Below are 144,179 nucleotides of genomic sequence, written 5' to 3'. Positions count from 1 at the left end.
ATTGGTGTAAGTCAAAGGGTATCCAGTATCTGTTTGCCTGGGATAACATGGTTGACAGACCATGATGCTTTGCCAGACAGGGCCTGCACCTGTCACCCCTTGAATCTGGATACTGCCTAGGGCTCATGCTTCCCCTATAGTGCCTTCATTATGCACAGTTCAAGTGAAGGTCCACTGCTGTTACAGGGACAGCCAAGCAATAAACTGCGGGTCTCGCTACACAATGATACATGTCAGAAACACTATACGGACACACATATGTCAATCCCTAACATGGAGAACATATCTGTGCAGTGGCTGATACATGTTTCAATGCTCCGGAGAGCACACCTGCATGACCATGTTATAACACATACCTCACCTCTTGCCCATTATCCTTTATTGGAACACATGGGCTGCAGGTGTGTCCATATTCCTGAAGGATATGTACACCTCCCACTCTAGTTGCACTTGCATAACTTCAGGTGCATTATGCTGAGCAACTACCTTTGTGCCAAAGTGGAATTCAAATTGCACCTTGAGACAGATCACCCACCAGGCCGAGGATTTCCCAACTGTTATAATGTGCTGTAATGGGGAAGATTAGATCTGAGACAGAACCATAATAATGGCTACTCTTAACTATTCCATTATGAACTGGGAAGACTCCTTATGTACCAACACCTGTGCTCAGTGCATGTTGGATTCCATCGACCCCACTGACCTGGATGACAGCAGTCACACAAGCAGGGCCAACAGTATGCTGCACATAGTTAGTCTCCAATGCCAATGTTATGTTTCCTAAGAGCCGAGTGGCGACTATGATGGCACCCATGCAGATGGACAATGCATGTGCAAATGCTGAATCCTACACAAATGAACCTTAAGCAGTCACATATGTGCAGTGATTGTGCCATTGAAACAGAACCAGGATTCAACCCAACACAAACAAGAAGGCAAACTGGTGGTACCATGCTTTAAACTGTACCACAGAAGGTAGTAACTGTTGCAAGAGTGAACACACGAGTGTAGGTGATCCCTGGTCAGCCTCAGTAAGATGCAGATACACCATATAAAACCACACAAAGCTACTGTGAAACTAATCAGACACATATTATGAGGCCAAGCATAGAGCATTCTATAGCTGTGTCATTAATTGTAATGGCAACGACAAGACCTCGTGCTGCACAGCACTATGGCATGGGAAGTACTGCACCTACAGAAATAGCACCCGTTCATCCAGATAGGGTCTTGGAGAATCTAAACCCTCTCCCACCTCCCCCCCAACAGGTACACTTAGTAATATATCCATGTACACTACAAGGCCCCTGTTATAACGACTATGCAGGTATAAGCTGCACTCTCTAAAGCCATACATACAGCTTTCATGGGACCTGTCAACATCCCAGGGTGTATCCTACACAAATGTAAGAACATTCAGCTATCCACATACACATCATGTTCAGTCATAGCTCCATGTCAGGCTGTGTACACACCGAATGGTGCACAGCAACAGTTATCACACCCCACAAAGGGGGAGACACCATTGATAATGGGAAATAGTGCACAACTACCCTGCTGAGTCTGGTCTGTAAGGCCATGAACTGTGATCAACATATTTGATGTACTCGGTACAGATGTAGATGATAGTAGGGTTGATTCACACTACATATCATGACCTTGCCAAGTCGTAGGACACTATCACCCATACTGTGTACCAGCTACACTCAGTAAACTAGGTGTATATTCCTATGTCACAGGAGTGGTTGGCAACTGGACTGCTGGCAGAACCAACACTACAGAAGGTGTCTGACTAATACACACACATCAAACCAGTGCCAGCTACAGTGATACAGGGTTAATTCCTGGTACTCCCCCTCTGTTATCTATACCACACAGACTAACACAGAAGGCATCAGCCTATTGATGTTTGCAAATGAGTATGAACTAGGAGCAATAGTTGACTCAATATGTGCTGCGTTCAACATACAGAAGGTTCTTAGTGTGTCAGATGTGTGGTGTGTGACGTATGGCCACAATCTGACAGCTAAGTATTGCATTGTCATCCCCTATGTTACAAACCTTGTACCCATAAACTACCACCTAGGCAGTGGTCAACATAATGGCAACTGTGTGTATGGGATGCAGCTGGACAGTACTCTTTCCTTCGATAGTTACTTCACCACACCAGACAGGTAGTCGTATGTGGCACCCCTAATCATGACAGGGTTCCATCCAGGAATATAGAGATAATTGCTCAGCCATACTCAACACCCATGTGACCCATAATAGATCACATATTTCCTTTAAGGGTTATTGCCCATGTGTAGATGGCCTACACTGCCCTTCCCAATCCCTAGCTGCACTATGTAGCATGCAGCCTACCCTGAATAAAGCCATGTCCAACCCAGAAGGTGTTGGACATGCTACACTTAACACATCCTGATCCCAAATAAACGCATACATCATGGACATCCACCTTTCTAGTACAAGGATCACAACATGCCTGACAGTTCTCTGTCCCATACTTAACATACTCTTGCCATAATATGCATCCCTGTCCAGTGAAGCTGCACATCACCCCTGAATGTGACATGGTGTGATGACCGCATGCCAAGTATATCAGTAACCCTGTGGATCAGTTCTGTGGCACTGCTTGAACTGGCCACTGAAACTTACCTGTCTGTTGCCTACAGCTAGGTAACCTGTCTGCCTAGGCTCATAAATGACCTAGGGCATATAGCCTACTAGATCACTATGACCATACATGCTATAGTTGATATCCAACCCTGCAAATCAGGCTAGCTGTTGTCCCATGTGTTACACATGTGCAACACAGGCAATACATGGCATGATGCTACACAGCTGTACAGTGCCATGTAGATGTATATGGCAAAACACATACATGCTTGCAAGTCTGCAGGGTCACAGGTCATGTCCCTAATGGCTATGTATGACTATATATGTGACATATACACAGCATTAATGTTGATTGCATTAATGTGAACACATCCAGGCATGTGCTGATAGGTAAAGACACCAGTACAGGCAAACAAACATGCCCACGTCAAGACAACATCCACGTGGTGTTTGAGCAATGTCATCACATGACATACACATATATGGCAATAACATCAAATCACCAGTAAGTGTCAAATGTGTGTGACTTAAACATGTCAGTGGTGTTAGTGTCATGTAGATTTGCAAAGACATATTTGTAATCTTAATAAATGTGATACACATGTATGTTCAGCTGTACTGCTGTACTTCTCTGTCAGTTACTGTGACCTGTCTCCATCATTATGTCTTCCAGGTATGCCACGTAGCAGACTGCCGGCATACAGCCGCTTGGAGGATGAGGTCCTCGTCCCATACCTCTTCGACAACCACACAACACTCTTCAGCCATGTGCCACAGGATGCACAGCAGCAGGATGCCTTGTAGGAGGAACTCTTCAGGAGGGTAAATGATGTTGATAGTCACAATCGCACCTATCAGCAGGTGTGCCGACACTGTACTGACCTCATAAGATGGGCAAAACAGTGTGCTAATGCAATCGCCAGGGAACAAGGTGCAACAGGTGGGGGGGCCACTCACCCAGCCCCCACTCACACATACCGAGGAGCTACTGGCCAACCTGTGGACACCTGCAGACCTCCATCCACAAGCTTTATCTAGTATTGTGGAGGTGGGTGTCTCCCAACCACCGAGCCTGGAGTTGCCTGATAAGTCACTACTGCACATATAACACAACTATATTTCACATTGTTACATGTGTTACTATACAATATGTAATGTAACATCATATGCAAGGCATGCATGCACACATGTCACATACTATAGTCTGCTACAGTATGTATGCACAGATGTGCATACTCCATAGTATAGTGTATTGTACTGGCTTATGTGCTAACATGGACATTGCACCCTGTAGCTATCACACAGGTGTGGATAATGACTTACTGCTGTGATACTCCTGTTTAGGTACCTCTTGCGTTTTGCAGCGACAGCAGCCTGTGTCAGGTGAGATTATTATTTACCAGGCTTGATAATGCACTGTACATATTAATTGCATGCTATGTGCCATAACACACGTACACATAATGTATGGTGGTCCTGTTAATGGACACTGGTCAGACCTGCAATGCATCACAGTGTTTACCCATGTGAAACAATTGAAGACTATATGAAACACCTACACTAAATCTTCCAAACTGTCATTGCCAGATGTGTGGACAACAGTGAATACAATGGTGGAGGTGTGTTTCACTCTAGGGACAGGTACTACATATCAGCATTACACATGTTGGGATTGAGAACAGTACTGTACAGAGAACATGTGTGTGCATACACTCTAAATGTGTTGGAGCTAGAGTATGACTGGCCCACAGGATGCACCCTTGTGGATTATACCCTTGCTATGAATGTCACACAATGTCATGTGCTATCTGACATGTCTCTGACATGTAGTAGGCTGACTGCAACACTGCTCAACTATCCTGCAAAACATGTCTCACATCCCATACATATCACCCATTGTCTGCATAACCCTGTCCTCAGTGGAGCATATAACATCTATGGGTGTATGTCATATGGGATAACACTGACATGTGAAATAAGATGGCCATCACAACCACTGGACAGAACATGTGTACACATGGCCGTAGAGGATGGCCAGAGACATGAAGCAACACACACAGTAGAAGTGATGTACATGTGTGTACACCCTGTTGTACACTGGCTTGACACAGTACAACTATGGCCTTTGTGTAATGGTGATATTGCAGATGTGAAACACTAAACATCATACAGGCCTGTGCACAGCTTGCGTAGGCATAACGTGAAACCACCACATAACATGTCTTGAACATCTTGACTGTGTCACGACATGAAAGCATTCACCTATACAGCATCCAAATACATACATGTGTTGCACAATATACACATACAACCACATCAGGCCACAGATACAGTACATTCACTTGCTGGTGTCAGATATCACTGTCATGCCTGCTCCTCGTGTGTGAGGTACACAGATGGCATGTGGGACATAGAGTACTACTAAGTTAACCATGTGTGGGCATAGTTGCCAGGCATCAGTAATATGGTTGCAGATATGCAGGGGTGTCATCTGTATACCCTTCTGTGACCTGTGTCACACATTCCACATTAGGGATTAGTGTGTTTACACCTCAGTGATGTGGGTCACAATCCACATTAGATATGTTTTGTATGTGAACATAGTCATGGCTATGAACTGTGTCAGTAGCCCACAATGTATAACAAATGTGAAGCCACATGATGCCCGACAATGGCTATGCACATCAGCTCAATGTGCAGTATGTCCCTGCATATTTGCAGGGTGGACAGACAACATTGCATCAGCTGAAGGCCCATGTTAGTATAACACGTCCCTGCATTGGGACACCATTACCATACTGTTGATTGGAAAGGACACCATTGTGTTACACATGTATGCATGTCATTCAACATCAGCAGAAGACATGTCATACTACATGTGACTGGCAAGGTCATATGCCACACAGCAGGCTGGTGTACTGTAAACATGTGCTGGTCTGTGGCACCACTGCAAAGTAAGGACAGCCATGTCAAATGTGTTTACAGCCACATGCACAATGTCTAGACTCAGCTCAGGGGTAGGCAGAATAATGTTGAACAGACATGCACTACTTTGGGGGAGATATGCAAGCTAGGGTTCAGGCAAACATAGTATGCAGTCGACATACCCTACTGCTCATGTCCTGACACATAGGGGCGGTGGCCAATACAAAGCATCAGTGGCAGATGTACAAAGGTCAGCGATGGTCTGTTAACATGTGGTGTATGTTGTACACACCATGACAGTGTGGTGCAATGGTGCAAAGTGCATGCATTGTGTTGCAGGTATGGGGCATAGGCTACTAATACAAATGGTGCAGTACAGGTATGTTTTCTAACCACCACTATAATTGTGTAAGGTGTATGCATTCTGCTATAACACATGCATGCTGTTGTGTACAACTCAGGGATGTATGATAACTACCACTATAATTGTCTAAGCTGAAATTATAATTGTCTAAGCTGAATGCCATCTGCCATATCACCTGCATGTAGTGTGTGTGCCTGTGTGTGTGTGTGTGTGTGTGTGTGTGTGTGTGTGTGTGTGTGTGTGTGTGTGTGTGTGTGTGTGTGTGTGCGTGTGTGTGTCTGTGTGTCTGTGTGTGTGTGTGTCTGTGTCTGTGTCTGTGTGTGTGTGTGTGTGTGTGTGTGTGTGTGTGTGTGTGTGTGTGTGTGTGTGTGTGTGTGTGTGTGTGTGTCTGGTATAACTTGTGTCTGATATAACTTGTAATGTACAGTTCTTGTCTTACCCTCACAGGTGTTGCTGTAGGTGCATTCCCCTCCTGCAGTCCACCTGATGTTAGTGTTCCCACAGACTCTAGCAGTGATGATGATAGTATGATTGAGGCACAAGCAGGGTTGTCAGGGGCTGAATCTGAGCCATTGGTTGCCATTCCACCTGTCTCCCCCTCTTCCTCTCACACAGGTCCCCTGCCTACACTTACCCCATCACCACTGGCCATAGAGGAAGGGCTGTTGGCAGGTGGTAGCATGGAACAGGAAAGTGTGGAGACCATGGAAAGTGTGCCTGCACACCATGATCCTAGTCAACTGACTGATGATGTCCCACACAGGCATGTGCCCAGCGCTGCTCATAGGAAAACCACTGGCCAACATGTCCCTGCAAGACAAAGCATATCAGCTGGAGTCACCAGATGCATGTTTTGGGCTGTAATGGAGGCACAGGCACGTGCTGAATGGCACAACAGAAATGATCTGAGGCTTCAGAGGGCTGCTGTCTGTTCATTAACTGGCAACATCCAGGCACTTGCAAATGCTCTCCATCATCTTGCAGATGTTTGGATAGATGATTGGGTGACATGGTGGGAGTCCTTGACTGTGGCATGTCAATCCTTGAGCGTGGAATGTCTGTGCTGGACCATCTGGTAGGAGTGAGGAGTCAGGCACATGGACGTAGGTTAGCTACATCACTTATTGAAGGTCTATGTGAACATGCTACTGCACATGCCCACTCCCATAGTGGCGGTAGCAGCAGCAGTGCAGCTGGTGCTGTGCAGTCCACACCAGAACACAGCAGGCCACATGCACGTGGTCCTGGATGGTCCCAACAGGGACATGATTCCAGTGGACATGTGTCATCAGACAGTACCCAATCTGAACCTCTGCCTGGTAGTGCCCATGCAACCCCTGGCAGGTGCAGGTCACGTGGCCGTGGCCAGAAACTGTGAACTGTGAAACCTGCCTTGTACAGTCTGCAGATGTCAATAATACCCCTGTGTAGGCCAGCCACATGCCAGACCTGTGTGCATGCATAAACACACACCGGAAACAAATGTAGGGCACTTCAACACACACACGCATAACATCCACACACACCCAATGATATCACAGGCCCTAACACACACACATGATGTCATCCAATGGCACAGCCTAGGCCTCTGGCAAACATTATCACCCTGTGCATATGATGATGCCTGTGCCGCATCCCTGAAATCCACACCATCGGTGCAGGGACATGCTCATATGGTCTGATGCACAGGGTGAACATACTAGGTAGACAATTGTAGATTAATATTGTTGAGTAGTGTTGACAGGCAGCAGACATTCCATGTATTACAGTTTTAGAATGCATTTTGTACATTTGAAAGTATGTATCATGTGTAACAACATTAACAGCATGTTGATCTTGACATTCTGCCTTCCTCTTTCAGGTGTAGTTACATGTGCCGGGGGATGTCAGTGTTTGCGGTTAGTGTCCCATATGTACATGTTGACTACCCACAGGTCAGTATGACAATACCTGCATGCACTTTGTAGCTTCCACATCACAGTTATATTCTCCCATGTTTCAATTATGTTTACTGTTCTAATGATCCAAGAGCATGATAGCTGTGTAGTAAGCTACTGTGTTCAGAGCCGTCACATCCATAGTGGGTGACATCACAGGTATAGTTACCTGGAGCGGGGACAAGGTAAAAGAGTGGTATGCTGGATGACAAGGGTAAAAGCCAGTGGAAATAGTGGCTTCTCATTGGGAAGCAGTAATACCCACGGCCATGACAGCATGCAAACACAGACACACCCATGCACTCAGGGATTCACAGACACAGTAACACACTCTGACACACGCACACAGTTGCCAGTGTTCGGATGAGAACCCTTGCCTATGTGCATATCATCATTATAGTACAATGTAATTACAAGATGCGCCACAGAGATTACACATATACAGGTAGTTGGAATGGCCTAAGATTGAGGACAATGACAGGGATACTACAGTGCAGTGAGTGTATGTGGGGAGGGGGGTCCATCAGTAGGCTTTGTAACAACAGGTCACACCCCAGGGTGTACATGTTAACAGGTGGTTAGAATGCCCGTCTACAATTGATGATATCAACAGGGATGCTAGATTTCATTGAGTGGATGGGGGGAGGGGCATTAACATTTCACTATGGTAAAATACAGCCTCACTCCAGTGATTGGACAGCCATACACATGGACAGCCATACACACACACACACACACACACACACACACACACACACACACACACACACACACACACACACACACACACACACACTGTGGCATTCACAAAGTTATACACCTATGTCACACACATACAGACACTTTATATGTGTGAAGTTCAACCACCTGCCTATTCCTTTCTTTCTACACTTCACTCTGTACTGGTGTCAACAACAGTGTTCAGGAGAGTGATAACATGTGGGGTGTATTCCCAACCATACGTGACATATATGGGCACACACACACCCATACGTGCCAGTAGTGTGAATCAAACACCTGCCTATCTCATGATAGGTATTACAGCAGTACAGCACTATCGTATCCGGTGCAAAGCTTACTGACTCTCTCCTTTGCCAACTGTGCTGATATATGCACAATATATGCACATGGGAGGTATTACTGTTACAGATGTCATGAGGTTTGCCTTCAGTGTCACCCTTACAGCATTCTACATTGTCTGTCATCCACTTCAATTAACAAAACCTGACCATAGCAGTTACACAGGTTATTGTAGGACTGGTTGTAACACACCAGTGAGCTGTCCTCAGTAATCATTCATCTGCAAAGAAGCCCCATCACTTAGTAGTCATGTCCAAACATGTACGGCTTACTGTACTTAGAGCATATCACCATATACAGTTGGCAATGTTGAGGCTGTATTGCAACAGCATGATGTACTAAGACAACAGTCACCTTCAGACATCAGACACTGCACACACATGGAATCTACACAAACATCAATACATGTACACATATGCGGTCTACATCAGTAAGTGCACTAGTAGGTCAAGAGAATACATTCCACACCTTCCCCATGCCATGTGTGAAACATAGCTGAGAATTACACCATAATGGAAGTTCTATTCATGTACTGGTAGGACACCACTACCTTCACCGAGTAGCCAAGTGTACATATATGACAACAGCAGATATCAGCGAGACACACACAGCATTATTCCATGTCATGCTCCTACAAACTGTTACGTGACAGTGCCGTGGTGAAACCAGGGCACTATAATGGTCAACAGTGAGCACATCATATTTGCTACACACACCTCATGTTTACTGAAAGAGTGTCAGCAATGTGCTCTGTTAGAGTTAGGCAGTACACTCATTCAAGCATGTGCGAGGTGGCTTGTAAACATCTCACCCCAGCATGTACTGGCTATTGTGGTACTAAGGCTAATGTCCAGACAGCACACAGCATGCATGGCTTGCAGTTGTTGACACGGGGTATATATAGGAGCTGTGGCCACACATGGCTGTACATGTCATGAACATATCACCTGTGACTACTCAGGAACATACAGAGCAGAGCTGGATTTCCCTGAGTCTCTCAATACAGGCCTTGTGTAGGTCCTATGATCCTGTTATTTGGGTATGTTTGTAGGCATTGCATTAGGTGGACATGTCTAAAGACATACAATGCCGCATGGAGTGTTGTATGATATGATAGGTGTCATGGGTGACCAGTAGAGAGGGAATATTACCTCTGTTAACATAGATATCAAACCTTATGTACTGTTAGCATGCTCTCTGCCATGTGCATGTGTGTAATGACTGTAGCCACCTGTATGTAGAAAGGATAATGAAAGCTATGGTAATGTCATTTATGTTGTATGAGTGTGGGATGTACATATCCAAGGCAGGTACAGTTAGGTCATATCCAACCATGAGGGTGTTGTTTACTGGTGTACAGCAACAGTCGACCATGTTAATGCTGACAACATCTGAGGGACCCTGGTATGTGTACATCTGAGCTGGTTACAAACAGTGGTATTATTGCATTGCATAACACATTATGCAGCTGTATCTGTACATGGGTACTTTGCACAGCTGATGTAGGTCTAGGTACAGTCCACCAATCGAGGGTTATCTGGTGGTCTACCATACTATGTCATACCACATATGGATGTGTGTTGGTAGTCTGGGGACAAGGTGGTGGATGTATATGAGGATACAACCTAGAATGCAGCATTTGCCACTGTCACCTGTACCTGACTCATCTGTGATGCGTTATGTCAGAGTAGTGGTCTTTACATGTGAGTAGCCTTTATGAATATGTGTACACCACCACCTGGAATGGTCCATGCCACTGTTATGGCCCACATGTTTGGATCTGAGTTATATGGTGGTAGTGCAATTGTGCACTACAAAGCCTTCAGCCAGGTGTTCCTCACTGCACAGATGTCAGTATTCCCTATTGTAGGTTCTGCATTGAGCAAATGGATTACTAAAGCCACACATCTAGCACTGGTTAGCATAAGCATCCAATGCAATTGTCTTGTAGGTGTCAGGGTGTTACTTCTGGGTGTAGGACATTTGCCTTGGAATGCGGCTATATGGGTAAATGCGACCTAGGTATTATCCACACACACGTGAAACATGGATGCATGTGCTCTGTGTTGAAGGCTTGTCATTCGGTCATGACAGCCCAGAATGACAAACACGGACAACCTCATAATAACAGCAGGACATTGGCTCATTGTTTTGGTCTAGCAGTTGCCACTTGTACCATGACATTACTGCAAGTGGCAGTAATGTGCTTGGTAGCAAATGCCTTATGTAAGGTGACGGACAGCAGCAGGATTTGTGTATATGACCAATGTGAGATATACTTAGGGTAGCAGTCCTGCTAGTAATGACAACTACTAACACAGCCGGGAGAGGTCATCTTGACACCTGCACCTCAGTACCATTACACAATGTGGCTCACACATTATCCTTGCACATGCCACTGTTCCACGTATAATGCCACTGTCCATAACCTGCTATCAATGTATGCCTTTAATACAGCAAGGTGTGTTACACATGCTGTAGGTAGCATCTGCCTGTGTGACCCAGGTAATCTATTGTCTGTCACGTTCACACATGCATGAATGTGTATACTTAACATATATATGTCAGTACTTCATGTACATGTATGCATGTGTATCACACAGCACAGACACAGATATATTATTTACGGGCCACATACAGGTATCACGTAGTAAACCAGTATGATGTGCATATATACTGACAGGTAAGATGTACATAGCTGTAAATCTGTGTGTTTACAATAGGAGTCCATTACAATGTGTTCTTTACATGTAAGTGTATGATCATGCACACTGTGTCCTTCTGTGGTTAGAATCGGAGTGCATCCCAAACAGCCCTGTGCTACTAAGTGTATGAGTGTACCCACTGCCACCTTGTGTAATTTGAGTCAGTGCATCCAACAAGCCCTTTGTTACTAAGTGTATGAGCATGCCCAGTATAACCTTGTGTAGTTGTTGTCAAAGTGCATCCCAAATGGCCCTGTGCTACTAAGTGTATGAGCATGCCCACTGTAACCCTGTATAGTGATAGTAGTTGTCCATTTCACAGATGGCCATACTCCAGTTCAGGTCCCTGTTGTACTACACCTATACCTCTCAGGCCTACCTGCAGATGATGTGTCTTGTTTGTGCATGCAGGTTGTAATGGACACCTACTTTAAACACACAGGTTTACAGCTATGTACTTCATGACTGTCAGTCTCCCTGTTGTTGTTCTCAATCTTAGAAGGGCAGTCTGACTGCCTTGGAATGTGTAATCTCTGTGGCTCGTCTCGTAACTGGTAGTACTGTAATAGTGATCTGTAGATAGGCAGGAGTTATGATCCTACCACTGGCAACTGTATATGTGTGTTTGTGTGTGTGTGTCAGCAAATGGCTGAGTGTGTTTGTGTGTGTGTGTGTCAAAGCAAATGCCTGAGTGTGTGTGTCAGCAAATGGCTGAGTGTTGTTGTGCGTGTGTATTTGTGTCTGCATCCTGTCATGACAGTGGGTTTTGCTGCATTCCAAAGAAATACCTCCTTTTGCACTGGCCTTTATCCTTGTCAACTGCTAAACCTCTCTTCCCCCCTCCCCACTGCAAGTAATCGGTCCTGTGATGCCACCCAGCTCAGAAGTGGAATCAAAGTAAGTGTAATTGTATGTGTTCTGTGGCACATACCCCAACTGCATACCACTGTACTAGTTACCTTTACACAGGCAAGACGTGTATGCACAATACTGGCAAGTGTGTGGGTGTTTGTGTGTGTGACTACCCTGTAGCCAGGCATACACATGTTTAATGTCTTTTAGCACACCATGGTAGCCATCTGTGGTGACCGGTGTCTCCAAAGTATTACATAGTTAGGAATGGTAAAGAATACACAGTCAAGCACGACTACAGTTGGGTATGTTATTTTCCTGTGTCACTGTCGAGCAGTGACACAGAAGTGGTCACTGGGGTGTAAGTCCATACCCATCATTCCCCCACCCTAACTCCACAATCCCCAGGGTAGATTACATTAGCCATTATTCCCCACCGCAAACCCCACATACACAACAACAATCCCTTCTCTGGTGAACTGCTTAAGATTTAAATGTTATAACACAAGAGATGCCTCTGTTTTGTGCACACGTAAGTTCCTTTGGAACCCTTCTGTGTCACAAAGGGTGTTCAGATGTGTATATATATATATATATATATATATATATATATATATATATATATATGTGTGTGTGTGTGTGTGTGTGTGTGTATACACATCCCATAGGTGTGTCTATATATATATATATATATATATATATATATATATATATATATATATATATATAGACTTGTCTTTGTTATTTCACAATATATATAAAGACTTGTCTTTGTTGTTTCACAGAGTACAGTACATTCAAGGGTACTGTACATATGTACACAAAGTCACTGTCCCATTTGTTTTCAGTACTGTGGAATACCTGTAGTAAGATGTGCATTATAGACTCCATGCGACATGTATACAACCCAGATGGCTTAATGGTACATCCAGTGACCTCAGTGTGCATGGTCCAGGGTTCAAGACCTGCAAGTCTTGTTGATATTGTCAATTAGGACTGCATAAGACACTTTTAAGCAGGTGTAAATGTGTTTTCGTGACAGTAAGCAGCGGTTACACACAGGTAACAGACATGTACAACTCTCAGTACACTTGAAATGCCCTTCTTTGGCAATCCTGCTGATGTCACCCACCTACGAATACACCTCTGGGACTGCTGTAACCCAGTAATCTCCATGGTGCACACTGTAACTGCGTAATGCTGTATTGTGTTAAACTAGTTTGGTAGGTGTTCTAATCCCAGACAGGTCGTGAGTGTGTGTGTGTGTGTGTGTGTGTGTGTGTGTGTGTGTTTGTGTGTGTGCCTGCAAAAGAAATGATGCTTTTAGAGTATGCACACTCTTTACAATTCACATACCCACCTTTGGCAATCCTGCTGATGTCACCCACCTAGAAATACACCTCTGGGATTGCTATAACCCAGTATTCTCCGTAGCGTGTGCTGTAATTGCGTATTGCTGTAGTGTGATAAACTAGTTAGGTAGGGGTTCTATTCCAAGAGAGACTAACTGTGTGTGTCTGCCTAAAAAAAGTAACAATGCCTTTTAGAGTATGCACACTCTTTACAATTCACATAACCAGCTTTGGCAATTCTGCTGATGTCACCCACCTAGAAATACACCTCTGGGACTGCTGTAACCCAGTATTCTCCGTAGCTCATGCTGTAACTATGTATTGCCATCGTGTGATAAACTAGTTAGGTAGGGATTCTATTCCATGACAGGCCAACTGTGTGTGTCTGTCTGTCTGAGAAAGGAACAATGTTTTTTAGAGTATGCACACTCTTTGCAATTCACATAACCACATTTGGCAATCCTGCTGATGTCACCAACCTAGAATTACACCTCTGGGACTGTTGTAACTCAGTTGTCTCTGCAGCACATGCTGTAGCTGCGTAATGCTGTAGTGTGATACATTAGTTAGTTAGAGGTTCTATACCAAGACATGGCAGGTGTGTGTGTTTGACAGTCAGACCCTGTGTGGAGGTGGCTGTGGGTGTCCAACCACTGGACATGTTGGGGAGTGGATTTTGAAGTTTTCCTATATGGTGTCCATATTATATGTCACAATGTCCACCTCACGAGGAGTACAGATGTTAGTCAGCCAAGGGACTGTGTTGGCAAGCCATACCCCTACATCTGGCAAAAGGCCTGGGGAACAAAGTATGCAACCCTACTAGTACCCGGAATATGTTCTGAACCCATTTGTCATACGCAAACACACTTGCCTAGAATATCCCGCTATGTTGCTAGTACCCTGCACATTGATGACTGATAGTAGGCATGGTGTGATTGCAGTGGGCTGCAGAAGGCATGGCACCCTGTACAGCAGTACAATAGGCACATAATTGCAGACAATGTGCCTTCACTATGTTCCCCACTGGATGCCTGCAACATATGTGGTGCCATCAAATGTGATCCACAGAAGCCATACAATGCCTTACACATGTGTCCTGTATGGACCAATGCCACTGACACCAGGGAATACCTGTATCATGCTATCAATGCAGGTGCAGGGTCAACCTGCTATCTATAAGCAAGTCCTGCCATACCAGGCCAGTATTGGCATACCTGAGAATAACAGTCTGTGTACACAACATGTGCCAGCCAAACCAGGTACACTTGTACATGTCACTGTACATTATTGTTTGACGTGCACATCCCAGGCAATATCCATATCAAGGACTATCAAACACAGACATGGCATGCATTGCAAAGCTATGGCCATACACTATGGTAACCAGGATGTCAGGACAGTTCATACAATACCCATCTGTGTGGGACACTGCAGACACTATACCCCTGTACCACACTGCACACCATTGTCAGGTGGCTTGATGCCAAGAATTACCCCTCACCCAGCCTTGTACAGCCATCTTGCACAGCCAACCACTACACACCCATGAAGCAATGCACACATGCATGTCAGTACTGGCACCTTGTGTCTGTGTGTGGGGTATGATGCTCCCAACCACAGTCACACCCAGTATAACTCCCATTGGCATACCGACTGATGTCAGATACGTTCACATGCCCTAGCCCATAGAACCTCCAGATATCCCCTGTGATGCATGTACTACCTATGCATTACTGCAGTGTGGCAAACTAAGTAGTTAGGAAGTGTATTTGTGGGCCTGGCAAAGTGTGTCAGTGTGAGTTCATTAGAGAGTGTGGTTGTGTTGACAATGACATCTGTTCATGTGGACAGCCATGTGTGCTACACCTAATGTATGTCTATTATATCTCTGTTGCAGATGTCACTCACCAGCACACATATATGTTCTTACAGCACACCAACATGTCAGCTTTGTGGCACATGGAGTAACTGCATGCACTTGTAATAGTAATGACTAGTCAGTCGGGGTTTGAACCCCTGTACTGGTACGTGTGTGACAGACGATGCTTAGGTTTTAGTCTCCAAGCCCTTCTCTGATGTACTTTGCCTCTGTCTGTCCCTCCCACACACTCTCTGGTGGATGTGGAGTTGTACACCTGCTCAGCAGCAGCTTGTGTTTTGTAAGTGATGGTCATGATCTGGTGATGGCTTCTGCACCTATTGCAGTCCTCCTCTAGCTGATTGCATGTGTAACAGCTGTGATGATGTTCCCATAGCCAATCGCATGGAAACACAGTACAGTATCTAGGAACATCATAGATTCATAGGTTCATAGGTAGGTACTAGGCTATTAGCCCTAGGTCCTATATAAGCCTAGCCAAACATGTACCCTGGCTTTCGCCACCCAAGAAAATTATTTTCCTGTGCCCCTGTCGAGCAGAGCCAGAGAAGTGATACCTGGGGTGAATTTCCTATTTCCCATCCAATCATCAAGACTTTTCCTGAAGAGAGCTAATGAGGAGCTCTGTTTGACATATATAGGTAGTCTCTTCCAGAGTATGGGAAGTGTCTGGGACAGGAATCTATCCCTCCAGCATGTTCTGTTTATTGTGGTGACAAGGTGTAGGTTCCTAGAGCGTGTAGCTCGGAGGGATTGGGATTTCGTTAAGTGGAGCATGTCCAACAGCTCTGGGTTTGACATAGCTTTGTATGTTAGGCAGAGATCACCTCTGAGTAGGCAATATGTGACGGAGTAAAGCTAGAGTTTTTTGAGACGGTCTGCATAGGGCATCTGTTTGAGGCCAGTAATCTTCTTTGTGAAGTATTTCTGTGGCCTTTCCAGTTGTTGTAGATGTCTTGTGAGGTACATACCAAAAGGGGCATTGTATTCTATAATGGGTCTAATGAGTGATGAGTAGAGGGGAAAAATGACCTCTTTTTTTCTGGATGAGAAACCTTTTGTGATGAGGTGAGCCACATAGAAGGATTTCCTGACCACTGTGGCGATGTGATTATCAAAGGAGAGATTACTGTCACCTGTGTCCCAAGGTCTCTTATCACACTTTTGGCGTTAAGTAGACTACCACTTATGTGGTAGTTCATGGGTACAGAGTTTTTACCAAAGGGGATGTATTGGTGTTTACCCATGACAGTCGCTGTGAGTGGTACCTGGATCTGGTGTTTGGTAAACAGCATCACAGATGATATCTGGATGTTCCTCAAACAACATATACAGTGGGAAATAGCCTAAAGACAGGAGGGTGATGTGCCAGACATGACTACAGCATGTAAGTGTAGCTATGCTTCATTGAGACTACTGCCAGTTTAACAAGTTGTGTGTGGTAATGGCTAATCTGCATGTTTTAAAACTGACAAGACAGTGCTCTGTTTGTGAGGGACCCCCATCTGTAGGGCCATCTGTGGACTGGTCAGTATGTGGGACCATTTTCATGTGTTACTCACTGAACACACATCTGTGAACTGCAGGAGCATAGTGTGAGGATTGCAGTCAGTACATGTTGATAATGATGAGTTACTGCCATTGCATCCCTGATTGGACCTATGTTACATGAAACAGTGGTATGACAGACACTGTCTGGGGTTGTCAGTGACATGCCAATAATGGGTCACTGTTCAAGTCTTCTACACTTTGTACAGATGTCATGCTGTATATATGCATGTGTTCTGCTCCCTCTGCAAATGTATACCATCTGTTGTGTTCGGTTGATGGTAACATCTATGCATGCTGTTATAAGTAATCCTGAATGCTGTTTACTATTACTAAGCTATATCTGTGTTTAAACTGCAAGACCATAGGCTGTATGGGTTTGGAAGTCCCGGCAGAACCTCCTGTCCCACTTCAGCTGGCCATGGTACTGGGCACCAGCACATCTGAGGCCCAGCCTTGGTCCTCCTCCTCTGTTGGCTCTGCACCACCTTCTGGTGGAACCGCCACTGAGGGTGGGGCTTGTTCCCCCCTGGGAGCAGGTCCAGACAGGAACATGCCCGCTGTCATATAGTCCCAGACGTGGTGCGTAGGGGGCTCAATATGGGGTTTTGAGGCCAGATACGCCAGCTCGAGGACAGAGTGTCACATTTACAGGGTGAACCTGCCCCTCCTAGACAGCCCCCAGCACTGCCACCTTTGCGGCTGTTTTGGTGCAGTGGTGGCTGCCCATGGCTGGGGACCTCCGTCCCACTGTTTCCATCTGGGAGCTCATGGGCTTGTGACTGCTGAACACCCCTCCACATCCAAGGTGTATCCTCCCACATGTGTCATATACTGACCCTGTATGCTGTCTTGTCTGTCATCCTACCCAACCTATCCTCCACGAGCATATCTACTCTCCTTCCCCCACATCCCACTCTCACCCTACGGAAACAAAAGGCCAATCGGTTCCTAGAACAACATTTGCCCCATACATAGCTGTCCATTTCACACACGTGTCCACTGGACACATGTAACCCTTTTAATATGCATCACAACATACTCCAGTTGTCCTCACCCTGTCTCTCAGGCACATGATCCTGGTATGCACATGACTCCTAAAGGTTCCAGGTACATGTGCTGCAGACGACTACATTGTACACACAACACTACCGGTCCCTCTATGGTTACCCCATTTACCTTTTTCATGATGATGATGTCGCACACAGCACCTTGCAAGAGTACTATTCTCACATAATGATTGGACAGGAACTGTTGTGTTAATGTAAATAACATGCACAGAGTGATGTATTTGGCCAATGTACAAATGTTTGCGTGTATTAATGACACATGTCTATCTGAGGAAGTCTTAATATTACATAGGACAACACCACTACATAATACAGGAGTTGCTGGTGCTTCCCTTTTCATTCCTTTGTAATGCTTTGTTGTCACATGGGATGTTCTTGATATATCTATATATATGTATGTATCTATATCTGGACATAAACACACACACATACATCTACATGATGGAATACATTTCCTATACTGTTGAATGACTGCGCTGGATGATATGTTTGGGATAAGATCCGATGTCTGTATATCTGCCATGGCTTAGCTGTGTCTGCAGGGTCCTGGTTTGAACCTTGCAGAGGCCATTTATTTTGTTGCTGGGCAGAACAAGGCTGATGGATACGGAGTGATTAAGGCACATTAAAGCAGTTGTGAGCGGGTGTGCGTGGGATTGCGCCGAGCTAAGCAATGCTAACCTCCAGTTACAGTTTCTTACACTTAGTTAGCCTCTACATTGCTTCACCAGTGTAATACTCGCATACTGGCAGCCAAACAGGCTTACACCCACTTGCTCCCGCACTTGCAAATGCACTGCATTTGGTGTTTGCATCTGACACTCACACCCCTGGATGGGAGTGAGGACTGTGATATTACCTTGTGATGCCCATTACATCAGATTACATGCCTACAGTATTGGGAATGGCTGCCCATTAGGCGAAAGCATGCCATTCGACTGTACGGAATCCGCGGCCTGCCCAGAGTTTGATTCGTGTTATTGGTGTGTTCCTCTTACAATCTGCACCTGTCTGGCTAATGCATGGGAACTGACACTCTTCAATACAAACAAGTAATTGGGTTTTGGAACCCACATCCTTCAGCCGAGTCATGCTACTGCATGCCTAATATTCTATTATCTTTCTAAGGTTGTCATTGGAATATGTGCTTTCTGTCCATATCAGACCTCTCATACGATTGGGGAAAAATACCAACTGAATCAGGGACATGTCATAACAACATCAGGGACACATTTAAATTATTAGTGCTATTAACCTGACACATTGACAGACTTAGAGCATATGAATTCATACACATTTTCTGAGGTAAATGATGTTTATAACTCTTAATTGTTGTCATTATTCATTATGTGTAATTCACCACCTTTCCTCCAAAAGTCACTAGTTTTAGGAGGGATTAAGTGGAACAGAGTTAGAAATTGAGTCAAAATCAGGGACGTCCCTGGAAATCAGGGACAGTTCAGAGGAATGGTCCCTATTTATTCCCCCAGTGGTTTATGTCCTGTCCAGTGGATTTGCTCTTAGGGGTTGAGTGGTATGGGCATCAGCTATGCCCATTTCGGAATATTACTTACATCCCCGGGGCAGTCCTAATACAACTGCACCAGCCAACACCTGCACGCCTAGGCCCATAATTGCATACCCATAGTTACCCCACCTGCCCCTCCTCTACACACTCATCCTTACTGTGGGTGCAGATGGGGTATTAAAACACCACTACACACTGCCCACTCTCCACGTGTCGGGACACATGTCGTACGTTGTGTAGACCAATGGGTTATCAGGCTTGCACAACCTACTGGTCCGTGTACATCTACAGCCTGGTTTGATGAATCATTACTGGGACTGACTCCGATGATCATTAATTTTTGGGTGTCCCACAAGGGACATCGATGTCTGTTTCAAGATTAGACCTGACAGGTCTCTCCCACTGGTAGTATCCTGCCGGTGGTCTGGGAAGCAGTGGTGTGTTTACTTTTATTGTGTGTCTGTATGTCTCACCGGCCTAGCTGTGGGGGTGGGGGTTGATGCTACGTGTTACACGTTTGTTTATTGGACACCTCACCCCCATATGCACGGCCTGTGAACATATGTAACTCATAACTGCTGTATCATATCCTAGCTATATACATGTGTATATTTACAGTCGCATATATATATATATATATATATATATATATATACATTACTATATACAGATATATCTGTATATGTATGCATATATGTATGCATTTATATATTGCTGTCTATATAAATATATATATATATATATATATATATATATATATATATATATATATATATATATATCTAACAACATATGGGTCTATGGGTGTCTGCATATGTATATATCTATATGTGGGTATGTATATGTATTCTGTCTCTGTATGTATACATTTGTACTACGGAGAGCGAGAGGCTTATCGATATGTCGCTGTGGGTAGATATACACACACATACCTCTACATCTGGTTATTCTGTTCCTTGCCATATAGATTACACTTTGTTGCAGTGGGACTTGTAGTGGGTATGGCTGCTCGGTGGGAGATGCCTCTGCCCACTGAACACATTTGCTTACATCCCTGGGGCTGTCCATATAGGCTCACATCAGCCAACACCTGCACACCTAGACCCATAAGTAGCTACCCATAGTTCCCCCCACCCGCACCTCCTCTACAGCACCCATCCTTACTCTGGGTCCTGGTTGGTTCTGGACATACCACTACACACTGCCCACTCTCCACTTCATGGGACCCATTTCATACAATTGTCTCGACCCATGGGTCATCAGGCTTTCCCACCCTTGTATTCCGGGTATGTATACACCCCAGCCAGAATGTTCTGTTTATCACCTTCTTTTGGTCTTGCCAATTTTTGGGGTGTCCTGCAAGGGACGCTCCTGTCTGTGTTCCAAGATTAGAATTCATAGGTGCACTGTGTCCCCTCCCCGGTTGTATCCTGCCTGTGGTCTGGGGAGCAGTGGACTCTTTACATTGTTTGTGTGTATGTTTCCCGTGCCCGGCTGGGGGGGTGGAAGGTCATGCTACATGTTTCATGTTTCTTGCTTGGGCCCCTCACTTCCATTGGCATAGCCTGTGAACATATGTCATTCCTGTGTGCTGTTTCCTATCATAGTTGTATATCTGTGTATATCTACGCACACACACACACACACACACACACACACACACACACACACACACACACACACACACACACACACACACACACACACACACACACACACACACATATATATATATGTCTGCAACCATATATATAATATATATATATGTGTGTATGTATGTGTGTATATATATATATATATATATATATATATATATATATATATATATATATATATATATCTATCTATGTGTGTGTGTCTGTAAAACAATGCAAACCCCGCGCAAACGCACTTACACATGATTACTGGTGTTTATATATGCTTAAACCTGCATACTAATGCCTTATTCATTATGACACTTCGCTCCAGTTAACTTTTAATTGTTATTTTGCAGGTTATACAGTGGACAGATGTCACAATATGTTCATGTACAGATTACCAATGGTAAATGATATTTGATGCAGTGGGATTCGGAACGGGAATGTCTGTTCATTAGGTGGTTGCTCTAACCAATACACTATTGCTGTGCTGCTTCATTTGCATATATATCCATATACTCATGGTTCCTGGTTCCCCAAACACCCACCCCAACATCTCCCTAACACTGCAGTCATTCATTCTCCAGCTGGATTTGTGGTGTATGCACACCACTACGCATTGGCCACTCCCTACTCCTGTAGACCCATCCCTTCTGTTGACTCACTCCATGTATCCTAAGAACTCCCAAACTTTTAGTCCACAAACATTGGTGACATGAGCGACCAAAAGGACATTATTCGCAATTTTTGGGTTGACCCACATGGGACACGCATGTGTTTATGTCAAGATTAGACTCTATGCTTCATTACATCCTTACTCCCATTAACATGGCACTAAATAAATTAATAAGTATGACTATGTGGTAACGCACACGTTACACATGAGACCCTAATTATGTATGTGTTCGGTGTATTTCTTTTACAAATAGACCGGTTTAGTAATTGGCGTTGCCGTAGCAGGCAGATCACAGGAATGATTCCATGTGTGGGAAAGTCCTCACATTTGATTTTTTTCAGCACAGCACTGACCTCGGACATTGTACACACTTTTGCATTTTAGCAGTTTCGTCCCTTCCCTCTTATGCACAACCGATTATTCTATCTACTGTTGAGGTTTGTATGGGCACATTCATGTTATTTATGTCTGCAAATAGAATGACTGTGTTACAGAGAATGTACTTCTATATATTGATGTCTGCATGTGTGTATGCATATAAACTTATAACGAACTCGCTGACCTCCATGGGGCGGTCCAATTAGAACCAGTCCATCCAACCCTGGCTCTATAATTTCATACCCATAGTTCCTCCACCCCCACTCAAGTTCAACATACATGCATACCATCCATTGTCCAGTTGTTATCGCAGCCATGACACACCTCCACACATTGCCCTCTTCCAAGCGTTAGGGGCCCTACACGTATGTTGTCCCAACCTATGTATTCTCAGGCTCTCCCACCATTTAGTCCTTGAACATACCTGCCCTTGCTTGTGTAATGGTCGGATGGCCAAATAGCCTATCAGTTTTTGGGTAGTCCCACCAAGGACTACCCTCTGTGTGTAAAGTAGACTTAGCAGATCAACAATGTTACTCCCACTGGTAATATCCTGCCTGTGGTGTGAGTAGCAGTGCTTTGCTCACTCCTGCCCAGCTTGATATGACATACGCTGACAGTGCTATATAATACTGAGGTTGCTGTTGATTCCCTTCTCATTCCTTTTGTATGCTTTATTGCTACGTCATTCTTTCTTCATAGATAGATATATATAATATGTATATATGTATATGTATATGTGTGTATATATATATATATATATATATATATATATATATATATATATATATATATTTATATATACATATATATGTATATATATTATATATCTGTACATACTTATATACATTTTTTAAGCCGGGCACTGCTTAGACCCACGCAAGTGCGCTCAGACTTACTTACTGGTACCTATATGTGTTTACTGCTGCTTATTTGTGCTTACACCTGCTTACTACTGCCTTATTCATTATGACAGTGCCACTTTGCTTGAATGATATTTAAGTTAAATATCTCATGAGATACTCTTATGTCGGTTTTACAGCAAAACGACATTCATTCCACATGGAAAATGATATGTGCTATTGTTGGGCTCGATCCGTGAATGCCTGTTCATTAGGCAGATGGTCTAAACACTACACTATTGACATTTACGTTGATTCCGCATGCTTTTCTCTATTTGAATGAATTTGATGTGTAAGCTATGCTCGGCGGAAGGCAGCGACGTGCAAACACACTGCGCTTTGCTTACACCTTCGATATTGCAGCAATTCAAATGTATAACAGGGACACAGGGAATCTAATTGTGGAAGTTCTAGGGACAGGGCTCAACATTCCACTACGTGCTTGTGTGTTTACTACTTCGATTTTATTTTACTGTTCGCGGACACTCTTGTATGCTTAGCATACATTTTGGTATCCACAGACACTGAATTACTGACTTACTATTAGAGGTGGGCTCTACTAGTAGGCATAGTAGGTTTTGCAACTGTCGGGGCATGTTTACGCCTTTGTAGAGCACTTGTACACACCCCCTGCACTCGCACATGTTTCCTGTGCACGTCGAGGGTGTGGCGGCACGCCTTCATACATATTCATATGGCGTTGCTGCACCATCTATAGTGAGGATGCTTGGCACAAGGCTAAAACCGTCCTTGCGCTGAGCTTCTTGAATCCCGGGGATTAACTTAGCACCAAACTATATGACACAGTGTTTAAGGTGTATTTTGATGTATTTTATTATAGGTATTACAGTATTTTAGTGATTTCCAAACAACCTGAGAAAAGGATTAAACTTTGCCCTGGAATGCATTGAAAGACAGCAACAACAGCAAAAAATGAATTAACAAAATTTATTGTATTGAATAAAAGCTGTTATGGCATGAACCTGATACCCAGGTATTGAAACAAATTGCAACTAGCATTGTGCATGCTTTGTAAGTAATGCAGTTATACCAAAGTGCTTGACCATTTGTAATCTGTACGTGCGTTTGTGTGTGTGTGTGTGTGTGTGTGTGTGTGTGTGTGTGTGTGTGTGTGTGATGAAATTCCTTTTAAAATTGTGTTAATAAACTCAATGGAACATGTTCTAAATAAAATGACTTTTACAAAAAGGTCTGTGTATCCACTTAATTTTCTGTTGAATAGAGCTTAATAAAGAATTGAAGTGTGATACCATTTTCTGTAGAGTTTGATCAGTTAAGTGCATGAAGCTATTAAATGTGAACAGTATATTCTGATTGATTCATTTAAGTGTTTTTTTGCAGTTTCATTTAATGCACATTTATACTAAGGATGGGATACATAAAGTGAGGAATTTTACTTGGCGAAGGCCTGCAGATTCATAGTTTATTTACCAATTCATAAACCTCTGCTGTGCTGAAATGCAGTTCAGTGTAGCCCCCCACTGCTGACTGAAATATTAATCTGATAGCTGGGCTGTGCTCTTCAGAGGTGGGTATGCAATTAGGTAATGTTGAATTTAAGTTAGAAAAAAACTACAGACCAAAGTTTGACATTTAGCTGTAGGTTCATAAGGCAGACAAGTAAGAGCACTGTATGCTCAGGCATTTTTTGCATGTAACACACACATACACAGTACATACTACATATTGATATACAAATGTAGCTTAGCTTTGCAAAATACTTATTTTGTAAATTGCTCATTTGTGGGCAACTGGATGACTAACTGCAAGCAGCTTGTACTTGTGCATTTTATGCTGAGTGATTGTTTTGTTCTGAGTCATTGATGGTCATTTTTTACCTAGATGAGTCGGTGCAGACAGTTTGCACTGAGCAACAAGATGTTTATGCTGAATAGCTACTTTGTCATGAGTCATTTTGTTAGTTACTTCTACCTTACCCTTAGGGGCAACAACACCTTGTAGCTATGTGCTAAGGTATTCCAAATCCCACCATTTTTATTTTGCTAAACGGAAAGTGGTTTAGAAAGGTGTGTCACCAAAATTATTGTATCTGAATATATCTACAATGGATCTAGGATCAAATATCCAAATATACTGTTACTTCAGTGAATGCCATCATATTAATAATTTCTGCCACTGCCATTTTTACCCATCCCACAATTTGAACTGTTTTAATAGTTGACCTTCAATCAACCTAGACAAACTGTAGGAATCCCAGATGCCCAAAAGTGTATAATGAAAGAACACTGTATTTTTCATGACCTATGTTAAAGCCTGTTCAGGAGATGTGGGGTGTAGAAGTTAGTGCAAGAATGGTGAATTCCCCTCTTGTGGACCCATGGGAAAAATAGAGTCCTAGTTTCTTGCAGTTCGGAATTGTCAAGTTTGGTTCAATTACTTGCTATTCAATGATATAATAATTCCCATTTACTGCATATATCCATATGTATGTATATGTGGGAAGCAACACTTTGATCAAATGTTTGGAATTTTTAATATTTATTTACCTGCACACGGTAATGAAGAATCATATGATCACAGATAGCTGACAATTTGTTAGGTGGATGTCACAGTGCAGTGTGGATTGAAAATTTGCCCTTTCCTCGCTGTTGTGCAGTCTTGGAGTTAGTATATATAAATAACATGGGGTGTGGGGGTTGATGGAAATGATTATTAGGAATTGGGAAGGAAAGATGGGGAGGGGTAGTCTGTGGGGTCACACAAATATAAAACAGTAAAAATAAATGGGTGTTGTACACACACACACGTTAAAAGGGGAGATGCACTGAAAAGAGACAAACAGAAGGTGGACACTTGGTGATGGGGAGGAGTGGGCAATGCACAAGGGTTAGTGGAATGATAAGATGGGCATATGCCTGGCTTGAGAATCCAACTGGGTATGAGCAATTTAATGAATGCCAGCCAGCCCAAAGTGATGTCCAGTTTAATCCAGAAAGATAATTTGTATGGAGTATGATAGACTGTGACAGAGACTGCTTCCTGCTCAGGTGACCTGATGACAGGGGCTTGCTAGTCAAGTGCATGCGGAAATTCGTGGTGGCTAGCCAGTGGGCCATTGCACTGCTAACTGTCTCATGCTCCACCTTATACACCTCCTCCTGTCATCCCCCTGATGGCTGGGTCACAGCAATTGATCAATCTAGAATACTTACCTTGACGAGGTCTAAACCCCTCAGCATGGGGCAGCTACAGCTGATGCAACTAGGCACCATTATCATGAACTGCAGAAGAGAGAGATGCCACAAGAAAGATAACATTAGTGAAACTGTCCACCAGATGGTGAAATTAATGTAGTACAAGTTAGTAGGTAATTTGTAAACCAAGCACATTATGCTGCAAGTCTCATTTGCTGTCTATCTTTCTTTGCCATTGGTGAATGACAGAAGGGTCAAAACAACCTTCACATACAGATGTGGGTGAGCTACAGACATCAGTATTAAACTGCAATATACATATATGTGCACAATAGCAGAAGCCATGAAATGTTTCAACAGTTGCACAACTAAGCTACAACCGTAGATGTATATGCAAGATCACAGAAACATGGAATTGTGCCTAATGCTTCACATTTAACCTACAATCTTGTGTTTCTGCAAGATAGCAGGAGCCATATGTGGGCCCCACAGTCTCACAACTGGATGGCTATACAGTACCCCATAATATACAGCAGTGCCATGAGAGACAGCCAAAAAGCCAGTCCTCCACAGTAGCCCACGTGGTATGTCTTGATCCAATGGTTGTCTTTCCCATTCGTTCCTCAATGTATGGGTCTTTGGTTCTGAGTTGGATCTGACTTCAGCCACTTTCAAGCTTTAGATCAAGTGTTCAGGCTTCTCCCCTTATCCAGCTACCTCAGATCTCATTTCCTGCTGTAAATGTAGGACAGATCTTTCAGTATTCAGTAGTGGATAAGTAAATTTAGATCAATAATTTTTTTTTTTAGTATTAAATTTATCCTTTATCTTTTTCTTTGCCTCCTCCCCTAAGCCCTTCTCTTGTTCTTTGCCTTAGGCATTGGGCCTTTCCAGTTTCCTTAATATAAAGATAACATTTTTTTCATTGTTATTATAGTTTTTATAGTTATTACATTTCTTGTAGTTTACAGCTGCTTTTACTATAGCCAAAAATTGTTTCTATATGTTTTTGATACCTTGTTTCCGTTTTTTCCTATCAGAATATCATACAAGCTGTCAGGGTTAAGAACTATGTGGCCTGTGCCCACAAATTACCAAATTTTGATGCACACAATAAATGTGTGTATTGTGTAGACCCCTCACATTTGGACACCTCTTACATAATTTGTGGAGCCTTTGGCCAATGGGCCACTGTGAAGCAAAGAAATACATTAATTTTGAAAGGGCTTCAACCAGCCCCTGCAGGAAACCGTGTCCTTTCCATTTCTGCAAAATATTCCTCTTCTTTAAAGAAACCATCTGAAAAGCCTAAAGAGAAATCCAAAGACAAGAGAAAAGAGAGATCTAAAACCTCAAGGAAGTGGTCTATGGACCATATATCCTCTTCAGGTCTGGTTTCTAAAATCACAAAACCTTTGGAGCCAATGCTTCTCTCGGATCCAATACTTATCAGATCCAACACAATTCCAAGGTTCTCACTGGAACCAGTTTCTTCTATGTTCCATTCACTGATATCCAGGGCATTGGAATTTATGAATCCCAAGAACCGTTGGGCAAAGGTATTTGTACACGAGTAGTTTTCCAAGTTAATGGCAGGGTAATTGAAATCACCCAGTATTAGGGTGTTTGGTTGTATCTTAATATTTTCCAGTATGTTTAGAAAGGTGTAGTGAGAATCTTGGGGCATGGTGGGGGATCTGTAGCAAGCTACAATTTAGATTGCAGTCTTACCTAGTGTTTGTTGCACTTGGAGAATTTCAGATGCATTGTGTTGGGCAACTAGCCTGGTGGTGTGAATATCCTTAGTGAATAAGGACACTCCTCCACCTTTAGTGTTTTGGTCCTGGTTTGGTGGCCGAAAAGTGTGGTAAGAGTTGTAGCCTGGTATTGCAGGTGTGCTCTCTGGATCCTTGAACCAGGTCTCAGTTACTGCACAGATATCGATGTTCTCCATTTTTAGGAGTGCCTCAAGAGAGAGTGCATTTTGTGGTTTAGACTTCTTGCATTGAGTAGCATTACCTTCAGATTTTGCATGCTTGTACCCTTTTACGGTGGTGGTTTTGTCCTTTGAACTTTGCCTAAAAAAGGCACTATAGGGGTGGCAAGAGAATTAGCCAGTAACCTGAATCCTAGGGGTGACAGGTGCAGACCATCTCTGGCAAAGCATCGTGGTCTGTCAATCATGTCGTCCCAGGCAGACAGATACTGGATCCCCTTTGAATGACACCAGAAGCTTAGCCAATTGTTGAAGTCAATCATTTTGTCCTTGTACTGCAGTATCATTCTGGGCGAAGGCAGGATGCTACTCAGGGCTAGGGTCATACCTGCCTGGGCCACATGATCCAAGTGCTCTTTCATGTCTCTTTTCATGTAGTCCAGGGAGGTACATCTCAAGTCATTCACTCCAACATGGACAATGACTTAGTCATGCTTGTACTTGTGGAGTGACTTGAGTTCATGCATTATGTGGCGGATCCTGGCACCCGACAGCAGCTGACTGTAATTTTCTCCTTGTTCAGCCTGGTGAGTGGGACATCAGTCTGCCTGACTATAGAATCACCTATGACTAAAGTGTTGGGTACGTTGTCTTGCCTCAGGGGCTGTTGTTAGGTGGCACACTGGTGTTGTGAGCTATGTGACACTTTGGTTGTGACTGGTGTTTGTTTGCGTTTCAGCTTCGGAGGTCCTTGTTGCTTGGGCAGGTTACTGTTAAGGGCCTCCGCATATGAGGGTTTAGTGTTGCTATGTGAGGGTGTTGGTGGTGTGGGTTTAGAAGGGCTATGTGTTGCTTGAGGTGTAGTGTGGGTGTTAACCTTCTCTTCTTGACTGTCTAGCACAATCTTGGGTGGAGAGAGCTTTGCTTCCAGTTTGGCTATGTAAGTGCATCCCTCGCAAGTTGTAGTGTTGTGTGGTAGGAGGAGCGGGTTGTCTGTGTACATGAGGAAATTGCTGCATTGCCCCAGTATTCCCAGATTCACCAGGTGGACAGGAGAAATCACCGGAAGCTGACCCTTGGACATGCCTGGTTTTGTGCTTTGTTTTTTTTTTGTAAAGTACAAGAGTTGTTTTCCCTTACCTTAGCAAGGTACTTTGCAATTATAGGCTGTTTAGTGCCTACAATTAATTTCTCCTTATTAACAAGGAGAGTTGAGTGCTTGTATCAGTTTAAGGCTTTCTAGTGCTTTCAAGCAGGTTTTAGAGCAAGTGCTAGTCACAGGGATGCTTAAAGGTAAGAGGAAAAAATGGTTTATCCTAAAAACTGCAGTGTGCACTAGAAGAGTTTGATGTGAAAGTAGGTAACTTAAGTTTTACCTGTCTAAAAAGTTAAGTTTTAGTGGAGAGTCACTCTTTTTAAAACAGCAAGATAGACTGAAAGGGAGTGGTCACTTTTATATTCTGGTACTATGGAATACAGTAGGATGGCCAATACATTTAAATAGTTGAAGGGGAATGATTTCACAAAATGATAATTTTGCTCATACTCACACAAGCCAGTAAAAGCAGAGAGGAAATGAGATATATTGTCAAATTAACATAAGGGGCAGGCAACTAGAAAGACAGTGCAGTAACCAGGTGGGAGGGTGGGGAAAAAGATTTCTGCCTGACTCACAAGAGACAGAGCTGTGGTCGCTTTTCAAGTTTTAATATGCAGTTAAAAGCAGAATACAAGTAAAACACAAGGTAAAGAAAACAAATCACAGTATTCAAAATAGAAAAAGGCAATAAAGCAATACAAAATACAAAAAATAAAAAGCAAACTAACCTTTCCTTCACAGCAAAGTGTAGCAGAGACTGGGTGAGCCTTTCTATTAAAGCTCTGAAATGTTTTATTTTACCCCTTAAATAGAAGGTTTAGTTCCTAACTCCAACCCCTCAGTTCACAGATGATTAACCTTAACTGACCTGTTCTATCTTATGTGTGAGTCCCTAATTGATCTTTTGTGATTTCTGCCTGACTCACAAGAGGCAGAGCTGTGGTCGCTTTTCAAGTTTTAATATGCAGTTAAAAGCAGAATACAAGTAAAACACAAGGTAAAGAAAACAAATCACAGTATTCAAAATAGAAAAAGGCAATAAAGCAATACAAAATACAACAAATAAAAAGCAAACTAACCTTTCCCTCACAGCAAAGTGTAGCAGAGTCTGGGTGAGCCTTTCTAGTAAAATAACATACAGGATTGAGGGGTCGGTGCTGAAACTCTTATCAACTTCAAAGAAAATGGAGTTGTGAGTCAGATGCTTCAGCATTAGCACCAAGCTGCAAGTGCCAACAAAGAAAGCTCTGCAAAGGACTACTTCATAAAGTAATGAAAAGATTGATCATTGATCTGTTCCAGAAAAAAAAAGGAAGTCTTACCTCAAGATCATTATGAGATCATGAAGGTAAGGTCCTGCATTTTAAACCTGGTAGCATTATTTGAACAAGTAACTGCTACCATTAATGAAGAATTGAGATACTGTGTGGCATGGTCACATCTAACAAAAGCATCAGACTTTTCCACAGGAGTTTAGTACAGCTCATGCTAGAAAGGCCCTTATTCCACAAAGTGTCCATATGAGATTCAGAAAATTTAGCTCCAAATGAAGTAAGACCTAATTATCAGGTAATTTTGTTTCTTGAATTGCAGTTACTACCATGACAGGTAGATCATTGCTGATCTACACACAGTTATAGTGACCTGCTGTTCATGTAGGCAGTGGTATTTCCTCCAGTCTCTCTCTCTCTCTCTCTCTTGCACACACAAGTACACACACACACACACACACACACACACACACACACACACATGTGCGCACACTCACACACACACACACACACACACACACACACACACACACACACACACACACACACACACACACACACACACACACACACACACACACACACACACCACAGTCCTTGTGCCTGTCTTTAACCTAACTGCCCTCCCCACCCCCATAATAGTTTGAGTGCTATTATGGCACATGTCTAAGAGAACCCAGTGGTCTACTATATCCCTCACCCTCTGATCCCAGTGGAAACGTTGGTGCTGATACAGCACTTTAAAGATTAATCCCTAGTGTCCAGTGGTTCCATTGTAATGTTGGTGCTGGTATGGCAGTTTAAAGATTAATCCCTAGTGTCCAGTGGTTTCCCCCACCCCAAGCCCCATAAAATCATTGGTGCCATAATGGCACTTAGTGTAAGTCCTGGTGTTTAGTGCACCCCCATCCCCACATTGCTGTTGGTGCAGTTATGACACTTTAAACACAATCCCTGGTATGTTGTCCCCCCACCACATTCATGTTCAGTGGCTGAGAACAGTCTTTTGGCCATGTTCAACACTATGACTTAATGGGGATGGTTGTGCTGATCTGCACTTCCAAGTTATTTCTTGAATTATTCTGCTGAATTGTTTGGCCATGAGGATGCCTTCTTGGAGGCAGTTCTGGGTAGACAGTACTTGGTTAATTAGCACAGACCTCACCCCCAAGAATGCCTTAATAGCAATCAGTTCAGACACAGGGCCAACCCTTTGCAGTGCTACATGTCTTCATTTTAGAGGACCATGCAGAACAGTAAAAGGACTATCGCTGAGCCAAGGAAAGGTACCGTGACATGTACACCTCTGTGTACACATCACTGCCCTGTAATTAATTCAGTCCCCCATGAATGGCTAATATACTAGATAAGCGTAGACAGTTACAATTAACTGCTATATAAATAAAAGTGTCAAAAAGGGGTGACAAACATAGCGTGTGAGAAATAAGAGAAATAGGCTGCCTGTTACAACTACAAGACCAAATGTATAAAAAATAAATTATTTCACAAAACAACAGTTAATTATAAAACTCACTGTTACACCTCTAAAGAATATTTTCTAGCACATCATCCCTGTTACTTATAGTTAATAACTCTGAGATGATGGTGCTTTGGAGTAGGACAAATTCTGTGAGGTACTACATCCTCAGATTTGGTGTGTATTTCCCTTTGTTTGTGGTTCTCAGAATACCAACAGGTGCTCTGGAAAATACTCTTTGATGCAGACAGTATGATCAGTGAAGCACCATAGGGTTTATTTTTTTGCTTTTTACTGTTTGGCATCATCTTTTCTTAGGTAAACATGGATGATTGACTGTTAGTACCAAAACATGTAGATGGCTGTATTACTGTTAAGTGCAATTGTAGTCAGTACTGCACACTCTCTAGTACTCTAAGGAAAGTCTCATTTTCAACAAGAACAAATGCATCCTACATGACAAAAAGTCTCATATTCAACACAAACAGACTGAATGTGTCCACTTTGAATAATTGCATCTCATTTAATTAACACTCAATTATTTAAATTCAAAACATCTAAAACACTAGAGGATTTCTAGTCAAAATAAAGACACTGCCAAGGTTGCAAAACACAAAACCTTTTTTTTCAGGGATCAAGCCTCCTCTACACTATATATATTTCCTCCAAGCTGGGAATGATATCCTGAGATAGCACAAACTCAGAGAAGAGGGAGAAAGTCTGGAAAATCCAACACTAACCTTGCTCTTCACTATAAGAGGATGCAGGTGATCTTTCCCATTTGAAGTTTTGAATTTGAATGACAAGTAAATATCTGTTGATAAATAGTATGGCTCCCAACCGAACTTTAACTATAAAACTGATGAATCTTATAGTAGCTTGTCTGTCTACTTTGAATAATAAGATATTTGTCAGCAGGTCAATCTGATTGCACCACTGATCTAATCTCCATGCATTCATGCTCCATCTCTGTTTTTTTTAATGCACCTGTCACCTCTGCTTCCTCAGATTTCATTTTTTTTGCTTCAGCAATCTGGATCATCGCAATTAGTGCTCTAATAACTAAAATGTTAAATCCTAACTTCTTCTTCAAAATTCCACCAGACCAACACTTCAGCAGCAGTCTTGACTCAAACTACTTCAGTATCTGCTCTGTATCAAGTGCCTGATCCCTATCTCACACAAGCAATTATCATTCATGATTGCTTCCCAAGAAGAACTGACAGCAGCTGTTCCTGTGAGAAGATCTCTAGGTTCCTTCCCTCCCATTCTCCCTCTTCATCATCATTGAGGTTTGCTAGGTCGGTCCATAGCCCAACTGATTTTGACTGGGAAATGAGAGCCTTTGTAAAGGTGGCATCCCATTTCCCTTTGTATCTAGGTTGAATAGATCTGGCCTTACAGATCTCCTTAGAGAAGCTCCTTCCCCAGCATGAGTTTCAGCCTCAGTACAACAGGTTTCAGAGCTGTAGTCCCTTGTGGAGCTTTCTTTGTTGGCACTGGCAGCTTGGTGCTAACGCTGAAGCATCTGACTCACAACTCCATTTTCTTTGAAGTTGATAAGAGTTTCAGCACCGACCCCTCAATCCTGTATGTTTGGCATCATGTTTGGTGATGACTCATTTGGTACCATTTTAGTGACAGGGTCATCAGTGTTTGACTTGTCATTTCCGATCTTAATGTCAGAGCCATCTGGTCTGTCAGCAATGGTGCCTCCATCTTCAGTACTGTTAACGTCCACCTCTGTGAGAACTGACAGTGCCAACTTCACTGGTATTGAATTCATTAAGAAGATTATAGCCCACCCATCTATGCTGGTGGGGGATACTCCAGGGACTTGGGTCTCACCTTTGGGTATCCTTCAATCTGCAACTTTTTCTTTTCACCATCCCTCTCATGGACAAGACATATCTGGTGGCTTTTAATGAGCTCTCTACAAGTGTCATCTTAAGTTTTCAGGTTCTTTGGAAGAGTGCCTTCCAGAATCATTGTGAAAACATATGCACAAGAGGAGACATATTTAGTCTCTCACAGAGCCCTTCACCCCAGGCACCAACCTTGATGAAGGGGGAATGGTCCTCATGACCTCCTCCAGAAGACAACAAATTTGGCAAAATATTGGAATTAATGCAGCTGGGGCAGGTTCTTGGCTCACTGACACCTCCTTCTCTAGATGAAAAGTTTCTTTTTGAGGCCTTCAGGTCTGTCACCATTACCTCCTGGGTGATCTTCCCCTCTGACTATATGATGAATCTGGTGGTAGAGAGGGCATCACAGAAGCCTGCCATGGCAGAGAGCAGATCATGCAAACAAGACAAATCCTATGCCCACCTAAGGACAGGCAGCACTGGAGTAAAGCCTCCCCCCCCCCAGTAGACTCCATTATTGTGGCATCAGCCACAAAGAAAAAACTACCTGATAACAGTCCAGTGATCCATTTTCCAATAAGTAGTCTTTGAAAAGGACCACTTTTGGTATGTTTGCCCTTAGACCTTTTAATTACTTAACTCATATGACATGTTTCCAAAGAGATACTGAAGAATATCCATTAGGCTGTTTGAGGAAGCCTGCCAGATCCGAGACTCAGAAGTAACTTAAGTCTCAGTTGGTAATTATGACATTTCCAGCCTCTGCATGAGACTACTACACAATGCTGTCAATGGAGTGGTTAGTGCAGCAGGTACTGGCATTACCACAAGGCACCACACCTGGCTTCTCTTTTGTGACTTTGCAAACTATTTCAAGAGTTCCATTGTTAATGCCACTTTCAAATGGTCCTCATTGTTTTTTCCTAAGGTCAAAGAAAAACGTCTTTAGAATGAGCAAGAAGGTAATATGGTGTCTGTCTTCGGAGTCAACTTTGAGCCTATCAAAGATCATTCTCCAAAATCAGAAATCTACCTTCTTTTGTTATATTTTTCCTTCTAGGTCCCCCTGATGCATTCTCACTATTGTAAATTGGGTTCCATTCCCCAACCATAAGTAATATTCCCTGCTGGAGGCTAATTTTGTCTTCAAAAATTCTCTTAAGTTCTGTAATGGTAATTTTAGGTAGAATATATGTAAATGCTAGTGTAATCTTTCTTCCCTACAAATAATCCCTTCCCACCACAAATCTACCATTATTGTCTGTTTTCTGTTCTATCACTATTGGAACTCCTCTTCAATCAGTATTATTATCCCCTTTTCCTTTGTCCCTGATACTCTGCTGAGAATCTATTTTGAAATCCTTATTTGTCAAATTCACATTCTCATTTCTATGCAGATGTATTTTCTGTAGCATTTCTATTTGAACCCTATACTTCTTAATATAATGCGGTACTTTTTGTTGTTGTCTATCCATGCAATGCCATTTACGTTCCATGGTGGAGCTCATTTCCTATGAACTGCTGCACACTAAGCTGCAAAGCTACTGACTGTCACTGTTTTCTACTGAATTTGACTAAAAACAGCCCCAAAAGGACCTGGAATAAGTACTTTTGTACTCTGACTGAGTTTTGCTGTAATAGTTGTGTACTCTTTTGGTCATTTTCTAATAGTCTAGCTAAGCATTGTTTGGTTTAACTGTATCAAGGGTGGAGAAATAACCTAGCCAGCTCTAGGCAGGCCTCTGATTTTTGCAGAACCCTGAAGAGTTTCATTTTGATATTAACCAGTGTGCTTGTTTCAATAATTTCAGCTTTTCTGTGTTGTTATAATTTACCCATGTTTCCATGGCCTAGAGCTCATTTCCTGCGAGCTGTTGCACACTAAGCTGCAAATTTACTGATTGTGACAATTTTCCACCAGATTTAATTGAAAAAACAGCCCTTTAAGACATGGAATAAATATTTCAGTGTTCTTCCCAAGGTTTACTGCAAACCAAGACCTCTGAATAGCCAAGTTTGTGAATGGTTCTTCAGTTCTTCCTTCCTCCAGGCAAAAAAAAAAAAAAGAAAATTTCCAAACTGAGAGCCCTTTATCAGGTCTACCTGACACCAAAGCCCTGCTATAAGAACTTACTCTTGTAAACATCTGGTATGCTAACAATGGATTTAACATTTCGGATGTTTTTGTAACTTAATTTGAGTCTAGCAAGAGTGAAGAAAGAACCTAGCTAGTCCTAGACCTCTGATTGCTGTAGAACCTGTAATGGCATTGTATTGTTATTGGCCAGTCTGATCAGAATTTTAACAAACCCTCTAAAGGGCATACTCATCTTGACCAGGTCCTTATAAATACAACTTCTTTGTGTACTATTTCCCTGTTCTCTACATCCCTGGTTAAGTCAAATTATGAACTAGTAGCCTTCATTAGAACCTCCAAATCTGAAGAACCAATATATCTGATGTCAAGGATTTCAAACATACAAATCTCATCAAATTCTATGATGAAGTTTCAAGATTCACTTATTCCAGCATAACTCCAGAAATTGCCTCAATAGGGAGATACACTAAAAGAGTTGTATTCCCACTTAGATAAATGACAGTATGAACAGATTCAAATATAATGGGAAGTTTAAAGGCAAACCACATTGGTAATCCACCAACATAAATTAATTCTACAATAAAAGAAAAAACTCCTTAATATATACATACAGCAGATCTAAAGATCCTCAAATCAAAGATAACATTAAAATATTGATTAAAAACTGATATATATATATATATATATATATATATATATATATATATATATATATATATATATATTAGGATTAATGAGGCAGCCCATGAACTTAGGTTAGCATCTAAAGCTAAGTATAACTACAAATCCTTCTTTAGTTACATTGGGAAACTAAGAAATAACTTGTTAAGGATGGCACCCACCACCTACTCTGATCTGGTAGATATTGGCAACACAGTAGCTAACAAAATCACTGCCAACATCACCCCAGAAATAACTGTTATTCACTTATCTCTGAAGGTCTCAGACTCCCCACAATCATCAAAGAGCATATACTAAAGGAGGTATCAAAGACTAAAAATACTTTCTCCACTGGACCCGATAATGTACCTGACTGTTTAATGACAGTACCAAACAATCCCCGATGGAGCCATTCCTTAAACTATTTAACTTTAGCTTCTGAAGATTGTGCACAGCAGTTGTGATGCCATTCCACAAGGATGGTTCCACCACTGACTTCAGGAATTATAGGCCATTCAGCCTGTTGAGTTTCATATGCATAGCCATGGGGCATAAAATAACTGACCTGATGAAATACGAAATTAAAATTCTCATCAGGCTAGACCCACAGCAGGTTTGCTTTGTCAAGGTTAGATCTTACCTAATGAATCTGGTTAACATCTTTTAAAGAGTAAGATCAGTTGCTGACAGTCACCACTGTGTGCACGGGTCTATATCATGTGGTTGAAAGCTAATAGCGAACAACCACAACTTTGAATACACAGGAACTCAAAGTTATTATTGTGGGGTCGCACTACAGTGTAGATAGGGGTATTTGCCCTTTCCTCACTGCAGTGCGATCTCGGAGTTGGTATATAGTTAGAAAATCCATCTATTTAGGGTAACTGATTACCAGGGGATATCTTCCAGACCCAAACAGTCATTGTTTCATTATATTCAGCAATCACTGAGTACAATACTCCCTTTGGGATGTACCTCACTCAGTGGCAGCAGGTGCCTTCAAAGCAAGGGTGGCATCTGGAAGCAACTGAATGGATAGAGCCAAATTCAGTTAGGAGGGGCTATATTACAGCAAATCAATAACCGTTACCTGTTATCAAACAGATGTGGTCATTCAATTTAATCAGTAGACTGCTTCAGTGTAAATCCACTCATTATAGCCACTCTACTGACTCAAGTTGTAATCAGCTCTCCAGGGGTCCCTCTGTTCCCCACTAATCTCCCCTGCACTCCCTTTTTCCCTCTCATCCTGGTCCAACACCACCCAGACAAATTACTTCTTTCTTGCTTTTAAATACTTTGTCTTAATTTTTTACCACCCCTTCCCCCACAGTTTTAACATTCTATCACTGGCCAAGACTCTACTGTAATTTAAGTCTGGAGGAAGTAAATTAATTAAGACAGGGATCTGCTTGGACCCCAGAAGTCAAAGAGTTGTAGATGCTCTGGGGGTGCATCTTAGATCTTTTTTTTTTTAATAACTTTTGACTTGATGAAGACCTGAACAAAAATCATGAGTAAGGAAATATATTCAATCTTTCTGGGAGTAGTGCTTGCCTTTCTACTCCTCCAAAAAGACATAGTTTTCCTCTGTCTACCACTCTGGTGTTAGATTTGGAGGAACACATCAAAGTATGAATCAAAAAGTCAGAGACATTCTGTAAAGATATGGAAAGTTTGAACATCTTCCCCACCACACACACACACACACACACACACACACACACACACACACACACACACACACACACACACACACACGTATACATAGGGCAGTATTGATAAGTTATTGTGTAAATTTGGTAGGAGTATCCCTGATGTTTGTGAGTGAGCATAACTTAGGCACTATTCATAGTGGCCATTTGCTGTAATGTGCAATACCTGTAAGTATAATGTGATGTGAATGAGAAATTGTGTTCTTGTGATTCATATTCCAGTACCGGCATCATAAGCAGATCCACCATTAAAAGCATTGATGCGCCACTGACATCTACTTTGTAATCGAGAAACTTGCTTCCAGAGATCTCTTCAGTAGTTTAACCATGTATGTACAAGCACTTAAAGGACAACAATTGGATTCTGTTATTAAATGCTCAACTTCTCTGTCCTTTTTCTCCCTATTTACTGTCCCTGCTATGAATAAACAACAGTACAGCATGTAAAATATTTTAAATTGACTGTTTTTCTCCACTAGAACAGTACCTTACTGTACTGTGATGGTTTCACTTTCAAAAAACTTTTGTCCCGCCCTGGTAAAGCTTGCTGCAGTCTCCATTTCAATGATGTCATCAACACCTATGAATACAGGTAGTTTTCTGGCCAATTCCTTCCCCAAACTGACATTTCCACGACCTTCCTAAAAACCCACCCATGCTGTGATGTCACAGCTGCCTGGTCCTTTCCTTACCCATACAGAAAGTAAAGGCTAGAACAAGGAAACAGTACATGAGTCAAGTCTCCTGTTGTGGGCTGTCAATCACAGGTGGTAACAGCTCAAATTACCCTTAGAACTTTGACAGCTAGGGAAGTTAGGTGTGAAGGGGTTGGGAGATGAGACAAAGTAGTACAATTCAGGCTTCACAACACACTGCAGTTTAGCCATTCCAAAAAGAAGCAGCAGTAAAAAGCACTTTGAAAGTCTGTTCTGTGGCATTTGCACTGTTTGTGTTTTAACTAGTCACCGAATGGCATGAAATGTTACTTAAAACTGAGTGAAAGACAGCAGTGTATGCATGTAAAATCAATGCAGTGACAGGAGCTTCAGGAAGAAATAGGCATACATGACATAATTTTTTTACAGACAAGCACTGCATGATGGGACAGACTTAACAATCAGAATTATTTCAAGATGCCAGACCCCATGTGGTCAGACTCAGAAATTGCATATAAAACTATTTAAAAACCTGTAAAGAGTCCCAGAGTGGTGTTAAAATGTAGGAAACACCAAACCATGATGAAATAAAGATGTTTTTTGAGTATGAGGGTGTGGTTGTCCTTTAAATGACACAATTTCTCCATTGATCCCTTACGTGGTTTAACCATGTATGCACAAGCAGTAATTGACACCATTTCCCATTTATCCCTTCAGTAATTTAACCATGTATGCACAAGCAGCAAATGAAACCATTTCCACAGCAATTCCTTTAGTAATTTAACCACGTATGCACAAGTGGTAAATGACGCCATTTCCCCAATGATCCTTTCTGTAGTTTAGCCATGTGTGCACAAGCAGTAAATGGCACCATTTTTCATAGCAATCACTTCAGTAATTTGACCACATATGCATAAGCACATCAGTGACACAAAAATGAATTATTACCTCAACAAACCCTTCAGTAGCTTGGCCATGTATGCACAAGCACTCAAATGACACCAAAATGAATCATTTTCCCGAACAATCCCTTCAGTATTTAATCCATGTATGCACAAGCATTCAAATGACGCCAAAATAAATTATTTCCCTGAATGATCATTTCAATAGTCTGTCCATGTATGCACAAGCACTTCAATTACACCAAAATGGATTATTGTCCCCAGCGATCCCTTCAGTAGCTTTTTTCATGTACGAACAAGCACTCACATATGCATCTCTCTTTCTGTCTCTCACACACACACAAAGTACTTATTATTTCTTGCTGACAGTAGCAAACATACTGCTTGTAAAAATACTTAAAAAAGTAAATAAATAAAAATAAAAAAATGTATTCTCATGATCGTTCCTATGCACTTCCATAGCCATGGCTAAGTGAAGTGATGTCATTTTATTTCACTATCTCAATCACATGAGACGGTCTGAACAAATAAGCAAACCTCTTTGCTGCTTCATGCAGCAACCTGGTGAGACCCGTTTTAAGGACATTCCAGCATCCAACACCAACAATATGAAAGAGCTCCCTGGATTGGTGGGATAATTTTGTAGCTGGGTTGTTTTCAAAACAGCCCTGTGAATGGACTAAGCTGTCAGTCTCCGGTTTTCTCAGAACTAAGGACATGCACAGAATTCCAAGAATGAACCAGGAAGTAAAACTGAAAGTCAAGTCAACTTTCAAATTTTTATAGCAGTTTAATTTTTTCCCCTTTTTTCTTTTTAGTAGGGGGTGCTACAGCCAACCAGCCAGTACCACAATCCACCCCAACCTCACTAAACATAACAAACAACTAAAGGTTCTTTACTGTGAAGATCACTGGCTTAAAAACCCTAACATACCTGAAAAGACTGTAAGCACTACCCCTTTATTCAGTATCTTACAGACTCCTGAGGGGAACTCAATGTCATGCCTTCTGAGCCTTTAGGGCCCAGTGGTCCAGTATCTTTTTTAACCTCCACATATGAGAAGAAGGGCTGTAAATATTCACCAACAGATAAATACAACTAGGTGGAAAGAGGTTCATTACACAGTGGCTTCCCCACCTCTGGAGTAGACTCCTACTACAAATGAAGCACTGTGTTACATTATCTTCCTTCACATAGGAATTGTATAATTGGATAGGTATTCACAAATTCACCTCTGGCTTGACTGGCCTGACTGTCATCGACAGAGAAGATTCATTCTGAAGACAGGTACTGGCAAGGTGTGGTAGCTGCAAGACAGTTTCCTTGTATTTCCCATGATTCTATTATAAAACTGATAGGGCAGTCACTCTGACAATATATCTACTTTCTGGCTTGCAACCCACCTGTATACACTAGAGTTTGACAAGCTGATCTTGTATGCAGTCGATACTGCTCATCTGTGCTTAAACCCATGTCACATTTTCCCAGACTTTTTTGTTTCAATAAAAATATTTGAGGAACAACAGACTAAATACATTGTCAAATTCTAACTCCCTTTAACTCACAACAAATGCACAAAACTATATACACTTTCCAAAAAGAGAAGGAATCCCTCCAAATAGGAGCTGTTTACTAAAATATACAGCTACACCCACAGGTTTTACCTGTTTTAAAGTTAGGTTTGATCATGCTGCTACCACACACTAGCGCCTGTGTTCCCTCTTGCACAATATCAGAAGTCCTTATTGTATCTGTGTTTCTCTCACAGGTGTGAAAACAACATGCATGCTCTCAGTTAACTGATAAGTGCACTGATTACCCTTAAATGGATAAACTAAATTGTGCACTGTTAATTTTAATACTGAAGTACTAAGGCTGCTGGGATGCAACTACATTCTAATGTATTCAATGTCCTCAGTGTCAAACCTCGTGTATTTTCATTGAACTGCTTGCCAATTCCTCTTTAAATACTATTTAGGATGTTTCTTGTATGCATGCCTCAGAGCACATTGTTTAGTCATTTCCTAACTAACTGCCTGCACCTGTACACTGACCACCTCTGACTGTTGGTATTTCATGATGAAAAACAGCCAATTGCTTTACAAATGTAAGAAACATCCCTTTACAAATGTTAGAAAACTATTTATGTGATATTGTCAACTTTCATTTCATCCTCACTTATGGGTTTGGATCCAATCTGTTGGATCTGACTCGTCCATTACAATAGCTTGTGGTGATTAAAAAGCTCTTGGACACTGGCCCTTTTGAATAATGTATCCCTCCCTGTTAACTCAGATCTTGTTTGCCGCTTCGCAAAGACTTGGTCATTCCTGTAGCTCTGGGGAAATAAGTGATATTTTTCACTCTTATTATATCCTTTCTGTCCTATTATACTACTTTCTTAGTCTAACTTTCACCACTTCCTCCCTGTCTTATTAAAACTTTCTTCCTCTCCAGTAACCATTTTTAATTAGGCTACTTTTCCTTATGCCTCCCATATACCCTTTGTGGTAGCTCTGTTACTATCATTAGTAGCTTTTCCCTTCCTTTTTTCTCTTCCCGTTTCAAAAAAAATCTCATATATATATATATATATATATATATTCTTAGCTTCTTGCTTTCTTTCATAGTTCGATCTCCATTTGTTTGTGTGAGCACGTGTCTGTGTGTGTGTATTCTCTGCCATTCTTTTTCTATGGCTGACAAGTCTGAAAGTAGGCTGGCTTCAAGAAATGTTCAAAGTGTGGTCACAAGATCCCCTTTAGTGACTCACACAATTTGTGTGTTTACTGCTTAGGCCCCCTCCACTTACAGGAGGATCATTCAATTTGCCATTCTTTCAACCACATGGCCCTGGTTTAAAGGAAAAACAAACTGATTTTGAGGGGCATGTTGCCGTCATCCTTTGGAGAGGCCATTCTGGCAGTGACTCCATGTCTTCTGCAAAATCTAGGTCAGTTCAGTCTGGTGCATTGGATTATGGGTCCTTCTGAGCAGTCAATGCACCTTGGGGCTTCTTCCTCTGAGTTCTGACAGAGGGAAGAAGAAACCTTCCTCAGCTCATAAAGACTCCTTGGTGCTGATGACTAAAAATCACTAAGACTTTTGAACAAGCAACTCAGTCGGATCCATCTGCCCCGAGCATAACTATCTTGGATCCAACCTCTTTGGCTGCGAGTCGATCTGACAAAGATAGTTTGGAGCTGTTGGTCTCAGATCAGACCACCGGCCCTTTCAAGACCACTGTATCTTTGCCAAGGATGCGGTACTCTCCCTCTGTTGACCCAGTTCCATTGAGAGTACCATCTCCTTTTTTGAGTACACCCAAATCTCCATCTGCTTCCTCCTCCCACTCTACCAAAAGTCTTACTGAAGTAGACATGGAATGGATGGTCCAGAAGATGTTGTGGGCATAAGGCATTACTAAGTTCCCCCTCAGCTCCTACCCATAAGGTCCAGGATTCATCTAAGCCATCCTCTCCCCCTTTGCTTCCTCCTCTGACTTAAGCACAAGTTTCTGAAACATCAGATCCAACATGCCCGGTGTTTTCTAACTTGGATCTGAAAATCCCTTTTTCTTTAGATCGGACCTTTTCTTGGACTCCTTGGTGTTTTCAGAGCCAGGGAGCTCTCAGAGTCATGGCGAGCCTTACGGGCCACTGGTGCATTTCACTATCGGTCCTTCTGAGCAGTCAATGCACCTCAAGGCTTCTGTGCAGGTGAGCTCAGCTCCAGCTTTGACCCTAGGCAAACTGTCTTCAGAGCAGGAGAAGTCTTCAATCCATAGGTGTGGCCTGTCGGATCTGGGGTTCTTCTCAACTCAGGATTAGTCAGCCTTTGGGGCTCTGGAGAGGGTCATAGCTGCCTCTGCAGCCAAGAAGACAGCTTCCTCATCAGATCCGCAGGCTTCCCATCTGCAACCCTTGTGCACCCTTTCTGACCATGACATTCCACACTGACAGGGGGTCCATAGGCCCCAGGATACCTGTAAAGGTACCCCTGCCTCCTCTAATACCTCCCCAGAATATCCCACTGAGGAGGTCCCTCAGAAGAGGACATGTAAGATGAAACATTTGGACTCCACTCAGGAGTCAACCACAGAAGACACTTACTTTGATGAGGGGGAAGGATCTCCATGATCACCTCCAGAGGATATTTCCTTCATGGACGTCCTGCAGATTTTGAAACAGAGAGGTGGCTGGCAGACCTGTAATTCTTCATCTGAGGAGTCAGTGTACCTGGTGGCCTTTGGATCCCGACCGTCTACCTCCTAGGTGACTCCACCCATTGAGGAGCTCATAGACTTGATCTCTCAGCTGGCGTGGGAGATCCAGACTCAATTGAACCAACTTTCAGCAGACCTAACAAAATAATTACAGTGCCAGCAGACAACATGTTTTGTACTCATGTGGTTGCAGTAGATGTCATGGTTGTCACAGCATCTACCAAGAAGGAACTCTCAGAGGAAAGTTCCACTATCCATCCCCTTAATGGATAGATGTGGGAAGTGAGTTTTCTCTTCAGCAACCTTTCCCTTATGGTCGATGAATTACCTTTCCCATTTTACAAGACTTCAGAGGGATCTGATCAAGGAACTAACAAATACCCTTGAGGGAACCATAGGTGAATGGATCCAAGAAAGGGTTACTTCCCATCTGGCAACCCTACATTCTATAGATAACTTTTCCATGAGACTCACATGCAGCTGAGGGAATGAGCAGAGCAGCGGGTTCAGGCATATCTGTGAAGAGGCATGCCTGGATGCGACTTTGCAGAGCCTTTAAGTCTTCATTTGTCAATGCTCCATTTGACAGCACATTCCATTTTGGTCCCAAGATCAAAGATAAGCTATCCAGGTGTTAAAAGGAGGATAAGACCCTTTCTGCCATGAGCATACATTTTCCACCCCTCAGAGACCATATCCAAATAGTCAGAGAGGTGGTGGCAAAATGTGGCTGAAAAAATCACAAGGGTCTTATCCTGACACATATGAAGAGAGTTCCCTCAGAGGGAGAGGGGGGAAAATTCTGGAAGATGCTGTTCTCGCAGCAGAGGAGGCCTGCAGAACCAAGGGTCCAGAGAACCTTTCTTTATGAAATCCTTTCAGTATTTCTGAAAGAAAGCCTGATTGTCTGCCTCTGGAGGCAATTGGGGGTCAACTATCCCTACACTGGAGAGCCTGGCTAAACATAACTACCAATGTATGGGTGCAGAGGATAATATCCAGAGGTTACTTAATACCCTTTCTCCACGTGCCTCCCCCAAACAAGAAAATCTTGGACATTCCATTCAGTCAAAGGGATCATGCCGTTGTTCAGATACAGAAACTGCTGGACAAATGAGTCATCCAAGAGGTCCCCCCAGATCAGAGAGTATTCGGAATGTACTCATGGTTATTTTTAGTTCCAAAGAAAACAGGGGACTGGAGACCAATACTGGATCTCAGCAGACTAAACAAGTCAGTTTGATACCAAAAGTTCAGAATGGTCATGGTACAGATGATAGTTCCTTTTTTGGAACAGGGCGATTGGATGTGCTCCATAGACCTTCATGATATGTACTACCATATAAAGATGGACAGGCATTCCAAAAGGCATTTAGGCTTCCAGTTGGGAGCCAGTCATTACCAGTTCAGAGCACTGTCCTTTGGTCTCACTACTGGCCCCAGAGTGTTTACCAAATGCATGGCAGTGGTAGCAGCTCACCTGAGATGACAAGGATTCTGCATATTTCCCTATTTAGACAACTGACTAATTTCTGCCCCAATCAGGCATATACTTATCTAAACAAGGGACTCTGTTATCCACACCTGTACAGAGTTAGGCATAACCATAAATTATGAAAAATCTCAGTTGTAACCTTCCCAAATATTGGAATTTACAGGAGCAGTCCTAGATACACATCAGATGATCACACAACTTTTATAATCCAGGGTAGAGATGATCAGAAGCCAAACTCACAAGCTGTTTCAAAACAGGATGATAGCTGCTGTTACATCCTACAGGCTCTGAGACCAATGGCGGCGGCTATCACCCTGGGCCTGCTAGTGAGATTTCACATGCAAATACTGCAATGGTTACTAGCGGTGCATTGGTCAATTCTCCACCACCCTATGTCCTACCAGATTCTCATTATGGATACTTACTAAAGAGATCACTCTTGGTGGATTGATCACATTCAACTAACACAAGGCTGGCCCTTTGTTCCCCCACAGCCGCAGGCTATGGTAATAATGGACACTTCCCAGATAGGGTGGGTGGGGGGCATTATCTAAGTAAGACACTTCATGGCACATGGTCTGCCAATGAGACCAAGTTGCACATAAATGACCTGGAGATGACAGCAGAGCTTCTAGCATCACAGTCCTTTCAAAATGCTCTCCCTCGTGAAATGGTGGCAATTCATCAGACAACATGTCAGTGGTCTGGTACATAAACAAACAGGGAGGAACTACCCCCTGTGTGGTAGTGTGCGATCTCTTCCAACAATTTTCTTGTAGGAATGCACATTCCAGGAAAGTCCAGTGTGATAGAAGACAGGCTGAGCAGATCCATTCCCATGCCTTACAAATGGTCCCTCAACCAGAAAGTGGTGGAAGAAATTTTCCGCAGATGGAGCCAGACTTGCTGTGACATCTTTGCATCCCCCCTGAATAACAAATGCAATAGCTACTTTGCCCTAATTACCCAAACTGGGGAGTCACAGAGGGATGCTCTGATAGACGATTGGCCTCCTGATCTACTGTATACCTTTCCCCCCAATCCGTCAATTCCCAAATTTCTCCAGAAGGCAAACAGGTTGAAGAGAACAGTAATCCTCATTGCCCCATTTTGGCCTTGATGAATTTGTTTTCCCTTTCCCTTCCTTTGGCCTCATTTACAGAGAAATTCTTGGACTCTAGATCCCACTCCAGACCTATTGTCACATCCAACAGGAATGATTCATCCCAGTCTGTCCAGCCTCAAGCTGAGGACTTGATTTATCCAAATCCATTAATAGCCAGACATCCTATGCTCCCCTCCCCAGTTTGTCATATTTTACTATCCTTCCATAAGCCTTCCACTCAAAAACTTCATAGGAGTAAGTGGAAAAGATTTGTATCCTGGGCTCAACAGCATGATGTAGATTCCTTTACTGCACCAATCCACTCTGTCCTTGAATTCTTGGCTCACGTTTTTGATGATGGAGCAGCTGCCTCTACAATTAAAGTGCAATTAGCAGCAATCTCTGATTTTCACATCGGGAAATATAACTCATCAATGATCTCCCACAAACTCTGCAAAGCCTTTTTGAAGGGAACCCTTTTGCTAAGACCACTTCATAAGGACCTCTCCCCTCCATGGAACTTAAACTTAGTAATGAGCTTTATCGTCCAGCCCCCTTTTGAACCCACAGAGACATGTGATTTAAAATTTTTGTCTTGGAAGACCATCTGCCTAGTGCCAATTACATCTCCTAGAAGAATATCAGAGATTCAGGCATTATCTTCCCAACCTCCTTACCTGATTTTCCATAAAGACAGAGTTTCCTTGCATACCAACCCCTCCTTTTTACCTAATGTTGTTTCAGACTCTAATATCAATCGAACCATTAATTTGCCCATTTTCTTTCCTAACTTCAATAACAAAGGTGAATGCATACTGCATTTGATGGATGTCCATAGGCAATTACATTTTTATCTACACAGGATGAAAGACTTTAGGAAGACAAATCAATTATTTATCTCCTTTGCAGGCCCTAGGTATGGCCTTCCAGCAAAATGGCTCTCTGATTGGATTTCCTATGTCTACTCTAAACAAGGTATACATTTTCCCAAACCTGTTTGAGCTTACTCAACCAGGGCCATGGCCACTTTGCCAGTTTTTCAGGCTAATGTATCCATGGATGAAATTTGTGCAGTGGCCACATGGGTTAATCATCATACCTTTATCACGCATTCCAAATTTGATTTGGTCTCCAGAGGAGGGGCCTGTTTTGGTTCAATGGTTCAGAGGAACATCCTTCCATGAGTCCACCCAAGATAAAGGTAGCAAGGGCCTCTGTCCAATACGTGAGGGCAAAATAAAAATTGACAATATCAGATAAAGAAGTTATGTACTTACTATAATATTCCATCTGTATTGTTGATTTTCATTTCTTCTGACATCCCCTCCCTTCAAGCCCCCCATCCTTTGATCCTGGTAGAGCGGGAAGTTCCATATTGGTAGATTGGCTATATTTCTCCATACTCCAGAAATGGTCATTTCTGGTATGACTATGGTCATTTTTATGTAAAATTCTCTTTATACTCTACTTTGTACTTGTACATAAAATAGCTTTAGCAAACAAGATCTGAGGTAACAGGGAGGGATGCATTATGGATAAGCTGAGGTGCCCAAGAGCTGTTCTTTGCCATTAGCTATTGTAATGGCTGAGTCAGATCCAATGGAACAGATCCAAACCCATATGAAGAAAAATGAAAATCGACGATACAGATGGAACATTATGGTAAGTACATAACTTTGTGTATTGCCTAATGAACAGGATTCGAAATAATTCACTACACACTATAGAAATTATCTATTAACAATCTTTATTTCTACTTTTAAACAGAAAGCCTACTTTAATAGCATATTTGGCTAACAAAACTAATGGCATAAACAGTAACTAAATAGAGTTAATAGTTCAAAATAGCATTTTAGCCATGCAGTTCAAAAATTCTTTAAAGCAATGCAATAAGGGAAAAAGGTTAATAAATCACCAGTTGGCACCTCATCACAGCCACCTCATCGACTGGGGAGTCCAAAGCAGTCTGGCTGGAGATTCCAGCAGGGAACAGGCCCAAGCAATGCATCCATTCCACAGACAACTCCAAACCAGACCCCCATGAGCCCATCTTATATAGCATGCTTGTTTACCCAAAAATCAGACATATCCTGTAACTAGAATGTTCTTTGGCTAGAGTATTCTATTATCAAAATGTTCTCTTCTTACAGGAAAAGTACAGACTATGTGACAGCAAACAGCGGTGTTGGCCAGTCACCCACAGATGCTTCATTAAGCCTGCCAAGTTCCCATGATCATACTCTCTAAAATATGTAAACAACAGAATATTCTACCAAACTATTAATTGTATTGCCAAGCTTATTCTGACCTCCTCCCCTAAACACATAGAAGAGAATAGAAAAGTAGAATGTTAAGCTGAACATTAACTCATTAATAGCTGAGTGTCAGTGATCAGGTTTACACATAGTCAATCCAAGTAATAAAAACGAACCAAGTCCACTAAAGAAATGGATCCAACGAACCACTGAAGATAAAACCACAAAGTATTTATTAAGTGAAAGATATAAAGCGCTTTTCGTCGCTCAATATTTGAGCAACTTCCTCAGACATAATTAACTTTTTCTAATTAGATATTTATACTAACATCACTTACACAAATTAATTACAAGTCAATTAAAATTGAACTGTAACTCTAAGCTTATAGTATATGTAGCTTTATGTACATCATGCCCAGCTTTCTACATAGGAAAGACTGAAAGGCACTTTAAAGAACGAGTTTACGAACACACATATGCTATACTGAACAACAAGGTAGACAATGCTTTATCTAAACACATTTCAGCCAACCCGGGCCACAATTTCAAATTTATGGCCTTAGACCAGATTCAAACTAACATTGGGGGGGTCCTTACAACCTGTTATTAGAAGATCGAGAATTATCATGGCAATGGCGTACCAATGCATTTGTAAAACCAGGTCTTAATGACCATTGTAACATTAGTTGTTTATTGAAACTAAGGAGCCTAGATAGGAAATAAAATAAAATAAAATAAAATAATACATAAGAAAAGGACTCATAAAACATTTTTATATTGTGTAGGTTTATACTTAATTTAATAGACCCAATAATCATAAATTTATAACCACACAATTATAAATTAATAATATACTTAGAAAATAAATATTGAATATTATACAATAGAGGTTCTTGCTTGTTATACTATAGGGTTTTTATCAGTTTAACTAGATACAGTATCATTTTTGTTTAGCTGGTATTTATATGTCTTTTTTGAAAGGTTGTTCTGTTTAGTAAATATGAATGTATTATTAGTACTTATAGTATACTAATAGAACATATTGCTATTAGTTTAGTGTGTATGTGTATTACTTAAATACCTAACAGTGTTAACTTGTTATATTTGCAAACTTTTAGTGTATTGTGTATTTATTTTACTTTATTTTATTTTATTATACTGGTTTTGTACTACTAAGTTGTCTATATACATTTTTAGGGCTGTATTTACTGTGAGTTGGTGTTTACTTATTATTTATTATTCATCTGTTAGTACTGTGTAGTATACCACATCACTTTAAATTTTAATTGACTTGTAATTAATTTGTGTAAGTGATGTTAGTATAAATATCTAATTAGAAAAAGCTAATTATGTCTGAGGAAGTTGCTCAAATATTGAGCGACGAAAAGCGCTTTACATCTATCACTTAATAAATACTTTGTGGTTTTATCTTCAGTGGTTCGTTGGATCCATTTCTTTAGTTTACTTACACATAGTCAATCGTCAATTAGCCATATTTGTATTACAATCTGCCCTTTGACTATTGATTCTGTGTGTAAGATAAATATCTCACTTTAGCAGCTGTTTTGTACATACAATAAGTCAAATATCAATTTCAAAACACAATTACCATCACAATTAGTACAGGGTGAATAAGCCAGTTTAGCAACCTAGCTCCTGATAATGACCCTCCAGTAAAAATATCCCACCAATTATGTTCATAGGTTCATAGGTGATATATCTGATTCTGTTTTCTTAGCCAAACTAACCATCTTTTTCCCTACAATGATACTTTTCATTTCATGATGCAAAATACTATGGTTTACCATTTGCAAATGTTCTTTAAGATGTTGCATATTGTTTAATACTTGATATAAAGAGTTCAGGTTAATTGTCAAGTTATGATATTCCAGCTTCTCTGGTAACCAGGTATGAAATACATTAATATGAGTCTCAGGAGATAAGATGTAGGTTCCGTTATGCCAGTTTAAATGAGTTACATTACTTAGCCTACAAAAGGACTTTTAAAGACACATGACAATGTTTGATTTGTCACTAAACATATGAATTGTGGTGCTATTTCCACAAATAACTCAAAAGTAGAAGGTAATACAGTCATTTACAGATGTTGATGGAATGCTCATATATAGGGGAATGCTGTCTGCAAATACGTCCATCCATTGTTTCAGTACAATGTTCCAATCTGTGTGTTCTGTTTGAGAATTCAATGTATTTTCCTTCTAAATGGGGTAACCAATATTGAGATGGATACGAAGGAGGTCCAAATACCAGCGGCAAGGTTACATACGAAGGAGGTCCAAATACCAGCGGCAAGGTTACAAACTGACATTATTTTTGCATTTGTGACATTATAGTGGATGATATAACCTGTACAAAAACTATTGGTACATTATGTTTTTTCAGAAAACAGCCTTATCCAATTAGTACTGGGTATCCATTGATTAAACAACTGTTTCCATACATGCTCATTTCTGAGCATTAACTTGGTTTGCACAAGATTTTTCTGCACTGAAACATAAAAAGACTGTAAGGTACATGTTGTCCAATTTACAAACTTAGTGAGATTTACATCAAATCTTAAATTAGAAACCACAGAAGCATTGAATTGATCTAAAAATTCTTTCTCATAGCTGACAAGCTGTTTTTGCGTGTGCCAGACTGTGGGATTCCACTGGGCTTGTAAACATATAATTTGTGAAATATCCTGACCTACAGCTTTAATTTTATTAGCTAAAACCTACATCAATTGTATTCAAGGTTCCTAACTCGGTTCCAATACCTTCCATTAAGGTTTATTATACCATGCTCGTTTCTGCCTCCACTTACTTAATTTTGGGAAAGTAATATTAAAATGTAACACAGTCTTTTGATATTCCTGTCCTACATATCCACACATAGAAGGTACTTTAATTATTTGGTCAAAATGAGCCTTGGGATTATTATTTACTACAGTTATTTGTGAGGCCCATGGCTTTCTATTTATGATTTGAGTTGCATTCATACAAAATAATGCAGTAATGTTCCGTATGTCAATTGATTCATTATAAATAGTTCCATTTTGGCAAAAATAATAATTTTCTCGATATGTCTGTTTATACTTACAATTACAGCATTTTATGTCTGTGTAATTTTGAATTATCACTGCGGCCTGTGCGTTGTCCAGTAATTGAACATAAGAATGACCTCTTCTCACCCCCCCCAAACAGTCACGTTTCTTCAACAGTCAAATTAACAGTAGGACATACTTGTCCTGTATTGCAGGTAAAGGTGTTTTATGTTCTATTCTGTGTACTAGGAGCCCATCCCCACTGGATCACCGTTGAATTAATTTTGGTTGCCCTTACTCCCGGTGTTACGCACTGTATCAAAAGGACTCCATATGACACAATGAAAACACCAACAATCAGCATTGCATAGGTTGGAACTGGAATCTAAAATAGGGAAAAAAAAGATAGCATGATTATTCTCGTAAATAACATCTATTTGCAGGCACATATTCCATTTTTTCTGCCCTTTTTTCATTATTAGGATGGTATTATCATTCCCCACCGCAATGACTTGTGCAGGTTCTGGTTGTTTGGAGACTGGACCCAAATCTTAGCTCCACTGTTTAAAGTAGATGACCCGAATTCCTTGCCTCCCCTTACGGTCACTACAGTTGGTGTTTTTCCCTTCTGTACCGTACCTCGGTACATGGGCACAATAATCAATTGGGCTATTCTATCTCCTTTCTGAATCAACAAATCTGATGTTCCACTGTTAATCAAAATGACTATAATCTCCCCTTGGTAATCGGCATCTATTCAACCTCCCATTACTTGTATCCCCTTCAAGGCCAAACTTGACCAGGGAGCAATCAGTCCAAAATGCTTGGGAGGTATTTGAATACCTATCCCAGTTTCGATTAATTGTATGTCTCTCGGCTGTAGCCTATGCATACATAAAACATGTAAATCCAGGCCTGCAGCTTCTGGAGTCACCCAGAATGGTGCTAATGCACCTGGTTGAATCTCCCAATATGTGATAGTATTTGTTGTTACATAAGGTTTTTATTTGTAATGAAGGTGTTAACATTCTCATCAAATCACTCTCATCAATTGGTCTGTTATTCAAAATCTGCATAGCATCATTTACATGATCTCTCCACCCATGAAGGGAGCCATTCCCTTGTTTTTGTAATTGTTCCTTTAATAAATCATTCATTCTCTCTCAATCAGACCAACTCCCCGAGGGTAGTAAGGTATATGGAATATCCACTTAATGTTGTTTTGCCTACAATATTCATGCACTAGTTTCTCTTTGAAATTAGAACCATTGTCACTCTGAATCTGTATTGGAATGCCATAATATAAAATAATCAAATCAAGTGTCTTCATAGTATTTGCCTGTGTTGCATTTTTTCATGGATAAGCCACTAAATATCCTGAGTATGTATCCAAAGCCGTGCATACATATTGACATTCCTTACTCATCAGTAAAGGTCCTATGTAATCAATTTGCCAGATCTGTCCTGCCAACTTTCCTCGTCCTAAATGCTCCTGTACTACATGTGGAACTGGTCTATTTTGTGAATGATGACAAACCGGACACTGCAAAATTACAGTCTTAATTACATCTAGAGGAGCAATAATTCCTCTTGAATGTGCCCACCTGTATGTTGCCTTTTCTCCTAAATGTCCAAATTTTTGATGTGCCCATTTTGCTATCCCAGCTTGTTCTGCAACACTCATGTCAACTTCTGCTTCCGCAATTTTGGTTTGCTCATCTGTAACAAAATTAAACCAACATTCTAGAGCAGGGGTGTCCAACCTTTTCAGTTGCAAGGGCCGCATTGAGTTAACAAAAATGGTCTGGGGGCAAACGGCAGGTGAGGACCAAAAAAAAAAAAAAAAGGTCTCACATTAACTGAAGAGCAAAAAAAAAAAACTGGTTTATGCGGACTAATGTGGCTGTATTGTAGGTTAATTTGAACAATAAATAAATTAATAAATATAAATAAATTAATAAATGCATAATATTTGCCCTAAAATTCAATATCTCTTTCTAATTATTTAAAAAACAGTTAAATCTAACATCTTAGTAAAGTTTATTTGTAAAAAAAATTAACAGGTACAAACCTTTCAATTTGTATGAGATCATACCTGTGATTTTCCTGGTTTCCATGTCTTCCATCATGTCCTTAATGGCCATATGTTGTCCAAAGCGCTCATGTATTCTTCTGTTTCTAGCTTTGCAATCTGTCCCTGAAATATGGCACTGGCAATATCAGGAATGATGACATTTTTACTTCTTAAAAAATGAACAATTTTTATTTTTACATTTGTTTCACTGTCACTAACAGATGGTACAACACATTTAACTTTGGTTCACCCACTTACTGTGGAGACACAAAGAACATGGTAGTATGCCAAAACACACTCCAGTTTCACAAGGTAAACTCACACATGCTGTTTTGCAGTTGCCTCTCCAATCTGCATTTCTCACATTTAAACAAATAAGTGACTTTATAATAAAATAGTAGTGGCAATGTTTATTCGTGAAACCAGTTCACAAGGGTGCAGCCAGGCACAGACCTTTGCAGACTTCAGACTTATTGGTCCTAGTTCTTGTTATACTTAAGTGTCCATATCAGGAGGTTCAGGCTGTCAAGTCAGGATTGTTCTTTTGTGTAGTAGAGTAGACAAACATTATGAGCATAACCTTTTTAATGTGAAGACTGAGCTTGTCTTTTTGATACCAGTGCGTCTATATCAGGTTTGATAGATGTAGTGGCGATGCGAAGAGTATTTTCAAGATGCTCATCTGAAATTTTTGTTCTGATTTTTATTTTTTGTATGCTTCATACGAGAAAAAAACTGCTCGCAAATGTATGTACTCCCCATAAGAGATATGAACAGGGCATGTTCGTGAAGTGATGGATATTTTTCTTTGGGTAGGTATAACTTATAAAAGTCAAATAAAGATGCTTGCAGAAATTTTTCTTTAAGTTGCATATTTGACTGCAATTCTATGCATTCCAGTTGCAGGTTTGCAGGCAACATGTCGATGTCAACTGAGACTGGAGTAGCAAATATACTGAACTGTTGTTGGTGTTTTCTAAAATCTTGAAATCTGCTCTCAAACTCCTGTGCTAAACTATTAAGTAATGCCACATATTTTTCAGTATTTGCATGGCTTTGCTCAAACAGTGTTGCAAAGTGAATGAAGCTATTGTTCTTAATCTGACTGTGCCACAATTTCAGTTTCATTTCAAATGCCGTCACTGTTTGAAACATGTCATTTATTAATAGATTTTCCCCTTGGAGCGCAAGTTCAGGTCGTTTAAATGAGCAGTGATGTCTACTAAGAAGGCTAAATCAGCCATCCAGCTTGCACTTTCAAATTCAGGTACAGGCTTTCCTTTTAACTCCATAAAGGACTTTATTTCATCTCGTAAGTCATAGAAGCGTTTCAGCATTTTTCCACGACTTAACCACCTCACTGCAGTAAAGTACAAGATGTCTCCATAGGTAGATTCCAAAGTAGTTAGAAACTCCTGAAACTGGCGGTGATTTAATCCTCTGGATCTTATGAAATTTATTGTTTTAACAACAACATTCATAACATTTTCCATTTTTAAAGTCTGTGCAGACAAATTTTCTTGATGTATGATGCAGTGGTACTTCATGAAACGCACATTACTGATCTGTTTTGCATCTTCTTCCATCAGTGTTGTTAGTCCTTCCCTCTTTCCAACCATAGCTGGAGCACCATCAGTTACTATGCCAGACAGGTTTGTGATGGTCAAGGAAAATCTTGCCAGTGTTTCTTTTACTGCCTTGTACAGATCAGCAGACTTCGTTGTGTCTTTCAGTGGAACCATACAGGCCAGTTCTTCAGTAATATTGAAATCGTTGTCAACACCACGAATAAATATGGCAAGTTGTGCCGTATCTGTAATATCAGTGCTGTCATCCAAAGCTATGGAGTAATACTTGAAAGTTGCACACCGAGATTCCAACGTATTTTCAATAGATTTGGCTATATCTTCCACATGCCTTGCGATTGTCTGGTGTGATAAACTGATTTTAGAAAATTCTGATTTTTTTTCAGGGCAAATTATGTCTGCTACACTTTCAAGGCATTCTTTAACAAATTCACCATCGGCAAATGGCTTGGATTTTTTTGCAATTAAATTTGCTACAACATAACTTGCCTTCAGTAAAGAATCCGGTTGAGTAGCTGATTTTCGAAACAGCTGTTGTTGAAATGTAAGACTTTTTTTTAATTCTGATATTTTCTGTTGACGGGACACTCCTTGCAATTCACTTAATTTGGGGTGCGTTTGAATATAATGCCTTTTTAAATTGTAGTCCTTGAAAACGGATACCACTTCTCTGCACACGAGACAGAGCGCTTTGTTATGCGATTCAACAAAGAAGTACTCATCAGTCCATTTTTCCTGAAAGACTCTTCTTTCGTCCGCTATCTTGCGTTTCACGGTTTTGGTTTGACCAGATGTAGAAGCCATCTGAAAAGTAAAAGAGGAGTAACTTAACTACTTTATTCCTAGTTATATAATTTTTAAAACAATGGCTAACAATTTACATTAGAAAATAAGGAAATAAAAATTAAAACTATCCATACTTGTAGTAGTATATGTTAATGGTGTTCAAGGGATCATTTCACATCTGCAAAATAACACAAAAATATCCCTGGGGTGAATTTACAGTTACCCATCCTGTTGGGCAGATTACATATGAGGGCCAGTGAGGCACTTTGTTTCATTTGTAGTACTAATTCCATTAGTCTTCAAAGCACCCATTACGCATAAAGCACATCACATTTACTGTGACTGTTGGTCTGTACTCTGTGCCAGTAATACTGGGCATTTTGAAAGGTTCTTCATAATTCATGAAATTCAGATGGACTGCGATAGAGCTATGAACATGTATGGTTAGCTGCATGTAATCAACAGTTTCTTACTGCTACAAGAATGGCAGCTTTCAATGACATAATCAGAGCTGTACCATCAAGTTTCAAGTTAAATACTGTGTACTTTGCATGCTACCCAAGAAAAGTCATTCACTTGCAATGAAAAAACTGGCACACACTGACACTGTCATTAATTCACTACTACTGTACTACCAATTCACACTGCGAAAACCACTCCAGCCGTCCAAAGTAGGTAAAATGTCAACATTAGCAGCCCTACAGTATTACAATCCACAAAATTAAGCCAACAAATTTGCAATAAAGTAAAGAATTCACATCACTGACTTAATAAAACAATTCTGAATAAGAGGGTCTCACCCAAACAAATGACTGGTGCCATATACATGACCGCAAGCCGAATGCCAACAAATGCATCATCATCCCTTTTGGGCCAAAGTTTTGGGTAAAGCGGTTGTGAGGCTGCCAGCCCAGCTAGATGTTATTTTGTACAATGTACATAATTCTGTGTATCATTTTTGAATATTAATATGCTTCCTATGCTTGTCTTACAAATGTAAAAAAAACTATACATATGTGTATATTAAACTATTGGTGCAGAAGTGTGTGTTGAACTGCATGTTCTGTACTGAGCTTCAAGAATGTAACCAGTGTACCCTGCTGGGAAAGAACAGAAATGTGTGTATTGTAACTATACCTATGCAGATGTGTGCTGTAAGGTAGAAGTTGGAACATAAAGAGTTAAATTTGACAACAGTAAGAACAGAAGTGAATTGTTTTATAACTGTCTGTATTGATAGAGAAGGAGTTTTGCCAAATGCTAGGTAACAAATGAAGTGAATTGTTTTACGACTGTGTTATCTCATCAACAAGACAGGATGTCTACACTGCAGCCAGAAGTTTTTTTTGTGTGGAAACAGACAAAATGACAGGTTTCAAATGTAAAACTGTTTACTACTGTTTTATGACTTCCAGTTCCAGGGCTTAGGCCAGGGGCCTTAGGCACATTTCTGAGAGATAAGTAACCTCTCTTAGGGACAGATTGCAATATAGCAAGATTAGTAGATGTTTTCTGTATTTTGAGACTGTCTTGCAATGTTTTTTTAACATATTTCCTGCAATTCTGAACTGTGTCACTTTATTCATTGAGTTATTGAATATTGTCTTATTCTTTTTATTGTTTATTATTAAATATATTTAAAAACCTTTTAATTGTGGCTGGTTTGTTTATTTATTTTAAGACAAAAAGTATTTTTTGTCATAATGCCTTGTTTTGTATGTAATTTGCACTCGTGATGCTTACTTCAGTAATTGCAACAGGCAATTGTGAAATTCAGGAATGCTTCAAACACTTCAAGCACGAATGCATTGAGATGTTCACAGACTAGCTTACATAGTCAGTTAACAGACAGACATGCAGACAGATAACTACTGGAAAAGGCCACAATCAATATATATTATATATACATATTGACCTCCATTTCATATTAGTTTGATGGACGTTCACTAGACTACAGATTTTAACACCCCTTTCTTTTGAGTCATTTTGCCTAGTATAGACAGCACTGAGGAATAACCAATGGAACAGTATAACAAACTGAAATATTGTAATGAATTATTCAGACTGTATAATTACCAAGTAATTTTACAAATGAGTCTGCATAGTTCAATTAGGGTTACCACCTGTCCCATTTTTCGAGGGACAGTCCCTCTTTGGGCAGTTGTGTCCTGACAAAAAATTAAAAAAATGGCAAATGTCCTGAGATTTTATCTGCCTAAGCAGCAGACACCTCCAAAGCAGACACCCAAGCAACCGCTACCCCAAAACAAAACACGTGCAACACATAGCTCACAAAGCCAGTGTACCGAGCAGTCACAGCCCTTAAGACTAAACAACACACCTGATACACTTGTAATAGGCGACTATCGTCAGGCACACTGACGTCCCGCTCACCAGGCTGAACAAGGAGAGGGTCACAGTGAGCAGCCTGTTGGGCGCTAGGATCCGCCACATAACACAAGCACTCAGGTCACTGCAAGGCAAGTACAAATATGACTCAGTCATTGTCCATGCTGGTGTGAATGACCTGAGACATACCTCCCTGGACTACATGAAAAGAGACATAAAGGAGCTCTCTGAGCATGTAGACCAGGCCGGTATGACCCTGCCCTTGAGTAGCATCTTACCCTCACCAGGCCCATAATTGAGTACAATGCCCCTTTTGGGATGGACCTTACCAGACACCTGCAGCAATTGGAAAGACCCCACAAGTACCTCACCAAGAGGATCAAAGGGCTCAAACAGATGCCATATGCTGCCCGGTTAAAGAAACTCCAGCTCTACTCAGTGGCATACCACCTGTTCAGAGGCAATCTGTGCCTGACGTATAAAGCCATGTCCAACCCGGAATTAATGGACATGCTGCACCTCAGAAAATCCAAATCCCATCGAGCTACGCACTCGAGAGACTTGAACCTCAGCACTGAAATAAATAGGACATGCTGGAGGGACAAATTCATAACCCAGAGGCTCTATTCACTCTGGAATAAAATCCCAGTCCAGGTTAGGCAGAGTCCCTCATTGACTCTCTTCAAGAGGAATCTTGATGAGTGGATGGGCGATCGTAGGTTTACCCCGGGTATCATTTCTGTGTCACTGTTAGACAGAGGCACAGTATACTAACCTCAAAAAAGGGCATAGCAAAATAAATTTAAAATGGGTGGTGAAAGCCAAACACATTCTGGCTAGGCTTATAAATGCCCTAGGGCAGATAGCCTAGTTTTGAACCTATGAACCCACCTCAGTTAGGGCAGAATGGGAGGAGGGGTAGTAATATGCTGGAGGGGGTCACTTTGGCAGAGACTGTTTCACTTGTGTAATATGCTTATATTTATTAATGACTAATATTCACACCTCCTAATTAGACCGTGGTGGTGGTGCTGCGGTTGTGTGTTGCTGTCTGGCTCAATTCTCAGCTATAGCATCTTCAGTGTGGAGACATGCGTGAATGGGCGTACCTTCGTTGAAGGTTGTGCGTCAGGGCTGGTAACTCGGCACGTAAAAATCAACTACCAATCTTTAGCAGACTGGAGTTCCGCTGTGGCGACCCCTAACCAGGAAAAGCCGAAAGACACAAACAAATATATACGGATTCCATGGCTGCATCAACTCACAGAAGGGAGAAATCTCCCCAAGCAAGAGAATCATTGCTGGCGCACACTTAGAAACCACGCCAGAAATTATTTCCTATGGAAAACAACATTTGGCATTAAGCTATTCATTTTTTTTCTGTGTGCTACCGATGCTTGAGCAATTTCACCACAAACACATATACAAAAGCCATTGTCCATTATAAGACTTAGTATTTGATTCAAGATTGCTATAAATCTGACTTTTGCACAAGAATTTCTTACAAAAAGTTTACAAAAAGGCTTCATAAACAGAATTAACTTATAAATTAGGGAAACATAAGAAGACAACAATGTGTATTACCTGAAATCAAAAATCTGTGCCTACAAATCACCCCATAACACAGGTTAGGGGGAGGACTAAAGAAACAAAAACAAATATATATGACTTGGAGAGCCAATGGTCTTGGAGGGAGAAACAGAAGAGTTTTATTGTCTATGCTACTACAGATGTCAAATGAGGTATTTTGTACAACATATAATAATACCTACTTAACATAGCTATACTACACACATATGGTACCCTATAACCATAATCACCTAATCAATGCACACACTGATTTACCTTTAGTGATTTATAAAATGTATAACAACATTATGCATCATGCATGTGCAACTATTCTATCTATAATGCAGTTAGCGCAGTGCAAGCTTTCTTTAAATATTAAAAATAATTAGCAATAGGAACTAGCTGGCTTTCAACATCAAGACAGTAAGTGATATCATATTAGCCTGAGGGTACACCTGAATGTGCTTAATCACAAGGTGATAGGAACACTTGCTCTTGACTTAACACTTCCTCTTCTTAAATAACATAGCATAATATGCACAATTGTTAGCACCTTTTTAGTATGAAAAAATGCATGAAGTATGTACAAACTTTTAAAAATCTAATGAACAACAGGAAGTGTATTTCAGATGCCTATTAATGACTTTTTGCATCAAAGCTATATAAAGGTAAATGCAAACTGAGGAAGACATTTCTAAGTTCCTTATTAACATTATACTATGAATGATAGACCTTTTATCTGCAATCACACTTTGTTACAGCAAATAAAATAATTTACTGAACAGTGAATTCCATGACAATTTCAGGAAGCCTGTAGTTGAAGGGTAAATATAGTTGTTCAATTTCTGATATATTACTTATTTACGGCTGTGATTGGTTTGGGTTCTTTCGCAAACAGTTTGCTGAGAGTTCAGAACTGTGTACGTCACAAGATGCTGACAAAATGCTAGAATCTTAATGAAGAAGATGTAAATTTAAAATATGAAGAATGTCAATCAGTGAATATGCATTTCCTGAAATAAGCTAGCAAAGAAATAAAGGGGAAGGACAAAAGCTTTTTCCTGTACTCAGTTGCTCTGTAGAACAACTCACCACATCCTTTGATACATACCATTTTTTTCTGAAATTGTACAAATAGTTAGGGACAAAGGGGAGCACCTGCAGAGGAAAAAAATTATGTATTTTTTGTTTTCTGTTTTATCTGGCTATCAGTGGCTTAGGGACAATTACTACACTCTCAGAGCCATCAATTTTCTCAGATTGCACAAAGTAACTGAGAAAAGTGCGTACATAACGTGCAATATTCAAATGAAAGAGCGTTTGTTTCTGATATATTTGACAATATTACTGGAAAACAGTGACAGTGATATTCAGTTGACTGGGTGTACAGAGATTCATACAAAGTACAGCAGTGCATATACATGCATACTTCTGTATGTACATAATTCATTCACAATATCTATTTTGTGCATCACAGAACATTCAGCAGATGAATTACTACTGCCAGTCAGTTGTTCTTCAACTTTAAATTTTTACCTTGTTGATTGTTCTGCAAAAGGAGGTGAGCACTTTCTTAAAAGCATTGATTTTCTGCCTGCTTCAAGCATTCAAACTGTCATATAGGGAGCACTGATTGTGGCAAGTAAGGGCAGTTGCTATGAAAGACTCATCAGAAAACATTAAATTAATAGATAATGCTTACACAGCACTGCAGGGTCACTTCAGCTGCCCTTGCTACTGTTAAAACACCAAGACTAGTACACAAAACTCTATTCTGAGTAGCAGTACCAAGCACTCCTGTCTAATCCCACCCTAGCTTCAGAAATGCAGCTGGAACACATTTTCTCATTTTATATTATAAAATGGCAGACTTGTTACAATTTCAGCAGTTACAAATGTCTCATGAGGAGTGTATTATTCTTATTGCTGTCATAACACAGGGAAGTTAATTCAGACCCACACTGCTTTATTAAATGGAATAATGCATATAATATATTGTCTAGTGCTCTAGTCTAAATCATCATAAAAATTAGAAGATTAAATCATTTTTACAATATTTGCAAACATTTCTGTCACTTATACTTGCTTGAAACAGAATATAAATAGAGACAGCGGTGAGAGATAAAAAGGAGGAATTCCCAAACTAGAACAGAGCAACAATGCAACGTGCACATTCCTACAGTAAAGAAGCAGGTGAACTCAAGCGATTATGTAATTCAGAGACAGGAGAAAACACCCTCAAGGGAAAGGAGAGACAGAGGAAAAAAAAAGAACAGAAGTGACTTCAGCTACTACGACAGCCATGTGCAAATTAAGGGAAACACTAAGAGACAGTATCCTTTTTTGTGGTCTTACATCTGAAACAAAATGTTCTCATTTTTGTGCCTGTACTTTAATAAGTATGGCCCCTTGCAACTAGAATTGGAGAGAAATAAATAAATAACTCCTAATTCCATGACAATTTCTTTTAATCTTTAAACTAGGAAGGGTATTCACAAGAAACAGTAATGAACTCCTTTATTCTACTATTATGTCAGGTCAGATAAACTGACCGAGTACTATGTATAGCAAATTTAAACTGATTTATTTCATCACTGACACATATGTGGTATGTTATATTCAAAAGCTGACATATTTAGTTATTAAAAAATCATACCATGGCACCAGCTTTTGGTGAAAAGGAAATATATTTGTCCACTCCTTAATATAACAATTCTAAACACTAACTTCAAAACAAAACACTTTGGATTATAAAACTTACCTTTATTGTAGTGTAGTCAGTGTGTACACAACGAAATAAACTAAATAAATCCTCTCTCTATGGCTACGCTACGATCGTGCTCCTTCCTGCAGCTTTTCTTTATAAAAATCGCCCGAACGGTGTTTTCGCGCATGCGCATACCAGCGGAAAGACGCTGGTATGGAAAAAACGTAAAAAAAAGAAAGTTGACGCATGCGCAGAAGAGCAAAACTACGCGGACGTGTAAACACACAGAAAAAAAGTGAAATTAAATTTAAATTTGAATTTAAGGGTCGCGGGCCGCATGGAAGAGCTCTGAGGGCCGCAAGCGGCCCGCGAGCCGTGGGTTGGACACTCCTGTTCTAGAGAGTCAGTTGCACAATGTGTATCTACATGATAAACTGTAACTGTACTCTGAAAGAGCATTCCCCAGATGTGTTGCCATAACTCTTTTCCCCAAACTTCTTTTGAATGGACCCTCCAATTATTTTTCTGCCATGTCAGTAACCAGGTAGCTAACCCATTTGCTACAGACCATGAGTCTGTATTTGTGACATCTTCCCGGTAACTCCTGCTTTAATGCCTGAAAAACTGCATATAATTCAGCATACTGACTGCTTTTACCATCTCCCATTGTAGTAAGGACCTTTTTAGTGACAGGGTTATAGGAAACAGCTTTCCAGCACCTTTTGTTCCCTTTATATTTTGCTGACCCATCAGTAAACCAAACATGTTTTCTCTGATCTAAAAGCAGTTGCACAAAAGGCTGTTCCCACTTTACTGGAGATTCTTCCTGAGGGGAAATATTCTGTACCAAAGGCAATTCATCAGCCACTGGTACCTGGGCTACCTTCTCATAGAGTATTGCTACTCCCCCAACTCCAACTTTTGCCATGTCCTGAATATACCATTTCCATTTAATTGCACTCGCTTCCTGCAAATGTCCTATTTTATGCATTTTTGGGGAACTCATTACCCATTGCATAATAGCAATCTCATGTCTGAAAGCAACAGGCTGACCTATAGTCATTTGTTCTGTATCGGTTAATACCCAGTAACAGGCTAACAGTTGTTTTTCAAAAGGACTATACATGTTTCCTGCCTCAGGTAATTTCTTAGTCCAAAATCCTAATGGTACTCATTTTGAATTTTGTTTCTACCACAAGCTCCAGTTTGCATACTGGCCACTGACTGGCACATGTAATTCTACCTCACCCTCCTGTATTGGCCATAAATCAAGTGCTTGTTGGATAGCTTGTTTGGCACATTCAAAGGCCTGCTGCTGTTCATCCCCCCAATCAAATTCATATTTTTTCCTTGTTACCTTGTACAGGGGGGAAAGTATTTGGCTCAAATGTGGAATATGCTGCCACCAGAATCCAAATAATCCAATAAATTGTTGCGCTTCTCGTTTGTTCTGAGGAGTTGGAAACTCTAAAATCTTTTGTTTTGCCTTAGGCAATACTTCCCTATGTCCCCGATGCCACTGAATTCCTAGAAATTCCTCTGTCTGCAATGGCCCTTGAATCTTAACAGGATTAATTTCCCAACCTTTTTGTTTCATATGTTCTATCACAATATCTAATTGCTTCTGAACACTTTCTTGTGATGTTCCCTGAATCAATATATCATCAATGTAGTGAGATATTTGTATTTCTGATGGTAATTTTATCTCATCAAGATGCTCAGCTACTACCCGATGACAGATAGTAGGGCTATGCAAATAGCCCCGTGGCAGCCTGGTAAAGGTATACTGCCTGCCCTGCCAAAAGGCAAATTGTTCCTGATTTTTCTCAGTGATCAGAACAGTAAAGAATGCGTTTGCTAAATCAGCAACAGCATACCAGGTTCCCTTATGCTTCTACACATTTTCAATCAAGGTTATTGTGTCTAGTACAGCTGCAGTCAAAGGAGGTGTATATTTGTTCAGCTCCCTATAATCAACTGTCATTCTCCAGGAACCATCAGACTTCTTGACTGGCCATACTGGATTATTCCATGCAGTGGTTATGGGTCGCAAAACACCTACTTCTATTAAATCTTGAATTGTTTCCCCAATCTCTTTATGTCCCACAGGTATATGATATTGCTTCATACTAATAGTTTTGGTAGCCGGAGGAAGTTCTACAAGCGGCATTTTGACCTTACTCGCAATCACTGGCCTGGCCGAAATATAAGGCTTTGAGCCAAAATTATACTGTCCGTCAGGTAAGTTTAAGGTCAGTCCTTTTAGAATATCTATTCCAATTATATACTCTGAGATTGGCACAATCACCGCAGAGTATTGTCTCTTGGGTAGCTGCCTTATTTTTATTTCCAGCATTATCTGTATGGCCTCAGTTTGATGTTCTTCATGTTTCACTGTTGCAGTCATTACATTTGCGCAATCTGCTGGCAGGTTGCCCTTAGTCAGCCTGATTAACAAAGTCTTGGGTCCTGTGTCGGTTGCTGTCTCCTCTTCCATGATGTCAGGTCGCCAGGGGTATAAAACATGCAGCCGACGCCATTTTAATCAGTCTTTCTTGACACACGGTGCCTGAAGCAGAAGCAGTTTGCAAGTGCTGGTCGGCTGACTCCTGAAATTTTCGTATTCGAGTTTCAGAACAGAAGTCTTGAAACTAAAGCTAAGTACCCCGTTGGGGAAACTTTTTCTTGCTCCTTACCGATGTCAGTAAAAGTTAATAATTGCATTACTTGTGGGAAGCAAATACCTCATAAGGATTTTCATTTGTACTGTATTCCTTGCCTATGCCCTGATCACAATGTGCCTTGCTGTCGGTTTTGTGCTAAATTTAACCAACACACTATTAAGCGTCGGTATATTTTTGCTTCTAAATATTTTGGGTCAAGATTTAACTACCCTGAAATGTCGTCGGTTAGGAATCCGACTACCGGAGTTCACAAAAAATGCAAGGAGAAAAACAGAGACAGACCATCGAGGTCCACAACCGACGACAAAGCTTCTCCTAAGCCAGCCACTGGGTCGCCGGTACTCAGTAAGGCGCTTTTGCAGCCCCTGATACCTGCTACTTTTGAGTCGCAGGCCTCTGCCAAGACCCATTCAGAGTCCAGTATGCCACGAGATTCTCAGAGTATTGAACCCGCAGATATCTCTCCCTTGGATGGGTCCAGACTCACTGAGCAGGCACCGGCTTCTGAGGGTGTTTTCAGGCCTCAACAATTTTATATTAAACCGATGCCAGCAACAAAAAAAAGGTCAAAAACAACTTCTATGTCTAAAAAACCAATGCATGAGCCATGTGCTCAGGTCCCTATGCCTAAAAAACAGATGATCAAAATGGCTGAGGATTTAATTACTTTGATCAGGGGTTCCCAATCCCCCCCTGCTAAGAGGCCTAGGCAAGGCACTGATTATGAATCTTCAGATCAGGTTTCCATTTCTTCTGATCAGAAATTTTCTATTCCACCCTATGAGGATTCTGATGCAGCGGAATCCATCCCATCTGCATCTCCTCCTGAGGATTACTCTTTTGGAGAGACTTTGCATACTTTAAGTGAACATTTTCACTGGGAGAGTCAGGACTTCTCTGAATCAAAAAAGAGGCTTAGGGATTTCCTTCTTCTTCCTCAGCATAGGCCTTTGGCAATACCTCCTGTATTAGACATTGCTGATGATGTGTTCTCAGAATCAAACATGGCTCCTGATTCCCTGCCTCTGGCTCCTAGTAAGCCAGACAGATATTACAGGGTTCCTGTCTCCCAAAAATTTATTTTCAAAAATCCTGCTGCTGATCCTGAGACTATTTCTCAGGGTCCCAAGGGAGTTAAGGCTTCTACAGCCAAAAATCCTACCCCTTCTGATAGAGATTCCAGGGCACTGGATAGATGGGGTAAGAAGGTTTATATGTCTGCAACCTTGGCAATCAGGGCTTTAAACTGCCAGTTTCATATGCTTAAATATCAACAGCATGTTTTGGGCTTACTTAAACAGAAAATGATGTTGATTTCTGATTGTGTGGAAAATAGAGTTACAGGATTCATTGCATTCAGCAGAACAGGTTGAAAAGCATACTTTGCAATGTGGTTTTGATTCCTTGGAGGCCTCTTGTAGGGCCGCCGTTATTGGATCTGTGATTAGAAGGCATGCCTGGCTCAAGGAGTAAAATCTGCCTGATCATGTTAAAGCTAAATTGTTGGATGCCCCTTTGCAGCATGATACTCTGTTTGGTAATAAGGCAGAAGAGGTTTTAAAGAAAATGGAAGACAAAGCTAAATCTATGAAAACTGTAAGATTTCTTGCAAGTGCAGCCACCCAGGTTCAGTAGGCACTGGCCTACTAAAAACTGGTCCTTTCCTGTGTCCAACAGAGCCACTCAGGGCAAACCCAGGTGCTCAAAAGACTCCAAATATCAATCACAGGGTTCTTACAGGTCAAAGCAATGGGGTGCCTCCACCTCCAAATCTGGAGGAAACAAAGGACAACCCTACAATAAGCAGTCTCAATGACTTTCCTCTACCATCTCCAAGCACTTATCTTTTGGCAGCCCCCTTGGGGGGAAAACTAGCACATCATGCTCAAAATTAGCAATTAATTACCCAGGACAAGTGGGTATTAAACATAGTATCCCAGGGGTACAGATTTAATTTCCATACTTTGCCAATTCCAAACGGATGGCCAGATCTGCCACAAAACCAGTGGGCAGAGGCCCAGAAACAAGTCATGTCCCTCATGGATATGGGGGCTATTCAATCAGTACCAGAAAAGGAAAAAGGACAAGGATTTTATTCAAGACTTTTCCTGGTACCCAGAAAAGGCAATTCATGGCATCCAATACTGGACTTATCGATTCTGAACACGTACCTGGACATTCCAAAATTCAAAATGCTGACTTTACAACAGCTACTGCCTATGCTAGGCAAGAATGCTTGGTTAGTAACTCTAGACTTAAAAGAGGCATACCTGCATATCTCAATAAGAGAATCATGCAGAAGATACCTCTGCTTCAAAGCAGGTTTTTTGCATTACCAATTTTCTGCACTGCCCTTTGGCTTATCTACTGTGCCCAGGGTCTTTACAAAGTGCCTGGCACCAGTAATTGCATTCTGCAGACAAAGAAACATCCAAATTTATCCTTATCTGGACGATTGTCTCATTCAAGTACAAGGCAAGGGCACTCTTCTTCAACATCTGGCGTTTGTAAAAAGGCTTCTAACATGCCTAGGGTACACCATAAATGAAAAGAAATCACAACTGGTACCCTCTCAAATACATTCCTGGGTGCAAGCTTGAATAGAACTGCCCAGATGGCTTACCTCACGCCAGACAAACAAAGGCAACTGACAACATACTTCAAACAAATGGCAACAAAAACCCAGTTATCTGCAAGACAAATTCTGCAGGCTTTGGGATTCATGGCATCCTACATTCTACTAATTCCATATGCAAGACTGCATATGAGGAAATTTCAATGGTACCTAAAAAGTTTATGGAGTCAACATTGTCACAGCCTGGAAACAATGATTCCTCTCATTCCCTGCCTGCAACAGGAGTTTCTTTGTTGGGCAGAGACATGTCACCAAAACAAGGGACTGTCATTCACTCTACCCCTTGCCACCCAAACCCTAACTACAGACGCATCAGACTATGCTTGGGGGGCTCACCTGGCAGGGAGATGCATTCAGGGCAAATGCAGCCCAAACCAAATGCATCTGCATATCAACCAGAAAGAAATGCTAGCTGTTCAGAATGCTCTGACAGCCTTCAAGGACTTACTTCACCCAGGACAACTACTGATAAAGACGGACAGCACCACAATTATGTGGTACATAAACAAGCAGGGGGGTACACATTCCTACCCCTTTGCAAACTAGCCATGGCCTTATGGAACACAGCCTTGACTTACCAAATACATCTTCAAACACAATTCCTGCCAGGAAAGCAAAATACTCTGGCAGACGAACTAAGCAAAAATCTTATGAACCTACACGAATGGAAACTGGATCCACAAATCTTCAACATGTGAACAAAGAAATGGGGGAGCCCAGACATAGATCTATTTGCCTCTCCCCAAAACTATCAGTTGGACAAATTCTGCATAAGAACTCATCACAAAAAAGCATGGAAAGTGGATGCTCTATCCTTCAGCTGGAAAAACCTATCAGTCTATGCCTTTTCCCCTCTGCCTCTACTCTCCAAGGTCTTACTAAAAGTCAGACAGGAAAAAACAAAAATGATCCTAATTGCTCCAGACTGGCCTTGTCAGCACTGGTACCTGCTTCTAAGGAATATGTCACTCCTTCCTTTGTGGTACTTGCCTCAAACACCTCATCTACTGTTTCAGCAGAACGTTCAAATTCTACATACTCATCTCCAAACTCTGAATCTTGCAGCATGGCTGATCAACTAATTATTCAAACCACATCTCTCAGTAAACCTGTGATGGATACTTAACTGAGATGCTTGACAAGGGCCTATCTTTTTCTTCAATAAAAATCCATGCCTCTGCCATCTCGGCTTATTACAACACAGAGCCTCCCCTCTTTTCTCATCCACTGCTTAAACAGTATCTCAGAGGGGCCAAAAATTTAAGGCCTCCCAGGAGAACACCAACACCTGCATGGGACCTCAATTTTGTGCTGGAAAAACTCACCCTGCCTCCTTTTGAACCAGCAGCTACTGCAGATATAAAATTTCTATCTTGGAAGACAGCTTTTCTATTGGTAGTCACTTCAGCAAGAAGGGTTTCAGAACTACAGGCTCTCATGGCAGTGGAGCCTTTCATTATATTTTACCCGGGCAGGGTGGCCCTCAGGACCAATCCTTCTTTTATGCCTAAGGTGGTATCCAGCATGGCTCTTAACCAGACCATTCACCTGCCAACATTTTTCCCAAATCTGCAGAACAAGGGGGAGCAGATTCTGCATTCATTGGATGTACACAGACAACTAAGATTCTACTTAAACAGGACGGAATCTCTAAGAAAGTCTGAGTAACTACTGGTAGCATTTGCTGCAGGATCAGAGGGGAAGGCTATATCAAAGCAGACTATTTCTAAATGGATAAGCCACTGCATTCATTTCTGCTTCTTGCACCATGGTAAACCTGTGCCCAAGGGGATCAGATCCCATTCCACCAGGGCTGCCTCTACTTCAGCAGCTTTTCTCAGAGGGGTTGCAACCAAAGACATCCTAGAAGCTGCTACTTGGAGCACTGTTCATACTTTCACCAAGCATTATCATTTACCTCTCTTCTCTAAATCCAGGGCAGGCTTTGCCACTGCATTCCTGCAGGGCCTTATAGCTGCTCCTAATGCTGTTTAGTTCCATCCTCCCATTCATAGCTTTGGGATTCTACCCAAATGTAATGACTGCAACAGTGAAACACGAAGAACATAGTACAGTTGTGTACACTTACCATAAATGTAGATGTTCGAGTGTATTCACTGTTGCAGTCCAGGTTACCCACCCACCATCCCCCATTCCATACCTTTTCCTTCCTTCACTATACTCAAAAGCCTTTGTGGTGTATTTGCTTTTAGTTGAAGGTAAATGTTATGTTTCTAAAAGTGCATTTATATAGTTACAGTGTATTTATATATGTTTTTTCTCCCCATTTGAGGGGAACCTGACATCTGGGGCAAGAAAAACTGATTAAAATGGCGACGGCTGCATGTTTTATACCACTGATGACCTGACATCATGGAAGAGGAGACAGCAACCGATGCAGGACCCAAGACTTTGTTATTCAGGCTGACTGAGGGCAACCTGCCAGCAGATTACCCAAATGTAATGACTGCAACAGTGAATACACTCGAACATCTACATTTATGGTAATTGTACACAACTGTCCTTTTTCCTCCTAATCCAGTAATAGTAACACAGTGTCCTTTAAAGCACTTTATATTTCCGTAAATCAAGTAGGCCTCCGCTCCGGTGTCAACCAGGGGGTGGACTCTCTGCTGATTTTTTTTTTTTCAAAATATTTCGACATCAATGTAAGGTCTCATACCCTTGCGAGCCCATCCACTCACCAGAGCTTGGCCAATTTCCTAATCATCCTTTTTGACATCTGAACTCCACACCAAGTCCGAATACAAATCGTTCGGATCTGGATAAAGAAAAGGGACTTGTGTCAGATTCTCAGTACTAGATTTCTGTGTCGGACCCTCAGTACTAGATTTTCCCTCCTTACTATCTTGCTCATCCTGCACTTCCTGTTTTCCTACATTCTTGTTTTTCTTACTTAAGCCTCACTTCTTATACATTTCCCACATAGTTTTTGTATCAATTCCATCTATCTGATCTTTGTTAATACTATCTTTTAGCAAGGCAATGAACATATCCTTTCATGATACACGGCCTTCTGTTGCACCGTTTTTACTACCTCGGCCTTCTCCCATTCCTGGTTTTGGAATCGGACCCCACTCACCCAATTCTCCTAATTGTTGTATGACTTCTACTATCTCAGATAATTGGTTACCTGTTTGGTTAATTAGTAGGATCATAATTACATGTTTGTAAGCTGGCGGTGCAAATTTAATAATCTTATTCCTCATGGATGGCGGCATTGCACATGCCATCAAATTATCAGCTTGTCCTATAAAGAGTGCAGTTTTCATAGCTTCTTCCTTAAGACGTATCATTGCTTCCCTCAACGTATACCAGGGCTTATCATTACTCGGCCAATCGGCCTCTGTCGGATATTTCTGATTACACCCATCCATGGCTACTTGTAACAAATTAGTATCTACCTGTTGATTAAAGGTCTTGAAATATTCTTGGACTGTCAGGTCTGTGCTAAGCAAATAAAACTTTTTGCAATCTATGTTATCTACCATTACTCCTGCAGCCCCTGTCTCAGACATCCTTACCATCCAGGTGACCAGAGCCTCCCCTGACCTTTGTCTAAAACGATCACGTAAGTCTGAAATTTCTTGTTGACTATAATCTTCTTACACATCTGCCCGTATAGCCGGCTGCTGCGGCTGTCCATCTGCTGCAGGCGGCGGCAATTGGACTTTCCTCCTAAGTGCCAGCCTCAAGGCATATTTGTCCAACAAATCCTTTTCATCTGGTAAAAGCTCCTGATCACCCTCTGATTCTGAGGATGGATCAGAAGAACACCAGATATCTCCGTCCCACTGATCAGGGTCCCAATGGACACCTGCCTTTGCTATCGACATATGCACTTTCTTTTTATTTATCTTCCTTCTCCTCTTCCGATACTTATACTGTGCCACCCTAACAGCAGCTTTTTCAACCACTTGCTGATAGGTATCTGCTTTGTCCAGCAACAGTTTATTTTGACGCTGTAACATAATGATTTGTCTCTGTAAATCACACACCTGCTTTTCCAATCCTATATTTACATCTGTTTGCTCTACATTTTGCTGATGTTGCTTACGATAGGCAGATAATAAAATCCAGCCTCGGCATCCCAATGCTGCACTAACATCCTTCCCTTTTTCCACTGACACTTTCTTCAAACACGCTAACACATGCTGTGGATCTGCAGTGTTCAAATAAGCATCCCAGTTCTCACTCAAATCTGCACTTAATGACCACTCAGTGGCCAAAGCCTCATAAAGAGGACTATCCCAGCCCAGATTTCCATTGTTTTGACTTCTTTTGTCTTTTTCTTAAACATTTCAAATCCTGCCAACTACACCAATAAAATGTATTGCCTAATGAACAGGATTCGAAATAATTCACTACACACTGCAGAAATTATCTATTAACAAACTTTATTTCTACTATTAATCAGAATGCCTACTTTAATAGCCTATTTGGCTAACAAAACTAATGGCATAAAACAGTAACTAAATAGAGTTAATAGTTCAAAACAGCACTTTAGCCATGCAGTTCAACAATTCTTTAAAGGAATGCAATAAGATAAAAAAGGTTAATACCTCACCGGTTGGCACCTCATCGACTGGGGAGCCCAAAGCAGTCTGCTGGAGATTCCAACAGAGAACAGGCCCAGGCAATGCGTCCATTCCATGGAGAACTGCAAACCAGACCCCTGTGAGACCCCATCTTATATAGGCTGCTTGTTTACCCATAAATCAGACATATCCTATAACTAGAATGTTCTTTGACTAGAGTATTCTCTTATCAAAATGTTCCCTTCTCACAGGAAAAGTACAGACTATGTGACAGCAAACAGCGGTGTTGGCCAGTCACCCACAGATGCTTCAGTAAGCCTGCCAAGTTCCTGTGATCATACTCTCTAAAATATGTAAACAACAGAATATTCTACCAAACTATTAAGCTGACTCATCATAAGGACTTGTATTGCCAAGCTTATTCTGACCTCCTCCCCTAAACACATAGAAGAGAGTAGAAAAGTAGAATGTTAAGCTGAACATTAACTCATTAATAGCTGAGTGTCAGTGATCAGGCTTACACATACTCACACATAGTCAGTCATCAATTAGCCATATTTGTATTACACTTCTTTTTCATGTTTTCTATTTTATAGCCTGTTTGCTTATAAAAAAGCCTTATCTGCAGCCCAAACTAAGAACATTAAGCTATATCCTGTTTTAATATACATATGATATAATCAGTACACTTTTGTTTTCTCCCCAGTATCACATCATATTGTTTATATCCAGCGTGTATCTTGCTGCAGTATAAAACTCAGATACATTACGATCAAGATACAGTCCTTTCTTATTTTAATATCACTGACATCAACAGCGGCCATTGATATGACTCCCCCACACCTCACATTTAAAATATGCTCGCATACTATACAGAACTACTTTGCAATATAACGTGCCATTTACTTCAACAAATTTGTTACACGCATATTACTAAGAACAAAAACTTTTTTTTAACTTCAGTTTCATCTTCAGATGTCCACCATTTGACCACTGATGCAGTAACCTTTAACTATATTGCTTATATCTGCATAGAATATAACAGCCAGCAAGCTACCAAAAGTTTAAGTATACAGTCTATGCACCCAAACCATTACCAGCTCAAGCTGAGCTGAGGAAAAATAATGGTTTTGGCTTCAAGCTCTTAACAGCTTTCCTGCTGCCGAAGAACACTCTTCTTTCAAGCTTTTGAGGATCAACAATCAGCTAACACTTTTCCATTGTAAAAAATATAGAGTGCCACTGGTATCAGACAAACCAAAAAAAGTATATGCTGCAGCAAAAAAGTTGTCAGTTGCTGAGAGTAGGGTAAAACACTTTAAATTCATTAATAGTCCATCTGCGAAAGTGCTTACCTATACTGTTTGTTTGTGGACTATTAAAGAATTTAAAGTGTTTTACCCTACTCTCACCAACTGACAACTTTTTTGCTGCAGCAAACACTTTTCCATTGCTGGGCAGATAAATCACATTCAAGAGAAAAAAATGTCCACATTTATTTTCTTACAGAAACTTAACTTTTTATGTGTAGTACTATATTTGAAGCTAAGAAAAATTTTTTTATGGACTGTCATAGTTCAGTTTCCGAACTAAAACCCATGTTAAATTACTTTTAGGGGCCAAAGTAGGTGTTTAAACTGCTTTTCACTCTGTTTTTTTTTATGGAAAAAATCTACTTTTTAATACTTACCTTTTCCACTGACCTCTACTGTTCTTCCCAGTTTGCTATCAGGCATTATTTTCAACTTCACCATGGAAACAAAATACTGGTTTCTTAGTTCTTCCTTCCTCCAGCTACAAAAAAGAAAATAAACTTTCCAAACAGCCTTTGCCCTTCAGCAGTTTACAAATTTGCCTCAGCCACAGATCGGTGACTCTGCTGTGGGCATTTCTGCTTCCACAGACCATTCATCTTTTTTCTTGACTCCCTCTAGTGTAGTTTCTTCAGCCACCATGGACTGCAAGTTAAACATGTCCTCTTGCAACTGTTTGAGTGCCCTTGGTAGGCAAGGAAGAGCCACTCTTGTCAGTCTCAGAGGAAGGAGCAGGGACTACCTCTCTACTTAGCCAGCCTGGTTTGCCTGTCCCCAGGGATATTTTGCCTGTCTGGAGTCAATCTGCTTCTGCGGAAATTCTTGTCAAAAAGAAGCACAAAGTTAAGCATTTATCTTCCCCTGTCTCTATTACATTGAACAGGAGTGATTTATTAGGTTTAGCTCAGAGTTTAGTTCACAGTCTTGACCCTTCTAGTTATGAAGTTTCTGGTAAGAGAAAAATACATTCTTCCCTTTCTGACGATTTTCAGGATATTGAACAGGAACATGTTTGTGAGAGGATCACTCTTATTTTCCCTTCTCAGGTAACTGACTCTAACTTTGAGGAAAGTATTTCTTCCAGTAGCCCTTAGAATGATTTTTTCCCTGAAACCATATCTAGAACGATAGTTATTTCAGCAGGAACAGAATGATATTTCTCTATCTTTAAAAAAATATATAATTTATTACAACTGGAATTTCCTGAACTGATTTCACTTCTGCCTGTTCTTCCAGCATTGGAAGATGTTTTTATTCCAGCCAGTAACTTGTTAGCCACCCATTTCCCCTTAAAAAGAAGATATATTGTATAAAGTTCATCAATCTTATAAAGTTTTTTTTTAAACCCCCCAGATATCACCAAGCAGTGATTTCCTTGGAAAATTCTGTTGCTGCTAAACATCTGGTCACTGCTAATCCCTTTCCCTCTGGTAAGGATGGGAAAGCTTTTGAAAGAGTGGGGTAAAGTGTATTTTTCTGCCACACTTATTTTTGGAATTCTTAATTGTTAAGCTCACATGTAATAGTTTGTGCTTGCTTCCTTTGAGAATATGAGGAACACTGTAGCTTTGTTTCCCTTGTCTAAGATAAAAGCTTTTTGTTGTGTAATCTTATTGCTTATGTGTCTTTATTGAATAAACATTGTTTGAAGTGTTATTATGATTCATCTGATGCATCTTCTAGAGTTGCTGTTACTGAAACTGTTATGAGAAGTTATTTTATTTTGGTTGCATACATAAAATCTACCCGGGGGTATTAAAGCTGAAATTTTTAATTTTCCTTTAGATAGAGAGGTTGTATTAGACCACCTGCAGCTGAGGTCCTGAAAAAGTGTAATGAGAAAGGGAAGCTGATTCTGGGAGTTTCTCAGATTTTTCATCCTTCATTTTCTGAGTATGTTGCTACCTCTACACCATTTTATAAAAAAATAAAATAATCAGATACAGCTAACTGCTGGCAAGCAGACTTAAACAAATGTGGCAAGGGGCACTGAAAACAAAGGAAGAACCCACCTCCATAAAGGGCAGTCCAACAAGTCTGAATTATTATTTAGAGAATGCCCTGCTTTCCTACTTTTTAATGGCTCCAAGTCTTTTGGATTTCTAATACCATGATGGGAATGGACCCCATTCCAAATCCAAAGTGCAATTAAGGTTCATGAAATTAGTATTGTTTCACTCTTTGATGTCAGCCAAAAGTACTCTTCGCAGCACCCGCAATGTGTCCAGTAATGACTCCTTCTGCAGTTCAAACAGAGTTACATGTATTGGTAGCATAGCTAAGTAAGATTTCAGCCTCTTTTTTGTAAGACCCATTGCTCCTACTACTATTGGAACTATTTGGGTATCTTTCTTCCACATTGGTCTCATTTCTGCTTGCAGAACCTAATATTTTATAACTTTGTGTCTCTCTGTGCACAGGACACTGTAGTCACTGGATGTGGTGATTTCAATGATCAGTGCTACTTTTGTCTTCTTTTCCTGAACCACTATATCCACTTTTCTAGCATCTATCTTTTGAATTGTTGGTAATGGATGATCCCATGTGATGTATACTTCATCATTTTCTGTGACGCTTTGTGGCTCATGTTTCCAGTTCTTTTCAGCCACTTCAAAAGCAGAATGTTTGCACAATCCCCAGTGCAAATGTCTAGCCACGTTATTGTGCTTTTCAGTATACAGTCCTTCTCCCATTAGTATGTCACAACCAGCAATAAGGTGTACGGCTGTTTCCAGCTTAGTTTTACAAAACCTACATTTGTCTGTTTCTCCCACATGTTCAACGGACTTTGTAAACTAGCATGTACTTAGCCCACTATCTTAAGCTGCCAATATTAACCTTTCATCTCTTTGTTTGAATAAACCTCTCCTTAACCATTCCCGTGTTCGTTCCTGATCAACATGAGGTTCTTCCAGAAGTTTTCTATACTTGCAACTATATTTATGCATTTTCCACATTTCTTGCTTTTTCATCTGATCCTTCACTTTATATTCTTTCTTTTGTTTTTTTTTTGGCACACTCAGCTGCTGCCTGATTTTTATCTACTTCTGGTTTGATTTCCATTCCTGCTTGACGGTGATATGCTTCTGCTAGGTTAAGCAGAGAAGTCATCTTAGAATTATTCTCCTCATGTTTCAAAATTTTCACTACGTTTGGCTTTTGTGAGGACAGCATATATGTGTGAAGTCCCAAAACTGCAGATCTGTACATGTAGTCAATTTCAAGGAGGCCCATCCCTCCTTCAAACGGGGAATATATAATCTTGGTATGCACTGAGTTTTATAGATCATTTGGTGAGCATGAAACATCCTTCTTGTTTTAATATCTAATTTATCAAACACGTTTTGGGGCCAATAAATCACTCCAAAACTGTAAGTCAGGACAGGAAGAGCAAATTGGTTTATAGCTTGGATTTTCTTCCTAGACATCAATGCTGTTTTCAGGATTAATTTAAGTCTTCTGAAATATTCCTTACTAAATTTTACTTGCATTTGTTCATGTTTTATTGCTGATCCTTTATCAGTTCCCAAGTATTTATGCAGTCCCTCTTGCTCAAGTTCTTTTATATCACATTCTTGTCCCAAACTGATGTTTCCCTGGGGCTGCAGTTTTCCTGCTTTAAAGGTTGCTTTTGCACATTTATCAAGACCAAATGACATTCTAATATGTGAAAAAGTTTTAACAACCTGCAGCTGTCCTTTCAGTTCCTCATCTGATGAGCTATACAGTTTTAAATCATCAACAAATAGAAGATGTAAAGTCTTTAGACTTTGTTGTTTTCTAGGATCCAAATTGTAGCCATAGCCTAAACTATTAAGTAGACAGCTTAATGGGTTAAAGGCAAGGCAAAATAGCAATGGTGACAGAGAGTCACCCTGAAATATCCCCCTCTGAATTTTTATCCCTGGGATAGTAATTTGTCCTTTATCATAGTTTAATTGCAAAGTGGTCTGCCATTGTTTCCTGGTCACTGTGACGTAGTCAATCAGTATAGTGTGTATATTATACATTTTTAAGCACTCTTTTATCCATGAATTTGGGATACTATCAATGTTTTTTTGTAGTCAGTCCATGCCATACTTAGATTCTTCCCCTTTTTCCAGTTCTCCACTATGACTTCATTCAACAACAAATAATCTTTTTTTCCATATGACTTTCTTTTATTGCCCTCTTGTTCTACTGCCATAATTTAGTTTCTTCTAAATGACTATAAATTCTGTCGGCCTCAGTTTCCATGTATAGTTTATATGCCGTCAGAAGGCAAGTTATTGGTCTATAATTTTTCGGGTAGCTTGCAGGTTCACTCTTAAGTAGGAGCATTGTTTTACCTGTTGTTAGCCAGATTGATGTCTGTTCGGGGTGCGCATATAAATAGTTCTTACTCATGGCTAGGTCTTCATGCAAAGATGTTAATACTTTTTACCAAAAGTTAGGCACTGCATCTAGGCCTGTGGTTTTCCAATTAGAGATTTTTCTTAGCTTTGTTTCAATCTCTCTGGCTGTTACTTCATCCTACTTCATATCCTGTACCTTTAAACTTCTTATTCTTTCTTTTGCTTCTTTTATCTATTTAGCATCTTTGTTGTGTTCCACAGGATCTTCATAGATACTTCTCCAAAATGCAGCGATTTCTTCTTTTTTTTGGTGGTCTTTCCATTCCTTTTACCTTATTTCCCAATTCTCTATAAAATTATTTTGGGTCATCACTGAATTTCCTATTTTGTACTTTTCCTTTATATTTATCTGTGTATCTCCTAAGCTTTTCTGCCTGTGCTGAAAATTTTAATTTATTTTTTGCGATAGTGCATGATAGATCCTGGTCTATTTTAATACTGCTCATGACTTTTATCACATCTATCTTTCTTAGTATTTTTGTTGATCTATTCCCTCTTTTGCAGTCTTCTAACAGTGACACTTCTCATCTTAATTGCTTTATATTTTTCTCTATTCGATACTTCCATGATGGTATTTGATTTCTCCCCTTCCTTTGCCTCACTACCCTGTGTTCGTGTGATAGAACTTTATCAAATATTAATTTAGCTGCACAATAACATATCCTGTTTACTTCTGTCATATCACATGGATCTTTAAGGACAGTCCTAATTACTGTGTTCATTTGTTTTATCAGGATTCTGACCTTTGGGGTTTTATTGACCGTCTGCAGTCTATTTCTTTCATTGATTTTAATATATCTATGTCCATTAAATCAAGCAACTCTTCCCTTAGTTTATTTTCTTCCAGACTGAGGCCACATCCTTTGTTTTCCACTTCCTACGGGCATGCTATAGAAAGTTCTATAGCATCTTCCTGTGGCACCTTCTCTTCAATTTCTTCCTGTGCCATCCATTGCTCTGTCATGTGGGAACTCACTGGCCTATCACTCCTCAACACTGACTGCATCAGAGTTTCCCCAGCCTCCTGTTCCTTCCCTTGCTGTCTAGCTTTAAGGGAATGTTTATACTGGTTTCCTGTGGAAGTCTCCAAAATATCTTAATATGGCATCTGACCATTTGCTTCCTGTTCCACTGGTTTCCCTTTAATTTGGATATCCGTTGCTCTATCCTGTTGTGGTGCTTTCTGCATTAGATTTTCTACACTGAATCATTCACTTTGCAGGCACTCCATAACCTTAATTTCTGTTTCTTGAACTTTTCCATTACTGATCTCCTTTTCTACTTTTCCTATTTGTCTTCTTATTTTTTGTATTGTAAAGTTTTCCATATCCGGATTCCTTTGCCTGTATTTCTCTTCAAATATCTTTGGTGCTGCTTACTTTCTCCTTTGCATAAATATTACACCATATTAAATCTCTTTTTCTTTCCCATGTCCATATTTCTTCTTCAGATGTCTCCTGATCTTCCTGCTTCTCCTTATTTTAGGGACTTACTCCATCATGCTGTGATGTAGTTTGTGTTAGACTTTCTACATTAAATCCTTTACTCCTCAGACACTCCATAACTTTAACTTCTATTTCTTTAACTTCTACTTTACTAATCTTCTTTTCCACATTCCATCTTTGTGATATAAATGTTTTTGTTGTGAAATTTTCCATATCTGAATGCCTTTGTCTGTATTTCTCTTTGAATATCTTTGTGACTGCTTTCTCTATATTAATTAACTTGGCTTTCTCCTTTGTATAACTATTGCACCATATCAAATCTGTCTTTCTTTGCTATGTCCATATTTCCTTTTTATACTTTTCAAAAATGTCTAGGTTTTGTTGTTTACATCTTCACACTTCCTCTGATGCTTCTTTTTCCAAACAGATCAAAGTTACTGTTTTTCAAAAATATGTTGTATTAATGAATGCAAATTTTTATTTGAAGCTTCTGACAGTGTTTCCTGTGAAAGTATTTTTCTTTCCTCTAATTTATCTCTTAATCTCTTTGTATGTCCTCTGTCTGGTAAGTCTGGGCTTTTTGCATAATAGTAACACTACATAATTTCTTTCTTATCCTCAATAGTCCACTCCATCGTCTTTATGGCTCTTCTTTGGCCTACCAGTTTTTGTGGACTGCTAGTTCTTTCTACAACATGGGGGCCATCCTCCCCTTATACCTAGCCTGGCCTCATTGTAGGAATGTTTCTGGATTTTGAGGATTCTACGCTGTCATTTTTTCCAGTCCTGGCACCAGTGTGCCTACCAGGATTGGGCATTTTTTGTCCTGGGACTTGTGCACTCAGGTATCTTTTTCGTTTTAGACTTACTTCTGTCCATGATATACTTACTTCGAGATATGTACCTGAACACTGGCGTACAGCAACAGTGGTCCCACTCCACAAGGGGGGTGCCTCTACAGACCCTGGAAACTACCGCCCCATAGCTTAACCAGCCTGGTCTGCAAAGCTGTGGAAAGAATCATCATGGAACTCATAAAAAGAGACATAGGGGACCTAAAGACACTTGACCCCACCCAGTCCGGCTTTGTAAAGGGCAGATACTGCCTTTTAAACCTGGTTGACTTTTTCAAAACAGTCACTAGAGCCATTGACGAGGGCAAAGCACTCCATACAGCATACCTAGACTTGGCCAAGGCCTTCGACACAATACCCCACTCAGGCATCATAGATAAGCTCAACAGCTTAAATATAAACCCTTATGTCACTAGATGGGCTGCAAACTGGCTAAAGGACAGAACCCATAAAGTTAAAATCGCTAGAGCAATGTCAGACACAAAGCCAGTCACAAGTGGTGTCCCACAGGGATCTGTCCTGGGACCCCTCTTGTTCGGCATTTATTTCTCAGATGTTAAAGCAAACACGGGAGGGCTGTGGCTGACAAAGTTCGCAGATGACTGCAAACTAGGCACCATAGTAGATACATCAGCAGACACACACATCCTACAAAAAGGCCTCACAGAAACGGACAACTGGTGCCGGAGTCACGGCCTTAAACTAAATGCCAAAAAATGTATAGTCATCCCCTTTGGGAAAAACAAAGTACCCACAAATTATCACATAGACAACAACCCACTGAGTACTGAAAAAGTAATCAGAGACCTAGGGATCCAAGTCAACAGCGACCTCTCATTTGATACCCACGTTGCCAAAGTGGTTAAAAACATTCTACCTTGCACACCTCATCATGAAGGATTCACATCCAGATCCAAGGATGTCATTGTACCCCTATATTTCTCCCTCATCAGACCCATGATTGAGTACAATGCCCCATTTGGTATGTACCTCACCCAGCATTTGCAACAGCTGGAGAGACCACAAAAGTACCTCACCAAGAGGATCAAGGGTCTCCAACATATGTCTTATTCTGCCAGACTAAAGAAACTTCAGCTCTATTCAGTATCATACCGCCTGCTCAGTGGTGATCTCTGCCTGACGTACAAGTACATGTCCAATCAGGATCTGATGGACATGCTCCACCTCAAAAAATCCAAGTCCATCATGGCCATGAGAGCTAAAGACTTAAACCTCGGCACAAGTATGAATCGGACATGCTGGAGGGATAGATTCATAACCCAGAGGCTTCCCATGCTTTGGAACAAGATCCCAGTTCATATTAGGCAGAGCCCCTCACTGACTCTCTTCAAGAGAAATATTGATGAGTGGATGGGAGATCATAAGTTTACCCCAGGGGTCACATCTGTGTCACTGCTAGACAGGGGCACAGTAAACTAATTCTATTATATACGGGGACCTTCATTGTGTCACTACCAGACACAGTATTCTTAATTTATTCTGTAAATTTTTGTACCATTTCATGGGGTGGCAAATGCCACATCACTTTGGCTAGGCTTACAAATGCCCCAGGGCAGATAGCCTAGTACTATACTATGAAACTATGAAACTATATAAATACAGTCTATATATCAATGTTGTCAGTACATACAGATCTGATTAAAATAAACAAAACACTGATGCAGTATATCAACTCAAAAAATGAAAGGCTGGAAAAAATGGAAGAAGCTTTAAACAGATATTCAGATGACGTGATAAAACTGCAAAAATCAGAGGTTGAAATGAAGAAAAGGCTGTCTGAATATGAGGCTAATCAAGAAGAGATGTTTCAAAAAATAATAGAATTAGAGGATACAGCACATAGGGGAAACCTGAGATTTTCTGCTGTACCAGAGAAGCTGGAAGGAACAGACTGTATTAATTTTATGAAAGCACAAATAAGCAACTGGACTGGAGTTGTTAATTCAAAGGGTACATCATGTGTGTATGCTCCAAACCTGGCTATTGGAAAGCAACCTAGACCTTTAATAGTAAAGATGCAACCCTGCCAGCAGAAGGTGTTGATTCTGACAAAACTGTGGCAGAAGGATAAAGTGCTAAAAGTGGGAGACAGCAAAGTGTGTGTGGTGAATGATTACTTACTGTACACCAGGCAGAAGAGGAGTACATTTATTCCATTATTCAGGGAATGTGAAGCAGGCATGAGATTCAATCTGCTGTACCCAGATATCTCCAAAATATTCTTCCCTGGAGGGACAAAATAATTTTTTGATATAGTACATGCTAAGAAGGAAATACAAAAGTTTGTTAAACAAAAAGTGAGCTGTGAAACAGATGGAGAGTCTGCTTCTTTTTCTTCTGGTAATAAAGAATACAGAGAGGCTGTGCCAGTGAAACCTTCTCCAATGTTTCAACAGAAAATGCTTGAGAGAAAAAAAAAAGCACAAGAGTAGACTAGAAGAATGGAGAGCACATTGGAAATGAAGCAGAAACAGAATTTAGGAGATGGAGAAGAACAGGAATAAAACCAGTAACATGGAAATCGACAAATGTATGATTACAAAGCAATAATTATATTTGTAAAACATGATAAAACAAGGAAATCTGGAAATATTGGACTCTTTTGGACATGGTTAAACTTGTAGGGGACTCCAAAGCATATGCCTTACTTCATGTCATTAATGTTCAGAAAAATATTTTGGAGAGGAGAAGAGGAGGGAGAAAGTAAACTGTAAGTAAACATTTTTTTCTTATTATTTTTATAGTGCAAGATTTTATTTGCATGCTATGAAGTAGAATTTTCTCAGTTATTTCTAAGTATAGTGGGGATGCTGGTGTAAACAGGTGCTTTTTTTAGCTTTCTCCCTTCTTTTCTCTTTCTCCTTGTTCAGTTTTAAGAAATGTAGGCACTGTAATGTAAAAAAAATGTCTGGTTAAAATAGTATGACAAAAAGAAAATTAGTGTGCTTATCCTCATTCTTGCATAGAGTAATGACTGGGTTAAGGCCCCTAGCTTTATCTACTAACAAGCTTTAACAGAAAGCAAGTAATTGAAAAAGAATGTTGAATATTATAAGGCTTTTTTCTAGCAAATAAATGTATGCTTAGAAGCAATTCTGTATTTCCTCTTCATGTCTCCAGGAGACAATCTGATAAAGTGAAATGGCTAGGAGATAAGGTTCTCTGAAAGCATCCTAGTGTTTACCCAGCTGGGTAAAGACAAAACAAGACCAGACAGTACTTAGTAGAAGCACAGCCTGCACCATGCATCTTAGCATGGCTAACCTTTCTTTTAGGTTAACTCAAGCCTGTCAATGTGGCTGTCAGTTTGGAACATTTGTTCCTATTAGGAGGGTAAAACTCCAATATTTGAAGGTGTACATAGTTTTGTGTGTCATTATTACATTAATAGGTTTTAGTGGGGTATTGGAGTTTTTTTGAGGGCTTTTCAATAAAACAAAAAGTTGTGTAAGATGTGACATAGACTCAAATGGGTATGACAAAAAACAACTGCATAAAAGATCAACCTGCTAAATTGTGTATTCATGTAACACAAAAGCTGAAAACTAGACATTTAACAAAGAAGCTGCTATACATAAAAGGTAGGAATAATAACTTTTTAATACTGTCAAAAAAGGAAATATTGACAGCCCAGCTTACTGGAATTTTGTAATATATGTTATTTGTGAATATTAATATGATTTATACAGAAGTGTGACAGAGGGAGATACTGCCAGCACAACTGTCTGAAATTTTGTAAATAATCATATTTCATTTGTGAATATCAATATGATTCATATGCTTGTGTTACCAATGCATTAGAACTGTATGTTACGTGTATATCAAACTGCTGGTACAGAATTGTGCGTAAAATACTAAGCTTAAAGATGTATCCATAGTGTATCCCACTGGAAAAGAACAGAAATGTATATACACTATTGTAATTGTGTAAATGTATATAAACAGTGGAAACTGGGACATAAAAGGTTAACTTGCAAAACTTCAGAAAAATGGCTGAAATTAAATTGTTTTATAACTGCACCATTAAAGTTAGTTTCACTGCAGCAAGGAGACATGATGTATAAAACTAGGGAGCCTTCTGCATTGTTTTGTAAAGGTGTTACTGTTCTATGTCTTCTAGCAGCTGCAAAGATCTGAGGGCTATGTATTTTTCGCAGGGAGGTGCTAAATGCTGGTAGTTTATGACAATGGGGGTTTACCTTGGAAACTAAAGTCAGGTGACAAAAAGTGATGTCATGCTGCAAGTATCCCAACAGTAATATTTGATATTAATTTAAGAACTGTCTGAGAGTGTGACTGTGCATTTTGTATTTTGTCTTTAACCTGACACTATCCGGTGGAAACATCCACTCACCACATCTGTCTTGCCTTGCTGCAAGTAAGTTACTTAGGGTACAGTGATTTCTTTTAGATTCAGTAAGGAATATAGTACAGATTAGATTAGATGTTTTCTGTATTTATTTGAGACTGTCCCGCAATGTTGTTTTAAATATCTCCTGTGATTTTGAGCTCTAATATCACTGTGAAGACATATTTAGTATTATTTTTTCTTTTATTATTTATTATTAAATATATTTAAACCTATATTTGTGGCTGATTTTTGTGAGACATATTTAAGTTCTGCAAGTACTTGCATATTTATTTGGTGACATTGTGCAGGCCATTCCTAATAGACTTGATCTTGGTCAAACTACCATTTGGACTAATAGTAACATTACACAGTAAGTTTGGACACCCTTTGTTAAGGACCTTAAGGTAGCTGATAAGGGGTTCTGGTGGCAGTGATAACTACTTTATAATCTGGGCAGAAGGGGGCATAGCTAGTAAATCTGTGCCAACCTTTCCCAAGTATGTGTGTGTGTGTAAAACAAATCTCCAAGAGCATGTGCGTCAGCTACTTGGGCAGGGACATGGAGCACTGGTTGAAAGGAGAGAGTGTTGGAGGACTTGGCTTGGAATCCTGGCTAAGGACTCAACTCTATAGCTGTGCCACTGGGGAGTCTTACTGGGGATCTGGAGAAAGAGGGAGAAACCATCCCCAGACTGACTGTGGTCTCTGTGTGCTCTTAATTTAAAATTGCACTTTACTGTGTGTGTACTTGTTATCCTCCCAGTGTATATGTTCCACACTGTTGCCAGTGGTGAGGATTGAGGCTCCTTGATTACTGGGCCAGTGTTGGGGTGTTGCATATTATTTGGTGGGCAGTGGTGAGATATCCACATCACACATTAAGTGTGTGGGGTATCCACATATTAGGATTCAGTGGTGTGGATATCAAATTCTTGTAGCCTGTAAACAGTGGTCACTAAGGAAGGTGTTTGTACTCTCAGTCAGCCACACAGTGAACATTCAAAGTTTCATATCACAATTGTTTTTTTTTATTTTATTTTATTTTATTTTTGTTAACTTAGTCAGGGAGAGCAGGCAAGGATGTCAGCAGAGGAGTATTACAAGCTGACAATGAGCCAGTTGGCTGAGATGTGCCAGGCTAAAGGACTGGTCCATGCCAACCTGAGTAAAACAGAAATGATTGCAGCCTTGGGCGCAGCTGCATCACAACCAGCAATCAGGAGGACAACCAGACTGGCCTTAGAGATGTAGAACTCTCAGAAAATGGACAGTTCAACCTATCCACAGAGGACTTAAAAATCCATCTGGAGTTAGAGACTCAAACTGGAGGCCAAACATTTGGAAATAGAAGCAGCAGATAGACTGAACTGTCTGGAGGCTGATGAAAATGAGAAACTGTGATGTCTGGAGACTGAAGAAAATGAGAAACTGTGATGTCTGGAGACTGAAGAAAATGAGGAACTGTGATGTCTGGAAGCTGAGGAGAATGAGAGGAAGAGGCAACATGAGAAGGAGATGCTGACTCTTCTCCAGGGTTATGAAGGTAATGAGGAAGGGAGTAACCGAACCCCAGAAGCAACAAAGGTCAGTAAATTTCTTCCACAATTTACAGAGGGGGATAATTTTGATGGATTCATCCATATGTTTGAAAGGGTTTGTAAACAGTATAATGTTGACCAAGGGCTCTGGGTACGGTTCCTGACCCCCTTACTCCATGGTAAAGCTGTAACTGCTGTTTCTAAATTGTCTAATACTGATTGCTTAAATTATAATACTGTTAAAAATAGTCTGTTAGAGTGTTTTAAGTTAATACCTGAAGCTTGTAGAAAAAAGTTTTGTGAGCATAGATGCAAGGCAGATGAAAATGTATGTGAATATATTGCTGAACTGAGCACTTATTTTCATAGCTGGGTGAGTGGATGTCAGGTCACTACTTTTGAAGGGCTGTCAGACCTTTTGGTGAGGGAACAAGCCCTTAGCACTTTGCCTGAGGACATGAGAATTTGGTTGGCAGATAAGCAAATGAATACTGAAGATGAGTTGAAGAAGAATGGAGACCTATACCTAACAAGCAGGGCATCACTGCATAGGAAAGAGATACCTAGTGTTGCTCATGGGTCTAAGGGAACCCATGGTGGGCATTCTAGACCACTCCAACAGAGTCCACCAGTAGCAGGGGAAGCCATTAGTCCAGGTACACATCCAGAACCAAGGGTTAAATTCTTTAAATGCAATCAGTGAGACCATGTATTATATAGATGTCCACAGAGGCAAGGTGGGGAACAAAAGGTGAGAGAGCCAGTAAGTGCAAATGACAGAATCAAACTGCTACAAAAACACGAACTTTAACCAAAAGTGAATCCGCTTAGGCTGAAGGCTTTTCCAACTCGCTTTTATTGAAATAAAATGAAGTGTTTAAAATTTAAAATACGCTTTTCGTCCTGAAACAATAATCAGACTTCTTCAGACAAACTGACAAACATCTGCGTAATGATAAGAAGTTGTTTAAATAACTCATTTTCGCGCCATGAAAGTGGTTCATGACGTAATTTCTTAAAGTGAAACTTCTACTAGTACTATTAAAGCAATGATGGATTCAGTATCACTATTAAAAATACATACATTTGTTTATTAAAATACAGTTAAAAAGTACCTTTCTTATATTATGAATTTAATATACTGAAAAAATACAAAAATTAATCACAAACTAAGTCTTTATGTTATTAAAATTTCATCAAAATTTGTTTATGTATGATTTTAATCTATCTTAGGAGCATTACTATGAATAAATTATTTGAAGAAGTGAATGAGTAAATAATCATCAAATAAATAAATAAATAAATAAATGAATAATTAATGGTGTGCAGAACTTTAAAAAAAGCTAAGTGTTATGACAGATATTCATAAATGGTGATTGAGCCATAAAAATAAATTCTCCCTTTGAATTTTTATGTATATATTTAATTTTTAGTTTTTAATTTTTAATTTTTATGTAATATCTATATACATTTTTATTTTATATGTTTTAATAATAATCAGTATTCTATAAATACTTACATGTTTTTGTTATTGTTAAAGACTTGTGATGAAAAATAAGGGCAAAAGTTAAATGATAAAATTCATGTTAATTAATAAAAATGTTTTAAATATATTCTACTTTAATATAAATTATCTATCCAGACTTCGTAATTTTAAAAGGCACCTCAATGAACATTTTTCATTCAGTCCAGGGTTCGTAAAGGCATTAAGTCAGATTTGCCATAATAATTCACTTTTTTCCAGCAATAGGTTGAATGGTCCCCCTCGAATATCTTGTTTTACTTGATGGATGACTTAAAAACAAAAGTTGTGTTCAGGAAAATCCATAACATGCCTTGCTAGAGCGTTTTCTTCCTTTTGTAGGTTTATGCTTCTTAAGTGTTCATACACTCTATCCCTCAACCTACGCTCCGTCTTACCTATGTAGAATGACGGGCAAGCTTGACAATTAGCCACATAAACAACTCCTTTTGAATTGCAATTATATTTCCCTCTAGTTTGAATTTTAATTCCATTGATGCTTACTGATGTTCCTGTAATCATGTAATGGCAGTATGAGCAGTTACCACATTGTCCCATTCCTCTCAAAAAAGTTGTCGAGTTAGCTTGAATATTTCTTTGGAAAATGTCTTTGAAGTTGGAACCTTTCTTCCATACAATTCTAGGTTGTAGGCCTAATTTAGATGTTAAAAATTGATCTTCATTAAAAATATTCCAATTCTTCAAAATAATTGCTTTAATAGTAGCAAAATCCAAAGAAAATCGTATAGTGCAAGCTAAATTATATTTAAGAGGATGTAACTGATCATTAATTCTAAGTTCAAACTGGGTTACTTCTGCTAATGAGGAATTGTGATGCTGTTTCTTTAATATAGGTTTGAAGTAACCATTTAGCCTTTTTATATTAACCTCTTCTATTATAGGATCCAAAAATTGGGTTGGGTATTGTCTATTCAGGAACATATGTTTCAATTTCAAACATTCCAGATCAAAGTTCTCATCTCAAGTGATCATTCGTGCAGCTTGAACAAGCTAGCCTTTGACTACATATTTTTTTCTGATGCAAAGGATGTGCACTATGAAAATGCAAAAATTTATTTGAATAAGTTGATTTTCTGAATATATCCGCTTCATAAGCCTGTTGCAATCTATTCTTGGTTAATTTTACATCCAAATATGTTATAACATCTTTGTTGAATGTATAAGTAAAACGCAGAAAATCAGTATTATCATTAAACATTTCTACAATTTCAGCTGCTTGTTTTTCATCTCCTCAAAATATAATTATGATGTCATCTATGAATCTAGCATAGAAAGTTATAATGCCTTTAAGTGAATCATTATTGAATACATGATTTCTCTCCCAATAAGACATTACTAAATTCGTGTAGCTGGATCCACATGGGGAGCCCATTGCTACTCCTTTCTTCTGCCTGTAAAATTTATTTTCGAAGATAATGTAATTATAAGACAAAATTATGTCTAATAATTCTCCTACTAGAGATATTTCACTTGATTCTGCATTTTTTTACGTATATTTTCTTGTACCCAATCTATACCTAATTGGTGAGGTATGCTGGAATAGAGTTCTTTCACATCCACTGTTAAAAATTATTATCTTCTTGGTAGATGATGTTATTTATTTTGTTCAAAAAGTCCCATGAATCTTTTAATATCCACTCATCTAATGAAACATATTTCTTTAAGATCCCATCCACATATTTTGCACAAGCATATGTGGAGGATCTTCTCCCATCCACTATTGGTCTAAATGGTGGGTTGTTAGTGTCTTTATGGATTTTGGGGACTCTGAAAATTTTTGGTACTTTAGGGGCATCCATCAACAAATAGTTAAATTCTTGTGAGTCAATTCTTGCCTCAATGAGTAATTCATTAAAAAAACTTCTAATAAATTGATTAGAGCTATTATATTTGCTCAGAGATGATCGCACATATGAATCCATATTCAAGATGTCTTTAATTTTGTTATTATAGTCCAATCTATCCATAATTACTAATCTGCCCTCCCTTGTCCGGATTCATAATTCTGACATCAGTTGATATAAGGAGCTGGATTTTATCTCTGTCATCTTTAGATAAATTATATATGTGATTTCTACTTTTTGGTCCAATTGTCTTAAATCAATCTCACACATTTTTTCAAAAGTGTGAATTGTAGGATGTAAGGGAGGATTATAGCAACTGGCCACTCTTAGGGAATTATCCATCACATTAGATTCTCCCAATAATTGTTTTAAATTTAGTTTTCTTACAAAAAACTTTATATCACAGATAGTTTGTGCTAAATTCATCTTATAAGATGGAACAAAAGTTGATCCTTTTGCTAAAATATTAGCCATTTCTTCTGTCACAACAAATGAGGAAAAATTGTAAATAAGAAAATCTTGTTGTGTATTTTTTACTATTGTCATTGGATTTGATTCGTTATGATATATCATCTCTTGTGGTTGTGATTCTTCCTACTGTTCCATTGTTTCCTCTGGTTCCGTCGTTGAAAACCCTGACCCTCATAAGAAGTAGAAGCCTGTTGATTACATCCTTGTTCATTAGTGTTTCCATTGTTGTTGTTATTGTTATTATTTCGTTCTTTTATTCTGTCACTTCTCCTTAAACTATCTTCTTGTGTATTATTTACATTATTATTGCCATATGGTGTAGATGGATGCAAATTAGCTGATGTTGTAACTACATCAGCTTCTTCATTTATATGTAAAGTTTCTCCATTATTAGGATTTTGATTATTAGGTTGAATCTGCATCTTTGATGGCATGGGATAAGCTGTCCCTGCTTTGTATTGTGCTTGATCCCTCTGTAATTTCTTGATTTTAGTTATTTTTATTTTTTGTAAATGTTGTTCAATGCTCTGGAAAACACGTTGGTAATCGTATTTATATCTAGTGAAATCAATGTGATCATTAATTTGTTTATCTATCATTTCATTTCAATCTCCAATTGCAGGTCTCGCATCATTATTGTATAATGTTTAATCATGACTTGTAATAATTGCAACTCATGCTGGTTGAATAAATTAGTTAAATCCTGATGGAATGTTGATCCAGGTATGAGGCCTGTGGGATATCTCCAAGTCCTAAGGCCTTTTGGGACAATTTCATATTTAAGACATTCCTGAAAGTATTCAATCTCTAAATTGAGTTTTTTATGTTTCAACATTTTAGAATCTAAAAGGGACAATAAGTCTGCGAGTGATTTCTCCAAATTAATGTCTTGAAGCATATTATTATTGGTTCTACTTTCTTCCCATAAACCTATGGGTGCCAATAACCAATCTTGCAAATTTATAACTGATGTGTTTAAAACTGGCGTACCATTCTGTTGTATTGCAATTGGGCATCTATTGGTAATTATGGGTTCAGTGCTCATTCGAGTTGTTTTGACTAGGAACCGTCTCAGTTCTTCTGATGACTGGTCCTTGTTCCAATAAATTAACTGCACCAATAAGTTGATTTACATTAATATGAGCTATCTGTTGACCTGGTATGATATTATCCTGCTCCGTTTGTTCAACAGCATGAGGCAATGATTCTCTCTGCTCCCCTTGCGACTGTTGCCTTGACATTGTAGTAACCATTTGGTCCTGATGTTTAAGTTTTTGTTGTTCTGCCATCACCGCTTCCAACTTCTCATTCATGTGATCCAACTTTTGCGAGAGAAGTTGTATTAATATACTCAAATCTTGAATAGTTCCGCTCCCATTACTTTGCGTATCTCTAAAAATTGATGGTGTATTTTCAAGCGAATTGTTGTCAAGCGTAGTGTTAGCCATAGCAGTAAACAAACGTAAATCAAACTGCTACAAAAACACGAACTTTAACCAAAAGTGAATCTGCTTAATTAATTATTCATTTATTTATTTATTTATTTATTTAACTGATGATTATTTACTCATTCACTTATTCAAATAATTTATTCATAGTAATGCTCCTAAGATAGATTAAAATCATACATAAACAAATTTAGATGAAATTTTAATAACATAAAGACTTAGTTTGTGATTAATTTTAGTATTTTTTCAGTATATTAAATTCATAATTTAAGAAAAGTACTTTTTAATTATATTTTAATAAACAAATGTATGTATTTTTAATAGTGATACTGAATCCATCATTGCTTTAATAGTACTAGTAGAAGTTTCACTTTAAGAAATTACGTCATGAACCACTTTCATGGCGCGAAAATGAGTTATTTAAACAACTTCTTATCATTATGCAGATGTTTGTCAGTTAGTCTGAAGAAGTCCGATTATTGTTTCAGGACGAAAAGCGTATTTTAAATTTTAAACGCTTCATTTTATTTCAATAAAAGCGAGTTGGAAAAGCGTTCAACCTAAGCAGATTCACTTGCGAATGACAGAATGCCAGCAGTAAGTTGTCTTGAGACAACAAGGGTCCCAAACTACCATAAGAGGTTATATCCTATCTTAGTAAATGGGAATGAGGCCACTGCTAAGAGAGCCACAGCCTCTGACCTAACCATTCTGAAGCTTGAAATGGTTAAAGAGGAGCACTACTTGCTTGGAAAGTCTACTCCAGTCAGAGCTTTAGGAGGGAACCCATTCCAAATACCTTTGGCTAGGATTCACTTTGACTTGGAGGGTGGAAAAGAAAGCCAGCAAGTAGGTGTATTTGAGGATATCCCTGCAGATGTCCTGATAAGGAATGATTTTGATAATGCAGTACCTTGTGTGCATGCAGTGACACGCAGTCAGTCTTGGAGACAAGCATGTGGGTCTGGTAGCCTGGGGGAGACCCAGACAGACCTCAGACTTGAAGCCAGGACTGGTGTGGTGGTTACTTCAGAGAGGGAGCTACCCTGTAGCAGTAAGACTGAAGGTGAGCCACAGCTGCTTGTGGGTACTGATGTTCCATTGGACAGAGTGACTGCAAGAGCAGAGGTGAGTAGTAGTAGTACCCAGGTGAACAGTGAAGCACTGCTGTCAGAGGATGCCAGACTTCCTGTGAAAGGGGATCTGGGAAGGGTTACCAAGAGAGATTTGAGACAGGCTCAGCTCTCAGACCCTACATTACAAGGCCTGAGGGAGGTAGCCAGTGAGGCACAAGATTGTCAAGGGAAGGGGGAATCTGTATACTGGGACAAAGGGTTACTATATAGAGAGTGGACCCCTGAGCGAGGGCTAGAGGGTGAGAGAATACAATAGTTGGTAGTGCCCAGAGCCTACCATCTGGCACTTCTAGCCATAGCCCATGATATTTTCTTTGCAGGTCATCTGGGCATAAAGTGCACCAAGAGACGTATTATGCAGAACTTTTATTGGCCTGGGATTTCCAGAGATGTAACAGGGTACTGCAGGACCTGTGAGCAGTGCCAATAAGTAGGTAAGGCAGGAGAGAAGGTGAAAGCTCCTTTGATGCCTTTGCCTATGATTGAGGAGCCATTTCAGATGGTAGCTATGGATACTGTGGGCCCTCTGAGTACCCCAATTTCCACCCTGAGGTGGGGGCTCTGTCCTCCATTGAGTCAGAAAAGGTGATAAATGCTTTATTGGAAATTTTCAGCAGGGGAAGTTTCCCAAAAGAAATACTGACTGACAGAGGTGCCAGTTTTATGTCAGACCTGCTGGCTTGTCTGTGGAAGCACTGTGGGGTGAAGCACCTAAAGACCACCGCCTACCATCCCCAGACTAATGAACTGGTTGAGCGGTTAAACTCTACTCTGAAGACCATGCTACTGGCATTTGCAGGCCATTTTAACAGGGAGTGAGACAAATATTTGCCCCATGTGTTGTTTGCTTACAGGGAAATGCCCCAGGAATCCACAGGTTTTTCACCCTTTGAGTTGCTGTATGGCCATAGGATGAGAGGACCTCTAGATTTGATTTGAGATGAGTGGAAGGGTGAATGGGAATCCCACAAGGAGTCTGTTGTGGCATATGTCCTAAACCTCAGGACAAGGCTCAGGGAACTCATGGGCTTGGCCCAGGAGAACCTGTCAGAAGACTGACAGCAGAAAAAGGTCTGGTATGACAGGAATGCTCGAGCTAGAGAGTATGCTGCAGGGCTGCAGGTTATGGTTCTCATTCCTGTCAGACACAACAAGCTGCAGGCAGCTTGGGAGGGACCCTTAAAAGTGATAAGGAAGGTCAGTGATGTTAACTATATGGTAGAACTGCCAGGCAGGGGGACAAACTGTACAATGTTAACATGATGAAACCTTACCATGATAGGGAGGCCCTGGTGCTAAGTATTGGCAATAGGAAGCAGGAGGAGTCTGAGAGGGGATCTATGGCTATAGGGAGCCAGCCAGCCAAATCCCAAATTACTATGGTGGAACCTAGGGTTGCAGGCATATGATAGGACATTGCAGCACTGTACTGGGTTCAGCAATACCAAGGCAGCTGGAATCTCAAGACAGAGAATGGGGTAGTGTATTCCCAGATAGTCATCCATCTAAAACATTTCTCAAGGGTCACTTGAAAAACTAGCTTGAGTCTTCTGGGGGGGATGTCACAAAAGGAAATATTGCCAATTTTGTAAATAACTATATGTCATTTGTGAATATTAATATGATTTATAGAAATGTGTGACAGAGAAAGATACTGCCAGCATAGCTGTCTGGAATTTTGTAAATAATCATATGTCATTTGTGAATATCAACATTATGCATATGCTTGTGCTACCAATGTATTAAAACAGTATGATATGTATATCACATTGCTAGTACAGAAGTGTGTATAAAGTACTGGGCTTAAAGATGTATCCACAGTGTAACCTACTGGAAAATAACAGAAATGTGTATACACTATTGTAATTGCGTAAATGTATTAACTTGCAAAAGTCAGAAAAATGGTGGAAATTAAAGTGTTTTATAATTGTGCCATAAAGGTTAGTTTCACTGCAGCAAGGAGACAGGATGTCTAAAACTAGGGAGCCTTCTGCATTGTCTTGTAAGTGTTTCATTGTTCTATGATGTCTTCTAGCAGCTGCAAAGATCTGGTATTTTTCACAGGGAGATGCTAAATGCTGGTAGTTTCTGACAATGAGGGTTTACCTTGGGAACTAAAGTCAGGTGACAAAAAGTGATGTCATGCTGCAAATATCCCAGCAGTAATATTTGATATTAATTTGAGAACTCTCTGAGAGAGTGACTGTGCATTTTGTATTTTGTCTTTGGCCTGGCAGCATCAGCTGGAAACATCCACTCACCACATCTGTCTTGCCTTACCGTAAGTAAGATAACTAGGTTACAGTAACTTCTTTTAGATGCAGTAAGGAATATAGTAAAGACTTGTTTAGATGTTTTCTGTATTTATTTGAGACTGTCCTGCAATGTTGTTCTAAATGTTTCCTGTGATTTTGAACTCTGATGTCACTGTGAAGACATATTTAGTATTGTCCTGTTCTTTTATTATTTATTATTAAATATATTTAAACCTATCTTTGTGGCTGATATTTGTGAGGCATATTTAAGCTCTGAGAGTACTTGCATATTTATTTGGTGACATTGTGCAGGCCATTCCTAATAGCCTTGCTTTTGTTCAAACTACCATTTGGATTAATAGTAGCATTACACAGTAAGACTGGATACCCTCTGTCAAGGACCTTAAGGTAGCTGATAAGAGGTTCTGGTGGCAGTGATAACTACCTTATAGTCTGGGCAGAAGGGGGCATAGGCAGTAAACCTGTAGTAAACCTGTGCCTGCCTTTCTCAGGTGTGTGTGTATAAAACAAATTTCCAAGAGTGTGTGTGTCAGCTACTTGGGCAAGAACATAGCACTGGTTTACCATGAGGTTGCTGGAGGTCTTGTCTTGACCACTCAGCTGAGATCTCAACTCTATAGCTGTGCCAGTGGGGTGTCGTATTGGGGATCTGGAGAAAGAGGGAGAACCCAGCCTCGGACTGACTGTGGTCTCTGTGTGCTCTTAAGGAAATTGAACTTTACTGTGCATGTACTTGTCATCCTCCCAGTGTGTACATCCACTGTTGCCAGTGGTAAGGACTGAGGCTCCTTGATTACTGGGTCAGTATTGGGGTGTCACAAAAAATGATGCTTTCTGTAATGTAGTTAAATGTCAGTGTTTTCACAGATAAATACAACAAAGAAAGAGTAGTGAACTATATTACAAAATGTATAGTGCAAATAGCTATGCTGCAGGAGAACACACTTGGAAAGAACTGAATATATGAATTTGATAATGAAAGGTTTTCAGGATGGTTATTCAGAATACCTGGGACTAAGAAAAATAGGAGTACTTATTAATTGCAAGAGGAGCTCCAACAGTGATAGAATAAGATAAAAAAGATGATAATAGATAAATTTGTTGTATGAAGGGGCTAATGTTAAGGGAAGAGGATTACACTGGCATATATTTATATTTTACCTAAAACTGCTATAATGGAGCGTAAGAAAATTCTAGGAGAAATAATCAGCGTTCAGCAAAAAACATTAATTATATGTGGGGACTGGAATTTGATTTTCAACAGTGAAGGTATGTCTAGAGGACCAGAAAGGAAAATATAACAAAGGAGTTTAGGTTTTTGAAGAAGAACTTTATGAGAATATTTGACATGGAAGATGTGACTTCAGTACTAGGAGTTCAGAGTGAATTTATGATTTATTCCCCATGATAAAAAAACGGGGCTAGGCTAGGCTAGACAGAGTTTTTGTTTCACAGTAACATGTGCATTTAATTGAAGGTCTTATATGTGTCAAATAACTGTTTCAGATCATGCCCCAATAATAACTAAAATAAAAACACAGGGTAATGAAATAAAAATGAGACACTAGTGCTTTCCCACCTATCTGTTGGAAAGAGAGGAATTTAAGGAATGGATAGTGGAAATTATTCAGGAACTATTAGAGAAGATAGAAATTTCTTCTGAAAATGTAGCTAGGGAGTGGGATAAAATTAAAGTGGAGTTTAAAAATAGGGTGGAAATAAAAGAAAGGGAGATATGGTTAAGAAGTAACAAGAATTATTTAGAGGGACCGACAAATGTAAAGTATTGCAAAATAAGGGGAATCTCACAGAACAAGAAGAGGAGCAACTGCCGAATGATAAACAGAAAAATAAGGGATTATCTCAATAATATGCATGAGTTTAGAAAGATTGATTTTAAGCTAATATTTTTTGATAACTCTAGAGAATAAAAACTTGGGTTCATATTAAAACACCGAACGCTGAAAACAGAGAAGTGTTTCAGCGACACATATTCAGTGAACGCTGAAAAAGTCGAAACCACAGAACCACGATTTCTTTCCGAGGGAAAGAAATCGCTGTTCCAACCCACCAAAAAAAAAAAAATTAAACACTTCCAAACAGATACACACATGTCCTAACCCTAATTATACCCCCCCCAAAAAACAGTAAACAACTAAATACACATATGCACGTATCCCAACCATACATCTAATGAAAAAAAAAACAGTAAATGTTTTAAAACATATGCACTTACCTTAACCCGCACCCTAAACCTAAAGTCAGTAACTCTTGCACATTTGCATAAACAGTTCCAAACACATACACACTTACCTTAACCCTAATTCTACCCCCCAAAAACAGAAGTAAATAGCTGAAAACACATACACACGTAACTCAACCATACGTCTAATGCAAAATAAAAAACAGTAAACACTTTCATACATATGCACTTAGCTTAACCCACACACTAACCCTAAGGTCAGTAACTGTTGCACAATCACGCTCGTTCGGCTATACCGGACAAGGGACCACACTATACTTTAGAACAGGCAAAGCAATGAAGCGGTCAAGCAACTTCTTTCCCAGGGAAAGAATTCGCTGAACAGCTGCTTCTCTGTTTTGCCTATTCGCCCTAAATGTGTCGACGAAAACGCATTCGACAAAATGCATTTTCGTCATTCTAATAGGAACCACAAAAACTTTTAGCACAATGACTCAGGCAACAGAAAATAGAAAGGGATGATCCTGTAGAAATATTTCAGAAATTCTATGAAAGTCTGTATAAAGCAGAGAAATATGGAAATCAAGAAAAAAGTTCAAATTGAAATGTTTATGGAAAAATTAAATATGCCAAGGTGAGAGGTAGATGAACCTCAATTACTAACAGAATAGGAGGAGGTGAGATAAAAATGATGATGTATACCCAGTCTACTTCCTGTGGAAGTTTGGAAGCTAAGAGGGAAAAAAAACTGATAAAGATCTGAAAGAATTTGTTTAACAGTATTTTAAAAGAAGTTGAAGTACCAACATCCTGGAAGAAAGTGGTGATAGCTGTAATTAAAGAGGGTAAAGATCTATTAGATCCAACTTCATACAGGCCCATTTCAAAGCTAAATCATGATTATAAAGTGTTTATTTGTATAATGGCTATAAGACTGGTAGAGTGATGCCAAAATTGATAGATATGGATCAATGTGGTTTTGTGGAGGGGAGGCATACATTCAACAAAATTAACAGAGCATTGATGATGCAGGGGGAAGCAGAATGTAAAAAAAATACCACTGTTGATGGTGGGTCTATGCATAGAAATCATTTAACAGATTAAACTGGGACTTTATGAGTAGGGCAATGGAAGCATTTGCATTCCGTGATAAAATTATAAGGCTGATTAGGAAGATATATGAGGGATCAGAATAAAAAATTAAAGTGGGTGGGGTCCTCTCTGACAATTTCTGCTTGAGCATACAAACCAGGCAGGGGTGTTCACTTTCCCTTGTTATTTGCATTATATTTAGAATCACTGGCAAATTAAATAAGGGACTCAGAAATTTAAGGATATAATTGGTATGGTTGTTGAGAAAAGCTGTCTCTATTTGCAGATGATATTATTTTTACCCGATAAAACCGGAAAAGGACATTACAATGTTGTGGAACATTTTGAGACAGTTTCACATCTTTTTGGGATACAAAATTAATGAAGCTAAAACAAAGGCAATAACAGTAAATTATGTACCCACACACCCATTGGTTCAGCAATATCCATATTTATGGAAACATGTTAAAATGAAGTATTTGGAGACATGATAAAATGAAGTATTTAGGAGTATGGATTGAAAATGCTTCCAGTATAGCAGCTAAGGGTATGTGGGAAGACATTAAACAAAAGATAAGACAAAAACTGAGAAACTGGAAGCTCTGTTATATGGATATGGATGGATAGTAAGATACAAGCAGTTAAAATGTTTTTAGTCCCTTTAATCTTATGCACAGGTCAGACATATTTTCATCAACCAGAGGAAAAGTTGTCAATAGCAATTTATAAAGAGTTGAAGGATTTTATCTGGGAGAAGGATAAGGTGATTCTTCAATAGAACAAGGTAGATTGGGATAACCTGATTTGAAGGAGTATTTCAGAGCTACACAGTTAAAGCTATACATAGTGCAAACAAAAACCTATAATTCAAAGTGGAAAGGAATGATTATGATAAAGGGGGGAAGCTCAAGAAACAAGGTGAGTCTCGGATTTTGGATGCAGACCTTTAAGAAAAAATAACAATAATAATACAGAATATTATATTTATGAAGTAACAGAAAGTATTCTAAGAACTAAGTCAACATGGGAATGGAGAAAGGAGATTCTTCTGATAGGCATGACCGCAATAAGAGATACAGACAGTAGGCAAGAGGGGCTGGAATTTATCAAAGAAAATTGGCAAAAAAACAAGGTACTGGGAGCAAATAACTAGAGAGGGAAAGGCAATAGAATGGGAAGATGCCAAGAATTTATTTGGACTGCAGGTTAAAGATTGCCTTCCATATCAAGGATTCGTATCAGAGCATAGGCAAAAAGAAAGAAATAGGGGAGTCCTAAATGAAAGACCAGCACTGGTAGAGTTTATTATGATCTTGAAAGGAAGCTGCTGTTAAAAAAGGAAAAATTAGTACAGCATATAAAATATGGCATGATAGCTATAAGACTCAATCAGAGGAGGTTACAAAGGATTGGGAAGATAGAGTTACTAAGCAATTCACAAAGAAACAATGGAGGGGTATATTTTTGTCTCCCAAATATGCAACATCTAGAAGATTTAGGATTTTTGCTTGGAAATGTTTACATAGATATTTGTATACCCCATGTAGACTCCAGAGAATTTTTCCTTAGGTAAACAGCAGATGTTGGAGGCATGCTGGGGAGGAAACAGGTAATTAGGAACATATTTTCTGGGAGTGTAATGAGTTGGCAGACTTTAAAAATTCCCTACAGACTACTCTGTCAGAGACACTGGGTGAGCAAATTGATGTAACTAGGGAAATGATTTTTCTGAGCTGTGATACAGAATTGGAATTGCCTAGACATAGTAAGGGCTTGCTGAGTCTAATTATGGTTGTTGCCAAAAAAAGCAATTACAAGAAAATGGAAATCAAAGTCTAAACGAACTATACTACAAGAAATCAATATAGTAACAGAGACAAAACATCTGGAATTGAGATCTTTAGAAAAGGGTAGGCACAAATTACATAGAAAAAATAGGAATGCGTGAACAATACATACAGGAGGGGAATGAGGTTTAAAAGAAGGCAGAATCTGAATGACCTATGTATTGTCTGATTGACTATGATTGGGTAGAGTATAAGTGATGTATGATGTTTGCAACTAAAATTGTGTCAATATGGTTTATGATGTAAAATGCTTGCAACTAAGATTATGTCAATAGGTTTGTTTTTGTTTATATAAATGTATGATTGCCTATATCATTAGTGATAATTTAATAAATATGTTTCTTGTTTGAAAAAAGAGGCAAAGAAACCTGCTACTAGGAAATTATATATTAGCAAATTGAAAAGATTCACTAGCTGGTGCCAAGACAAGAACAAGGACCATGAGGCTATATTTCACTAGTTCTACAATATTTATCTGTTACTATTCTTTGGCCTTTCTTACTCCTCTGTCAAGATTAATTTATCAGCCATTTCAGCTTGTCTGCCCAAGGATCTTCTGTTTTCAATGCTTTCCCATGTTAAAATGTTTTAGAAACTGGTTTTGCATACAAGGCCTCCTAAAAACAGGTGGCTCCTCCTTGGAGTTTTTTCAACTTTGTTTTGGAAAAATTAACTCTTGCTCCATTTTAACAAGCTCGTTAGGCTGATTTGAAGTTCATGGACTACAGGCTTGTTGTTTGCTCTGACTTCTGTAAGAAGAGTTTCTGAGTTGCATGCTTTTATGGTGGATCATCCTTATCTCATTTTCCACAAAGATAGGGTTTCCTTTAGAACTGATCCTTCTTTAATGCCAAAATTGGTATCCATCTTTACTTTGAGCCAAGCTATCCATCTCCATGTTTTTCTTCCAGAATGTAAAATTGTGGGAGAAAGGATTCTTCATAGTTTGGATGCCCACAGACAACTCAAATATTATCTTGAAAGAATTAAACTTTCAGAAACACTAATTGGTTATTCATTTCTTATGAAGGTAAGAATAAAGGACAGACTATTTCTAAGTGGTTGTGGCATCCTATTACCTTTTGCTATATGCACAACAATAAAAAAACAACTCCAGGCAGGGTCAAGGTTCAGCACAACTGGGCCTTGGCTTCATCTATGCCTTTTTGGAAAGTGTGGTTTCTAGAAATATTCCAGAATCAGTAACCTGGTCAACTGTACATACCTTTGCTGATTACTACAAACTGGTTTCCTTCTCCACGTCTATAACAGGCTTTCCTAGGGTCATTCTCCAGGAGCCACTGGACCATCAACTGTTCTCTTCTTGATTGTGTAAGCTATGGCAGTCTACACTTACAGATTAGGCTAGTGCAACCATGATCAAATGATGAACATAGTACAGTTGTTTAAATACACTTACCATCACAGAAGATGTTTGAATGACCACTCCCTTCCTCTAGCCTGCCTTTTTTTTGTGCATGTTTTTGTTGCCTGGTGAGGATTTTCTTTTCTAGCTATCTAGCATTTTCCTCTTCAGGGTTCTAACCTCCTGCTCTCAGATGACATGAAAGATCTGAAGGGCTTGGCACCAAAACCGTTAGCTTTCTTCACCTCTACTTGAGCTGTTAATGGGTTGGACAAGAAGAAAGAACCCTTAAGCTTTGGAATCTGTCCACTTGTTATATCCTTTACAGGCTATAACCCATATAGCCAAGGCTACTGCAGTACTGATTATATGAATACCTACTATTATCGTAGGTTTACTTGCTCAACTGTATTTTCCTTCATTGCCTTTCTAGACATTAATGACAAAATGAGGATTATGCATTAGAGTCCTCCCACCGATTTAACACAGGCAACAAATGTACAGTCTTTTTTAGCAGCCTCTTCCTGCAGAAGCACAGTTCTCATGTCTGAACTGCATCTTATAATTAATGTATTTCCTAATTTTACATTATTGCTCGTCTTTTTTCTTATCATCCAAGGTATTCCTTTTTTTCCTTCTGCTGCACATCAGTTTTTCTTTGGAATAATGGAAAATGTTTCACTGTCAAGTTCTCTCTGTGGGCTTTGATATTGTCAGAAGAATGAGAAGCAGAGTCTCCTTGTGCTTTCTGGTTGCTGGGTCAAAGTTTTTATTTACTCTTTAATCTTGGATTATTCTAAAGACAGCTGGCTGTTGCAACATGAATCACACACTGCCTCTTAACATCCTTCTAATTGTAGGGATAAACTCACTTCTCTTCTGCCTCATGTACTGTGAATAATCATTTTCCATAAATACTCTGGTATTCACAATTTTTTAAACACCTTTATTAACTTCACACAATGAAAGATAATCCAAGTGCTCATGCAGTTATAGAAAAGAAAAGAAAAGAAAACAAACCATTTTAAACATTTTCATTAATTTCATGCATTATACGTGTGTTTTCTTTTTTAACAATTATCATTCACTCTAACATTACCTAAATTTCTCAAATCCTTCATTCCCTTAAATTTTACTCATCCTCTTGAGCATTATTCTGCAATATACTGTTCCCACAAATTCCATTTATTTCTATGTAATTTGCTCCTTCCCTTTTGTAAAGATCCCACTTCAAGTTTTCTTATCTTGTTTACAATACTCAGTTCTTTGTTTATGGTTGGCTTAGATTCTGATTTCAGTTTTCTATTAACTTATTTTCTTGTACCCAGTAACACTAAATTTAGCAAGGCCTTAATGTATCCAGACAATTCAGATCTTATATTCCAGCTAAAAAGAATAATTTCCTTAATTACAATCATCTGCTCTCCCAACATTTCTGACAATGTACTCTGTAAAAAATTGTCAAAATCTGCCAACTCATTACAGTTCCAAAAAAACATCTTCCCAATTGCCTCACCAGCAATTGCTATCGGTCTGAGGAAAAAATCCAGATGTATATACTTTGAATATAAAACAGCTATGCAAGCACTTCCATGCAAAAATCCTAAAGCGTCTGGAATTTGTTACATACATGGAAATTATATAGATGTCTTCCCATTATTCCTTTGTAAATTGCATTTCCAGCCTCTCTTCCTAGTCATTTCTAACTACTTCCAATTGTTTCTTATAGTTATCATGCAATATTTTATATACCCTGCCAGTTTTTTCTTTTTAGCAGCAGCGTCTGTTCTTGACGCAACTAAAATCTAATACATAGCAAGTCTTTCATCTAGCACTTCCCTAACCCTATCTCTTTGCCAATAGTCTGTTATTGATCCCTGGTAGGGAAGGCAGTCTCTAAACTGCAGTCCAGACAAGGCAGTCTCTAACCTGCAGTCCAGACGTGGCCTCATCCCATTCTATTACTTTTCCCTCCTTAGTTATTTCCTTGCAATTTCCTTTGGTAATTTTTTCTGATAAATTCCTGTCCCATTTTTGATACCCCTTCTTGCAGTCATGCAGTCATCACTATTGTTAAAATCTCATTTCTCCATTCCTCTGTTGCTTAGTTCTTAGAATACTTTCTGATACTTTATAAATATAATATTCTTTATGGTTGCTGTTATTCTTCTTAAGATACTGCACATATAATCCTACTATCACATTATTTATTGAACCCTCCTCCATTTCATCATGTCTTTCCACTTTAAATTGTAGCTGTATTCTTTTGTTATGTGTATGACCTCAACTATGTAGCTCTGAAGTATCCTTTCAAATCAGGTAGTCCAAAACCACCTTGTTCTATAGGGAGAAAAAACTCATCCCACTTAACTCTTACCTTCTTCCCTTCCAAAATAAACTCAATGATGGTCCACAACCTCTCTGGTTGATAAAAAATATGTCTTACCTGTATATGAAATTAAAGGGAATAGAAACATTTTCAGTGCTTGTATCTTAAAATCCATATCCATAATCCAGCCCTTCCAACTCCTCACTGTTTCTGTTATATTTTGTTTAGTCACTTTCGACATATCCTTATCTGCCATAATAGAATCTTTTTAAATCCATAAATATGAATACTTTTCATCTTTTTTTCCAAAAATCTTTATTAAATTTATACATATCACAAAGGAAATCTTACATTTATAAAAATGGAAACATACAAAATAATATCACTTTAGTTCCAAACCATTTACATCACAGACACCGTTGAAACAACTGTAGTTGTAAACATTATACATCACTTATAAACCATCCAGTCATTGTCAGTTAAGCATTATATAGCTCATTCAAATACTGCCTCTTAAACCTTATTCCTGCTCTGCATATATTGTTCCCACAATTCCCATTTGTTTCTATGTAGTTTGCTCCTTCAGTTTTCTAAAGTTCCCAATTCCAGTTGTTTTATTTCTGTTACTATATTCACTACTTCTAGTAAAGTTGGTCTAGACTTTGATTTCGATTTTCTAGTAATTGCTTTTTGGCAGCCACCATAATTAGACACAGCAAGGTTTTACTATGTCTAGGCAATTCTAATTCTGTAGCATAACTCAAAAAAAATCATCTCCCCAGTCAGTCCAAACTGCTCACTCAGCATCTCCAGAGCAGTCTACAGGGAATCCCAAAAGTCTGCCAGCTCATTACACTCCCAAAAAATATGTTCCCAGCTACCTCTTTCTTGCCCATCACACCTCCAACATTTGCTATCCACCTGAGGAAAAACTCTTGGGAGTCTACTTGGGGTATAAAAATACATATGTAAATACTTCCAGACAAAGATCCTAAATCTTCTAGACTTTGTTGCATATTTGAGAGATATACATATATCCCCCCCCATTATCTCTTTGTGAATTGCTTATCCAGTCTCAGTTCCCAATCCTTTCTCAGCTCCTCTGATTGATTCTTATAATTATCATGCAATATTTTATATGCTTTACTAATTATTCCTTTTTAATGGCAGCTTCTGTTCTAGATTATATTAAAAACTCTACCAGTGCTGGTCTTTCATTTAGGAGTCCCCTATTTCTTTCTCTTCCCCTTTACTCTGATAGCAATCCTTGATAGGGAAGGCAATCTCTAACCTGCAGTCCAAATAAATTCTTGGCATCTTCCCATTCTATTACCTTTCCCTTTCTAGTTATTTGCTCTCAATACCTTGGTTCCTCTGCCAGTTTTAATCCTATCATAAAAAATGTATTTTCTTCATTCTCGTGCTGGTTTGGTTCTTAGAATACTCCCTGCTATTTTATGAATATAATACTCTGTATGATTTTGATTGTTCTCCTTAAGAGTGTGCATCCAAAATCCCAATCTCGCCTTATTTCTTGAGCTTCCGCCATCTGCCAGCATCATTTCTTTCCACTTTGAATTATAGTTTTCTGTTTGTGCTATGTATGAGTCTTAACTGTGTTGCTCTAAAATACACCCTCAAATTAAGTAATCCTAGTTCTGTTGGTGGAATCAGTTTATCCCACTTGACCCTTGCTGTCTTCCCTACCCAGATAAAATCCTTCATCTCTTTTTATTTGCTATCCACAACTTCTCCTCTGGTTGACAAAAGTATGCCTGTCCTGTGTATAAGACTAAAGAGACTAAAAATATTTTAATGGCTTGTATGTTAGTATCCATACACATATAACTAAACTTCCAGTTTCTCAATTTTTGTATTATCTTCTGGTTAGTCTCTTCCATCCTTAGTTGCCACCACAGAGTAATTTCCAATCCGGGTCTATATTACATTATCTAAGTTTCAAAACTTTGAATCTGATATGGTCGACACCATATAATTGAAGTCTTGAAACATCGAAAATGTAATAAAACACAACAACCTACACAAATAAACCATTTAAACGCTCTAAGCATGGAGGGCAAGCTTCCCTGCACCCCCCACACCCCCTGCTACTTAATTATACCAACTCCGAGATTGCACTGCAGTGCAGAAAAGGGAAATATTCACTTTCCGTGCTGTACAGAGATCTCCGTTAAAAGATTTGAAGTTTCAAGACTTCGATCATATGTGTTAACCATATCAGATTTGAAGTTTTGAAACTTCAGTCTTCTGATATAGACCCTTCCAATCCATACTCCTAAATACTTCATTTTATCCTGTCCCCATAAATATGGATATTGTTGGACCAAGTCTTGTCTGGGTACATAATTTGCAGCTATTGCTTTTGTTTTGCCTTCATTAATTTTGTATCCTGAGAAGATTTGAAACTGTCTTAAAATGTTTCACAACACTGTAATGTCCCTTTCTGGGTTTGTCATGTATAAAATAATATCATCTGTAAATAGAGCCAGCTTTTCCTGACTACCATGCCAATTATATCTTTGAATTTCTGAGTCCCTTATTTTCTTTGCCAACAGTTCTAAATATAATGCAAAGAAAGGGGAACGCAGAAAACCCTGCCTTGTTCCTCTACTCGAGCAAAAAGTATTGGAGAGAACCCCACCCACTTTAATTCACACCTCGGATCCCTCATTTATTCTTCTAATCAACCTTATAACTGTATCAGTGAAAGTGAATGCTTCCATTACCCTGCTCATGAAGTCCCAGTCTACCCTGTCAAATGCCTTCTCTGAATCAAGACCCACCAATAAAAGTGGTACTTTCTTACATTCTGCTTCCCTCTGAATCATCAATGTTCTGTTAATATTGTCAAATGTTTGCCTCCTCTCCACAAAACCACACTGATCCATATCTATCAATTTTGGTATCACTTTTGCCATTCTTTTAGCCATTATAGACATAAACATTTTATAATAATGGTTTAGTATTGAAATGGGCCTGTATGAAGCTGGATCCAATAGATCTTTACCCTCTTTAGGTATTACTGTTACCATCACCTTCTTCCAGGATGCTGGTACTTCTCCTCTTAAAATACTGTTAAGCAAAACCTTCCAGATCTTTTTCAGTTTTTTCCCAGCTAACTTCCAAACTTCCACAGGAATACCATCTATTCCTGGGGACTTTCCTGTAGACTGGTTATACATAGCCATTTTTATCTCATCCCTTCCTATCCTAACTGTTAGCAATTGAGCCTCATCTACCTCTAACTTTGGCATATTTAATTCTTCCACAAACATTTCCATTTTACCTTTTCTTGATTTCCATATTTCTTTGCTTTATATAAATTTTCATAAAATTTCCGAAATATTTCTAATAGTTCTATAGGGTCTCTTGTTATCTTCCTTGTTATAGGCTTCCTAAACTTGGTGGCTTCCCTGTCCACGTTTTGTTGCCTGAGTTGTTCTAGAAGTTTTTGTGCTCTAGAATTATTATCATAAAACAGTTGTTTAACAGCAGCCTTTCTAAACTTGTGCATATTATCAAGGTAATCCCTTATTTTCTGTTTAGCATTCTGCAATTGCTCCTTTTCTTGTTCTGAGAGATAGCCCTATTTTGCAATACTTTAACATTTGCCAATCCCTCTAAATAATTCTTGTTACTGTTTAGCATGTCTCCCTTTCTTTTATTTCCAACCTAGCTTTAAACGCCACTTTAATTTTATCCCACTCCTTTAGCTATGTTTTCAGAAGATAAATCTATCTTCTCTAGTAGCTCCTGAATTAATATCATAACTCATTCCTTAAATTCCTCTCTTTTCATGCAGTAGGTGGGAAAGCGCCAGTGTCTCATTTTCATTTCATTACCTTGTGTTTTTATTTTAGTTATTATTTTTGCATGATCTGAAATAGTTATTGGGTATGTTTCAAGACCTTCAATTAAATGCACATGTTCCTCTGAGATATAAAATCTATCTAGCCTAGCCCAGTTTTTGTATCTTGGTGAGTAATATGCAAATTCACTCTGAACTGCTAGTACTGAACTGACAACTTCCATGCTAAACATTTTCATGAATGTCTTCAAAAATCGACCATCCCTTGTTATATTTCCCTTCTAGGTCCCCCAGACACATCTTCACTGTTGCAAACAAAATTCCAGTCTCCACCTATAAGTAATATTCCTTGCTGAAAGCTGATTATTTCTCTCAGAATGTTCTTAAGCTCCATTATAACAGTTTTAGGGGGGGTGTAAATGCATGCCTGTGTAATCCTCCTCCCTAGCCAGTAGCCCCTTAGTACTAGGTACCTTCTGTTGTTATCTTTTTTCCTCTTCTATCACTATTGGAGCTCCTCTTGCAATTGATATAAGTACTCCTCTTTTTGTTTGCCCCAAATATTTCACTGAATAACCATTGTGAAAACCTTTCTTAATTAAATTTAGATGTTCTCCTCTTTCCAGGTGTGTCTCCTGTAGCATAGCTATTTGCACTCTTATTTATTATCCGGGAAAGTCCGACTTGGAATGAAGCCAATTTTCAGCGGAGGCCCGGGGAGAAACGTTCCAGATGCATGTCTTTCTAATGTGGGAGGAAACTGGAGCAAACCCACATGAACACAGGGAGGACATGTAGACTCCACACAGAAGGCACCTCAGCCGAGAATTGAACCGGAGAACCTCTTGCTGTAAGGTGACAATGCTACCACTGCACCACTGTGCCGTCCCTACACTCTGCATTTTTTAATATAGTTCACTATTCTTTCTTTTTAATATTTATCTGTAAGACCATTCAGATTGAAAAATATTACAGAATGCATCATTTTCTTATGTAGTTATTATTGTCATCTTTTATATATAACTGCTATTTTGCTAAATGTCTAGTTCCAACTTTTATGTTGCATATATATATATATATATATATATATATATATATATATATATATATATGTATATATATATATATATATATATATATATATATATATATATATATATATATATCCAGTTCGGTAGATTGATCTTTTATAAAGTTGTTTCGTGCAATATCCACTTGCTACTATGTCACATCTTACATAACTTTTTGTTTTTTTGAAAGCCCTCAAACAGAACAAACAACCCCCCCCTCCAAAAAAAACCCTCCTAAAACCTATGAACTTTACAATAACACAGAAAACTATGTACATCATAATACTTTATCTTATCTTGTCCTCAGACTTCATCTTATCTTGTCTTCATAGATATGGGTATTGCTGTATCAATTCATGTGCAGTACATAGTTTACCTCTATAGCCTTTGCTTTATCTTCATTTATTGTATATCCCCAAAAGACTTGAAACTGTTTCAAAATGTTCCCCAACCTTGAAATGTCCTTTTCTGGATTGATCAAGTACAAAGTAATATTATCTGCAAATAATACTAACTTGTCTTTATTACCATAGCAGTTATATTCATAAATTTGTAAGTCCTTGATTTTCTTTGTCACTGGCTTGAAGCATAAATCAAATAATAAAGAGGAAAGAAGGCACTCTTGCCTAGCTTCTCTGTTCAAACACAGCTTGTTGGAGAGGCTTTGCCATCTTAATTCTTGTCGCTCAACCTTGACATAGCTTCTTAATTAACCCTATTATTCTATCAGGAAACACAAATGCTACCAGGGAATATTGCTTATGGCTCAAGTTCAAGTCACTCCTTTTTTCTAGTCAGCTCCTATGCTTTTTTCTGGCACTCATTCATTTCCCTTTGGGACAATGGAAAGTTTCACTGGCAAGTTGTGTCTATGAGCTTTGCCACTGTCTGTAGAATGAGAAGCACAGCATCCTTCAGCTTGCTGGCTCTCTTCCTCTTTACTAGGTAAACTTTTCTACTTCCTCCTTAGCATTTTCCTCATTCAAAAATGTTTTTGATCCTCCAGAGAAACATATTCCAAAACTAACTGGATATAGCAAGTTAAATCTCGCATCTACCTCTCAGCATTCCATGATTGCAGGGATAAACTAATTTTTACTGCCTGTGGTACAGTGAACAATCATTTTGCACAAACAATTTTGTGTTCCCAATTTTTAATATTTTCCTTTCTTCAACAGTTTTGTCAGGAGCAGCTATTTTTGCTTATATGACTGCATATTTTCTAATGTAGATCTTGATTCCTTTCTTGTGGCCATGTTTGCAGCTTACACACAGTTTGCCCTTTTAATTAACAAACTGTGCTATGGAATATTTCTCTATTTATTTCCTTTGTTGACTGGATTAGCCCAACAAGGCTAGTCACCTCTTCTTATGGGAGATCCAAGGTGGCATTTCTATTACTAGGGAAAATTTGGCCAGGGCATTCAGGAATTTCCCATACTATTTTCATTGTGGGGGGAATGTTTAGCTGCTAGACTTCCTGCTTCTATTCCTAGCATGTAGGCATCTAGGAGGGAGAAGAGAGTTGATCTGTTGGTGATAGCAGTGTGGTTCTGCCAGCCATACAGGAAAGCTGTTTAAAATCGAGTAGATACTACAAATAGTCAGTGTCCAGATGACTCAAAACCCTCAGGATTTTGAAGAAGTTGTAACTGAAATTGCTTCTGGAGGTTTGCCTGATGAACATCTAGTTGGTTTATTGAACAAAGGTGATCTTGGAGAAGAATCCAAGATTTTGTGGTTGGATATGATGGGAAAGGTTTTCTGAATGGACAGTGAGTTGGGAAAGGAAATTAGTTGTGAGTTGCATTGCCATAAGGTTACAGGTGGGATGGAGTCTGGAAAATTGTATGCTGAGGCAGATGGAAGAACAACATTTATGGTAAACATACACTTTATTTAAAAAAAAGGATTGTTGCTTTGATAAGAAATAAGAAAAAAGAAATCCCAGATATTTCATGTGGAAAAATGTAGTGTTAACTTTGGGTTTTGAAGAAAATGGCTTGATTTGCTTTGATTCATTTGGGGAAAGAGGCATTTTGTGAGTGTTAACATTTGAGACTGAAGTCTTAATTGAAAGATTTTTGTTTAATTGTGAAAAAAAGAAGGATTATTACCTGTGGAATTAATTTATATTTACTGGGAAAAGGACTCAAATAAAAAAATTAACTTTTTCACTGATAAAATTGAGTTAAAAGATGTTAAAAATAATTTTCTTTTATATGTTATTCAGTTTCTGATATTGTGAAATTTAGAGATGAGAGGGGTATTTGGAATGAAGTGGGTGGGTGGGAAGTGGATGCTATTTTAAAATATGAAAAAGATGTAATAAAGCATGTACCAAATGTTAGACATGTAGATAGTAGTAGATAGACAGGAATATGGGACAGATGATTTTTTTGGGGGGATTTCAATCATAATAAGTGTACGAAAATAAGATGCGATCAATGTGGGAAAAGGTCATATGACGAATAAGAGCAAAAAGGAATGTAGAATATGTAAAAGTGAAGGGCATTTTTAGTTTGATTGTAAAATGAATAAGCAATATAATGTTGAGCAGGATGATAAAGAAAGTACTGTAATATCTGAAAGTAATGAGGAAGTAGGGGAAGAGGAAAGGGTGTTAATGCAATAGAGGATGAAGTAATAAAAGATGACTAAGATAAAATTTTTATATTTCAGGAGGATGAAGGTAACAGTACTGAGAGTGTTGAAAATGAAGAAGAAATTGAAAGTGATAAGTCAGATGTATTTGAAGGGAGTGTAAACGATGTTTGGAAAAGAAATTCAATAGGTGTTAGGTTAAGGGCGAGGAAAAGAAGATTTGAAAATGCATCATCAAGATTAAAAAGAAAGATAAGGAGGGATTTTAGATGTGCTTCAGTTAATGAACACAGTTAAAAATCTGATTCTAAATATCAAGGAGTAATTGTACATAAGCTCAGAAAAATATTCAGTTTGGGAAAGTGAAAAATTAAAACACTTCCCTTAAACTTAAAAAGAAGGAAAAGTACTAATTTCAGAATGCTTTCAATAAATGTGTATAGTTTTATTACTATTGTAAGAAGGACAGGTATACTGGAAAGGTATGCTAAATGTGATGTAGATAGTATTTTTATAGAGGATGTAAGATTCCTGACAAGTGAAAGACTGCAAACAGAAAAATTGTGGGGTGGAAAAATAATATGGAATTTAGGAAGTGAATGTTGTTCTGGAGTGGCTGTATTGTGTAAAAAGTAAAAATATTAGATGTAATGCTGGTAAGGATGGGAAGGTTAACTGTTGTGGCTGTGAGGTGGAGAGAATATCTTTAGAGAATTATAGCATTTTATGCGTATATAAATGGCAAGGAAAAAAGAGAACAGGTTTCATCAAATATTAGATTATGAGGTGGTTAACATGAAAATTATTATTGCAGGGGAATTTAATTGTGATTTAAGAGGAAAATGTAAAAATAAAGGGAAAGATATTAAAAATACAAGAAGTGAAAAAAGTGGTAAGTTGCTGTGTGGAATAAAAGTCAATGGACTTATAGAAGAGAAGCAACTGGATCTGAAATTGATTATGTTGTACCATTGGAAGTTTTGGGTGTTCATAAGGTGATACAGTAGCGACATTTAGCAATATGGATGGGGGTGATATAAGAAAGGGAGGATATTAAAATTAGAAAGGGAAAAATAATAAACAAGAAATTATGGGATGAATTTGGAGAGTGGAAAGTGTTGCAGTTATGGAGGAATCATATAACCATGAGGGACTTTTATAAAAACTGGTCTGAATGGTGGATTGAATTCAAGAAGTACAAAAAGTGTTTTTCCCCTAATGGCAGGATAATGTAAGAAAAGAAGAGAAAGTAAAATATTGAAAGATGTATAGAAATGTATTGGAAAATTTATAGATGAATGCAGGAAAGTATTATGATATGGAAAATAAAATATATAAAATAAATTGAGAAAAAATAAGACATTAATGTTTAAGCAGATATATTATTTGTAAGGGAGAAGGGAGGTGTCTGCATATTTAGGTAAAACAGTAAAGGAGGACATTAGTATAATGAGGGAAATGGAGGATATACCAAAAGATTGCCAAATTCTGGTAATCACAGATAGACAGGTAGAAACCACACTCTCCAAAGCTAAGAATACATCATCCATGGGACCAGATGACATCCCGGGCTATGTACTACATGAACTACAAAATGAACTGGCACCTCACCTAAGTGTCATGTTTAAACTCACTAAACTAGGTATAAATCCCTATGCCACAAGATGGGTTGCCAACTGGCTCACTGACAGAACCCACACTGTGAAAGTAGCAGACTCCGAATCAAGCTTCAGACCAGTGACAAGTGGAGTACCACAGGGTTCAGTTTTGGGTCCTCTCCTGTTTGGTATCTACTTCTCTGAAGTACAGACCAACACAGAAGGTCTTTGGTGAACAAAGTTCGCAGATGACTACAAACTAGGAGCCATAATCAAAACTCCAAAAGATGTGGACATTCTACAAAAGGGCCTTGCTGAGACAGATGCCTGGTGTCAAAGCCATGGCCTCAAGCTCAATGCCAAAAAGTGTATTGTCATTCCTTTTGGTAAAAACTCAGTACCCATGAACTACCACATAGGTGGTAGTCTACTCAACACCGAAAGTGTGATAAGAGACCTTGGGACACAGGTGGACAGTAGTCTCTCCTTTGATAATCACATCATCACAGTAGTCAGGAAATCCTTCTATGTGGCACACCTCATCACAAAAGATTTCTCATCCAGGAAAAAAGAGGTCATTGTTCCCCTCTACTCATCACTCATTAGACCCATTATAGAGTACAATGCCCCTTTTGGTATGTACCTCACAAGACATCTACAACAACTGGAAAGGCCACAGAAATACCTCACAAAGAGGATTACCGGCCTCAAAGAGATGCCCTATGCAGACTGTCTCAAAAAACTGCAGCTTTACTCCATTGCATATCGCCTACTCAGAGGCGATCTCTGCCTAACACACAAAGCTGTGTCAAACCCAGAGCTTTTAGACATGCTCCACTTAAAGAAATCCCAATCCCTATAAGCTACACACTCTAGGGACCTAAACCTCGTCACCACAATAAATAGAACATGCTGGAGGGATCGATTCCTGTCCCAGAGACTTCCCATACTCTGGAACAAACTACATATCTATATCAAACAAAGCTCCTCATTAGCACTGTTCAAGAAAAATCTTGATGATTGGATGGGAGATAGGAAATTCACCCTGGGGATCACTTCTGTGGCTCTGCTTGACTTCTGTGGCTCTGCTTGTGGCTGACCGTCTAAAAAAACTCCAGCTATACTCTGTGGCATATCGTCTACTCAGAGGCGATCTCTGCTTAACATACAAGGCCATGTCAAACCCTGAGCTGTTGGTCATGCTCTACTTAAAGAAATCCCAATCCCTCAGAGCCACATGCTCCAGGGATCTAAACCTTGTCATCACAATGAACAAAACATGCTGAAGGGATAGGTTCCTGACCCATAGACTCCCCATACTCTGGAATAGACTGCCCATTTATGTCAAGCAGAGCCCCTCCTTGGCCCTCTTCAAAAGGAACCTTGACAATTGGATGGGAGACAAGAAATTCACCCCGGGGATCACATCAGTCACCCTGCTAGACAGGGGTCCAGGGAAGTAAATATTGTGGGAAGAAATATCCAGGGAATTGTTATGGCTATGCGTGTATAGGCCCTAGGGCTGATAGCCTAGTACCAACCTATGAGAGGGAAAAATAACACAACAGAAAATCATGAGTATCACAGTACAGTATGGAGAAAATATGTATATGAGGAAAATGAAAAAAAACGTAAGAGAGAATGAAAAGTACAAAAAATCAAGAACAAGGTAAGGAAGAATTTGAAAATGAAATTCCTATTAGTGAATTGGATGAAGTACTTAGGAAAGTAAATATTGATTCAGTATCAGGTCCAGATGGTATGGGGTAGTACAATAAATTAGGGGATTGGCAAAGAGAGTGTTTTGTAAATATTTTGAATGAATGGTTGAATGAATGGTTTGTTTATGAAGCATTTTATGTAGTGTGATATTAGCACTTTATGGAAGAAAATGAAAAGATTGAAATAAAAAAAATGGAGCCTTATGAAATTAAATAATAGAGATTAAAAACTTTTAATTAGAATAATACAGAAGAGGTAGAAGGAAGGATAAATGACATTATGGAGGATAGTATATATGGTATAAAATGGAAGGGATGCCAGGAATTATTACTGGTAGGTCAAGAAATTGTGCATATTATAAGCCAGAGGGAAGATGTGAAACTTATGGTAGGTGATATTAGGCATTTGAGGCAGTAGGGCATGATGCTTTGTAGGATGTTATGGAAAAGTATAGAATGGGTAATAAAATTAAGAGAGTACCTATGCCAGTATACCAAAATAATAGAATATTAGTGAATGGGTGGCTGAGTAAAGAAATATGAATGAAGTGTGGTTTAAGACAAGGATGTCTCATGAGTGGGATACTGTTTGCATTAGTAATGGATGCAATAGTGAGTGAAGCAACTTATAAAATGAATGAGTAGTTTTGACAGGATACAGCTTGGAAGTGGATGACATGATGATACGAAGGAGGCTGGACATCCAATGTATCAAAGAGATAAGATGGAAGGGCAGTGCAGTAAATCCACTTGGCTTGGGATCCAGACTCTACTACTCAGGTGGGGACAGGCTAGAAATGGTGTAGGAATTGTGGTGAGAGAGAGGGTTCAGAAGGCAGTAAGGGATATCATCAGAATTAATAACAGACTCATGGCAGTCAGACTCCAGTGTAATGATAGGGCAGTATTCATAATCTCAGCCTATGCCCCACAGCATGGTTGTGATAGTGAGGAAAAGAGTGCATTCAGACAGCAGTTGCAGGACCTACTAGCTAAAGCAGGACAACATGAATTGGTGTTAATAATGGATGACTTGAATGCACATATCGGGACAGACAGAACGGGATATGAGGACTGCCTGTGTCCACATGGGTGAGGCAACAGGAATAAAGAAGTAGAAGCCATTCTAGACTTCTGTCTGGCAAGTGGCTTGATAGTAGCCAACACATTGTTCAGAAAGAGAGATAGTCACAAGATCACATACAAGAGTAGCCAACATGCAACTCAGGTAGTCTTCCTCCTAGTAAGGAAAAGGCATTGGCATAGAGTCTGTGATTGCAAAATCATCCCCAGTGAAACAGTCAGCCCACAGCATAAACCACTAGCTGCCACAATCAGCTGCAAGCAGTGGTCAGAGAAGGCTCTAAAGTCAACAGAGACCAGGCTGAAGACCTGGAAGTTGACTGGAGAGAAAATACAGCAGTTCAAGGAATTACTCAGTGCTCTAGCACCCTCAAGAAGAGGAGGAAATAGGTGGAGTTGAAGAAGACTGGCAGCACCTAAAAACATCATGTGTTAGGACTACAGAAAAGTTATGTCGCTGAGCGAGGTATGGAAATAAGGTACATAAGAAAAGCTGGTGGTGGAATACAGAAGTCCAGGAAGTCATCAAAAGAAAGAAGGAGTGCAGAAAGAAGTGGGAGATAGAAAAGTCTGACCAGGCTGAGAAGGACTACTGGTTGGTTAACAAAGTAGCTAAGAAAGAAGTTGCAATTGCAAAGAACAGGGCATCAGAGGCACTCTACCATCTTCTGGAAAGTGACTCAGTAAGGGGCACAAAGAAACTATATCAGGTTGCAAGCAAAGACAGAAAGATAAAGAAGATAGTCAGACACCCTTCATAAGGGATGCCAGCAACAACTTGCTCACCAGTCCACAGGACAACAAAGGCAGATGGAAGGAGTATTTCCAGCAGCTTCTGTATGAAGAAAACCCCATAGAAGCTGTACTGCCCCAGAAACAGCCTACAATGAGAGAACAAGAGGAGCCCACCTTAGAAGAAGTAAGAACAGCACTAAGGAAAATGAAGTCAGGGAAAGCAGCAGGCTCAGATGAGGTCACAGCAGATATGATAAAGATGCTGGGTGAGATAGGGGAGAAATGGGTCCTGAGGGTACTAATAGCAGTGTGGAGAGAAAGGCATATCCCAGATGACTGGAGAATAAGCATACTCATGCCAGTGTGCAAGAACAAAAGTGACATCACCAACTGTGGGCAGTACAGACGCATCAAACTCCTACCACATTGCATGAAAGTTCTGGAGAGGGTGAGTGATAAACAGATACGCAGAGTAGTAGAATGTAAGATGAGAGATGAACAGTTCAGATTCAGATCAGGATGCAGCACAATTGACTTGATGTTTGCATTGAGACAGATACTTGAGAAGAAGCTAGAGATCAGGAGAGAGTCCAACTAGACATTCCTAGACTTGGAGAAAGCATATGACAAGATCCCAATAAAGCTGATCTGGGCAGTATTGTCATGGTTTGAAGTCCAAGAAACATTGGTAGAATTAGTGCAGGCTATGTACAAGGACCCAGTGACTCAAGTACGGACAGTGTTTGATGTCACAGAGGGGTTCCCAGTGGGAGTGGGTGTACACCGTGGTTCTGCTCTGAGCCCACTGCTGTCCATACTTGTGATGGACTACACTAGCAAACAGGTTGGAGGGGACAGATCAACAAAGCTACTGTATGCAGACGATGTGGCAGTACAGGCATTCTCTGAGCTAGAACTTCAGCAAAGGATAGGAGAATGGAATGTAAATCTGAAAGTACATAGGATGAAATTAAGCACAGATAAGATGGTGGTAATGTCAGCAAATTGGGGAAATCACAAGAAGCTGAGAATAGAGATAGAAGGTACAATAGTGGAACAGGTAAACAGTGTCAAGTATCTGGGAGGGGTGGTTGAGGGGAAGGGAAGTCTGAATGAAGAGGTCAAAGCTAGAAGCAGAGGGACTGCAGCCAACTGACATAGAGTATTAGGTGTAGTCTATGACAGAAGAATGCCAAAGAAGCTGAAAAGTAAGGTGTACAAGACAATAGTGCAACCAGTACTACTGTGTGGTACAGAAACCTGGGCAGTTAAGGCAAAACAGTTGAAGAAGCTAGAGGTAATGGAAATAAAGTGCCTGAGAAATAAGGACATCAAAGCAGAAGCCAAAGTAGCTCCAATTGCAGAAAAGATCAAAGACAACAGATTATGATGGTTTGGGCACATGTGTAGAAAAGCAGAAGACAATCTGGTGAGGAAGATTTTGGACAGACAGGAAGAAGGTAAGAGGAAGCGAGGGCGTCCAGCAAAGAAGTGGATGGATTGTGTGAAAGAAGATCTGCGACAGTCAGGCATGAGTGTTGAAGAAGGCAGGAGTGTGGCACCGAATCAAGGGAGTTGGCAACAGTTAACATGATATCCCAACCCCATGTCGAAAAAATGGGAAAAAGAGGGCTGATGATGATGATGTAAATAATGTTTCATTTATGATGTGTTAATTAAAGGACTCCTACTGTTTTCAATAGGTGCCATGTTATCTTTTATATCTTCCTCAGCTACCATTAACTCAATTAGATGCAACCTCAGTTTAATGACTAATCTGAAGGACAACACACTCAGGAGTGCAGCACATCACAATGCTGCACTGCATTGTCAAAAATGTAATCACCTGGAATGGGAATAGAAACCACATCCTTCTTGTCTTCTAGCACAAAACGTAAATGTGCTGTCCATTGCTCCACTGAAGCTATCAGTCTTGTTGTTTATTCATATTTTCATAAACAAATGCAATCTATTCTTTTCAGCTTCTCTGCTATAGCAGACAATCTCAGTTTTTTCTATGCTCTGTCATTTAACTGTACTATTTTAGGAAACAGTTGTTTCTGAGAAGACTCATGTTCAGCCAATCTTTTCTTCATTTCAGCCTATGATTTCTGCAGTTTTATCAGCTCATCTAAATAACTACTTAAACCTTGTTCTGTTCTTTCCCTACAGTTATCATTTGACTTTATATATTCCTCAACTGTCTGACATATTTTAAACACCTCTGAATTAATTTTATTTTTTCCACTAAATTACTGGAAGCCATCTCGTGTACCAAATGTGAAGCCTGAACTGCTTTTTGCTGAAGAGCTGCAAATCTCCTCCCACAAGAGTTTTTTTCTTCTCCTTTTTCTACTTGCTTTTCTCTTTCTTTTCACACATTTTTCTTTGCTGACATCCAGGCACTTTAGTGACTACTTTTCAGGCTGGGAGAGCTTAAATCAACCTGTTGATCAGTTTGCCACAATCTTGGAACTCTGTTGCTGTTTGCAACTTATAACAACTTTATAAAATTATCAATTAAGTCATAGGAACACATACAGTAATAGAAAAGAAAACAAACCATATTAACATTTTCACCTAGAAGCATTATGCATTATGTATATGTTTTCTTTCTTTACAATAATTTTCATTTATTTCAATGTTACATAAATTGCTCAATTCCAGCTGTCCCTTATAATTTATTCCTCCGGAACATAGTTTTTCACGTATTGTTCCCACAAATTCAATTTATTTCTATGTAATTTCCTTCTTCTCTTTTCTAAAGATCCCATTCCCAGTTATTTTATCGCTTTTGCAATATTCACTAATTCAGATACAGTTAGTTTAGATTTTGATTTCCATTTTCTAGTAATTGCTTTATTGGCAGTGAATAGAATGAATCTTAACATATGTTAGACAATTCAGATCCTGTATCCCAGCTTAAAAGAATCATTTCCTTAGTTACAGCCATTTGGTCCCCCAATATTTCTGCCAGAGTATTCTGTAGTGAATTTTTTAAAAATCAATCAGCTCATTACACTCCCAAAATGTACCCAGTTGTCCCTGTCTTCCCCTTCATACCTCTAACGTTTGATATCTATCTGATGAAAATTATTTGAAGTCTGTTTGTTATATAAAACATGTATGTAAAAACTTTCAAGTAAAAATCCTAAAAGTTCTGGGCTTTGCTGCATACTTGGGAATCATACATATGTTCTGTTATTTTTCCATTGTGATGTGCTTTTACAGTCTTTCTTTAAAATCTTTTCTAACCTCTCATGATTGATTCCTCTAACTATTATACAATATTTCATATGCCTTCCTAGTTATCTCCTTTTTCACAGAAGCTTCTGTTCCAGATTCTACTAAAACTCTACCAAAGCAGTTATTTTTCTTAAGACTCCCATACCCCTTTCTCTTTGCCCATATTCTGATAGCAATCCCTTGTAGGGAAGGCAGTCTCTAACTTGAAGTAAAAACTTCTTCTTGGCTTCATACCATGATATTGCCTTTCTCTCTAGTTATTTGTTCTCAATACCTTGGTTCCTTTGCAAGTTTCCTCCAGTAAATTGCAGCTCCCTTCTGGCTATTTGTATATCCCTACTGGCAAAACTTCCTTTCTCCTTTCCTGTGTCGGCTTAGTTCTTAGAATACTCACTGCAACTTTATGAATATAATTTTCTATATGGTTAATATTATTCTCCTCAAGGATCTGCATCCAAACTTCCACTCTCTCTCCTTATTTCTTGAACCCCCAACTTCATCATTGTCCCTCCCTTTTCACTTTGAATTACAGCCTTCTGCTTCTGTTATGAGCTTTAACAGTGTTGCTGTCAACATCCCTTCAAATCAGGTAATTCTAAACCACTTTATTCTAATGGAGGATCAGCTTATCTCTCTTAACTCTTACCCTCTTCCACCCCCAGATTAATTCCTTCAATTTGCTATCAATTATTGGCCACAATTTCTCCTCTAGTTGATAAAAAATATGCCTGATCTGTATATAAAACTAAAGGAACTAAAAGCATCTTCACTGCTTGTATCTTACTATCCATATCCAACAAGAGTTTCCAGCTTTTTTATCTTTATATTGTCTTTTGTTTAATCTCTTCTCACATATCCTTGGCTGCCATAACAGAAGCCTGTTTAATCCATACTCCTAAATACTTCATCTTATTGCCTCCCCATAAATATGGATATTTCTGATCCAGTTTGTGTGTGGGTACATAATTTATGGCTGTAGCTTTTGTTTTATCTTCATTAATTTTATATCCCAAAAGACTTGAAAGTGTCTCAAATGTTCTACAATGATGAGATGTCCTTTTCTGGATTTATCGATTATAAAATAATATTGCCTGAAAATAAAGACGACTTTTTTGATTACCATATGAGTTATATCCATTAGTTTCCAAGTTTCTTATTTTCTTTGCCAGTAGCTCTAAATATAAAGCAAACAATAAACAATGGGGGGGGGGTGCGGCAAGGACAATCCAGTCTGTTTCCTCGCTTAGAACTCAACTTATCAGAGAGGAACCCTCCAACTTTAATTCTTGCCTCCAATCCATAATATATCCTCCTACTTAACCTTATTATTGTATCAGGAAATGCAAATGCTTCCATTGTCCAGCTCATAAAAACCCAGCTTACTCTGTTGAATGATTTCCCTGCATCAAGACTCACCAACAACAGTGATATTTTCTTACATTCTGTTTCCCTCTGGATCATCATTATTCAAGTAATGTTGTCAAATATATGCCTGTCGTCCACAAAACCACATCGATCCATATCTATCAATTTTGGCAACACGTTTGCCATTCTTTTGTCCATTATATACATAAGGACTTTATAATCATGGTTTAAAATTGAAATCGGCCTATATAAAGCCTGATCTGATGTGTCTTTACCACCTTTAGGTTTTATAGCCACCACACCTTTTTTCCCAGGATATTGGTGTTTCCCCACCTTTTAAAATACTGTTAAGAACAGAAATCGTTTTACTTACAGTTACCTTTTTTCCTTCATCTTCCCCTTCCCTAGGTGTCCTTCCAAACATTAATAACATAAAGTGGGGCAAATGCATTTCACTTCCACACTAGTTTAACAAAGTCAACAAAATTGCACCCTTTCCATTTTTCTTATACAGCCATATTTCATGAATGCAATTGATGTTTTGCAGTCTCCCATTTACTTACTAATTTCTGTTGAAAGCCTTCATCTTGTTCATCTTCATCTCCCAGCTCCAGATTCCAGTTCAATTCCAATGTACTCCTGATTCTTCTAGTCATCTCCTGTGCTTTTATCTGTTTCTCAAACATTTTTCTTCAGAATAATTGAAAAGGTTTCACTGGCAAAGTCTCTTTGTGTGCTTTATTATCAGGTGAATGAGAAGCAGAGACCCCTTCTACTTATTGGCTCACTTTTTGTTGGACAAATGTTTATATTCCTTTCTTAGCCTGTTCTGCAACAAATTGACTTTGGTTCTCCTGGAGGGAATATTCTGAAGACAGTTGGATTGCTGGAATAAATTAATTTCTCTTCAGCCTGGTGTACAGTGAATAATCATTTTCCACAAACACTCTGTCTCCAACTTTTAATACTTTGCATTTTTGCCACAGTTTTGTTAGAATCAGCTCTTACAAATACAAATCTTGGCTGCTTTCTCATGGTCAGAATTTGAGTATGTACACATGTGCCCTGTCAATTAACAGTTCCTAGTGTGGAATACCAGTCCAGTTGCTTATTTTTGCCTTCAAAAAATTAATACAGTCTGTGTCTTCTGTTTTCTGTGGTGCAGCAGCAAATCTCAGATTTTCCCTACGTGGTGCTCTATCCTCTAATTCTACCATTTTCTGAAACATCTCTTCTTGAACAGTCTCATACTCAGCCAGCCTTTTCTTCATGTCACCCCCTGATTTCTTGCAGATCTCTCGGCTCATCTGAAGATCTATTTAAAGCTTCTTCCATTTTCTCCAGCCTTTTGTTATTTGAGTTAATATACTCCTTCAGTGTTTCATTTATTTTAGTCAGCTCTGAGCACATTTGACTTATTTTTTCCTCTAGGTTACTAGAAGTCATGTCTTGCAACAAAACTGAAGCTTGAACTGCTTTTTGCTGAACAGCTGCAGAAGTCTTGTAGTCATTGTTTTCTCTTTATCTTTTCTAGTTGATTTTCTTCATTGCTGGCATCCAGGCAGTATACTTACTAGCCAGTAATTGAATTTACTAAAAGTGACAGAGTTCTTGTCCCTTGTCTTTCAGTTTCTTTTTCACACCAGGAGAGCCAAAGTTAAACTGTTGATCACTGTGTAGCCATCTTGGAAAGTCCTATTTTTAACATTCTTTTTATATAAAATAGTACCTCCACTTAATGTATGAAAGTAGGTGTTTTATGTAATTGTTGTTAGAAGTAATTTACAATCAAAATATACATTGTATATAATGTTGAACTAATAATTCATAGAACATACTTAAACATATTCACACACACACACACACACACACACACACACACACACACACACACACACACACACACACACACATTAGTATTTAATTTTTTTTGAAGCCTAAATCTTTTTCATGCAAGCCACTAAAATGGTGAGTTCAGTTCTTTGTACAAGACTTTTCAAATTATTTGTTTTTGTTGTTTTTGTTTTTCCACAACATCAACAAGGCTTTCAAATAGTCATCTGTTCAGGCAATTTATAGTTATCATTTACTATATTGCAGCAAAGGAGAGCAATTACCTTCACATATAGAACTCTAGTAAACTCTTGTCTCTCATGAACTGGACACACCATTTTTAATGATTACCTTTGCTGCAGGCAGTAACACTGACCGTGACTTTAAGGAAAATAAAATGCCATAGTCAAAGTTAGCCAATTCAGAACAAATGTCAGCTTGAAGCAATGTTTTGAGTTATGCTACAGATATAGTGCTATAACAAGGTGCAATGTCAATGGTGCAACAGGTGGCACCTTTGCCTTTGGCACTGAAGTTGTGGGTTCATTTTTCATACCAGGCAGATAATTGCTGACACTGCAGTACATATGGGGGGCTGCTGCACTTCTGAGTGTGATGTCCTTCAAATGAGATTTTAAACTGAAGCCCCATCTGCTTGAGTTGGTGATAACTCAGGTGAATGTAAAAGATCCTATGGCACCTATTGAAAAGAGTGGGGGTTCTTCTTTTAAAAGACATTATGTACAATACTATTTACAAACTTACATATTTACAAATGTATACAATGTACAAATTTCCATTCCATTATGTTATTGTCATCCAGTCAGAGATACTACTTTTCATTATTATGTTATATTTTTGTCTTCATTATCTTATTTGACACCACTCCTTTTTCCACAACCATAATCTATTGTTCTTAAAATTACTGCTAGTATTCATTTACTATTAAATATGATTTCTTTCAGAGTGGTCCACAACAACATAACATAATATTTTATCTAGTTTACTAATATTTTTTTTTATTTTATGTCTATATTATTCATACATAATCATATCCATATTTATTCCATTTACCTTCTTTATATTTTAAAATATTTTTTACATAGTTTTCTAAAATTTTGCAACCCTTATACATTGCATTTTAACATATTCTGTCATTTCATCTTTACTACAATATATAGAAACTCTTTCACTGATTTTTTTAATCTGGCATATTTCCCTATAATGGCAATTTATTAATCTCTAATCTCCATAAACAATCTTGACATTCAAACTGCTTATTACACCATGCTTTTCCTACTTTTATAGCTTTAACTTTTCCACTCACTAGATCAGCCCAAGTACTAACATAATCATATTATATCATGATATTTTTATACCACACATTCCTGTCATTTTCTATTTAATCAATTTCTATTTTCCATAAAAGATTTTTTTCTTGATAACATCTCATTACTTAATATAAATATACTTTTCCTCTTTTGATTTTTTTAACATATCCAAATGCTGTTTATATCTGACTTAAGTAAATTTACTACTAACTTTTCATTTTTAGCATTTATCCAAAACAAAATTGTATACAAATTCAAAGAAGCAGGATAAAAAGTGGGTTTATTTATCCTAAACCTCCATCATCCTTGTCCATGTATAAGATTTCTGTATTCACCGGATTCAATCTTGAACTCCATATAAAATTTAAAAAAATCCTTTTAGTATTTCTTTTTTATAGATTACTGGCAGTGTATTGACACTAGCTAAATATGCAGTCTTCCCCAGTATAATCAAAGTAATCAAATAAGCCTTTTTGTTAAATAATAGTGTGTATGTTTTCCAAAAAGAAAAATCTCATTTATTTCATCTAGTATCCTATTCCAGTGTTTCTCACTTGCATTTTACACCAAATCATATTCTTAACACAGATATTTCTTTCATTGAGAAAGCTACTCCTCCTATCATTACTATATTGCACAGTCCTTTACTTTTTCTTTAAAGTCATGCCTATTATATTTAACTTTGGTGTATACAACATATAACTTATTTACCAGCCTTTGTTTCTCATAATCAATATAATATCATCTAAATAAGTAAACATGACTGGAATTTTTATTCCTTCATTAGTAATGTAAGTAGCACCTTTCATATGCAAATTTACATCTCTGACTAATACATTCATAACTAATGTAAATAATATGATACTTGTAGGGCATCCTTGATGTATGCCATTCTTTGTATCTATTTCTTTGCTTAACCATCCATTCACTAAAATTCTTAATTTATTTTTATTATACGCAGAACAACATACATTCTTAATTTTCTTACTAATGTTATACTCTTCCATAATTGTCCACAAAAGTTCATGTTCTACTGTGTCAAAATCAGTCATGTTTACAGTATCAGTCACAGTTTCCCTTACTATGAATAATAACTCCAGACAGCCTTTTTCACTTTAACCCATATATGATATCTTCCATAATACTTTTTATTCTCTTCTGAATTATTTTCTTAAAAAAAATCTTATAATCTGTATTGTTCAATACTACAGGTCTTCAATCTTCAATTTTATTTTTATCTTCCTTTTACTTTGCAAATTTAAGCATACCACTGTATAATTCTTTATACATAAAAACTTAATATAACAACATACTCATAACTTTTAAGCAGTATTTTTTCTGTCAGTCCATAAAAGTTTTATTCCAACTGATCCTGAAACTGACTACAAGTTTACTTGTCTATTCACCTTATCTAATTCATATAAGGAAATCTCATTTTCCAATCTTTTATTTTGTTGTTCTGTCAATTTTTTAGCACACCATTCTTTTTTGTACTTTATTTCTGTCTTGAAACATTTTCTTTACATAATTTATTACAATATTCATAATTTGTACCTGATACAGTATCTTCTTATTACTTCTTTATCATCTTTCATTTCTCTCATTATATTAGTATTCTCCTTAACTGTGTTATTCAAATATGCTAATACCTCTTCTTTTTTACCTGGTAAATAATATCTTTGCAATAATAATAATTCTTTAATTTTCTCTTGATTCTTTTCTTAAATTCTCCATTCGATCACATAATATTCTCAGTTGTTCCTTTCCAAATTCTTTAAAGCATTGATACACATTGTTTTATATTTTTTCTGCTTTTCTTACATCTGACTGCCATTCTAAAAAACATTTTTTTAAATATTTTTCTTTCAAAGCTAGCCACCTCTCAGACCAGTTTTTATAACACACTCTAGTGGAAATGTGATCTCCCCATAAAAGCATATTTTTTTTCATTTTCATTCCATAATTTCCAATTTATTCTTTTTATTCCTTTTTCCAATCTGATGTACTCCTTCTTTTCTTGTACATCAGCCATATGGCTGAGTGATCTGAAAAGTCTATTATAAGTGTCTTTCCCTTAGCTATATTTAAACCCCGTGATAAAATCTATCTGTTTTATACATACTTTGACTATATGTCTACAAATTAGTATTCCAAATATTTAAATTGTCGCATTTTATAACTTCAGAAATTTTCTTAACATAATTTCCTCTCCTCTTACTTTTTCCTCTCAAATCATAATTAAAATCTCCAATTAATATTGTATTCATATTAATTACTACATAACCCAAAATTTTATGAAATAAATGTCCCTTTTTTTACTTGTAACATATACATGCGGTGCTGTAATTCTAAATATCTGATTATGCCATCTTAGATCTACAATCATTAATCTTCCTATCATTGCCAGTGTTATGTTCAATATTTGCACTGACTTTCTACAAAATACAACTATGCCTGAACATAGTTACTTTCTGAGGTTTCATATTGTATCTCCTCCCAAAGTTTATTTGTAATCTCTCTTTTTGTGTCAAAAATCTTACATCCTCCATCAACATCACATTTTGTACACCAATTTAAGATGCCTTTTCTTCTACTTATATTTTGATACTATTTACATTTGCTGAAAGCACTCTAAAGTATGTCATTATGTCTATGTTGTATCTCACAAAAAATTGTGTACATTTGAAGTATTTATCTCATTTGCATTATCCATTTGCTTTTTCTCTTTTACACTTATCCCTTTAAACTTTCTTTTTCTGTCTCTTATTGTTTTACCAATAGAATTATTTTTCCCTTTCACTATTTTCCAATGTATATCTTCCTCATCACTTATTTCAGAACCTTCTTCTATATTATCCTATGTTTCTTTTTTATCTTTACCCTTATCTTTATTTTTACCCTGATATTGCTTCCCTACTTCCTCTTTTTCTTTTATTTGGACTGTTTCTTAACATGTATTTTCTTTTTTGTTTCTCTGTGAAATGCATTAACCACATAAGAATTCCATGGATTACAGTTCTTTTTCTTCTCATACTCTCCCCCCAAAAAACTCATACTTTCTGAGCCTTGACTCCCAATGGGACCATTAAATTATCCCAAATATTATACCTGTCTATTTCTTTTTCTTTTTTGTTCTGAATTCTCACAAAAATTTTGTTGTTCATCTCTCATCACTTTCCCAACAGTTTCTTTAACAGTCTCAGCATATGACTTCTTTGTCTGGCAGTCGTTTTTCAAAATAGCTTCTGATTCCTCTGATTGAATATTGTCTATAATTTCACCCCATGAAACATCTGTTACACTCTCCATCTCGCTCTGCAACAACATTTCACCAAAAATATCATCTCTCAACCTTTCCAACTGTAGGGTTTTAATAACACATCCATCATTGTTTTGAACATTTGCTTCTGATGATGCAAACAAATTCTGCTGAAAAAAGTAGGGGTCCTTTATTAAATACATTATCTACAATATTTACATTATATATTATCCACTATTTCCAACTATTTCTCACTTTTTCAAAGAATTTTCCATCATTTAGATGACATTTGTATACATTTTTTTTTCTTTTCAGATGCAATCATTTTATGACCCAACCTTTTTCCCCACAACCAAAATCTTATTTTTTTTGTAATTTTTCTGCCATTATCCATCTTCCATTAAACTATATCTCATTCAGCCTTTCATTCCATTTACACCATATTATGTAAAACATTTTAATCTATTTTCTTTACAAATTCCCTTCTTTTACTTGTATAGTATCCATATTTCAACATATTCAGATTTTGCACTTTCTTAATTCCTTCCAAGTAACTGTCTTCACATAGATTTTTCCAAAATTTCTACACATTTTACGTTTTAAGAAAACATGTTCTGTTCCTTCAACTTCACCACAATGATTCCATATTCCTTCTTTAATTTTTTATATGGAATATTTGCTTTTATTTGTGATTTTTTATTGAAAATCTCCATAGAAGATCTCTACATTCTACATATTTGTTAGACCATTCTGTTCTGCCTTTTATTGCTTTTATTTTTTTCTTTCTCAATTCATTCCCTATGGATTCACACAATAATACTTGCTCATTATATTCAAATAACATGTTTTCATTTTTTCCTCTATATCACTTAACTTTATTTTGCATAATAGTTTCTTTTCTTTATATTTTTTCATTTCCCATTCACAGTTCCTTTATCTCTTTTTAATGTACTCATCATACACCATATTTTTTTATATATTTTTCTTTCATATCACACCTACTAATGACCCATTTTCCTCATTTATCCATTTCAACACTTTATATAAATTTAGTGATGCTGCATATACCACTGGGTTCATCAATCCCAACCCTCCTTCTTTTTCCTTATTATATAATATACCTCTTTTTACTGGTTCAGTCTGGATCCCCATATAAAGGAAAACACAATTGTCACTAATTCTTTCTCACATTTTATAGGGATCATAAAATGTTTGCCAAGTATGCCATTTTCCCAATGATGCAGAATTGATTAAATATACTTTCTTTTTCTATGATATTTTAAATGTTCTCCAAAATGAACCTATGAACCTATGAAAATAAACATATATATATATATATATATATATATATATATATATATATATATATATATATATATATATATATATATATATATATATATATATATATATATATATATGAATTGAACATGCTGGAGGGATAAGTTCCTGACCAATAGACTCCCCATACTCTGGAATAGGCTGCCCATACATACCAGGCAGAGTGCCTCAATGGCCCTCTTCATGAGGAGCCTTGACGATTGGATGGGAGATAGGAAATTCACCCTGGGGATCACATCAGTAGCCCTGCTGGACAGGGTTCCAGGAAAGTAAATATTTGTGGGAAGCAATGGCCAGGTAATCATTATGGCTAGGCTCATATAGGCCCTAGGGCCAATAGCCTAGTACCTACTTACCTATGAACCTACCTATATATTTTTTTCATTGTTTATTATATCTTCCCATTGTATTGTTGCTATTTCATATCCTAATGTTATGCCTATTTCATTTCCTTCATGTTAAACTGAATATTCCCTATCTTACCTTCTTCCATTAAGCCTATGGCTTTCAGATATTTACTAAGTATCTTAATAGCTTCCTCCATCCATTCTCTGTTCTTTGTTATTGATACTATATCATCCACATATGAGAACATAAGTGGCACTCTAATTCCTTCTATACTACTATATTCTGCCATCTTTAATAGAGTATTTATATTACTAGTTATCACATTTATTGCTAACGCAAATAAAATAGTACTCACAGGACATCCCTGTCTTGTTCAACACTTTATGTCTATTTCCTGGCTTAACCATCAATTCACTAATAGCTTTACCTTATTTCTTTCATACACTGAAACAAAAATCTTTTGTATCTTTTCACTTATGTTACATTATTTCATTATATCCCATAAAATATCATGCTGTATCTGATCTTATTTAAGTCATCTTATCATATTTAAGTCACCTACTTTTTAAACTTCTGTTTTCTTGTTAATTATATCATCTACAATTTCTCTCATTATCATTTATGTGTTGCCCAGACCTTACTAAGATAGAAGAAAGTGTCTCTGTTCATCAGTGAGAGTGGTGAGCTTTGAGCAGCATATCTGTCACTGGAGGAGTGGTTTCAGCACAGAATCTGTGGTTTAATTGGCCATTTTGGTCTATTTCTATCCCTTTCATCTTTCTGTTTAAAAAACAATGTTTGCATGGTTTTTGTGCTTGTATTACCTCAGCAAGATCCTGCCTGGGTCCTGCAGAGTTCTACAGCAGCAGAGAGAAAAAATTGAGACTTTGAGTGGATTAAGTACCTCTGTTTTGCTTTTTTATTGCTCATTTTCACTAGGTGCACTATTCTGAGTGTTTTTTTATTAACTTTGCAACTTATTTGAACGGTTTTTTGAATTCATAGGTTCATAGGTAGGTACTAGGCTCTTGGCCCTAGGGCCTATATAAGCCTAGCCAAAAAGGTACCCTGGTTTTCACCACCCAAGAAAATTATTTTCCTGTGCCCCTGTCGAGCAGAGCCACGGAAGTGATCCCCGGGTTGAATTTCCTATTTCACATCCAATCATCAAGATTTTTCTTGAAGAGTGCTAATGAGGATCTCTGTTTGACATAGATAGGTAGTCTGTTCCAGAGTATGGGAAGTCTCTGGGACAGAAATCTATCCCTCCAGCATGTTCTGTTTATTGTGGTGACAAGGTTTAGGTCTCTACAGCATGTAGTTTGGAGGGATTGGGATTTCTTTAAGTGGAGCATGTCCAACAGCTCTGAGTTTGACATAGCTTTGTATGTTAGGCAGAGATCGCCTCTGAGTAGGCGATATGCGATGGAATAAAGTTGGAGTTTTTTGAAACTCTCTACATAGGGTATCTGTTTGAGGCCAGTAATCCTCTTTGTGAGGTATTTCTGTGGCCTCTCCAGCTGTTGTAGATGTCTTGTGAGGTACATACCAAAAGGGGTGTTGTACTCTATAATGGGTCTAATGAGTGATGAGTAGAGGGGAACAATGACCTCTTTTTTTCTGGATGAGAAACATTTTGTGATGAGGTGTGCCACATAGAAGGATTTCCTGACCACTGTGGCAATGTGATTATCAAAGGAGAGACTACTGTCCACCTGTGTCCCAAGGTCTCTTATCACACTTTCGGTGTTAAGTGTCATGGGTACAGAGTTTTTACCAAAGGGGATGACAATGCACTTTTTGGCATTGAGCTTCAGGCCATGGCTTTGACACCAGGCATCTGTCTCAGTGAGGCCCTTTTGTAGGATGTCCAAATTGTTAGGAGTTTCGATTATGGCACCCAGTTTGCAGTCATCTGCAAACTTTGTTAGCCAAAGACCTTCTGTGTTAGCCTGTACTTCAGAGAAGTACATACCAAACAGGAGAGGACCTAGGACTGAACCCTGTGGTACTCCACTTGTCACTGGTCTGAAGTTGGATTTGTAGTCTGCTACTTTCACAGTGTGGATTCTGTCCATGAGCCAATTGGCAACCCATCTTGTGACTTAGGGATTTATATCTAGTTTAGTGAGTTTATCTATAATTCCAGAGTGGGGGATGGTATCAAAAGCCTTGGCGATACTGATTCTGATACTGTTTGCACTTTAACTAATCATTTTAAGTATTTTTCAACTTTTGAACTGTTGAGGGCTACACACTCAAGTGTGATATCCATTTTTCTGCTTTAAAAGTGTTTGTTTTACTGTATCTGTTTTAATTTTTGAAAAAAACTAAAAAATCAAAAACAAAAAAATCCTATCTCTCTACTCGTTTCCCACCTTTCTATAACCAGTAGAGTCCAGTTTTCTGATTTTGCTGAATTCTGGCCTGCTTTGTAGTTTCTGTGTTGCCCAGACCTTACTAAGATAGAAGGAAGCTTCTCTGTTCATTAGTGAGAGTGGTGAGCTTTGAGCAGCCTATCTGTCACTGGAGGAGTGGTTTCAGCTCAGAATCTGTAGTTTTATTGGCCATTTTGTGCTATTTCTATCCCTTTCATCTTTCTGTTAAATAACCCGTGTTTGCGCGGTTTTGCTCATCCCACAGTGCCGTTTAACTAGGGTTAAACTATTTCCAGTGCCAGAAAGTCTGCTCTTCTAATTTTCCCTTAGAACTAGCCAGTTTTCTAGTTTTAGCACTCAAAACTGTTTCATTGTGCTCAGCACTTGTTCAAACACATTGCAAGCACTAAATAATCTACAAATTACTGCAGCACTCAACTTTCCTAACTTGTTAGGAGGAAAACAATTTTTAGTACTTAAATTAATAAGCACCTATCCAGGCATGTCTAAGGGTCAGCTCCTGGTATTTTCCCCTGTCCACCTGATGAATCTGGGCATCTTGGGGTAATGTAGCAATTGCCTCATGTACACTGACAACCCTCTCCTTTTACCACCCAACACTACAACCTGTGAGACAAGCACTTATATAGCCAAACTGGAAGCCAAGCTCTCTCCAGCCAAGACTGTACAAGACAGTCAAGAAGAGAAGGTAAACACCTGCACCACACCACACTCAACACATAGTCTATCAAAACCAGCACCACCCAAACCCACACATAGTAACACAAAACACATGCCTACATTTGCAGAGGCTGTCAATAAAAATCTGCCCAAACAACAGAGATCTCTAAAGGTGAAACGCAAGCAACCACCCCCACCCAACACTACCCAAATGACACATAGCCCACAAAATCAGTGTGCCTCTCAACCTCAGCCCATAAGGCAAAACAACATACCCAACAAACTAGTCATAGGTGAATCTATAGTCAGGCACACTGATATCCCACTCACCAGGCTAAACGATGAGAAGGTTACTGTCAGCTGCCTGTCGGGTGGCAGGATCCACCACATAATGCAAGTACTCATGTCACTTCACAAGTACAAATATGACTCTGTCATTGTCCATGTGGGTGTGAATGACCTGAGATGTACCTCCCTGGACTACATGAAAAGAGACATAGAGGAGCTCTCGGATCATGTAGCCCAGGCAGGTATGACCCTAGCCCTGAGTAGCATCCTGCATCACCCAGAATGATACCACAATACGAGGACAAAATGATTGACTTCAGCAATTGGCTAAACTTCTGGTGTCATTCTCAGGGGATCTAGTGTCTGTCTACCTGGGATGACATGATCGACAGACCACGATGCTTTGCCAGAGATGGCCTGCACTTGTCACCCCTGGGATTCCGGATACTGGCTAAGGCTCTTGCCACCCCTATAGTGCCATTTTTATGCAAGGTTCAAATGACAAACTCACCACCATAGCAGGTATAAGCAAGCAAAATCTGAGGGTAATGCTACTCAATGGTAGAAGTCTAAACCTCAAAATGCACTCACTCACTCAAGGCACTCCTTAAAATAGAGAACATCAACATCTGTGCAGTGATGGAGACCTGGTTCAAGGCTCCAGAGAGCACCTCTGCATTACCAGGCTATAACTTATACCAACGTTTTCGGCCACCTAACCTGGACCGAAACACTAAAGGAGGAGGCGTGTCCATATTCATTAAGGATATCCACACCTCCAGGCTAGTTGCTCAACATAATGCATCCAAAATTATCCAAGTGCAACTAACACTGGGCAAGACTGCAATCCAGATTGTAACTTGTTACAGATCCCCTGCCATGCCCCAGGATGCCCACTCCATGTTTCTTGATATAGTGGGTAATATTAAGGTACAGCCCAATATCCTAATAATGGGTGATTTCAACTACCCCACCATTGGGTCTACTTCACGTTATTGAATTTTGAAAATGTCGAATGGCAATAATATCGCAAATGCCGTACATTGAAAGTGTTGTTGCGGGATCGTGGTACAGTGAGGATCAGGAAATTTGCCCTTTCCTCACTGTAGTGCGATCTCGGAGTTGGTATATATAATTAGTGGGGGGTGTGGGGGGTGCAGCCCTCCACAAAAACAATTTTGATGTCTGGCATTTACGATCATATTGCCGTTCGACATTTTAGTCTTTCGACAAGATGATATAGATGCCCACCATCAACTGGGAAAACTACTCATGTACTAACTCATTTGCTCAACGGTTTCTGGAATTGATAAATTCTAATGCCCTGGATCAGCTTGTCAATTCCCCCACCAGGTTCATAGGTTCATAGGTTCATAGGTTCATACTAGGCTATCTGCCCGAGGGCATTTACAAGCCTAGCCGCCCAGTTTTTGTGGCTTTACCCACCCTTTTAGTATGGGGGGAACTATACCCATTGTTTTGCTGTGCCTCTGTGGAAAGTGACACTGTAATCCCTGGGGTATATCTATCTATTCTCCCATCCATTGGTCAAGATTTCTCTGAACAAGGCCCAGAGGTGCTCTGCCTCGATTATATTCTATTTTTTAGGGAGTCTTGGGGAGTCTTTCTATCCCAGGTGCAGCAATATCCTGGACCTGGTCAATACCAATATGGGCAACTGATTTTCCACGCCAGAGGTCAACTCCTCGCTGGTCAGATCTGACCACAAGCTAATCACCCTAGACAACAATATCCCACCCCCACCCCCATTAAGGAAACCACCGTAAAAGCTTTTCCAAAGCCAACTTCATGCATCTTAAGACAGAAGTGGCAAGCTTCATGACACCCATACAGATGGAAAATAGAGGTACAACTGCTGAATCCTTTACAAATGCACTGTATAAGCACATACATGAGTGCATGGATCATGCCATCCCCAACAGAACCAAGACACTCTCCTCCAAAAAAAGGAAGCCAATCTGGTGGTCCCCTGCCATAAACAAACTCTACAACAGAAGGAAGAAGCTGTTGCAAAAAAGAGAGAAATCCCCTGAGTGCAGGAACTCCCTGGTCAGCCTCAGTAAGAGGTTGCAATCCCTCATCAAATCCTCCAAAACTAGTTATGAAAATAAAATCAAAACTGATTCTAAAGACAACCACAAAGCATTCCACAGCTATGTCAAGAATCTCAATGGCGAAACTCAGATCTGCTCTGAGTTACAGCACAATGGAACTAGATATACAGAACCAACTGATAATGCCAATATCCTGGCTGACAGGTTCAGTGCAAACTTCACCCCTCCCCTCACCACTCAAAGAGCCCATCACTATACTGGAAGAATGCACAGCCCCTGTAATCATGGCTACACAAGTTAAGACCGCACTTTCAAAAGCCAAGAACACAGTATCCATGGGACCTAACAACATCCCAGGCTGCATTCTGCATGAACCACAGAATGAACTGGTGCCCCACCTAAGTACCATGTTCAATCATAGCCTCACTTCAGGCTTTGTGCCTACTGAATGGTGCACAATGATGGTTATCCCACTCCACAAAGGGGGCATCATCATGGACCCCAGGAACTACCACCCCATTAGCCTGACGAGCCTGGTCTGCAATTCCATGGAACATATCATCTTAGAGCTTATAAACAAGGACATAGGTAACATCCAAACTCTTGACCCCACTCAGTTTGGGTTTGTAAAAGGTAGGTCATGTCTTCTAAACCTGATTAACTTCTTTGAAGCAGTCACCAGAGCCGTGGACGAGGGTAAGGTGGTGTACACAGCCTATCTTTACCTCACCAAAGCTTTTGACACCATCCCCCCACACTGGAATTATAGATAAACTCACTAGAGTGGGCATAAATACCTATGTCACAAGATGGGTGGCCAAGTGGCTCAGTGACAGAACCCACACAGTGAAAGTAGCCAACTCCAAATCCAACTTCAGACCAGTGACAAATGGAGTACCACAGGGGTCAGTCCTGGGTCCTCTCTTGTTTGGCATCTACTTCTCAGAAGTCCAGGCTAATACAGCAGGTCTTTGGCTAATGAAGTTCACAGACAACTGCAAACTAGGTGCCATAATAGAATCACCTAATGATGTGGACATTCTACAAAGGGGTCTCACTGAGACTGATGCTTGGTGTCAAAGTCATGGCCTCAAGCTCAATGCCAAGAAGTGCATTGTCATCCCCTTTGGGAAAAACACTGTACCCATGAACTACCACGTTGCCTACTAAACACCAAAAGTGTGATAAGAGACTTTGGGACACAGGTGGACAGTAGTCTGATAATCACATCACCACAGTAGTCAGGAACTCCTTCTGTGTGGCATACCTCATCACAAAAATCCAGAAAAAAAGAGGTCATTGTTCTTCTCTACTCATCCCTCATCAGACCCATTATAGAGTACAATGCCCCATTTGGCATGTACCTCGCAAGACATCTACAACTAGAAGAAATACCTCACTAAGAGGATTACCGGCCTCAAACAGATGCTTATCACCTACTCAGAGGCGACCTCTGCCTAACATACAAAGCCATGTCAAACCCAGATCTGTTGGACATGCTACACTTAAAGAAACCCCAATCCCTCTGAGCTACACACTCCAGGGACATAAACCTTGCCACCACAATAAACAGAACATGCTGGAGGGATAGATTCCTGTCCCAGAGACTTCCCATGCTCTGGAACAGACTACCCATTCATGTCAAGCAAAGCTCCTCATTAGTCCTCTTTAAGAAAAATCTCAACAATTGGATGGGAAATAGGAAATTCACCCCCTTCTGTGGCTCTGTTAGACAGGGGCACAGGAAAATAACTTTGTTGGTGGTGAAAGCCAGAGAACTTTTTTGGCTAGGCTTATATAGGCCCCAGGGCCGATAGCCTAGTACCTACCTATGAACCTATGAACCTGAGAATGAAATCACCAAAACAAATGACATCAGATTGAATAGGTTTTACAGAGATGGATCTTAGCAGCAAAGGCCTACACAGACACCAAACAACAAAGATGAGTACTTAGACCACCTTGACAACTGCATATCACAGAAAGTGAGTAAATATCTCAGTACTAAAATCTCTGCAGCTTGGCACAGCTATACTGGGAACATTTACTTAACCAAAAAGTCATACAAATTAACACATCTCCAGGAAGGCTGACATAACAACAGACTGATGATATTTTTATATAAACTGTGGTTTCGCTGGACACAGTTGTGGAGAAAGCAGTCATAACAACAGACCAGTAATGCTGCAATTATAAATAATCTGTGATGTGGATGGGCACAGGAGAAGGGACAGTGTGCAACACATTACCACTATAAGATTCAGGTGATATCAAAATGAGAAGGTTGGATGAATAAGCTGAGGAACACAGAAAAGTAAAGTAAAGGAGGGATTTCCAAGGAGAAAGTGTCAGGATAAGGCAAGCAACATTTTTTTAGGATGAGTGCGTATTTTTTGTTTTTGAACAGAGATGGACATGGGTTTTGGAAATGAAGTAAGTAACAAAGAGAAATGGTATGTACAAGTCAGGAAGAAATCATAAAGCTTCTGCAGTACAGACACAGCAAACAGCAATAAGCTTGACACATTTTGATGGGAAACAAGGAAGGTAACTGTACAAACAAAAGTAGGGACTGAATACAATGCATGGAGAGTATATTTGTAATGTCCCTGCATTTGTGTAATTCATCATTGATGTTCAGCTTTCTGAAAAGAGGATAGTGGTGGCCATGGCCACATGGTAACAGTCATGTTCCCACTCTACATCTAAAGTACATGTAATGCATGTAAAATAATCTAGGTAATTGGACTGGCAGCCTCATTCTCCACTGGTCAATATTGTGTTGCTTTCCTTCAGGCTAGAGGGAACTTTTAAATTAGAGTTTATTGGCTAGACCTGTAATGGTCAACAGATTGATTGACTAGTAATTGCCTATGAACCTATGAACCTATTATTAATTCCTGACTTCCTTTTCCCTTTCTTCCAAATATTATAACCTGCAATATTTCAATTAATTTATTTTCTAACCTCCTGTCTATTATTTTCATACAAATCTTGTAGTCAGAATTACTAAGTACGATCAGTCTCCAATTTTGTATATCTTCTTTTACCCCTTATTTCCATATGAATTTCATACTTCCAATACATGTTTCTTCCTGTCTAAAACCTTCCTCTATCCATTCAGTTAACACTTGCACAAAATATGTCTTCTGCTAATCTAACATATCTTTATACATATGATATTTTATCTCATCTGGTCCATTTGCTGATGATTAATTTACCAATTTTAATGTATTATCCACATTTTCCATTGTTATTCATTTTCTAAATCTTTATTATCTTGTTCTGTTAGATTTTTAACTTTCCACTTTTGTTTTTTTTTCTATCTTACATCTTTAAATATATTTTCTATATATTTTTTACTGCATTCATTATTTCTTGTTGACTCCTCACACTTTCTCCTTTTTCAGTTCTTAATTCTCTTATTATCCTTTTGTTTTCTTTTGCTATACCTCTCAAATAAAGTACCAAATCTTCATTTTTCCCATAAAAGCATATTTGTTTAAATAAATGCTTTTAGAGCTTATCTTGATTCATCTCATATATTTCTTTCTCTCTTTCTATCAAAATTATTTCTTGTTTCTCACCAAATCTGGATATGCATGTTTGTTTAATTTATTATATTTTCTTTTTCTTTTCTTTTTAAACTTTGCCATTCTAGGTAACATTTTTTATATTTATCTTTAAAACTTATCCAACATGACATCCAGTTCTTATAAAATTCTCTCATTTCTACATGATCTTTCTATAACTGTATAATCATTTCTACACCTTCCTTATTTAACTCTTTTTTATTTATTCTCTTAATACTTTTGCCTATCTTTTTGTATCCATTTATTTCTTGAATCTCTATCCAAATTGCCAAATGATGTGAAAATAGCATACTTTTTGTCACTTTTTGTATTATCTTCAAACTATTGGAAATAATAAAATAATTTATTTCTGTTCTTAAAATACTTGTCTTATATGTCCACTGTTTATTATTCTCAATATATAGCTTTCCAACTTTGGTTATTTCTGACATTGTTCTTTTATCACCACCCTCTTTTTTCTTAAATCACAGTTCAAACCCCCCAATCATATCAAATCCATGTTTAGACTTATGTAATCTAACATTTTCTTGAGCATATCCTCTTTTGCATTCTATGCCTAGATTACTATAATTCTATAAACTTGACTTTTCTATTCTATATCTACTGTCATTACTGTAGCCATTATAACCAAGGCAAAATCCAAAATCTTTACTGATTTTTTATACAGTATCTCTATGCCTGAATATGTTTCTTTTCCTATATTCCAAATAGTCTCACACCTTCATATTTTTTCTGTTTGCAATCTCTCTTTTTGTGTTAATATTCATATATCTTCTAAAATAATCATGCCCATGTCAAGTATTGCACACCATTCAAATACTCCTATTCCTCATCTTACATTTTTTATACTACTCATATTAATATTTATTGCTACTAGTTTCAGCTCTTCATTCATTTATTTTCCTTACATTCTTGTTTCTACTCAGCCTTCTTATTATCCTTTTCCTTTCTTATTTTCTTTTTTACTTAAACCAATAAATGTTATTTTACCATCTTTTACCCTCTTCCCAATAGATTTTTTCTTCCTTCACTGCTCTTCAATTAATCTCTTCTTTTTCACTTACTTTGGACATTATTTCAATTCTTTTTTTTTCTTTTCATTTTTGCCTTTACTATTTTTTTCTTCTTCTATCTCAGCATTTTCTGTTGTCTGTTTATCTTGTACTTTTTGTTGCTGTTTTTTATTTCTTCTTCTTGCTCAGCCTCTTGTTCTCTCACTTCTTCCTCCTTACTTTCTTCTATACTTTCCTTATAATCCATCCATAAATGACCTGTTTTTTTTACATTTAAAATCTTTTATCACACTTATTAAAACAAGTTTTTGTTGCTCCTAATATTTCACTGTGCCTTTGTTCCCATCTACATTTATCATACTTGGAATGTGCACAATTTTTTTTCATTTTCCATTTTAATACAACAATGGATTCCCAAACGCAGTCCACATACTGCTATTACCATACATTTTAATAATGTCCATTACCTCTTTGCACAGTCTTGAAATATTTTTAATGTCTCTTTTTCAACCTCTGCTCAAAACTGAACAAATTTTTTCTTCTTTTTTGTTTCTCTGTTAAATACTAAGAAAACATATAAATTCTATGGGTTACAGTTTTCTTTAACTCATATTTCTCCAAAAACATTTCCATAGAATGTCCTAACTCAAATATAATATCACAAAAATGTCTTTCTAAATATGTTTAAATGCTCTTACCTCATGTGGAGTAGTACCCAAGGGTGTAAATATGTTGTCTCAAATATCATACCTGTCTAGTTCTTTTTCTTCTTTGCTACTAATTCTTACTAGGTACTTCTTCTTTGTTGGTTCTGTCTTCTTCTCTTCTCTTCTTTCTCCCTCTTCTACCTTATCTGCATATGGCTTCTTTTTCTCCTTTACCATTTTTTCTTCTTATTCCTGTAATCTGTCCATAATGTTCATGAAATAGCTTTTTTTGCTTTCCAGTTCACTCTGCAATAATGAGTCCTGTAATACATCATGGAGAGTTGTAATAATACATCCATCCTGGTTCTTGCTTTCATCCTCAAACAACCACTGCTTGAAAATATTTTCAGAGACCTGTGAAAGTTCAGCAACCTTTACTATTTGACACGTGACCTCATCTCCCTTTTCAATGCATCCTTTTATGTTTCCTGAAGATTCACTTGCCTTCAAAACCTCTGCACTGCATAATCTTTCATCTTGCAAAGGCTCAACTCCCTTTGTATCTGATACAAACCTCAGAACACTACTGCTCATTTTTACTTTCTGCAATCTCATAGTAGTTAAGTTGTTTCTGGTATGAAAACAATGTGCCAGTGTGACTGTGATCTCCTTGCTCGTGCCATAATTCTTCCTGCTTCTCCAGGCTGCCACTGTGCCCAGAACAGAAGAAGGAATTGAAGCAATGCACTGCATCCCCTGCTCAACTGAGTAGGGAAAGTTCCCTGTTGCCTTGGTCAAATTTCCCCTAGCTGTATAAGTACCACCTCAGGTCTTCCCTGAATCCCTAGTGGGACTAACCTGGTTAACAAAGGATAAATAATAAGAAGGTGCTCTTGATTTTCACATTGCTTTCCCAATATAACAATTCACCACTTTAGAACACTGGCCACCCATAAGAGTTTTCTTATTCTCAAAGCTCATTTTCAAATCAAAATAAAAATTGAGCCTGGAAACTCTGTGGGCAAAGACTAGAATTCAGAAAGAATGGTTAGTAGTCACATAAAATGTCTACCACAGGTATGCCAGTTTATGAGATCACAGAAAATGCAATTTTGAAACAGCTTTAGCCACAATGAGGAGAACTAATTATTGGCTAATTTGCATGCTTTTTAATCCCAAGTTTGAATCTCTTGTGCTAAAACCACATTACAGCAGTAGTATCTTCTGGTGGTCCATGCATCACTTTGGCACATGCAACATTCCTCTCAACTGTGCAGAGGTTTGCTAAATGTCTGTAATGTTGACTCATATATTTATGGTGTGCCATATAACATTTTGGCTATTCTGGTAAATCATGGAGTCTTAACAGTCAGTCAATAATGACAATTGTTAGATTTTCATACTTCTTACTGCTTAGAAATTACACGTTGATGCAAAACCTGTTATTATATTAACTTTTTCATTGAAGTTGAGTAATATTTAACAATGACCCTCATCTGAGGTTATCTTAGATCTGATGCAGGCACTCTCAGAACTTACAGCCCAGGAGCTCCACCTCCTCTAACCATAACTCCCTAGTTTCCTTTTCTAGTTCCTCAAGAAGGATCACTGGGGAGTGGAAAAATGTATGCTCACAACAGAAAGGATCTTTCCATCCTTTTCACACCTGGATAGTGTTTCTTTAACTTTTGCACCAAAAAGGGATGATCCAAAAAAGGATGGATTGATGAATGAAGACTTAAATGGCTCCACAAAATCACATAGGTGCATCCATCTGTGTCTCCTAATGGCAACACCAGAACCCACCGCTCTGCTGGCTCCATCAGCTACATGAGTAATGACCCTCATGGACAAGTTACACACAGACTCCAGGGTAGCCATCTGGGAAACAACTTTATCTTGGACTTCCTCAGAAACAGATCCACCCAAGGTATCTGATTAGTTCTTGACCACGTCCCTTTGAAGTATGGTGAAGTGTGCCAGAAAATTCAAAGACCTTAAGGCGAAGGTTGATGATGCATAGACCCACATCCCAAATCTATCCATCACCCAAGACTCTGTATTGGATGGATGGATAGAAAATCTTTTGTTGGCCAGTTTCTTCTGTTTGGCTGCTGCCATGACCATGGCATCCACAGCTATCCCTTTAGCCCAGAACTGTTTGTCGTTGGCAGTGGATAGGATTTTATCAGGTCTCCTGGGAATAGGTTCTATAGTGTCAGGGGCTTTCCACACCCACTGAGAGATCAATTGGATGAGCTCATCAATGGGCCGAGTCACCCAAGAGGTAGATGGCTGGGTGCCAAAAGCCTGCAGGTACATTAACTCCTTGAAAGAAGGATTTTGGGACTTCCAGTCACCCATCTGCTTTAGTAGATATCATCAGGGGGTGACCTTGGGGATCAAAGTCGGTGTTTGCAGTGATCTGTTCCTCTGGGGAATCCAAGTGTTTCTTCTTACACTTTCTCTTCCTAGGGACCTACTCAGAGGGATGAGCTGGGGAGGTATCAGAAGAGGAAAGAGCTGTTATCTGGGATTACTGAGGTTTCAGCATCCGGTGACCCAACAGGAGAGGAGGTTGAATATCTGGGCATGAGGAAGAAATGGATAATTGCTTCAAATCAGAAGGAATTGACTGTCTTACTACAGTGGTTAGAGCTCTCTCCATCACCTTGAAAGCTGGTCCCCCTGAAGAGAGAACGGAGCCCAGAACCCAGACAGACTGCTTTGGAGCCATGGTCACTCCCTGCTGAAGAGACAAACCCCAAGACAGAAGCCAGACCCGATCTGATGAGTATTGATGCCCCAAGGTGCAGAGAAGAGAAAAAATAGGAGTGGACTCCTGCCCCTCAGAGCTGACAGGACAGACTTGGCCCGGGAGGTCTCTGGATCCAAATAGACCATAGACCTCAGAGAGAAACCACGTTCTGAATATGTGGATAACTCAGAACCTGATGCAGTCCGCACTGAGAGGCTTGGAGATGAAGACTCTAATGCTTCAGATAAGGTTAGAGGAGGAAAACCTGGAGGGGTGAAGGAAGGTTTGGCTCCAACACCAGATGGGGCTGAAGTCAAGGAAGTACCTAACAATCCTCATGCCCAGAGTATTTTATTCACCAGTCACTCTATGTCATCTTTAGTTAAACTTTTGGTGGAATGCACAGACATAGCAGATGGTGATTTTGGTCTCTCCAAAAAAGGAGAAGTAGTCTCCCAGAAAAAGGATCAAATGAGGGAAATGTGAAGTTCTCAGAAGAGTCAGAATATTTGGTTCCTCAGCT

The sequence above is a fragment of the Protopterus annectens genome, chromosome 2.part2 (assembly GCF_019279795.1).
Source record: "Protopterus annectens isolate FY-2018-M chromosome 2.part2, PAN1.0, whole genome shotgun sequence".
In the NCBI taxonomy this organism is placed as follows: Eukaryota; Metazoa; Chordata; order Ceratodontiformes; family Protopteridae; genus Protopterus; species Protopterus annectens.
Note: the sequence above shows the minus strand (reverse complement) of the source record.